General features: G+C 43.4%; 2 protein-coding genes across 4 annotated transcripts; one reads left to right on the forward strand and one right to left on the reverse strand.

The window, feature by feature from the left end:
- Nucleotides 1-33,040: 33,040 nt before the first annotated feature.
- FAM193B (family with sequence similarity 193 member B) lies at nt 33,041-108,791 on the reverse strand. 2 transcript variants are annotated; one of them, XM_073651180.1, is made up of 11 exons: nt 108,484-108,615; nt 85,898-85,954; nt 77,137-77,379; nt 75,253-75,484; nt 69,416-69,598; nt 68,969-69,332; nt 68,410-68,605; nt 47,379-47,606; nt 45,220-46,090; nt 39,176-39,251; nt 33,041-34,727 (listed from the first exon to the last, which is right to left on the reverse strand). In XM_073651180.1, the coding sequence occupies exons 3-11, from the start codon at nt 77,248-77,250 to the stop codon at nt 34,631-34,633; spliced, it is 2,361 nt and encodes a 786-aa protein (XP_073507281.1). In that variant the 5' UTR covers nt 77,251-77,379; nt 85,898-85,954; nt 108,484-108,615; the 3' UTR covers nt 33,041-34,630. The 2 variants fall into 2 exon arrangements, with proteins under 2 accessions (XP_073507281.1, XP_073507282.1); XM_073651181.1 differs by lacking the exon at nt 85,898-85,954 and having other exon boundaries at nt 108,484-108,791.
- On the forward strand, nt 50,301-56,831 carry LOC141164977 (uncharacterized). Of its 2 annotated transcripts, none has more exons than XM_073650637.1 (2): nt 50,301-50,697; nt 55,082-56,831. In XM_073650637.1, the coding sequence occupies exon 2, from the start codon at nt 55,103-55,105 to the stop codon at nt 56,450-56,452; it is 1,350 nt and encodes a 449-aa protein (XP_073506738.1). In that variant the 5' UTR covers nt 50,301-50,697; nt 55,082-55,102; the 3' UTR covers nt 56,453-56,831. The 2 variants fall into 2 exon arrangements, with proteins under 2 accessions (XP_073506738.1, XP_073506737.1); XM_073650636.1 differs by having other exon boundaries at nt 50,301-50,724; nt 55,082-56,830.
- Nucleotides 108,792-117,818: the final 9,027 nt, after the last annotated feature.

Here is a 117,818-nt window from a genome sequence, read left to right on the forward strand (position 1 = left end):
GTGTTGGGTGTTAAACGCCCAGCGATCAGACACTGATTACCTATCCTAAGGATAGGACATCAATGTTAAAGTAGTGGACAACCTCTTTAAGTTCCTTCTTGCCTATAGGGAAACACAATTGCTACTATTACAATGTATATTCATATGGTGTTAAAGGTTATCCAGGATTCGAAAAACATGGCGACTTTCTTTAAAAAATAAAGTCACATCACGAAAGTGAATGAGGATGAGCTGCGATGCCATACACAACCTGTGGACAGGTGTGGTGCTATTTTGGTGGGAAAAAAAAGAGCCATATATTAGTGTTACACTGATAACATCCCTGTGAATGGAAGATATGAATTTACATGAACGTTAGAGCTAACAATCTAATCAATCTAGTCAGTCTCATTTAGAAAATACATAGCTGTATGTGACGCGCCCCCTGGGCCTGTGTTGTGCAGGGGAACCCAGAACCGGGCCGGTTGTAGAATGCTGGGGGTTGTAGTCTCCATGTGGCGGTGACCCGGTCCGTGCCCAGGGTGGTCAAACCAGTGGCAGTCTTAATGTATAGCAAATGTCCGACTAAGCCACCCGTGGATTGCGGTCAGTGGGGACCGCCGCTGAGCTGCCGACCGCTGAGGCTGATGTTGTTTGCGCAGCCGAGTATGGGATAACTCCCCACGGGAGAAGTATTGCCTCAGGGCAGCTATTGTGAGAGATGATGGGAGTGATGGTGTGAGGGTCCCAGTGCTAATGGTGCTGGTGCGGCAAGGAATCACAGAGACGTGAGGTGCAGTTCAGGGTCTTTACTGATGGTACAAGGCAGACCCTCCCGGGAGTACTGGCTAGTATAAGGGGCCTGGTCAGTCTGCGAGCAAGCAGGAGTTCCCCTGGCCAGGTGGAGTTGTAGGCCTACCCCAGACCCAGTTTATAGGGGCAGATTCCTCCCCTCCCAGGTCTGGGTGGGCCGTGTTGCATGCTTAGGGCTCCTGACCAGAGAAACCTCCCACTTGCTCTCAGACATAATATCTCTATTACTGTGGCAACCAGACCCCTGGGGTGTCACATTCCCCCCTAGTAAATTTTAGTACTCCGGGACTAAACACATTTTTAAAACATAATAACAGGGTATAAACAATAATACGATAACATATTTACAAGAAGCTTTAGTTCTTTAAAGGTCACGGCGTGTCCGCAACCGGGTGTCCATATCACCCAAGGTGAAGCTTTAAGCGAAGTAGGGGACCTGTCCAAAGCAAACCCCTTGCGTTGTCCTTGGGCGTGGCTGCAAGGGTAGACTAACTACTTTGGGCCGCAAGGAGGCCACGCCAGACAGGTTTTCTCTTCCGCGGCCGTCTTCGCAAGAGGCACCAAGGTGCAACTATCTACAAAACTGTTCCGGTTATCCAGCGTCCATAACCTGTTAGTCCATAAAAATCTGCAGGGTAACTGAGAAACATAATTAATAACAGGCAACAAACATAAACCATAAACAGTTAACAGTTAAATTCACAGTGCATTAGTTTAGATTCTCCAGCGAGCGGGCATCTGACCTCTAGTGACTCTAGTGGACCTACGGAGCTCACTAACTGGTTCTGCACTACAGGGTGTAGGAGGTGTTATGGGTAAGCTGGGCAGCTGTCTGCGCACTCTTTGGCTCACTAGGGGCACGGCAGGCTCACTACTAGCAGAGGGTTGATCCTCCTGTACTGCTGGTGTGGACTCTTCTGCCTCTTGGGCCGGCTGCTCTTCCAGCTCTACCGGTTCCTCTGTAGGCACTTGCGGGGCTGGCTGGAGAAAGGTGAGGACGGGTACCACGACAGCGCCGTTTACTTGTGTCCAAGACCGGGGGAAGTCTCCGAGTACGGTACTGATCATTTCTTCCCTTTCCTCTGCGGGTTGAGGGTTTCCTTGATCTTCTTCAGGGCTTTGCAGCTGCTCGGGACACTTCTTCAGGTGGTCTCTGGAGACAATGGCTGTGGTTTCTCCTCCATCCTTACTGATTACGCAGATTTTTGGGTTCTCATGGCTTGATGGCAGTACGGTGTACGGGTCCTTCTCCCACTGGTCGTCCAACTTGTGGAGCCGCCTCTTCCTCTTCAAGACCTGCTCTCCAGGTACCAGGGGAACAGCGGGAGCATACTGGTTATAAGCCTTCTCTTGCCTTTCTCTAGCTTTAGACAGACTTCGCTCGACGCTCTCCTGTACTTTCCGATACTGCTGCTGCCGTTCTGTATCCCAGTCTGCCTCTGGCGAGGTGTCCTCAGGCGTCAGGACTCCCATATCCAGGTCAATAGGCAGCTTACCAGGTCTTGCTCTCATTAGGTAAGCCGGGGTACAGTTGGTGGAACCTACAGGGATGTGGTTATACAGGTCCACCAGATCGGGCAGTTTCTCAGGCCACAGACTGCGTTCTTCCAGGGGCAACGTTTCTAGCAGATCTATCACCACCTGGTTCATCTTCTCGCAGAGTCCATTGGTTTGAGGGTGATAGGGCGTTGTTCTTATCTTCTTGCAGCCATACAGGTTGCAGAACTCCTGGAAGACCTCCGCTTCGAAGGCTGGTCCTTGGTCTGTCAACACTTGGTCCGGGTACCCGTGTGGACGGCAGAAGTGCTGCTGGAAGGCACTAGCTGCTGTTTGAGCCGTTAAGTCCTTGACCGGGACCACCACCAGGAACCGGGAGTAATGATCTACGATTGTGAGGGCGTAGACATACCCAGATCTGCTTGGAGCCAGTTTCACATGGTCCAGGGCTACCAGTTCCAGTGGCTGTCTGGTGGTGATGGGCTGCAGGGGAGTCTTCTGGCTGGCTCTGTCTTTTCTTCTCAGGTGGCACGGGCCACAGTCTCTGCACCACCTCTCGATGGCTCCTCTCATGCCTACCCAGTAGAACCGTTCACGCAACAAGAACTCCAGCTTCTTCCATCCGAAATGCCCTGCTCCGTTGTGGTATGCCTCCAGAACCATAGCCGCGTCTCGTCTTGGGACCACTACCTGCCAGGTCAACTCATGTGTTCGAGAGTTAACCATTCTCCGGCACAGCTTCTCCCTGTAGAGGAACAGCTTACTTTTCTCCTTCCACAGTTGCTTGGTCTCCTCCGGAGCATCTGGGTCAAGACGGGCATCGGCCTGGGTCAGCATTTCCTTCACCAAATGGACTGCGGGATCACTGTCTTGCGTCTCCGCCCAGTTGTAGTGGGGCAAGGGATTGAACGTCACGGAGCGCCTGTCCTTCACACGGTGGGAATACAGGGTAATCCAATGACGGTGGAACGCAGGGAGCTCAACTTCTTTCAGATCTTCTGGATCTTCCCCTACGTCCGGTAAGTTCGGCATTCTAGACAGGGCATCCGCGTTGGCATTTGAGCGTCCTGCCCGGTATTTGATGGTGAATTCAAAGTTGGACAGGCGGGCCATCCATCTCTGCTCCAGGGCACCGAGCCTTGCAGTGTCCAGGTGTGTCAACGGGTTGTTATCCGTGTACATGGTGAATTTGGAGGAGGCAAGGTAATGCTTGAAACGTTCGGTCACTGCCCACACTACTGCCAGGAACTCCAGCTTGAATGAGCTATAATTCTCAGGGTTCCTCTCCGTGGGCCGTAGCTTTCGGCTGGCGTAAGCGATTACCCGTTTTTTCCCTTGCTGGATCTGGGACAGTACGGCTCCTAGCCCGATGTTGCTTGCGTCCGTGTGGAGGATAAAGGGCTGGCTGTAGTCTGGATATGCCAGGATTTCATCCCCCGTGAGGGCCATCTTCAGCTGTCAGAAGGACTCCTCTTCCAGCTTTTCCCACCTAAAGGGCGGCTTCTGGTTTTTGGCTTTCCGAGATTGACCTATCAGGAGGTCCTGCAAAGGGGCTGCCATTTTGGTGAAACCGGGAATGAATCTTCGGTAGTAGCCTACCAACCCGAGGAACTGCCGCACTTCTTTTATGCTGGAGGGTCTTGGCCAGTCCTTAATCACGGTGATCTTATCAGGGTCAGGAGCCACTCCGTCAGCACTCACCACGTGTCCCAGGTATTGCACCTTTGGTTTCAGGAGGTGACACTTGGAGGGTTTCACCTTTAGGCCGTAGTTTGCCAGAGCTTCGAACACTTCTGCCAGGTGTTTCAGGTGGTCCTCGTAGGTCTTGGAATAGACGATGACATCGTCCAGGTATAACAGGACCGTCTCGAAGTTCCGGTGTCCCAGACAGCATTCCATCAACCGTTGGAAGGTTCCTGGTGCGTTGCAGAGCCCGAACGGCATACTGTTAAATTCGCTGAGACCCATCGGGGTGGTGAATGTGGTCTTCTCCCGGTCCGCCTCTGCTACAGGAACCTGCCAGTACCCGCTAGTGAGATCCAAAGTAGAGAAGAAGTTAGCAGATTTTAATGCAGCTAAGGACTCTTCTATCCTTGGTAACGGGTACGCATCTTTGTGTGTGATACGGTTGACCTTCCTGTAGTCTACACACATTCTCATGGTGTTGTCTTTCTTTTTCACTAAGACTAGTGGAGCTGCCCAGGGGCTACAGCTGTCCCTGATTACCCCAGCCTCCTTCATGTCTCTAAGCATCCCCTTGGCCTGTTGGTAGTGTGCCGGGGGTACGGGTCGGTATCTCTCCTTTATGGGAGGATGGTCTCCCGTGGGGATGTGGTGTTCTACCCCCTTTACTCGCCCGAAGTCTAGCGGGTGTTTACTAAACACTCTCTCGTACTCTCGAACCACCCGATAGACTCCCTGTTTCTGGTGTGAGGGAGTGGAGTCAGTACCCAAATGCAGTTGCTGACACCAGTCCTCCATTGGTTTCTTAGAGCCGTTACCTTCCTCTGGTTGAGATGGAGGCAAGAATTCCACGGCCTGTACAGAGTTCTGGTTGATGGTGAACAATTTGGCTAGCGTGGCATACCGGGGCAGGTGTACTTCTCTCTCCCCGATATTTATGATGCGAACGGGCACCCTCCCATGGCGTACATCGACCACCCCCTGTGCTGTCAAAATGGTGGGCCTACTGTTTGAGTAGACGGGTTTTACCATTGCTTGGTAGTCTCTACCTCTTAGACCAATAGCTGCCCGGCACCAAATCATCATCTCACTTTTTGGGGGCATGGCAATAGGGAACGGGTCACACATTCTCACGCTACCTATCTCACCACCAGATAGTTCCACCTGTTGCCGCTTCATCAGTGCCCGGATCTCTTTTTGGAGCACACGCTGCTGGCCGGAACTGGCGTTCTTGGCAACCTGCTGTAAAATGAGAATCACCTCTGCAAGACAATTTTCAATCACATTAGTTCCCAAGGTTATTCTAGGGTGACTCTCATGACGGTCTATGTCCGCTATAATCAGTCCTTGTGCCGCCAGTTCAACTTTACCAATCTTAATGGTCACCTCTTTGAATCCCACCTGCAGCACGGGCTGACCATTGCTGGCGATGATACTCAGGTCGTCATCTGGGTAGCGGGTTATGTCCGAGTCATTCCAGTACTGCTTAAAGAGCACGTACGGGATGGTGGTCACCTGTGACCCAGTGTCTAGTAGGGCACTCATAGGAATGCCATCCAGTACCACAGGCAAGATTGGACGTCCCCCTACATATTTATCACGCCAGTTTGATGGGCCTGATGGTCTTATGCCTGGGGGTTGGCCCTCTACCCCAGGTTGTGCCCGTTTAAATGACAGTACCTTGCCACATGTCCGGGTTGATTGCAGCGGCGGCAGATGGGTCGTCCGTCCTCGTTGTATCTGTCGCTGGGTCTTCCTCTGGCCGGTGGGGTCCTCCTCAGTCGGCGCCACGGGACGTCCTCCGGTCCGGATGCCAGCTGGATCTTTCCTGGAGAAGAGACCTCTAAAGACTGCACAGTTCTGGTTAGCGCGGCAATGCTCTTAGTCAGCTCTTGGACCTGATGGTGCAGGTCTGTAGCCGGGTCACTGTTTAAAGCCTGCGCATCAGCTCCCACAGGCCCTGCAGACAAGGGCACCGTCTCCTGGTGGTGATAGCAGGGCGCCTGTGGGTCACAGCGCCACCTGGTGCCGGTTCTCGGAGCACCCGGATGGCTCTGTCCTTGAACTGTGCAAAGTCCAGGTCAGGGTCCTGTAAGGCCATTGCCCGCAACTGGGTTCGGTGGGCATTGCACAGTAGACCCTCAATAAATTGTTCAGTCAACAGCTTATCTTCATTTCCCACGCTGTCAGGGTCTGCCTGCTTAATGGCTCTCAGGGCCTCTTGTAGGTTTAGAGCATAGTCTCTTATACTCTCATGTGCCCGCGGTTTACACCCGTAAAATCTGAGCTTTATTTTGGCTGAGGTGCGGGTATCAAATGTGTCTTTCAGCCGGGCTACTATTTCTCTGACAGTCCTCTTCCTCCCAGGTGGCCAGGACTTTACCTCCCTTTGGGCTGCCCTGATTAATTGGGCCACCAGGATGCTCACTTTTTGCTCTTCTGTGAGGGGGTACACCTGGAAGAGGCTATCCAGTCTTTCTCTAAAGTCATTTAGAGTATGTGACTCCCCTGAGTACTGGGGTAGCCAGGTTGCCCCCGGGATATAGGGCATGGTGAATGGCATGACTGTTGCAGCGGTTGCGCTGGCGGTGGCTGTGGCAGTGGAGCTCCCCTCGGTATCCGGCATCTTCCTCCCCCCTAGTGGACCGTGGCCTACCTTTTGATGCTCTTCTTCCGTAGGCCGCGGCTCCGCAGTCGATCGTTGGGGTTGAGGACCTGGCGTCGCGCTCCGATGACGTCAGCGTCGCTCTTCCTCCCTTCCAGGACCTTGCGCAGCGTCAGAGCGTGGGGCGGAGCATGGGGCGGAGCTTCGGATCTCGCGCGCTTTCGGCGTCCACGCCCGTCTTCTTCCCGTGCGGCGTCCCGAAGATGGCGTCCGAAGGCGGGAAGCAGCTGCGGATGGCGGGAAGAAGGCAGAAGATGGCGGGAAACGGTCCAAGATGGCGTCTGATGGCGGGAATCGGCTCCGGACGGCGGGAAACTTCACCACAGGTAAGTATGAAAGTCTCTTTTTCAGGCACGCAGTACCCGGTGGTTGCGGGCACGAAATCCTGCCGACTACGCCAAAGTTGACGCGCCCCCTGGGCCTGTGTTGTGCAGGGGAACCCGGAACCGGGCCGGTTGTAGAATGCTGGGGGTTGTAGTCTCCGTGTGGCGGTGACCCGGTCCGTGCCCAGGGTGGTCAAACCAGTGGCAGTCTTAATGTATAGCAAATGTCCGACTATGCCACCCGTGGATTGCGGTCAGTGGGGACCGCCGCTGCGCTGCCGACCGCTGAGGCTGATGTTGTTTGCGCAGCCGAGTATGGGATAACTCCCCACGGGAGAAGTATTGCCTCAGGGCAGCTAATGTGAGAGATGATGGGAGTGATGGTGTGAGGGTCCCAGTGCTAATGGTGCTGGTGCGGCAAGGAATCACAGAGACGTGAGGTGCAGTTCAGGGTCTTTACTGATGGTACAAGGCAGACCCTCCCGGGAGTACTGGCTAGTATAAGGGGCCTGGTCAGTCTGCGAGCAAGCAGGAGTTCCCCTGGCCAGGTGGAGTTGTAGGCCTCCCCGTTTATCTGCACTCTTCCTGGCTTCCTGGCTACCTTGCTGTCAGCGGTTACAAGTAGCCCACGTCCCTGAGTATACCGTGTGGTGCTCACCCGTATGGCTGGTGACTTGGGGCCTTCTGTTAGCCTCCGCTTCTGGATGGCGGCGCTGGTCCCTTCTTTGTGACTGAGCCTCTGGGCTTCTATGGCCAGAGGACCTGGAATCCCCTGCCGGCTGGTTTCTGCTGTTGGGTATATATCAGTCCCCACAGCCTCGGACTCCTGTGTCCGGTTTTAGTAACTTCAGCCAGGGCGAGCTATATCTCGGCTCACAGCCCCTGGCCTTCTGCCTCTGCTCCTACAGAGCTCCTGATGTATCTTTTCCTGTGTCTGGAACTTTACTCCAGGCTCTGACTGCTCTGCTTGTTCTGCAGGCTCTGTCTCCTCTAATCCCGCCCCAGACCCAGTTTATAAGGGCAGATTCCTCCCCTCCCAGGTCTGGGTGGGCCGTGTTGCATGCTTAGGGCTCCTGACCAGAGAAACCTCCCACTTGCTCTCAGACATAATATCTTTATTACTGTGGCAACCAGACCCCTGGGGTGTCACATATGGCTTAGACTGTGAATACTGTACCGTGCACTGGGGATGTCAAGACACCCCTTCCTCATCAGGAGATGGTTGAATTCGCCACAGGTGACATACTCCATCCCAAGAAGCACAAGCTCCTGTCAGACAAGACGTAGAAATCAGTCGTATGATAAAGTCATTGTAGCAGTCATACATTTACTAACACTCAATAATCAGTGATTTCTTCTGCGATTTGTTCTTTGATCGATCTCTGTTCCACTTACTCGTGGAGATATAGTTACATAATAATAGCAATAATGATACTTTCTTCTTTTACTATGTGTTTATTAGTTATTCTAAGTATACACATATAGAAGATATATCTACATATGTAGAATGTGATGGGCTAAATGTACAGCATTACTTTTCACTGTAATGTTGCCTTCTGCATTTCTCACCATTATGAAGTACTCATTAAGAATGACATCCATAGGGGTGGACAAATGACTTCAGATATTGGGAGCCAGTTGGCCCACTCCAAGATTTTCCATAGACTTCAACAGAGAAACCCAAAAAGTTAACCGTCAGCATCATATTTCTAAGCACATTGCCTGGTTCCCAGGATTTGTCCAGTGTTCCCACAGTAGGTGACAGCTACACATACAAGGAGCAGGACATGAAAATGTTTCCAATGCTGAAATGTTAACAAACACCATATATAAATGTGGACATATCCTGTGCATATAGATGAGTGCACTTTATTCTTTATCCAATATTAACCCTTTCACACCAGCGCCTGTGGTTATAACTGTGGTGAGGTAATAACTGTGGAACGCTTCAATGGATCCCAGTGATTATGAGAATATTTTTTCGTGGCATATTGTACTTCATTATAGTGGTAAAATTTGTTTGATATGACTTGCGTTTATTTCTGAAAATATTGGAAATTTGGCGAAAATTTTGCAATTTCAAACTTTTAATTTTCATGCCCTTGAACCACAGAGTTATGTCACACAAAATAATTAATAAATAACATTTCCCACATGTCTACTTTACATCAGCACAATTTTTGAAACAATTTTTTTTGTTATCAATTTATAAGGGTTAAAAGTTGACCAGTGATTTCTCATTTTTCCATCAAAATATACAAAACCATTTTTTTAGGGACTACATCACATTTGAAGTGACTTTTAGGAGCCTATATGACAGAAAATACCCCAAAGTGACGCCATTCTAAAAACTGGACCCCTCAAGGTGCTCAAAACCACATTCAAGAAGTATATTAACCCTTCAGGTGTTTCACAGGAATAAATAGATTGTGGAAGGAAAAAATGAAAGTTTTACCGTTTCACACAAAAATGTTACTTTAGTCCCAAATTTTTCATTTTCACAAGGGTAACAAGAGAAAATAAACCATAAAATGTGTTGTGCGATTTCTCCTGAGTACGCCCATACTTCACATATGCTGGAAAACTACTGTTTGGGTGCACGGCAGGTTTCAGAAGGGAAGGAGCACCGTTTGATGTTTGGAATGCGATATTGGCTGGAATCTATAGCAGATGCCATGTTGCCTTTGGAAAGTCCCTGATGTGCCTAAAAAGTGGAAATCCCCCACAAGTGACCCCATTTTGGAAACTAGACCCCTTGAGGAATTTATCTAGAAGTATGTCGAACACCTTGAACCCTCAGGGGCTTAACAGTATTTTATAATGTTGAGCCATGAAAATTTAAAAAAAAACATTTTTCCCACAAAAACTTTATTTTAGCCCCTTTTTTTATTTTCACAAGGGCAGCAACAAAAAATAAACCCCCAAATTTGTTGTGGAATTTCTCCTGAGTACGCCCATACCCCATATGTGGTGGAAAACTATTATTTGGGTGCACGGCAGGGCTCAGAAGGGAACACCATTTGAGTTTTGGAATGCGAAATTGGCTGGAATCGATAGCGGACGTCATGCCGCATTTGAAGATCCCCTGATGTGCCTAAAAGGTGGAAACCCTCCTCAAGTGACCCCATTTTGGAAACTAGTAGTGTTGAGCGAGTATGTTCTGTTCCGAGTATGCTCGGGCGAGCTCCGAGTATTTACAGCTGCTCGGTGATATGTTTGAATCGCTCTCGTGTTCATGATTTGCAACTGTTTGACAGCTTTATTACATGTGAGGAATGTGTAAGAAATAGACATTCCTCACATGTAGTAAAACTGTCAACAGTCGCAAATCATGCACGCGGGAGCGATTCAACCATATCACCGAGCAGCTGTAACTACTCGGAGCTCGCCCGAGCATACTCGGACAGAACATACTCGCTCAACACTAGAAACTAGACCACTCAAGGAATTTATATAGATGTCTGGTAAGCACCTTGAAGACTCATGGGCTTCACAGAATTTTATAATGTTGAGGCGTGGAAATTAAAAAGCACATTTTTCCCGCAAAAATATTTTAGCCCCAATTTTTTTTATTTTCACAAGGTCGAAAGAAAAAATTAACTCCAAAATTTATTGTGCAATTTCTCCTGACTACGCCGATATCCCATATGTGGTGAAAAACTACTGCTTGGGTGCACGACAGGGCTCGGAAGGGAAGAAGCACTATTTTGGCTGGAATAGGTTGCGGATACCATGTCACATTTGAAGAGCAGCTGACATGCTAAAACAGCAGAAACTCCCACAAGTGACCCCAATTTGTAAACTACACCTCTCAAGAAATTCATCTAGGGGACTAATGAGTATTTTTAACCCTCAGGCGATTCACAAACTTGTATAACATTGTGCTGAGTAAATTAATTTATTTTAACAATAAAAATTGCAATTTAGGGATAATTAGTGAAATTATGTAACAAATTGTACTGTTCTTTTTCTCCAGAGTACAACTATACCCCATAAGTGGTTGAAAATTACTTTTGAAGCACAGTGCAAAGCTAAGAAGGGAAGGAGCGCCATAATACACTGCAGATTTTTCTATTATGGTTTGCAGGCGCCATGTCACATTGGTAGAGCCTCTGAGATCCCAGAAAAGCAGAAACCCCCCATAAGTGATTCCATTTTACAAACTACACCTCTTAATGAATTCATCTAGGGGTGCAGTGATCATATTGACAACACATGTGACTCAGAGAATTTTATAAAATTGGACAGTAAAAAAATAATAATTACATCTTTACCACAAAAAAAATAGTTTAAGCCCCAGGCGTTACATTTTTACAAGGGGCAATGGGTAAAAATGGTGCCAAAATGTGTCACTCAATTTCTGCTGAATGTGGCAATACCCTACATGTGGCTGTACAGTCCTGCTTAGCCACACGCGAGGCTCAGGAGGGAAGGAGAGCTATTTGACTTTTGGGAGAACAAATTATTGTAGAGTAGTTTGCAGTCTCCATATACAGAGCCACTAAGTGCTAGAAGAGCAGAATTCCCCCTGAAGTGACCCCATTTTGGAAATAATACCCCTTTTGGGAACTTATCTACAGGTGTAATGACGATTTTGACTTCAGGGGTGAACGCTAAATGTGGTTTAGGCACACTGGGGCTCAGAAGGTAGGGGGGCATTTGGATTTGGGAGTGCAGAATTTGTTGACTTTCTTTTGGGGGGTGAGTAGCCACAGCGCTTTTCCAGTCTTTGTACTACCAGTAACGTAAAAGCCCCCTATATTTCTATTAACAGATGACGGACCTAAGTGGGGGCTTTTTTGTGGATTGAGTTGAAGCTTTTATTGGGAACATTTTAAATAACATTTTAGATCACATTTATCCGGCACTCTACGCTGATCACTCACATCGGGGTTTCCACCTAAATCTCCGAGTGACATAATTCAGATGAAACCCCTGACGGATCCATTCATTATAATGAGACAGCAGTGTTACTCTGGACTCAGTCTGGTCTCCGTTCAGCATTTGCCTTCTTTTCAGGAGTGCACAAAACTGTGGCCAATGGCACAATTATGCACGCCTAAATAGACGGACATCGCCAGATCACAGGCCAAACAGTGTCTACAGTGCCTCCATCTGTCTCATTACAGGGAATCTTCTGCTGGGGGTCCAGTCTCAATCACGTATTTCAGAGATTTACACGGAAACCCCGGTGCAAGTGCTCAGCGCAGGATAAATGTGAGCTGAGCCTTACTGCGCTCTTTCGGAGGCAGAATGAACAAATCAACAGCAGGTGAATAAATATTTTTATATTTTTACGCCGTTCCATGTGCGGTATAAATAATTAGATGTCCTTATTCTCCGGGTTGGTGCAATTACAGCGATACCGGGTTTATAGCAGGTTTTTATGTTTGGCTGCTGTCACATACTAAAAGACGCTTTTTTTTGCAAAAACTAGTTTTTGCATAGCCATATTTTGAGAGCTATAACTTTTCCATATTTCAGTGACAGAGTCATGTGAGAGCTTTTTGTTGCGGCCCGAGTTGATGTTTTTATTGGTACCATTTTCGGGAACATGACATTGTTTGATTGCTTTGTATTCTGACTTTTGAGAGGCAGAATGAATAAAAAACAGCAATTCAGAAATTATTTTTTTTAGGTCATTCCCCGTGTGTTAAAATTGATAAGGTAGCTTTATTCTTCGGGTCAGTACGATTACAGCGATAGCACATTTATATATTTTTTATGTTTTGGCGCTTTCACACAATAAAACTATTTTCTAGAAAAAATAATTTTTGCATCGCTTTATTCTGAGAGCTATAACTTTTTTACTTTCAGCTGATGGAGCTGTGTGGCAGCTTGATTTTTGCGGGACAAGATGACATTTTCAGTGGTTCCATTTTTATTTACTGTACATTCGTCTTTTTGATGACATTTTATTCCACTTTTTGTTCGGGAGTATGATGATAAAGCATCACTTTTTGCCTATTTTTTTATTTAATTTTTTACAGTGTTCACTATAGGGGTTACAGTGGGGAAAAAAAGTATTTAGTCAGCCACCAATTGTGCAAGTTCTCCCACTTAAAAAGATGAGAGAGTCCTGTAATTGACATCATAGGTAGACCTCAACTATGAGAGACAAAATGAGAAAACAAATCCTGAAAATCACATTGTCTGATTTGGAAAGAAATTTAAAATTTTGAGTTTCTGCATGCGGATTTGAAGTCCCAATGCATTTGAAAAACGCAAGTCAAATCCGCATGTAAAAACGCTGCAAAAACGTGTCAAAACGCATGAAAAATCCACAAGCGTATTTACTGCCAAGAACATGCAGAAACGCTGCAGAAATTTTCTGCTTCAATTCTGCATCGTGGGCACATACCCTTAATGTTCAATGCTATTATGGACAACAGTAAGATATATTACTGAAAAGTGCAGCCGGCATTCCAGGCTGTGCGGTGGGCTGCCTTTTCTGCAATATATCTTAGTGTAAACTGTCAGATTGATGTCAGCTGAGCTCACCAAGCAGAAAACACTTTGGTAACTAGTAGTTGATGGAGCGAGGATGAGGGAGGCTGGGAGACAGGAGGGTGGGGGGTTGTCAGCCTGCAGAATCACATCAATTGTGTGATGACAGGGGGAGCACTTGGAGCAGTTCATATTTGTTGAAGAGGTCCTGTTTACCGTGCTTATTACACAATAAGAAGAATTGATACGTCCTGGGCGGGGATTTAAAGGGAACCTGTCACCAGAAAAAGCACTATTAACCTGCAGATATGGGGTTAATCATCAGGGTAATAGCATTACTCACCTTCCTGGCGCCTGGACTTAGCCAAATGCCGCGGGGAGAAAATGAACTTCATTACTTCCAGCAGTGTTCCAGTTTCAGTCACGGGGCGGTGCCGGCGCGGTTTCAGTCACCGGTCTGAGAATACAGAGCAGCGGCTGTAACTGCGCCCCCGGCCCTGACTGACAGTCGCTCTGCATTGGGGCCGGCTATCAGTCAGGGCTAGGGGCACGGTACTGTATACTCAGATCGGTGACTGATCCTGCGCCCCCATGACTGAAACCGAATATTGCTGGAGTGAATAAAGGACATTTTCTCCCCATAGCGTCCTGATATGTGCGGGCGCCAGGCAGGTTAGTAACACTATTAACCTGCAGATTAAGAATATATCTGCAGATTAATAGCGTTTTTTTTGGTGACAGGCTCTCTTTACAATACCCAGCTGACTTGACTTGAGCAACCAATAGTTGCTGTAGAAGGTGAGGGGAGGAGCGCAGAACCACTGTGCAGAAAGGAGACCAGCCATTGGAGCAGCATTTCTCAAAGGTGCACAAAGAAAAGTTTAGTATTTTGTTGTGTCATATTCAACCTCAGGTAATGGATTTAAAGGGGTTGTCAACTACTAGGCAACCCCCTCTTAAAGGGTTTATCTAGAATTATATAAATTTTTTACTATGGGCATAAGAGCTGACAGGCAGGTGGTTACTAACTACCTGTCTATTCTACCCAGCGCAGATCTCTCCTAGTACAGAGTGGTCACAGACCATTCCTGACGATGATTCTGAGACTTCCGCTGACGTCACATTGTCGCAACAGCTTCTCTTCCGCTCTGTAGCCAGGGTGTAACTGCTGATGTCATGCTGACAGCCAGCTCCTCGCTGCCTCATTGCGGGGAGCAGTCTCTCAATCAGCACGATGTTTACAGTCACATCCTGGCAACAGAGCAGCCCAAGTTACACCACTGACACCAAACATCTACCGCAAAAACTACATAATAGCTCTGCGTAATCAATACAGTTGTTGGGACTGCTTAAGGATCTTTGATGACACAACAGTCGTGACCATGATATTATCACTGGTCCTGTACTGTGCAGGAGTTTATAAGAAGTGAAGAAGAGACAGACTGGTAAGTATTGTGTATAATAGATATATATATATATATAGATATATATATATAGATATATATAGATATATATATATATGACGCGCCCCCTGGGCCGTGTGTGCATGTGTGTGGGTTACCCGGAGCTGGGTCTCTGGGGGTTGTAGTCTCCGTGGCGGCGACCCGGTCCCGTGGCTCAGGGTGGTCAAACCAGTGGCAGTCTTTATAGGGTTTTTGTGGTTTAATGTCCGACTACGCCACCCGTGGATTGCGGTCAGGGTGTACCGCCACTGCGAGGCAGACCGCTGAGGCTGGTGTGGTGTGCGCAGCAAAGGATGGGATAACTCCCCACGGGAAGAGTATAGCCTCAGGGCAGGGAATGTGGATGATGGGAGTGATGGTGCACGAGCGCAGCAGGAACGACTCAGAGTCTTTGCAGTGCAGTTCAGGGTCTTTACTGGTGATAATAAGGCAGACCCACCCGGGAGTACTGGCTAGCTTAAGGGGGCCTGGTCAGTCTGTGAGCAAACAGAAGTTCCCCTGGCCAGGTGGAGTTGTCTACCTCCCCGTCTGTCTGCACTCTTCCTGGCTACCTTGCTGTAAGCGAGTGGAAGTAGCCCACGTCCCCGAGTGTACCGTGTGGTGCTCACCCGTATGGCTGGTGACTTGGGGCCTTCTGATAGCCTCCGCTCCTCGATGGCGGTGCTGGTCCCTTGCTCGTGACTGAGCCTCCAGGCTTCTATGGCTAGAGGACCTGGAATCCCCTGCCGGCTGGTTTCTGCTGCTGGACTTAAAGATCCTTGCAGCCTCGGACTCCGGTGTCCGGTTCTTAGATTCTTCTGCCAGGGTGAGCTCTGCTTAGCTCCAGCCCCTGGTCTTCAGCTCCTGCTCCTACAGAGCTCCTAGCTGTTACTTTCCCTGTGTCTGCTTGTTCTCTCCTAACCCCGCCCCAGACCCAGTTTATAAGGGCAGATTCCTCCCCTCCCAGGACTGGGCAGGAGGTGTTGCATGTTTAAGGGCTCCTGACCAGGAAACCTCCCACTTGCTCTCAGACGTAATATTTATATCACTGTGGCAACCAGACCCCTGGGGTGCCACATATACATACATACATACACAGTTAGGTCCATATATATTTGGACAGAGACAACATTTTTCTACTTTTGGTTCTAGACATTACCACAATGAATTTTAAACAAAACAATTCAGATGCAGTTGAAGTTCAGACTTTCAGCTTTCATTTGAGGGTATCCACATTAAAATTGGATGAAGGTTTTAGGAGTTTCAGCTCCTTAACATGTGCCACCCTGTTTTTAAAGGGACCAAAAGTAATTGGACGGATTAAATAATTGTAAATAAAATGTTCATTTCTAGTACTTGGTTGAAAACCCTTTGTTGGCAATGACTGCCTGAAGTCTTGAACTCATTGACATCACCAGACGCTGTGTTTCCTCCTTTTTGATGCTCTGCCAGCCCTTCATTGAGGTGGTTTTCAGTTGCTGTTTGTTTGTGGGCCTTTCTATCTGAAGTTTACTCTTTAACAAGTGAAATGCATGCTCAATTGGGTTGAGATCAGGTGACTGACTTGGCCATTCAAGAATATTCCACTTTTTTGGTTTAATAAACTCCTGGGTTGCTTTGGCTTTATGTTTTGGGTCATTGTCCATCTGTACTATGAAACGACGACCAATCAGTTTGGCTGCATTTGGCTGGATCTGAGCACACAGTATGGCTCTGAATACATCAGAATTCATTCGGCTGCTTCTGTCCTGTGTTACATCATCAATAAACACTAGTGACCCAGTGCCACTGGCAGCCATGCATGCCCAAGCCATCACACTTCCTCCGCCGTGTTTTACAGATGATGTGGTATGCTTTGGATCATGAGTAGTGTTGAGCGAGCACTAAAATGCTCGGGTGCTCGAAGCTCGGGCCGAGCTCACCGTGATACTCGGGTGCTCGACCCGAGCAACGAGCCCAATGTTAGTCTCTGGGAGACCTGACCATTTTTGCGACGGCACCCCCGGCAGTCTGTAGAAAGCCTAAAAAGTGCCCAAAACAATAGTGATATTGCTAAAATGACATGGAGATCGCCCCAGGATGCATTTCTGACCCCCAGGTCACTGCTGTCAACAACGTGGTCAGAGGTATTAAGCCACTTTTACGGGCTCACAATAAAACGTTCAAAAACTAAACTGAAACTGCTTTCCTGTGAAATATGTTAAGGAACATCCTTTCCAGGGTAAAGACTTGTGTATAAGATAAAATAAATAACCAAAAACAAAAATACTCCCCCACACCTTGGGCTATGTTCACAAGTAGCATTTTTTATGCGTTTTTGCACTTTTGTATTGCTTTCAACCGTGACAAATGCATTCACCGGGAAATGTCATTTTAACATTTTACAACCTTATCTGGCCATGTGCTGTGTGACACATGCATACAGTGCTGAAAAGACAGGGAAACAGCATGGGGAAGAACCCTGATAGCATCTCTGACACCCAGGTCACTGCCTAAAAGTGTGCCCATCAGAAGTGATCCTTGCCGCATCAGAAGATGCAGACTTGCAACTATCCCCAAGCAAGTCCTTGTCCCAGGGCAGTGTTCAATTGTACCTCCCCCATTCCTTGTAATGCAAGCGCAAGTATGCAGCCTGCCACCCACCCACCCCCAGGCTGCAATACCATACTGCTAGATTGTTTGCACTTGAAATTGGGCCTTTTAGGCATGTGGAGGCGGAATCTGGCCACCACGTCATGGCTGCGTTGGCGGCCTGGTATCCATACTCAGTCCCCAGCCGCCCGGCGGCCGGGTGTCCATACTCAGTCCCGAGCCGCCCTGCGGCCGGGTGCCCACACACGGTCCCCAGTAGCCTGGGGGCGTCCGGGTGTCCATAAAGAGTCCCCAGCCACTCCTATTTGTCCCGGTGCGCCTTATACACAAGCGCGCATACCAAAACATTACCTGTGCCCTCCCCAGTGCATTTAGTGGGAAGGACAGCCTAACCACAAACACGTGGACAAGTGAATGTGGCCAGGGAGGGTCCATCTCACTGACGCCTTCACACTGGGTTAATATTGTGGAAGCCGGGACACAGTTGGACACTGGGATGCAACACGTCCTCCAGACATAGAGGATTGCGGGTCCTGGGTCAATCAGGCTTCAACACAAAGTTCAGAAGGTAGACAGCAGCAGTGGTCGGCCTCCTACACGAGTAAATTATTCATGATCATGAGGCCATCCATCTCCTTAGCTTTCTGTTCCTTGGAATGCAAGCACATGTATGTAGTAGCGGCTAGGCCTGAGGTGGTCAGCGTTTTGGCGCATATCCTACCTCCTCCGAGGATTGCTGGATGTTTTCCTGCTACTATCCCAGTTCTATGACTCCCGTTAAAAAAAAGCTTCAGGTGATGAATGATGGATGAGGTGGTGGCAAAGGAGAAAGAGCAGGAGGAACAGGGACCATTCACATCAATATCAGGCCAGTCAACCACACGTCTTGTAGGATATGTTTCTGTACCAAAAGGAGCGGTTCGGCTACACAGTTATAGGGCATACAGTGAGTGCAATGCCTACCAAAAATTTCGAGGCACTCCAATGCCCCTTGGAAGTGACATAGAGGTCAGAAGGCGTTAACTAAACCGTTTTTTTCCATTTATAGCAACTGGGTCTCCTGTACATTGTTGGCCTAAGCAGTGAATGGAAGAGTCATGGAGGTTAGAGGTAATTAAAAACAACATTTCAATGCCCCTTGGAAGAGCTGTGTAGTTCAGAGTGGTTTAACAAGACGGTTTTAATGCCCCTTGGAAGAGTGGTGGAGGTCACAGTGGAATAAAAAGACAATATCAATGCCCCGTGGAAGAGACGTGGAGGTCACAGTAGCTTAACAAGACGGTTTTAATGCCCCTTGGAAGAGATGTGGAGGTCACAGTAGCTTAACAAGACCGTTTTAATGCCCCTTGGAAGCGTGGTGGGGGTTACAGTGCAATAAAAAGACAATATCAATGCCCCTTGGAAGAGACGTGGAGGACACAGTAGCTTAAAAAGACCATTTTAATGCCCCTTGGAAGAGACGTGGAGATCACAGTAGCTTAATAAGACTGTTTTAATGCCCCTTGGAAGAGACGTGGAGTTCAAAGTGGTTTAACAAGACGGTTTTAATGCCCCTTGGAAGAGGCGTGGAGGTCATAGTAGCTTAACAAGATGGTTTTAATGCCCCTTGGAAGAGACGTGGAGTTCAGAGTGGTTTAACAAGATGGTTTTAATGCCCCTTGGAAGAGACGTGGAGGTCACAGTAGCTTAACAAGACCGTTTTAATGCCCCTTGGAAGAGACGTGCAGTAGAGCATATTAAAAACATTATTCCAATTATTGGGGAGTAGGTCTCCCATAGTCTTTGCCTATGCCTTCCAAGCAAAAGCTGCCAAAAATTAGGATGGAGGAACTTCCAGTGCTGGCAAACAAGAGCCATGCAGTACAACATATTAAAAACATTATTTCCATTATGGGGGAGTGGGTCTCCCATAGTCTTTGCCTATGCCTTCCAAGCAAAAGCTACCAAAAATTAGGACGGAGGAACTTGCAATGCTGGCAAACAAGAGCCATGCAGTACATCATATTAAAAACATTATTCCCATTATTGGGGAGAGGGTCTCCCATAGTCTTTGCCTATGCCTTCCAAGCAAAAGCAGCCAAAAATTAGGACGGAGGTGTTATGAACTGCTACAAACACTAAGGAAAGAAAGGAAAACTGTCCCTACAATAGGACTAATTCTCTGCACAGCGAACTCACATTTCTCCAGCTTAGCAAAAAGTGAATTGTCGCTTAACAACTGCAATACCTCACGTACGCTCTGCCAATGAGACTCCAGATCCGGCGCAAAAATCAAAATGTCATCCAAATACACCACCACATTCTTACCGATCAACGGTCTTAGGATGTCATTAATAAGGTTCTGAAAAAATGCTGGTGCGTTGGTAAGACCAAAGGGCATAACCAGATTCTCAAAATGACCCACTGGAGTGTTAAAAGCAGTTTTCCACTCATCACCTTCCTTCATACCTAACAAATTGTATGCCCCCCGGAGAGCAATCTTAGAGAACCACTTGGCCCCCACTAACTGGTTGAACAAGTCAGGAATTAATGGCAGTGGGTAGGAATTGCGTACTGTAATTTTATTAATTTCACGAAAGTCCAGACATGGACGTAAACTGCCATCCTTTTTTTTTTACAAAAAAAAAATCCAACAGCCACAGGTGACTTAGAAGGTCTAATGTGACCGGCGGCCAAGCTTGTCTGTATGTATTCCTCCAAGGCCTTTCTCTCAGGCATAGTAAGATTAAATAAGCGACTCTTGGGAAGAGTAGCTCCAGGGACAAACTCAATAGTACAATCATAGTCCCTATGAGGAGGCAAAACTTGCGACTCCTCCTCAGAAAAAACCTTCCAAAAATCCTGAATAGGTACAGGTAATTCCCCTCTTTCCACAGCAGCAATGCGACCATTACAACATCTATCATAACACGTAGGACTCCAAGACTTAATTTCATTGGTAGACCAGTCCAGTACAGGATTGTGCAATTTTAACCCCAAAACCACTGGAGCAGGCAAATTATTTAATACCGCCAAATCCAAATTCTCTTGGTGGATACCATTAATGGTGAGGGGAAATTCAAAAACCTTGTGAGTAATACCTTTCAAGGGAGAGCCATCAACAGCAACCACAGAAATAGGAGATGACAAAAGTTTGGATTCTAATTTAAATTTTTCCAAAAAACCCTCATCAATCACATTGAGTGTAGAACCACAATCCACAAATACCCAAAATTCAATCAACTCCTCCTGGAATGAGATGGTTCCAGAAAGAAATACTCCTTTTGAGTTTAAACACGCAATGCGGGCGTAACTGACCTCTTTTTTTTTTCTTTGTTCAAACGAAGCACACAGTTCTTAATAAAGTGGTCAGATTTACCGCAATAAAAACACAATCCTTTAGCAAACCTGTGGTCTTTTTCCTGAGAGTGGAGTGACATCGCCCCAATCTCCATCGGTTCTCCACCCTCCAAACAGACCCTCTGAAAACTAGGAGCTGCCATAGCAGTAGATTTCTCTTCATTACTCCTAGCACGCAGTCTCCTGTCCACACGTATGGCTAATTGCATTGCCTCCTGCAAGGTTCCAGATTTTGGGAAGGCAATCAGCAGATCCTTAACCCTTTCACCTAGACCATCAAGAAACAAACATTTTAATGCTGAGTCATTCCATTCTACTTCAGCCGACCATCTTCTGAAGTATGTACAATAATTTTCCACATCACCTGATCCCTGCTTTAAACGTCTTAATTCAGTTTCAGCAGATGAGACTCGATCAGGATCATCATACAACAACCCCAAAGCAGAAAAAAAATCTTCCACAGATCCAAAACACGGATCATTAGGTTGTAGAGAAAAGGCCCATCCCTGTGGTTCTTTGCGCAAAAGTGACATTATAAACCCAATGCGCTGTGATTCATTCCCCGAGGATCTGGGTCTTAAACGAAAATATAATAAACAAGCGTTTTTAAAAGAAAAAAAATCTTGCCGTTTACCATAAAAAAAATCTGGAAGTCCTACCTTCGGTTCGACAAAATGCGCTCCAGGACAGCTACTCACGTGTTGCTGGAGCTTGGCCACCTCCAAAGACAGTCCCTGCAGGCGTTGAGCCAACTCCTGAACCAACACCATGCTGAAATCTGGATTTTTTTTTTCCTTAGAGTGCTTTATTTTTGGGCTGGACTGTTATGAACTGCTACAAACACTAAGGATAGAAAGGAAAACTGTCCCTACAATAGGACTAAGCTGATTCCCTACAATGCAGCGGGGGACCTGTTCCTTGTGAACAGACCCGCCTAAGTCCTCGGCTAGTCTGAACGTAGACCTATAGATATAAGGGAGGGGTCCCTACAAGAACTAAGGACTAGGATATAGTTGGACACCTCCTAGCAGAAATTGTAGCAGAGCAAAGACAAACAAACAGAAGTACTAGTGGTCAAAAGACCAAGCAAACTACAGAGTAAGGTACAAGGCACCTGGTTAGCTTAAGAGTAAATGTAACACTGAAATCCAGCAAGGCCAGGAGGGCGGAGCTGGATTATATAGGCAAAAAGTCATGTGACCAGCAAAATAGAAAGAACTAACAGGAGGAACTTGCAATACTGGCAAAATGGACCACGGTCACCCTGGTGGTATAGTGGTGGTGGAGGCTGAGGATAAGGTGAAGAGATAAAAAACAGCTGAAATGAGGAAGCATATACCCATGTGTGGGTGTGAAGCGGTGCATGTGAATACACCTCCCGAAATAACACAGTGGATTTGACTTTGTTACTCTGCTGTCATTTGGTGGTGATGAGAAGTCTTGCCCAATCCAGCCCATCTTCATTTTGATAAGGGTCAGCTTGTCAGCATTGTCAGATGACAGGCGAGTGCGCTTGTCAGTTATAATTCCCCCAGCGGCACTAAAAACACGCTCCGATAACACGCTAGCGGCAGGGCAGGCCAAGACCTCCAAGGCGTACAGAACGAGTTCATTCAAAGTGTCCAGCTTGGATACCCAATAATTAAAAGGCATAGAGGAATCACGGAGGATGCTGGTACGATCGACAAGGTACTCCCTCACCATCTTTTGAAACTTTCCACTCCTTGTGAGAGTACCCCGCGCCTCAGGGCCTGTAAGCTGGGCGGGTCTCAGAAAACTGTCCCAGAACATTGACAGTGTTCCCCTGCCTCTGCTGGATTGGAGTTGTGTCTCTCTCGTCTGTACGCCTTGGTTGGGCAACGAACTGTGACCTCTGCCGCTAGCGTGTTCAGATGGGAATTTTTTTAACAGTTCTGCAGCAAGGGCCTTCTGGTACTGCCCTACTTTTGGAGACCTCTCCACCTCAGGAATAAGAGAGTAAAAGTTCTCCTTGTAGCGTGGGTCTAAAAGTGTCTCCAACCAGTAATGACTGTCACCCAACATTTTGACAACACGAGTGTCATGGTTAAGGCAGCGTAACATAAACTCAGCCATGAGTGCCAGACTGGTAACGGGCAAGACTTCCATGTCCTCACCAAGATGATGACTGACCATGCTCTCCTCCTTCCCCCTGTCCTCAGGCCACCCACGCTGAACCGACGGTATGACAGCTGTACAGGTACTACCGTCTACAGCGCATGATACCAGCTCCTGTTCTTCCTCCTCCTCCTGTCCCTCATTGTCCCCCAATGCACGTTGGGATGAGATGAGGCTGGGCTGTGTGTAATCGCCCACTACGGCTTCTTGATCCATCTCATCATACTCTGGCTGCAATGCCTCCTCTTTAATTCTCTGCAGAGAGCGTTGCAAAAGACAGACAAGTGGGATGCTGACGCTAATGATGGCGTCATCGCCACTCACCATCTTGGTGGACTCCTCAAAGTTTGTCAGGATGGTACATATGTCAGACATCCAGGTCCACTCCTGAGGTCTTATGTGTGGAGTCTGACCTGAATATCGACGGCCTTGTTGCAACTGGTTCTCCACAACTGCTCTCTTCTGCTCACAAATCCTTTGCAACATGTGGAGGGTAGAGTTCCAACGTGTGGGGACATCACATACCAGTCGGTGTGCCGGAAGCTGCAAATGCTGCTGCAACACAGCAAGGGCGACGGAAGCTGTAGCCGACTTCCGAAAATGAGCTGACAGGCGGCGTACTTTGTCGAGCAGATGTGGCAACTCGGGGTACGATTTAAGAAACCGCTGAACCACGAGGTTAAGCACATGAGCCAGGAATGGAACGTGTGTGATCTCACCTCGCCTCAGAGCCGTCACCAGGTTACGGCCATTGTCACACACGACCATGCCTGGATGTAGGTTCAGCGGTCTCAGCCACAGATCTGCCTGCTTTTTCACAGCTGTCCACAACTCCCAAGCAGTGTGAGGTTTATCACCTAAGCTTATGAGTTTCAGCACAGCCTGTTGCCGCTTGGCGGAGGCAGTACTGCAGTGCTTCCAGCTTGTAACGGATGTGGTGATATCTGAGATGGAGGCTGAACATGAGGAGGAGGAGGAGGAGGATGCGCAGGAGCTGTACACTGTGGGGGCAACTCTGACTGACATAGGGCCCGCAATCCACAGTTTGGGGAGGATGTGTTCCGTCCCAAGGTCCGACTGGGTCCCGGCTTCCACTATGTTTACCCAGTGTGCCATCAGGGAGATGTACCATCCCTGGCCACAAGCACTTGTCCACTTGTCCGTTGTCAGGTGGACTCTCCCAGTAACTGCGTTGTTGAGGGCACGGCCGATGTTTTGGGACACGTGCTTGTGTAGTGCGGGGATGGCACACCGTGCAAAATAGTGTCGGCTGGGGACCGAGTACCGAGGGACGGCCACCGCCATAAGGTTGCGGAAGGATTCCGTCTCCACCAGCCTAAAAGGCAGCATTTCCAACGCAAGCAGTCGTGAAATGTGCGAATTTAGGACTGTGGCCTGTGGGGCGTTGGCTGTGAATTTGCGCTTTCCTTCAAAGGTCTGGGATATGGACAATTGAACGCTGCGGTGGGACGTGGACGTTGATGCTGTTTCTTGAGAAACTGCCATAACAAGTGAAGACTGAGAGGAGGGGGCATCTTTGCATGCAGCATGGACAGGGGATTGCCTTGCATGCACAGCAGGGGGTTCTCTTACACGCACAACAGCGGAAGAAGCAGTGGTGACACCCGCTGACACTGGTCGTGGACCCTGGGGTTCACCCCACAAAGTCGGGTGCTTTGCTGACATGTGCCTGATCATGCTGGTGGTGGTCAGGCTGGTAGTTTTGTCACCCCTGCTGATGCTGGCATGGCAGGTGGTACAAATGGCCTTTTTGGGGTTATTAGCAGTGTCTTTAAAAAAATTCCAGACTCTGGAAGACCTACCGATTGTACTGGCAACGTCCCTTGTGTTGGTGTTACGGGGAACTGTTTCCCGCCTTGTGTGCGGCCACCACACTGCTTCTTCCTGCCTGTTGGGATACTCTGCCTCCCTCCCCCTGTGTCCTGCCACGTTGGGTCAGTTACTAGATCATCCACCACCTCCTCCTCCTCTTCCACACCACGATCCTCCTCCTCACTTCATGGCAATTGTGTCTCGTCATCGTCCACCTCTTGTGACCAATTGCCAGCGTCGCCTTCCTGTGGCCGTGGCTGTTCAAATATTTGGGCATCGCTACATGGGATCTCCTCTTCCACCACTTCAAGCGGAGCAGGCGAGGGGCACAAATATGGAAATTGACCAGTGAACAGCTCTTCAGAGTGTCCAACTGTGGGATCCGTTGCTGTCTGACGACACTCTGCATGGTGGGAGGAAGGAGCATCAGGGTGAGGAGGAGTATGCGGTCAAGACTCACGGCTACTAAAACTTGACCGTGTGGAAAACAGACCGGAGGTGGTGGTGCCCAGGTAACTGGAGTATTATCTGCTATCCAATTAATAACCTGTTCACACTGATCAGTTCGCAATACTGGTGTTGTTATATACTTCCCTAGTAATTCGGTCAAGAAGTGGCAGCGAGAAGATGTGGCTGTTGGTTGTGGCACATTTTCACCTTGGCCACGGCCACGGCCACGGCCCCGTCCTCTTCACGCACCATCACCAGAACGTCCAGTTCCACGTCCCTTGCCACGCACCTTGCCAATTGTAAATGAAGTAAAATAGCTTACACTCGCACCATCAATGGAAAAAGGGTAATAAAAAGGAGATTAGAACTGTGGAAGAGGAAAACCACAGTTCTATTTCTCAGGCCTACACCAGAATCTTTTAAACAGATATATTTGTGTCTGAACAGTGAGCGAGACACTCAAACTGCTTTTTTTAATGTAAAAAAGGCCAAAAAGTGGATAATACAGAGATTTGAACCGTGGAACTGCAAAACCACAGTTATAATTTCCTGGCGTATACCAAACTTTTTTAAATAGATATATTTGCGTCTGAACAGTGAGCGAGACACTCAAACTTTTTTTTTTAATGTAAAAAAGGCCAACCTTAAGAAGACGATTAGTCAATCCCAAATAAATTAATGGACATGGGCAAGTGGCATAATGTACCACTGCCGATGTTGTACAAGTTATTTCATGTTGAATGTGGTATGTCATCTGCCCATCCGAGCTACAAAACGTTTGGGCTCGTCCGATGTTAGGACACGCCACACATTTACCACAGGGCTTACAACCATAAGGTTGCTTAGAATTAGATAGGAAGGTGGTCAGTTCATTAGTGTAGTGGCTACTTACCAAACTATCGCATAAATTGCGAGACCTCCTAAATGTAATGTTGGGTTTCGAGTCCAGATAGTTGGAGAGAATCGGATCAGACAATAAAATTGGCCAGGATTTTTCCAAAAAGTCGCATTAAATGCGTTTGGCTATGGTACTATGTAATAAATCGAATACACTTATTAGAGGCCGGTGCCCTATTAGAGTACAAGGCTGCATATCTGGAGGTATGTTTGGCTCGATTGTACGCTCTTTTGATGGAACAGTGACTATATCCCTTTATTTTTAAGGTCATCCGCTTGTTGCTCAAAGTCTCTGACATCAGAGCAAATCCGACGTAACCTCAAAAATCAGCCTATTGGTTTAGACCTTATCATTGCAGGGGGATGTGAGGATGAGGCTAGCAAAAGGTAATTCACTGCTGTCGTTTTTCGAAATAGGGCAGTTTGAAGGCAGTTATGATTATCCCTTTTAACTTTTACATCTAAAAAGTCAATAGAGTTCCTATCAAAGTGGTAGGTAAGATGAATATTGAATGAATTTTGATTCAGAGTTGTCATGAAATTTTTTAAATCAGTCTCAGATCCCTGCCAGATCAAAAATACATCGTCAATGTACCGCGCCCAAAACAGAACGCGGTCCATTGACACGTACCGATCTGACAGAAAGAGGTCCCTCTCCCACAGCCCCAGGAACAGGTTGGCATAAGATGGCGCAAATGATGCCCCCATGGCAGTTCCCTGGAGCTGTAGGTAGAAGGACCCCTTGAACAGAAAGAAATTGTGGGATAACGTGAACTGTAATAATTGAATAACAAAATTTCCAATTTTGGGTGACACAAGAGAGGCACGTAGAAAAAATTGAGTCGCCTGAACACCATCTGTGTGCCAAATATTGGTGTACAGGGACTCTACAAAGCATGTAACCAGCAAGGTATCTGTATCAATGTCGAGACCATCAGATCAATGAGTTGTTATGGAGGAGGGGGAAAAGTGTAATTATAGTCACCGGTAAATATAATTATTTTACATAGCAAAGCAATATAGCTTTAAATGCTATGATTTAAAAAAAAAAAAAAAAAAAAAAAAAACTGGCCTCCTTCCACCCCTTAATAGCCAGCCATCTCACACCTTATTTCCCCATTGTCCAAGACAGCTCAATGAGTTGTTATGGAGGAGGGGGGAAAAGTGTAACTATAGTCACCGGTAGCCACCGGTAAATATAACTAGAATATTTTTTCTCTTATATAAATAAATACTGTAGTACATATCTAGCTCTATTCGCTAAATTCCCTCCATGGGTTTATTTTTATGTCAGTCCTTTTCCTCCATAGATGCTCTTTAACCTGCTCCTATCTGTGTGGATCCACATGGATGGGAGAGGGTTTGTTTAGTTGGTTCTTTCTGCCTTTATCTGTAGGGCAAAGGCATCCCTGCTCTCTGGATCTAGCCCATAAGTATTTTAGGAGTATCTTTTCAGTGTGGCATTGTTATCTTTGCACTCTCAGATGTGATAATAACAACATTTATAGATTGAGGAGTAGCGTATTCTCTTGTTTAAAGGGGTTTTCCCACGAACAAAAGTTCATTTTAATCATTGTCGGGGTCTGACCGTGTACGGCACATACCACATCTCCTGGGCAGGGGAGGAAGCAAATGAATATACAGACATTACAGCAGGGGATCGCAGAGGATTCATTTTGTGAGGTAAAATATTGTTTAAAAACAGGCAGTGAAATATTTTACCTCACAAAAGGAATCCTCTGCTGTAATGTCTGTATTGTCTTTTGCTTCCTCCCCTGCCCAGGAGATGTGGTATGTTCCGTACACGGTCAGACACAGCCAAGATTTAAAATGAACTTTTTTTTTTTTTCGTGGGAAACCCCTTTAAGCACTGCTCTTTTTCCCCGCAGTAAGCATGGCTCACACTCAAGCCTTTATCATGTGGTTTGTGGTTTCTAGATTTTACTTTACTGTGTTATGTGGACAACCTCTCCCTGCTGTTTGTGGACAGATGTGGTTCTCGCTCTCCTCCATTGGTAATAACTCCGCTCAGGTTATATATAACAAGAGGAAGCTGTATAATACATAACAAAAGAGAATGCTATGTGATATGGAACAGTGACCTATATAACAGGGGATGCTATAAGGGACGGACCGCTCAGTGCGCATCGTTTAAACGCGTGGTCCAAAACTACATTTTATTTTCATCCTAAACTATCTATTTCAAGTCATAATCTATTTTTTTTCTAATATACTTTAGTCGTAAAGAAAAATTCCATAAAGACATCTCCGGAGAGGGGTCATCCTCACACTGAACATATGAGATTAATTATAACTGGGAGAAGTGAGAAAGAGAGGACACTTCAACTTCCATTTAAGTAGGGCCTCCTGCTGTGAACAGATAATTACAAGGACAAAAGAGGGCCAAAATAAAAAAAACTTGGACAAAGTTGCGGGCCTACCAGTATACAGTATAATGGGCCCCACATAATCCTCCATACAGTATTATGGGCCCCATATAATCCTCCATACAGTATTATGGGCCCCACATAATCCTCCATACAGTATTATGGGCCCCACATAATCCTCCATACAGTATTATGGGCCCCACATAGTCCTCCATAAAGAATAAAGGCCCGACAGGGGTGGTGGTTCTGGTGTCGCTGGTCAAATAAAACCACCCTGTGGCCCAGATTTGGCCCACGGACCAGAGAATGACACATTTGATCTAACGGCTTGGAGGTTGATCAGCTACTTTTAAATAATATAGGGCTATTGGAGGCTGTAGTTAATACCCTCCTCCATTGCAGAGGTGCGAGCACAAACAAGACCTTTTTTTTTTTTTAAGGCTTGATGCATCAAATACCAGGTGTCCTCTCATTCTCTTACCTTGCAGTTCATTCTGGACTTCCTGCAAAAACAGTTTTGACAAGGGTCTCAAGCCCAATACTGCGAGAATACAGATATCAGCTCTGACAGCAGTACTGGTGGAAAACATTGCCCCAGGAACTACTAATCTAGAGGTTTATGAAAGCGGTATAAAGAATTCGGCCTACTATCACAGGCAGTCCCCAAATGGGATCTGGGCCTTGCCTTGGAACAACTCTTAACACTCCTTTTGAACCTCAGGAATCGTCAGATGAAGTATTTATCCCTCAAGACCTGTTTTTTTTTGTGACTATTACATCTGCAAGAAGAGTGAGATTCAAGCTCTGCCTTTCAGAGAGCCTTTTTATTTCTACAGGTTTAAGACCTTTTAACACTACATTCCTTTACCCCTTCTCTAATATAAACCAGCAAATAGAGCAGCCTGTCTTTTTCCTGGATCCCTCTTCCGATGAAGAAACCAACACTACCTGGATGTTAGCAAGCCTGTAAAGGTGTATGTGGAACACACAAAACAGTACAGGAAGTAGGAACATCTCTTCCTTTCCTTCTCAGAGAAGAACAGGGGTCAGATGGTAGCAAAGGTCTCCTTATCCAGATGGTTGAGGCAGACTACTACTATCCGTTATGGACAAGTGAAGCTTCACAGACTATAAAAGTCCACTCAATTAGGGCTATGTCCACATCATGGGTGGAAAGAAGCAGCATACCAATTGAGAAAATCTGCAGAACTGCTTCTTGAAGCTTGGCCTTGACTTATGAAACATTAAAGGGATTTTCCCACAAACAAAAGTTGATTTTAATCAATAGATCTTGGAATAATAATAATTTCCACATTTGGATGCATTTAAATAAAATGTTCCTGTGCTGAGATAATCTTATAAATGTGCCCCTGCTGTGTACTGTGTAATGGCTGTGTCTGACTGTGTACAGAACATGGTCTGATCATACCACATCTCCTGGGCAGGGGAGGAAGCAAAAGAGTATACAGATAGCGTAGCACAGGATCATAGCTGATTCTTTTTTTGAAGTAAAACATTGTTTAAAGACAGGCACAGGAATGTTTTACCCCACAAGAAGAATCAGCTGTGACCTGTGCTGTACTGTCTATATACTATTTTTCTTCCTCCCCTGCCCAGGAGATGTGGTGTGGTATGATCAGACCATGTCCCTGCACGGTCAGACACAGCCATTACACAGTACACAGCAGGGGCATATTTATAAGATTATCTCAGCACAGGAACATTTAAATTAAACACATCCAATTGTATAACTTATCATTCCAAGATCTATTGATTAAAATCAACTTTTGTTCGTGGGAAAACCCCTTTAAGGCTAGACATCCAAGAGTCTGGAAAGTCAGACTTTGGAAGAGCAGTACCCTCCCAAATCAGGGCTAATTGCCATAACCACATTGGTGCTTCTGCTGTATGACGACAAAAAGTATAATTTTGTACCATAAATTCTCTTTCTTTTAGCCCGAAGCAGCAGCTCAGACTTTCCCCACAATAATTTTTTTTATTTTTTTATGTAAAGTCTCATGAACATGTGTGATAACTACACAGGAAGTGAGTATAGCTAATAGGTATATGTAGGCAAAAGAAAATTAACTCATTGATTAGTCTATCACCTGTCCTTTGTTCCAAGAAGAGAAAACCCCATTGGTGTTGTTGCATCGGACTAAAGGAAAGAATTTACAGTTACTTGTCCAGTAATCATCCATTAGAATGGATCCAGCAGCAATCTGCACAACTTTTCTTGTTAATGGACAGTTTCTTTTAACTGGACAAAAGTTGGTTTATACGGAATCGATTTTGGCATTAAACTGGCCCCAGTGTGTTGTTAGTGATGCAATGTGCATCCCTAACATGTTGTTTTCAAGCAAAACACAGTATTCATTCCAAAAAAGTCACTTTGTATAGTTATATTCTACCTCGTCTTTCAGTCATAGGAGTGGGCTTCCACTGGTTTTAGTCACGGCCTTGTCAGCTTATCCATGCCTTTTGATTGATCTGCAGTACTGTGTGCACACGCGCTGGAGCAGCAGCAGTATCCGAGTGGCGGACACACAGTCAGTGCAGCGGGGAGACCACGTGTACCGCATTCGCGCCACTCACAATTGCAACGTCACAAAGCCAGTGACTCTCAGCGGCTTAGAGAAAACATCGGGACAGTATTGGAGGTCAAAGTGCGTGGGCGTGGATAAGATGAAGAGACCGTGACTGAAATCAACGGAAGCCCACCCCTATGACTGAAAGACACACTGGAGCCGGTTTAACAGCGAAAAACAATGTGACAGGTTCCCTTTAACCCCTTAAGCCCCGGAGCATTTTCCGTTTTTGCATTTTCGTTTTTGCTCCCCTTGTTCCCAGAGCCATAGCGTTTTTATTTTTTGGTCAATATGGCCATCTGAGGGCTTATTTTTTGTGGGACGAGTTGTACTTTTCAACGCCGTTACTAGTTTTACCATATAGTGTACGGGAAAACGGGAAAAAAATTCCAAGTGCGGTAAAATTGCAAAAAAAGTGCAATACCACAGTGTTTTTTATTTCTTTTTTTTTACCACGTTCACTGAATGCTAAAACTGACCTGCCCTTCTTATTCTACAGGTCATTACGAGTTCATAGACACCAAACATGTATAGGTTCTTTTATATTTAAGTGGTGAAAAAAAATTCCAAAATTTGGTAAAAAAATAAATAAAAAAATAGCGCCATTTTCTAAGACCCGTAGCGTCTCCATTTTTCGTGATCTGGGGCTGGTTGATGGCTTATTTTTTGCGCACCGGGCAAACGTTTTTATTGATAACATTTGGGGTAGATCCGATGTTTTGATCGCCCGTTATTGCATTTTATTGCAATTTTGCGGCGACCAAAAAACGTAATTCTGGCGTTTAGAATTTTTTTCTCGTTACGCCGTTTACCGATCGGATTAATTCTTTTTTTATGTTGATAGATCGGGCGATTCTGAACGCGGCGATACCAAATATGTGTATGTGGTTTTTTTTTTATATATATTTTATTTTCAATGGGGTGAAAGGAGGGTGATTTAAACTTTTATATTTTTTTATTTTTTTTTATATTTTTAAAACTTTTTTTTTTTACTTTTTGCATGCTTCAATAGTCTCCATAGGAGACTAGAAGCAGCAACTATCCGATCGCCTCTGCTACATAGAGGTGATGAGCAGGTCCCCTGCATGCAGCAGAAATGGTCCTGTGCTATGAGCGCCGACCACTAGGTGGCGCTCATAGCGACAAGATTATGACAACCACAGGCGTCTGCTGCAGACCCTGGGTTGTCATGCACGCCCATCGGCGACCCGCGATCACGTGACGGGGTCGCCGGTGGGCGGGGCTTATGACGCGCTACCCGGAAGCGCGCGTTAAATGCTGCTGTCGGAGATTGACAGCGGCATTTAACATGTTAACAGCCGCGGGTGGATCGCGATTCCACCCGCGGCTGTTGCGGGCACATGTCTGCTGTAATAATCAGCTGACATGTGCTCCGTTCAGTGAGGGCTCAGCGCAGCAGCCCTCATTGAACCCTGGGCACGCAAATATGCGTACTAATACGTCCCCGGTAAGTAAGGGGTTAAACTGGATCTGTTTTCTTAACATTGAATATGGAAAACGGATCCGTTAATTAGCCTTTCATTTGTTCCATTTGAAACTGATCCAATGAGCAAAAAATGAATCCTTTTCAAATGAAAGAAAAACTGATCGGAAAATGGATCTGTGAAATAGCAAAGACTTCAATGTTTAAAAATCGGATTCAATTGAAATCAGTTTTTTTTTGTTGTTTTTTTTTAGCTGGACAACTATTTTGTTACCAGATTTCTGCAAGATCCATTGCAACTGATGATTACTGGACATGTGAACATAGCCTAAGAAATTACGATTTTTTCCACAGTACTGTACGTCACAAATATACATCCGCTTTAGGATAAAGCATTTTATTTTATAAAAATGTAAAAAAAAAAAAATTGCAATTGCATTTTATGTTAAATTTATGCAATTTACTGTGCATACATTCTACATACATATAACTGTATGTTATAGTGTGGGCAGTTAGTCCCCACCACCACATACAGTTACTTCATGGTGCACAAGGGAATTAAAGTCTCAATTCTTTCATTAAATTTCAGCTCAGGAATATCAGCGTGGTACAGGAAAAACAGATCTTTATACCGGAACCAGAAGGGCTTTAATTAACATATTATTGGTATAGATAGAATAGTCAAATAAAATAAAGACCAAACTCGATTCTACCTGTGTCCAAATGTCATTTAATCTTTCTGAATGAAAGATTTTCACAGTATAAAAAAGTAAATAATAAAAAATTAAAAACAAAAAAGAAAACACAGCAAAGCCAATATACACTTGGCAAACAGAACATTAATAAAATCCAATGTCGAATCCAGAGGACCTGCTTATTCAACAAGGCCAAAGTCCTACAGTTTGTTCGAGCATAGCACCAGCTGTCAGGTAAAAACATGAAAGAACAAAATACAGAGAGGGAAAAAAATACATTATTTGTGTTTCATTCTACTGAAGCCAGATATATTATTTTGGTTGGTAGAAAGATGCATGGGGAATATACATAGCAAAGGATTAGGGACTATTAAAGGGGAGCTCTAGTGAGAGTCAAGTACCTCCCTTACACCCTTTTGAAGGTGTTACACAAGATGCAAAGTGAGGGGGGATGTGTGATACAAGTGCTTGAGAAAGATACATTAGTGTTTATGGGAATATATATACCGCACCGTTGTGGCCTCTGAGAAATCTGTTATTTTTAACTTTAAAACCAGGATAGTTATTAATTCCTAAACAGAGATCTCATCTTGCCTTACATTAGTGGAAGTCAAGTCAAATCCAATTATATGACCTCTGAATCTGACTTAAGGCAGGATGGGGAGAAAAGATCACCCAAATCTGAGGTCCTGCTTGTGAAGTGGAGGCAGGTAAAGTAATCCGTAACAATTCCCAGTACATCGAGGTTTATTATCTGAACGATGTTCTAAAATAGGACATCACATGCTGGTAATGGGCATGTGCAAATTTACATTTATTTACAGAATGGAAATCAAGTCAATGAATTAAAAAAGTAGACATAAAAAAAAGTCTGATTTAAAAACGGAACGGTTGACACTTAACCTCCAATAAGGATCTATAGCTATTTAGAGTTCCTTGGTGGTGTTCTTGGTTTACCAGAAAAATATAATGATTGGAAGTTTAAGAACTTGATTTGAAATCACAATTCTAAATAAATCGGTCAGTCTTTACAAAGGTACACATTATATTATTGCCTAGGATGATCTCTACATGTGAGAATTCTGGTGACTCAGGAGTAAAAGAATGTAGATAAGAAAGTGGTTAGAGACATTTGTGGCAAATAAGATGTGAAAAGGTAGAGAGCTCATTAGTTGCAGCCCAAGAATGAAAAAATAAAATAGACAAAACAATTTCAAACAGTGCCCATAGGAGAAAAAGCATGGGAAATGTTACTTCTCTCATTTTCAATAAGAAAATTGGCGAAGACTGTTACATCATTAAAATCCCTCAAACGTTTATGACAGTGCAAAATAGAGAAGCGGGAACTAGAGGTCAGTTGTATGGGCTAAAAGTTTATTGGCGAGTCAGAGAAGAAGGAAAATGTTGGAAAGTGCAGGCATCACTGTGCCACACTGAAAGTGGTTTTCTTCAGGCTAAAATTGGTCCAATTTACAGCCACTTTCTGGCGCGTTTGTTTGGCAGAATCCAGACAGAACCTGAAAAGGAACAAGAATTCGTGAGGACACAAAAAAAAAAAAAAAAGAGGCACTTTCTTCTGGTCATTCACTATGTCTACGTAATCATATTCTGGCAGAAATGGCTACTGAAATTAAAGGGAACCTGTCACCAGGTTTTCCTCATATATAGTACGGCCACCACCTTCATTTATAGCATTCTAGAACGCAGTATATATGTCCCCAATCCGCTCTGCAAGGCACAAAAAAAAAACCAACCTTTTATTATACTTACAGATGGCGCAATTCAGTCCGATGGGCGTTTCTGGCCTTGAACTGGTGACTCAGGAGAAATGCATCTGCTCAGGAGCGAGATGCAGGACACTGTGTGGATGACGTAGGACACGTCATCTACACAAAGCAGGGAAGAAGGACAGTGATCGCAAGTAGAGAGGAGGCACCGGACGAAGACCAGAGACATCCATTGGACCAGACCATTTTGTAAATATAATAAAAGGTCTTTTTTGTGCCTTGCAGAGCAGATTGGGAATGCATTCACAGCATTCCAGAATGCTGTAACAGAGGACTTATAGTTGCTGACCATCCTTTATATGGGGAAAACCTGGTGACAGGTTCCCATTAATAATAGTACTATTACATCTGTTCCAATAAGCATTTTTGTGGTTTCGTTTTTACCCTTCACTTCTTCCATGAGCCAGAAATTATTATTTTTTTATCCTTGTGCTGTATAAATAATGTGGCAATGTAATTTTCTAAGTTGGTAGGATTAGGGGGATTCCAAAATTGTATAATTATTTTTTTTATTTACAAAGGTGAAAAAATTTATTTTGTCAGCATTTTCCGATACCTAAAGTTTCCATTTCTATGTTGCTGAAGCAGTGTAGGCTTTGTTTTTGTGTGGTGCGCTGTAGTTTTCATTCATACTATTTTGGGGTAGACATGACATTACAATTGCTTCCTATTACATTTTTTTGTCATAGTTGCAGTGACCGAAAAATAGCAATTCTGGCATTTGTAATATTTTTTTTCTTTATATGAAGTTTGCCACATGGGGTAATCGATTTTATACTTTCATAGGTCAGACTTTTATGGACACAGCAATACAAAGTATATTTATTTACTTGAACCTTCAAACTTTAACTTTTTTTATAGTCCCTTAGGTTACTTGAACCTGCGATATTTTGTACCACACCATTTCAGTATGTAGTAAAAATCATGGTCTCCAATTAAGCCCAGCTGCAGGCTAGTCTTCATAGCAGCATAGTGATAGCAGGCCCCTGGCATTTAACATAGACAGCATCAGCCGGGTATGATGCAGGCACCGGAACGGAGCCTGCATTATACACAGGGACCCAACACAGGACATACTATTCAGTCCAATTTTAGGAAGGGGTTAATGCATGTAATCCCCATTAAATGATAAATCTTAATAATCTTTTTGTACAATTTTGCTTTTCCTTTGTTATTCTTCCTGGAAATAAACCGACAACTAGATGTTCTCATAATTGGAGGGTGTCCCTATACACTCAGATACAGTTTTCAGTTTTATTACCATTGACAGTGTCAGAGTGTATAGGGATACCTTGACCAGGGGAACGATAACTGCCAGCCGTCAATGAATTCATACATTTCCAGGAAGAATAAGAGGGCCAGCACAATGCAGAGGTCCAAAATCAGATTATCAGATCATCCAGAAACGGCTGATGACGAAATGTAGGTATTAACACGATTAAGACTTCAACATGTTTCGCAGTTCAGCTATGACGATTTTTTAATTGATTACAAATAAAATAGCATATTTTATAGGAGATACCAGGTTTTTTCCTCTTTTTGTCTCACATTCACACAATTATGTCAGCAATTGCTGACTGATCCACTTGCATACGTGACTGCACGTATATAACTGGACTGATGTGGCTTCTATCAATAGAAGAGAGTTGCGAGAAGAGCAGGAGTCAACTCGAATTATGATGCATGGCATATTGTTATGAGTGGAATATCTGCAGTCACAGAGCGATTGCGGACTTCTCAGTTCAGACTAGACAACCCCACTAAGCTTTTAGTCATACCATTCTGTGTTGCATACATCGTTTTGATATTTTTTTTTAACAACGGAGCCAATTTCCAGTTTTATGTTTCCAATCTTTCCTTCCTTTACTCCCAGAGCCATAACCCTTTTATTTTTCAGTCCACATAGACATATAAAGGCTTGTGTTTTGTTGGACGAGTTGTACTTTTGAATGGCATTATTCATTTTTCCACACACTGTACTGGAAATTGTGAACAAATTCCATGTCAGGTGAAATTGTGAAAAAACCCTGCAATTCTGACATTTGGGGGGGGGGGGGGGATTATTTTTATGGGGTGCATTTTGTGGTAAAAATTACTTGGTAATATGATTCTCCTCATCAATACAATTACAATGATAGCCCAATATGTCAACTTTATGATTTTAGTGGTGAAAAAAAACAATAAAAAAAACAGAAGCTTGCAAAAATAAAAACATTTTTTGGGGTTGTGTCGCCATTTCCAAGATGGCTTATTTTTTGTGGGGTGGACAAGGTTTTTAATTAATAACATTTTGGGATAAGATGTGACTTTTTGATACAGTGTTTACCAATAAGGTTAATGGTTTTTATATTTTGATAGATCGGACTTTTCTTAACACTGCGGTACCATGTGTATTTTTTTTATAAAAGATTTAATACAGTAATACCTTGACTTACGAGTTTAATTCATTCTGTGACCGAGCTGTTAACACAATTTGCTCGTATATCAAATTAAATTTCCCCATTAAGATGAATTGAAATGCTATTAATCCATTCCAGCACCCCAAAAACCACACCATTTTTTTGTTAGATGTTTTTAAATAAGGAAAATTAACTTTATTTAAACAAATAATTGACAGTATTGTTAGCGGAGGGTCCTGGCTGTAATACACAGTCATCACCTGCCGGGTATGGACGGGCTCGCTGCGTGAGCCCGCTCCATACACCCACTTCCCACTTGCGCCGTACATGTTCGGTGGATGTTGTGAAGGGGTTAAAGGGGAAAATGCAGTTCTCACCTTTTTGATTTTTCTTCTACTTTGATGTTTACAGTTTGGGTTAATTTTATACTTTGATGAATCAGACCTACAAATGCAGTGATAGCAAATTTTTTTTTTAAATAAACCCAAACATTTATATAGCTTTCATAGTTGGGCCTCAGTCCTGCTTGACCCTTATTCACATAGAGGTCATTTTTGACACATGGTAAGGCTTTAATACTAGAGGTTAGAACCATCCCGATTGGGTACACTCGTAACTCCCCCTTCATGTAAAATAATCTCTGGAGGCAGAGTTATCTTCCAGGCAGTGTCTCCTCCCCAGAGCCTGGAAGAGCTCATTTACATAAAGTGATAAAAGAGGATTTATCAACCACAAGGCATCTGATATGAGGCATACAGATAGGACTTTTTCAGCAATCTATAACCTGTATGCCCATATTAGTTTAAAGAGAATCTGTCACCACATTTGACCTAACAGCTCCCGACAGCCAGTGTGTGGGAAGGGGCAGCACAGCAGAGCTAACCGTGCTATGGGAGGAAGAGAGCTGATAGAAAGGTTTGTAATGTGACACAAACTCATCTGGGCTGCCCCTTCCCCCACATTGACCCTAACTGGAAGGTGTTACATCTGTGCTCCAATTTCCCAGGACTTTCTAATCATGCATGATGTTAGGCCATGAGAATAGAGCTGCATTATTACATCTCACACCCGGAGAAACGTAAGCTATGATGGTGTGGGGCGCGTGGGAGGGGGTTCTTTTTGTGCTGTGATGCTGCCTGCTTATGATTGGGCAACTCACACTGGGGGAAGTACACGCCCCCAGAGAAGAAATATATCCGAGAATGTTGGTCAAGTCCAAGTGGGTTTTGAATTATTTGGCACCTAATGAGTTGATTGCCAATATCTCACAATAGAGATGAAATGTAAATAAAAATGTTTTATTCTGCTCTGAAACCACTATTACATTGCGTGTCCAGTTCAACAGAAAAAAATTGGTCTCCTTTAAGAATATCTTTAAAGATAGTGCTTATAGGGACAAAGCAAAGTTTTTTGAGGCAAAATAAAGTGCCCAAACAGCTCTGTTTATTTTCTTCACTATATTATATATATATATATAAATATAATAAAAAAAAAAAAAAAAGTTGAAAAAAAATGTAATTCATAGTGGTTTGTTTACAAGCAAATAAAAAGTGTGTGTGTTTAGCCTAAAAGGGTTGTCCCAATACCTATTTGAACTTTTATGGATTTCATAGGAGAGGATGGAATAAACCGGACCCATTTCCAGTAGCCAGCGTGAAAAGGCACTGGACAAAGCATAGTCTGCTTCTTGAGTGACCATGCTCTCTGCCAGTGCGGCTTCAACTCCCTTTATGTTAATAATAGGATTTCTAATTCTTTGACATACATAACGATCCTCACCTTTTAAAATACTCTACTTCCCTGTCAATTTCATCCATTTCCATGCCATCTAAATCTTTTGGAAGAAACACATCGTCTACAAGAAAAAACAATAATTAACAGTTAATTCACATTGAGTTTTCCACTGAATTTTGCTTGTCTTTTCATGCATTATAGAACATCCTGACACTAAAGAACTAGCGGGAAGAATACAGCCAACATATCAAAGAAATATCAAATTGAAAAATGAAAACTATGCATATCATCCACTTTCCATGGCTAGGCCACAGATGAAGTCTAAGCTGTCCTGGACCACATAGCAGCTAACATGATACTGCCGCGGACAGTCGGAGTATTTCCTCCATGTTTGCCAACTGGCTCATCCCGGCATTACTTGCTAGCCAAGTTGTCAAGGACAAACTATTCTTCAGTTACGGCCTAGACGACAAGCATTAATTACGCATAAAGAAGCACTCCAACAGTTTTTTTGCACATACAATAATTATCATAAATATCCTCTCAGTTTAATTGATTTCATCCCACCTTAGCTAAAATCTATACACCCCCACCTTTATTATAAAGTCATATGATCCCTTGTCTGACAACCAGTCTAGTACATGCAGTAATGTGTAGACCGGAAGTCAGTCTGCTGTTCTGTGAACTCCAGAATGACATCATGCTCCTCCCGTCACAAAGCTGTGCCCTCCTTGTCCCCGTGTCCATCAAAGCAGCAACTTTCCTGCTCAAAGGAACCAATTATAGAGCAGCTTTCATTTTTGAAGAGCAGTACACACTCAAAGCTGCTTTATGATTGGTTGCAGACAAAAAAAGGTTTTATTTTCGATTAACCCCCTACCAACCTAAAGTAGTACATTTTTGTCATATATAGATAAGGAATATATGAAGCTTGCTCAGAAGCAGAGCCTACTTCATACCAGGCAGATGCTGACTGTATTACAAAGCCAGCATCTGCGTGTAACTGTAGCAGAAGGAGCTTGCTCCGATCCCTGCAGTTTTACTATTCTATTTAAATGTTGCTGTCAATCTCAGACAGCAGCATTTAAATTATGTCTTTACTCCTATCGGCAACCCCCTGCAATGTGATCACAAAAAAAACAATGGGCTACAATGACCTCCACCAAAATGTTGGGCTAGAACTGCTTCCAACATTTCGCCCCTCAACACACACACGCGCATGTATGTATATAAAAAAAAAAATAAAAAAAATATATATTAATTATATTATATTATATATATATATATATATATATATATATATATATATATATATATATATATATATATATATATATATATATATATATATATATATATACATATATACACACACACATACGTACAGTACAGACCAAAAGTTTGGACACACCTTCTCATTTAAAGATTGTTCTGTATTTTCATGACTTTGAAAATTGTACATTCACACTGAAGACATCAAAACTATGAATTAACACATGTGGAATTATATACTTAACAAAAAAGTGTGAAACAGCTGAAAATATGTCTTATATTCTAGGTTCTTCAAAGTAGCCATCTTTTGCTTTGATGACTGCTTTGCACACTCTTGGCATTCTCTTGATGAGCTTCAAGAGGTAGTCACCGGAAATGGTCTTCCAACAATCTTGAAGGAGTTCCCAGAGATGCTTAGCACTTGTTGGCCCTTTTGCTTTCACTCTGCGGTCCAGCTCACCCCAAACCGTCTCGATTGGGTTCAGGTCTGGTGACTGTGGTGGCCAGGTCATCTGACGTAGCACCCCATCACTCTCCGTCTTGGTCAAATAGCCCTTACACAGCCTGGAGGTGTGTTTGGGGTCATTGTCCTGTTGAAAAATAAAATGATGGTCCAACTAAATGCAAACCAGATGGAATAGCATGCCGCTGCAAGATGCTGTGGTAGCCATGCTGGTTCAGTATGCCTTCAATTTTGAATAAATCCCCAACAGTGTCACCAGCAAAGCACCCCCACACCATCACACCTCCTCCTCCATGCTTCACGGTGGGAACCAGACATGTAGAGTCCATCGTTTCACCTTTTCTGCGTCGCACAAGGACACGGTGGTTGGACCAAAGATCTCAAATTTGGACTCATCAGAGCAAAGCACAGATTTCCACTGGTCTAATGTCCATTCCTTGTGTTCTTTAGCCCAAACAAGTCTGTTCTGCTTGTTGCCTGTCCTTAGCAGTGGTTTCCTAGCAGCTATTTTACCATGAAGGCCTGCTGCACAAAGTCTCCTCTTAACAATTGTTGAAGAGATGTGTCTGCTGCTAGAACTCTGTGTGGCACTGACCTGGTCTCTAATCTGAGCTGCTGTTAACCTGCGATTTCTGAGGCTGGTGACTCGGATAAACTTCTCCTCAGAAGCAGAGGTGATTCTTGGTCTTCCTTTCCTGGGCCAGTCCTCATGTGAGCCAGTTTCTTTGTAGCGCTTGATGGTTTTTGCAACTGCACTTGGGGACACATTCAAAGTTTGCCCAATTTTTCGGACTGACTGACCTTCATTTCTTAAAGTAATGATGGCCACTCGTTTTTCTTTACTTAGCTGCTTTTTTCTTGCCATAATACAAATTCTAACAGTCTATTCAGTAGGACTATCAGCTGTGTATCCACCTGACTTATGCATAACACAACTGATGGTCCCAACCCCATTTATAAGGAAAGAAATCCCACTTATTAAACCTGACAGGGCACACCTGTGAAGTGAAATCCATTTCCGGTGACTACCTCTTGAAGCTCATCAAGAGAATGCCAAGAGTGTGCAAAGCAGTCATCAAATCAAAAGGTGGCTACTTTGAAGAACCTAGAATATAAGTCATATTTTCAGTTGTTTCACACTTTTTTGTTAAGTATATAATTCCACATGTGTTAATTCATAGTTTTGATGCCTTCAGTGTGAATGTACAATTTTCATAGTCATGAAAATACAGAAAAATCTTTAAATGAGAAGGTGTGTCCAAACTTTTGGTCTATACTATATGTATGTGCATATATATATATATATATATATATATATATATATATATATATATATATATATATATATATATATATATATATATATATATATATATATATATATATATATATATATATATATATATATAGTGTACATATCCATACATATATGTATATGTGTGTCTAGATATAAACACATGCATTTGGAGAATGAATGATCATTCCTGGTGGAGGAGACAGAAGCAGGTTTTTCTGATAAGATAAATTACAAGATTTCTTATTTTCACATATATTTAATTTGGAAAAAAAGGCTGTTTTTTGGGAAGTGTGGCTATCGAAAAGCGTTAATTCCAGTTTTTCAATTTATTTTTTCTTGGTATTTAACATACCGTTTCAATAATTTTATAGTCATATAATTTTTGTCATATCAATAAGGAATATACGAAGCTTGCTCAGAAGCAGAGCCTGTTTATTACCAGGCAGATGCTAACTGTATTACACAGCCAGCATCAGCGTGTAACTGTAGCAGAAGGAGCTTGCTCCGATCCCTGCAGTTTTACTATTCCATTTAAATGCCGCTGTCAATCTCAGACAGCAGCATTTAAATTATGTCTTTGCATATGTACAATATATATATATATACACATACATACAAACTGCAGAATATAGTATTAGGAATGAAACAATAGCAGGTTCTAGTCCCCTAAAAGGGTCTTAAAAAAAAAAATAAGTTAAAATTAAGTTGGTTCAAAATCTAAAATTATTGAAACTGTTAAACACCAAGAAAAAAAATACATTGAAAAGTGGAATTAACGCTTTTCGATAGCCACACTTCCCCAAAAAAGTCTTTTTTTCCCCATAAATTAAATACACGTGAAAATAAGAAACTTTGTAATATATCTCATCAGAGGAACCTGCTTCTGTCTCATCCACCAGGACTGATCATTCACTCTCCAGATTCTTAATTCATGGGATTTTCCATTACGGAGATAGAGGACAGTTGGTGATCATAAAGTTCTATGGAGAACTGTAATTGTCGTTTCAGGAGAGCTTACAGCAGAAGGTCTGTGTCTGCCTCTAGCTAAACACTCTCCTCACCATAGGAAATGACAGTTGGTGTTTTAAAATCCTATTTCAGTATAAGGCTAAGTGCCCACGATGTAGAAATGCTGCATATTTTTTCCGCTTCTCCCTGGCAGGAAAAACGCATGCGGATGTTACATGCGTTTTTCCTGCCAGGGATATGCGGATGTGAAGCGTTCTTCACTTGCATTTCCGCATGCGGACTGACAAGCGCTTTCCAAGCGATTTTAGCATCACTTGGAAAGTGCTTGACACCTTGGTCACATTATATAAATCCATGCAGCCGGCATGGATTTATATAGTGTGACCAAGTAATAGTTTAAAAAAAAAAAAAAAAAAAAAGAATAAGAATGGTAAAAAAATAAAGATTATACTCGCCTTCCGATGGCCCGCGGTCTCCTTCTCCAATGCGTCCGGTCTTCCCGATGTCTCGCAGTTGTGTAAAAGGACCTGCCATGACATCATTAAGTCATGCGACAGGTCACGTGAACACCGACGTCAGTGGTCGTGTGACCTGTCACATGACTCAATGACGTCATGTCAGGTCCTCACACCACCTCGAGCCGCCCAACACACCGGACGCATCGCTGAGGAGATCGGGGGACATCGGAAGGCAAGTATAATCTTTATTTTTTATTTTAAATTTTTTAAATTCTTTTTTTTTTACAGGTTCTATGGTACCCAGGTCTGGATGAGAGTCTCCTCTTCTCCAGACCCGGGTACCATTCTAACATTGAATCGCTTAATATCGCATGTGCACATGTAGTGATGCGGATATCAAGCGTTTCAATGCAAGTCAATGGCGGCAATTACGCTGCGTGTCCGCAAAATTAATGGACATGCTGCGTATTTTTCCGCAATGATAATCCGCAGTGGAAATTTCCGCAGCATGTGCACAGCACATGCGGATTATCACTGGGGACCATGTGGCACGTATTACCAAGCGTTTAAGCGTCTTTGCTGCGGAAATTCCGCGGCAAAAACGCTTGAAAAACGCATAGTGGGCACGCAGCCTAAGTCTGCCTTCATTGCTTTAAGATTTTACTCATGGATTGAGAGGCAAAGATCAATCCAGGAATAGACCAAAGCAAATTTCTCTTATAAAGATATACTCTAAAGTTGCTTATTTTCCATGTACTATTGACATTGTTAAAATTAAACACATGATTATTCTAAACATTTATTTTACCATGGTTAAATAAGATATCAAAAATTACAGGAGCCCAGGAACCAGCCTACATGTTTCAGCAGGTTATGCCGTATTCCTCACCAACAGCAAGTTGCTCCCTCTCTGCAATCTTCTTATAATGGAGCTATAGGTGATCAGACGATCTGTCCCTGAAAACAGGTACATACAATACATACAAAAGAGCCTATACACTATTTTTTTTAATATTAGCCTATGCTGCGCTGTATAGGTTAAAAAAAATTGCTGGAGTACTTCTTATTTACAATAGAAAATACAAAAAGGCCCTGATTCATGAGACTGGCGGTTTTCACGCCGTTCTTGATGGGGGGGGGGAGGGGTATTGCTGGACTCATACGCTCATTATTCATTAACAGGGGCATGCTCTCTTAATGGATCAGGTACATCTGGGAAGTGGCATGCGACTTGCAACTAATCTTATTACAGTCAGAGACCGAAATAAAACTTGCAGAGTAAGGAACGCCACAATTCGTCATGATTTAGACAAGGTTGGGGTGTCATACCCCCATTCCAGTTCCGCACATTTTGGTGGAGCTGGGCAAAACTGACGTAAAGACGCCAAAAGTCACAACATTTTTGCACAACTCCGCATTGCGCAGTAAGTTTTCGACTTTTCAAAGCAATTTATGCCAGAATTCTGTTGTATTCGCTTTGATAAATTGGGGGCTAAATGAACTGAGTTTTCAAACCCCACAAAAATGAAGCAGAAATAAAAGGACAAAAAATATCAATATTAAATAAAAAAAATTAAAAAAAATATAATAAATCGGAAAAAGTAGATAATGGGAAAATACTAGAACGCACCAACTAAGATACTCGGTTTATCTGTCTTGTTCCTGCTTCTCCTGGCTTTGCTTTTATTACCACTAGTGGATTTGACATCAGTCCTCTCAGATCCACTTGGTTCATTCTTATCTTTTTCAGGCCTAAAATGAACACAATTCACAGTGTCTGGTCCTTGTCTTGAAATGTCCTCATTTTTTTCAAGTAAGAACCTTTGTTGGGCTTTTGTTCCTTGTGCAGATGTGTTGGCCTCTTCACTCTGAAACTCACACTTTCGTGTCTGGAGGCTTTGCTTTTTGCTCTTCTTCATACGACTTCCAGTTACTGACTGACCCTGAAGTCTCTGATTCTCGGGGCTGGAAAGAACCTTGTCAGGAACAGATCCAGATGTTTTGTCTGGACTTTGTCCCAATTCAGAGTTCTTTTGAGATTGAACCCAGATCATGCGGGAAAGATTCGGTACAGCACTTAATCTCTTAACTATACCATTTTCTGCAGGTTGTGAAGAAAGGTTGCCCTCTTCTGACAGCTTTGCTTCTTTTCCCTTTGAGACACTGAGTGTAAGAGGTGTCAGATCCAGGTCAATCTCTTGGAGATCAGAAGAACCATTAAGGTGTGACAGCAGGTTTTTCTGCTCCAGCACAGCTGCTTTTTTTGGGAAGTCATTGACATCAAGGTTCAGATCGTAGACACTAAAGCTGGCTCTAATAGAGTCTTTGATGGTATTCTTGATTTCTTCAAGTCGACTGGTCAGAAAGCTGTTCACCCTTTCCAGCTCAAGCTGAGGCCACTGGAGTAACTTTTCCCCAGAAGATGGAGTATCAGCTTCTTCAGCATTCGAACAATAAAGATCAGCAGATTTCTGCCCACCAGCTTCCTGAAGGGCTTTTGCCTGTAAACAATGTAGAGAATCAGTAAATAATAGATTTTATTAAATGACCCCATTGGCCTACAATTACCCAAGAACGGACCCACACACTTCAAAAGTGCTTCTGGGGGTATGTAGTGAATGCCCATAGCGAGGAGAATTCTGACCAGTGAAAGAAGATCTATTCACTTATTCTTGCATTATACCTATTTAGTATCCACTAGTTTCTTTTAGATTGCTCTTCTAACACTGAATTTTGCATACGCTTTTTACATCAGGAGATAAAAAGTAAAAGTAAACCTGCAGCGATGTAGTCCTCCATATTCACAAGCTCTGAATAACCCCACCCTACCACCGACTGGCAGCTTTCTGCCTATGCACAGTGTACACAGAAAACTGCCAATCAGTGTTGTGGGCGGGGTTATACAAAGCTCAGCGTTCAGAAAGATGGTAGATCCGCTGCAGATAAAACAGGGATTTTACCAAACTACAGCAAGCAGCCCAGTAAGTGATACATTGTTGAAAGCAAGGTCTCTTTTCCTACATTATGCTGCTCTTAGATAGATTAGCAAAAACCTGCTGACAAATTCTGTTTAGTGGAGACAGAAACATGACTGACAATTTATGTTGTGAATCACTGACCTACTTAAAAAATAGTTTTCTGCCAAAAGAAAAAATAAACAACTAAAGGAAAATGTTAACATTTCTGTTAGTGTAGAAGACGGAGTCCATTTTAATTCTGCAGCAATTACCTACCTAGACAAAACAATTGTAAATTTGCTAATAGAAAATACTTAGGATCTTATTTAGAATGACGTTTCCTTTAGCTATACATTTCCCCACTCCAGGAGGACCATTTTAACCTATCAAGATCACAATGGCACAGGCTTTAAACTTCTGACACTGTAAATGTATGGCTGTGCAGAAACTGCCTGCTTGTACCCATCTCAGATTTTTCAAAAATGCAAGATCAGATTTTATTCTCCTGGCAAATACTGCATAAGGAAAAGTTGAATTGTACAATCCAAAGCCTTCATACAATTAATGCCACTGCTTCAGGTCTAGAATGTAGACCTATGGTATGCTCCACGCCATACAGGTCAGTATGCAGGACATGGCTGTACACATTAGGGGTTAATTAGTGCAGTGGCATGCTGAATACCATTTGTTGACATTTTGTAACCCTTTGTCTCTCAAAACGGTCCAAGAGCATAGACTATAGAAACAGGACACAACTACTATACCAACAAATTATTAATTTAGTTTCCAGTTATGAGAATATTATGTAACTCAGCACCCTTAGCTCCCTTACCTTTTTTTTTAACTTATGTCGCGCTCTCTTGGCCGCTTTGTTGCCGCTAGTGCTCTTAGGTTCGGTGCTGTTGATAAAATCTAGGAGTTCATCTACGTCGCGATGGTCCACCGCCTGGTGCCCGGGCGAATGCCTTTTCTGTGGTACCTCTTCTTTCCTCTTGGTTAGACGTGATCGAAGTTTCTCACGCATCTCTGGGTAATTTCGACTAGTTGGGGCAGGAGGCGGCTTAAAGAACAGCAAGAAATAAATATATTTATATGGATTTTCAGTTTGTATATCTATTCAACTTTACAGCTCACCCAGGATCCAGATCACTAGGTTAATGTGTGGTTCATTTAACTTTTCAGATATTATCGTCCATAGATTACCAATTTTGTTTACAGAGGACTGGTTTGTGAGTCTTTAACCCCTTCCTGACATAGGATGTAATCGTACATCCTGTGTTGAGTGCATGGAGCGGGCTCAGGAACTGAGCCTGCACTATACCCAGTAGATGCCAGCTTTGTTATACAGTCGACAACTCCCTGTAGCAGCAGCAACAAGTGCTAGCTTCAGTCGCTGATGTTTAACCATCTAAAGGGTAACCCTGTTTTTAATTTTTACTCCATAAATCAATAGTACATGTGAAAATAAGAAACTTTGTAATATATTGTATTTAGAAATCTGCTTCTTTCTCACGTTCTGATCATTCGCTTACAAAACTCTCAACTCTGGGGTAAAATCTGTATTCAGTGAAGACATTATTCAGATAGTCTTATCAGCACCAAATGCCATCTCTTATGTGGATGTTAGAGAGGAGGGGGAGGGGGGTAAGGAGAGGAAGGAGGAGCTCAACCTCAAGCTCCTCCCTCCTCACATCCCCTTTAGATAAAACATTATGACCAACAACTGCCATCTCCTATCTCAGTAATGTAAAAATCTGTCTTCACTGAATACAGATTTTACCTGAGAATTTTGATAATGATCAGACCTGGCAGAGAAAGAAGCAGATTTCTCTAATACAATATATTACAAAGTTGCTTATTTTGATATGTACTATTGATTTATGTAATAAAATGTTAAAAACGACGGTTATGTTTTAAATGGCACTTAAAGTCTCTAACAGCAGGACTCATGTGTCCATGAACTCTGATGGCAGCACAGGGCCTGCTGTATCTTGATCTTGTGACTGGGTTTCATAGTAGAAAGTCAATTCTCCTAATTACTTCAACTGTCTGTAAGGAGGAAAAAAAAAATTGAAATGCCAGAATTGCAGTTTTTGGTCAAAGCACCTCGCTAAAAATCAAAATGAAATAAAAATCAAAACATGGCAAGGACTCCAAAATATTATCAATAAAAATATTGGTTCTCTACATAAAAAAAAAAAATAATAATCTCTAAGTTCGGTATTGCCATAATAACACTGACCTAGAAAATCATGTTACCAGATCAAGAACACCGTGAAAAACTCCCTTGGAATTTTTCCCCGATTTTCAGTACAATGTATGGTAAAATAAATGGTGCCTTTCAAAATCTCATATGGCTATTTTGATGGACATATAAAAGTTATGGCTTTTGAAGACCTGAAAGGAAAAAAAAAAAAAGACAAACTAGCAGCAGCAATTCAAGAACAAAGTATTTTCTATGATAACTACTTCCATAATGTAATTATTTTTTGACATATAAAAGGTTCAAGTGGAACTTGTAGCTATAAGGCCTCATTCAGATGTCTGTGTATGTTTGCATATGCAAAAAAAATAAAATGGTGTCATGAGTGTTTTGCCAGCGTGTCAGTTTTTACCATCAGTGATTTTACCAAACTTTTCCTATCCTTTGCAATGTTGAAGGGGTGGTCTGGCACCTAAAATGTATTTTATAACCATCTTACTTTACACCCGAACTACTTTTGTATTGAGCTTTATTACACAACACACCCTACACTTCTCCCTATCTACCTAATCTCTAAAGGTGTTTTTTTACTGCTCTTACTGTGACATTTCATTTACGAGGAGTTTCAAAAGTGACGTCACAGGAGACTGGGTCCGCACTCACTTCCAAGAGAGTCCATCGCCCCTCCTGAAACAGGACGTCATCAGTGGGCAGCACTGTAATTGCACACTAGTTTCTTGCATCACCACCCTCTCTGAAGACGTCCTGGATCCTGGGTGATATATGCTGTGGGCAATGTGAGTGCAGCACCAGCTCTCTGCTTCGGTCTCTGCCGCATCTTCTGTAAAAGAAGATGTGGTCAGGAGGGCAGAGATAGAAACAGTAAGTGACACGAGCGCAGGCCCACAGCTTCTAGCACTACCCTCAAACGAATAGTCATCAGGGGGTGGCGCTGGTGTCATTCACAGCTTGCATCATCGCGCCCTGCTGACAATTCATTTAAAAAGGTGGTGCTGGTGTCACTCACTGCTTTCATCTCCGCTCTCCCACAAAGTCTTCTTTTACACAAGCTATGAAGGTGGCAAAGACAGAAGCAGAGAGCCAGCTCTGCACTCACATCTGCCACAGTATCCATCACCCAGGTGTAGTATGAACATGAAAAATGGCTATTTTATATTTCAAATCCATATTGAAATATAAACCAGACATATCAGCATTTGTAGGTGTCTTACCTCAAGTAGACTAGGGGTCATTAGTCCAGACATACTAAAGCATTAGGTTAAGTTTGCTAAGTCTGAGGTTTAATCTTTATTACTGAAGGGAATTAGCCCTTTGTATACGCTGTGTTTGCTAGAACCAGAGACAGACGATTGCACAATATTGTAAAAAAACTACAGACATATGGCTTAAGATGGAGAAGCTTATTGTAGTACCAAAAATATAAGTGGCTATCTGAAACCCATTGTGATGTATCCAACCTTTAATCAATATTCTAATTATATATTCTGTGTTAAGGTATACTTTATCTGTGAATGTATCTCACTTATACATAGCTTCTTAACACAATATACTGTCTAGGAAGAAAACCTTGTTCTGATTTATAACCATGTGTAGGATTTACTCTTATCATATGTAAACATTATGACAAAAGTAGAATGGTCCATGAACAGGTCTTGTCCGGCATTGCTTATCTGTGATAGCTGGCCACTGTCACGGGATTGGAATGTTGGACAACAACCTATGAACTTTCATGCTTACGTAATATTAGGTTGGGTAAGCCTTTTCTAAAAAGTATAAAGCTGTTGAAGAATTCAGTTATGGCAGAAGCATTGTGGACCTGTGAAGAGGACGCTCTTCAAAGTGTAGGGGACCTAGGACGCATTCTCTGCCCATCGCTGAGCGCTTCTCCAGCTGAAGTTTTCGGACAGATGATGTATATGCTACTAGGGTAATATTTTTCTTCTTCTATCCAATAGTAAGTATGTAACCTTTCTAAGTATTTAACCTTAGTAATCTTTTAATCTACAAAAGTGCACGCAATATCATAATATCATATTATTCCTTTGATTCTGTATTTTAGCTTTCAAATTAACTATTATAAATAAAATTGCATTATATTACAAGTGGTTGCCTTCTTTAAAGCCGTATCCGAACCTTATTGCTAAAAACTTGGCAATACATAATTTGGCGTAGACGGCAGGATACGCAGAAGGCTTAGAAGTTATTTTTATTGGAAAGTAGAAGGGACTCTGTGTGATAGTGTGATATTGCGTAAAACATGCCTCTCTTTAAGAAAAAAGAGGTTGTAAGTGTTTCTGTAGAAATTCCAGGGTGGGAGCAGGCTCCTTACCATATTTTGGCCAAAGAGTGGTCGCAATGTGTTGGATTAAGTGAATCATGAGACAAATGTTTGAATGATGCTGAACCTGATGATGTGGTTGCATGCTTGCAAAAAGTGAGAGTGAAAAAAAAACAGGAATTGGGTCCTGTGAGCAGGAGAGGATGGATTTTGTTACATGCTTATAGGAGGCAGCATGAGGAAAGGCTTCAATTGCTGCAAAGAATGCAAGTGTTAGAACAGCAAAGGTGTGAAATGCAGAGAGCTTTGACAGTGGTGCAATGTCCGAATAGGCTAATAGATAAATGTGATGGGTATCAACATGTCGCAGAAAAGGCAGCTGTACGTGTAGCTCAGTACAAATATAAAAAGAGAAGGGGTAAAGTGAATAAGAAAAAGGTGGCTTTGGCCATAGCCAAGGCTGGGGTTCAGTGGGATCCCGATCAATGGGATGGTGATGTGTGGGATTCCACTGACTCGGATTTTGAACAGGATGAGTACTTCAATGAGCAGAGGGAGATTGATCCTCCTGCTGACTCAGTGAAGGCGCATCCTATACATCGCAGACGGATCATAGACACCCCTGCAGGTAGACAGCAGAGAGATGTGATGGAGGATTTCAGTCAACAATAACTCAATGACCTTCATGATAGTTTTTCCCAAAAATCTAATGAATCCTTGATTACCTGGGCAGTTAGGTTATGGGAGACAGGAGCCCATGGGGTGCGGCTGGATATGGTAGATGGTCCAAAGTTTGTGCAGCTGAGTCATGAACCTGTAGTGAAGGAAGCATTCCGCACACTGCAGACTCGGCAGCCCCATGTAGTCTGCAGTATGCTGGATGTTGTGGCTGTGGCATTGCAGCATAAATATCCATCTGAAGCAGATTGGCCCCCTAATGAGAAGCCATGGTTTACTTTAAAAGATTGTTCTCAGATGCTAAAGGAAGAAGTTAGGAAAAATGCCATTTCTGCAGATACATATGACACTTACATGGATGTCCTTGTCAGTGTGTCCGTCAGAAATCGTATAATATGGGCAGCTCCTCCAGCTTATAAACATAATGATGACCCTGATGGTGAATCAGACTGGGAAAACTATCTCTAACACCTTAGAGGCAATCCGACAGTTAGGAGATTTGGGAGATTGGGGCCCCAAGCACAGTGGTAACTCTGCGTCTGGGGAGCAGCATAGAAAGTCCAAAGACAATAATAGTGGTTTCCGCACCTCACGTAAGGATATGTTTACTGCCTTACTGAAAGATGGGGTTACTATGGAGAAAATTGATGGGATCGGTACAGATGAAATGTGGAAATTATACCAAAAGCGAGGGCTTCATAAAAAATCAGGAAGTTCACAAAATAAAAAGGTGTCAGTAAAAGATTCTCAATCTCCACAGCGTGGGCGTAGTAGGACACGAAGGGAGAGAGGGCCCACTCCCTCTTCGTCGCCAGTGAAACCCACTGCGCCGGGGTTTGAGGATCTTTTTGCTGAGGTAAAGTCAGCATTACGACAGGAGCTTAAAACCTGGCGAGGGAAGTCAACTTCTTCCCCAGGGGTTTCTCAGTCAAAAGGAGACACGAGTGATTGACTCTCTAGCCGAGCCCTCCATCTTGATAAGCGCCCTCATGTAAATTTGGTCATTAATTGGAAAAATAAAAATAGACAGTGTGTAAAAGCTTTAGTGGATACGGGGGGGCAGAGGCCAGCTTGATTTATGGCAATCCTAAACAATTCAAAGGAAGAAAAGTAATAATCACAGGATTAGGGGGCAAACATATAGAGGCAGTGCAAACTAAAGTGTCTTTGAAAATAGGGAACCTGCCTACAGCAATGTACAGTGTAATGGTTGTCCCTATTCCAGAATATATAATTGGCATTGATATACTGAAAGATATACTGACATTGCAATTACCGGATGGTAAGTATCAATTTGGGGTGCCCCCCTCAGTGACCGCTAGACCTTCTCAGCTATCAGTGAGGCCTTTCATTAAAGCGGGCCCAGTGATGGTTGGGAAAGTCAAAATACCTCCAGTGGAAATCCCTCCCAACAGCACAGAATCCCAGGGGGGGGAAAGGAGATCAGCGGGACAGTTCAGGATTTGTTGGATGTGGGTGTGCTTGTGCCTGTGACCACTGAATGGAACAATCCTGTCTGGCCAGTGAAAAAGAGTGATGGTTCATGGAGAATGACTGTGGATTATGGGGAGTTAAACAAACACACCGCTCCCCTCGCAGCCGCAGTACCTGACACTATCACTTTAATTGAACAAATACAGAGACACAAAGGGACTTGGTATGGGGTGATAGATTTGGCTAATGCTTTCTTCACCATACCAATTGATGAAAAATACTGGAATCAGTTTGCTTTCACGTGGCAGGGAAGACCATATACTTTCACACCTCTTCCCCAAGGGTGGATACACAGTCCAAAAATTTGTCACAGGGTAGTGGGAGAACACCTGGATGAGTTTATCCTTCCATCACACATGCAGATATCTCATTACATTGATGACATTATGGTGCAGGGAGAGACAGAAGAGGAAGTGGCCCACCACTTAAATGCTCTGATGGAACACATGAGGAGTAAGGGATGGGAGATTAATCCTAAAAAGGTGCAGGGACCTGCACAAACAGTGAAGTTCCTTGGTATCCAATGGAACAAGGGACACAGGGAAATGACCCCACAGGCGAGGCAAAAGATTCTTGATTTTGCCATTCCCAGAGATAGAACACATACACAACAGTTTATAGGACTTTTTGGATTAAGAAGACAGCACATTCCACACCTCGGTCAAATACTCACACCCCTCTACAAGGTAACAAGGAAAAAATAATCAGTTTGAATGGGGTAAGGAGCAACAGGCAGCATTTGAACAAGCAAAGGAAGCAGTACAAAAGGCATTGGATCTGTGGCCGGTGTTGGATGATGAGCCTATGGAATTGAATGTGTCAGTACAGGAAAGGTATGCTAATTGGAGTCTGTGGCAAAAAAAGGGGAGAAACAAAGTACCCTTAGGGTTTTGGAATAGAAAATTACCTGAAGCAGCCCAGCGCTATACTCCTTTTGAATGTCAGTTATTGGCATGTTATTGGGCATTAATTGACACAGAACAGTTGACAATAGAACATGAGGTAACAATCAGACCAGAAATTCCAATCATGCAGTGGATACGTAGTACCCCAAAAACCCACCGCATAGGGCATGCCCAGGAATCATCAGTAATAAAATGGAAATGGTATATTCAGGACGGGGCAAAACCAGGAGTTAGTGGGATTACAACATTGCATGAGAAAATAGCTAAAGTCCCAGTAGGACTTCAGCAGCAGGAGTTAGAGAGGTCAATTCAGGAATTACCTGTGGTATGGGGGGGTTCCTTTTGAACAATTGAGTCCTGAACAGCGGAAACATGCTTGGTTCACTGATGGATCATCCAGGTATCGAGGTAACCATCGCGTGTGGAAGGCAGTGGGGTACCAGCCAGTAAGCAACAGGATGTTAATCACCACTGGTGAAGGGAAGAGTAGTCAATATGCAGAACTTTATGCAATTTACAGTGTTTTGAGACAGGAGTCACTGAGTGAATGTTATTTGTATACGGATTCGTGGTCTGTGGCAAATGGATTGACTACATGGTTACCAACTTGGGCTCAGAATGATTGGAAAATCTACAGCAAAGAAATGTGGGGGTAAAGAATTGTGGCAAGACATCTGGGCAATTGTGCAAAGAATTAAAGTGACTGTGTTTCATTTTGACGCTCATTGTGCTTCAGATAACCTGGAAAGAGGTTTTGGCTCCATTCATTTTCTGAATAATGGTGCAAAAATCTGGGTGAGGCAACCTGGAGATAAAGGTCCTCCAGAACCTGCAGAGGTGATCACCCAAGGGGCAGACAATGTGTTACTAGTGATGAAGCTAGGACAAGAGAAGTGGGAACATGTTCCTGCAGACAGGTGTTATCACAGAGACTAATGCATATATTTCCATTTTAGACTCAAAATTGGAGATGGTGGATGATCGGTGTTACAGGCATGGTCCTTTTGGTCTCTGTCACTACCCAACCGTTATACAGAAGGGAAAGAGAAACGCTGGAGAAGAATGAGGCTTTATGGAAAATTAAGCAGAATTTATGGAGTTACTTGGCACAACTGACAAACATGAGCCATTTTTGTATGGTAAAGACTGCTACGGCTACAAATGTGTTGGAAACTTGTATGGTAGTTATACCAACCCTCTTACGACTGTGGACCAAATTGATATGGGGATTTATCCAAGATGAGGAGGTGGAAGAAGGAGATGTGCTTCAGAATTATACATACAACCCGTATTACGCTTGTATAAACTGTACTGGAGAAGATTTTATTACTGAAGATATGATTACTATAAAGACTCAACACATTGCATCTGCTGAGCGATGTTATCAAATGACTTGCGACCAAAATAAAATAGGTAAATGCCAGCATATGAAAATAGAAAGAAAAACAGGGAATAATGAGATTAATATTATCTGTAGTTCCCGTACAGGTAAAGATTGTAAGAAAATAAGGTCGGGGAAAAATATGAAGTGTAATAATACAGTAACTTCCCCCTCATACATACAACATGTAAAATTGCCCAAGGGGTGGATGTTTTCTTGTGGGAATATAACTTTTAATTATATTCCGGCCAATAAAACAGGGGGGCCATGTGTTATCTCTAGATTAGGTTTAATGATGTATCCTTTATTCCCATCTCATAAAATTAAGCGTTCCAAAAGGGGATTTTCTCACTTATCAGAAAATTGCAATTATAATGTAAATTTACTAACTGAATCAGAAATTCTAGGAATATATTTGACAATGGTAGGATCCCCTGTCATAACAGCATATGCTGCCCATAGTGTAGGTAGATTATCTTGTCTTGTGGCTAGATCAATAAATATTACTAGTAGAGCTTTAGAGAATATATTATTGGATATACAAAGTTACCGAAAAGCAATTTTACAAAATAGGGCAACTATAGATTATTTGTTAATTCACAATCATGGATGTCAAGAGTTTGATGAGATGTGTTTTAATCTGTCTGATCACAGCCAAGATTTGCAGTCTCAAATAGATCAGTTACAGGATGATGTTAATCACATCACACGAAGTGATGGTAAATGGTGGGACTGGTTATTTTCCTGGCTGCCTGATTTTGGGTATTTACGCTATATTTTAGGAGTAATTTTTGCAAAATTTGTGCATGCATTGCTTTATGTTGCTGTATACAATGTATTCCTTCTTTGTTATCTCTATGTCGCTCATCTGTTGAAGTTATTCCTTTGGGATATGGCGTTGGATATAAATAATATATGGTTTCAGATAACCAAGGGTGGATTGTAGTATGAACATTAAAAATGGCTATTTTATATTTCAAATCCATATTGAAATATAAACCAGACATATCAGCATTTGTAGGTGTCTTACCTCAAGTAGACTAGGGGTCATTAGTCCAGACATACTAAAGCATTAGTTTAAGTTTGCTAAGTCTGAGGTTTAATCTTTATTACTGAAGGGAATTAGCCCTTTGTATACGCTGTGTTTGCTAGAAGCAGAGACAGAAGATTGCACAATATTGTAAATAAAACTACAGACATATGGCTTAAAATGGAGAAGCTTATTGTAGTACCAAAAATATAAGTGGCCATCTGAAACCCATTGTGATGTATCCAACCTTTAATCAATATCCTGTGTAAGGGCCCCGTCACACTAAGCGATGCAGCAGCGATCCCGACAACGATACGACCTGTCAGGGATCGTTGCTGCATCGCTAATACATCGCTGGTGAGCTGTCAAACAGGCAGGCTCACCAGCGATCAGGGGAGCAGCGATATCGTGGAAAGAATCGTTCCACGATGTCCTGCTCCCGTTACCAGCCTGCTGCAAGCAGGAGCAGGCTGGTAACTATGGTAAACATCGGGTTACTAAGTGCGCGTGTGCCCCTAGTAACCCGCTGTTTACCATGGATACCACTCTGCTACGGTGCGCGGGAGCCTCCGTGCACCGTAGCAGAGTGGTATCCATGGTAAACAGCGGGTTACTAAGTGCGCGCGTGCCCCTAGTAACCCGATGTTTACCATAGTTACCAGCCAGATCGTTGGTCCCGCTGGTCACACACAGCGATGTGTGCTGGCCAGCGGGAGGCCAACGACCAAAAAATGGTCCAGGACACTTTGCAACGATCAGCGACCTCACAGCAGGGGCCTGATCGTTGCAAAGTGTCACACACAGCGACATCGCTGGTGAGGTCGCTGGTGAGTCACCAAAACCGTGACTCAGCAGCGATATCGCTAGCGATATCGCTATGTGAGACGGGGGCTTTAAGGTATACTTTATCTGTGAATGTATCTCACTGATACATAGCTTCTTAACACAATATACTGTCTAGGAAGAAAACCTTGTTCTGATTTATAACCCTGTGTAGGATTTACTTTTATCATATGTAAACATTATGACAAAAGTAGAATGGTCAGTGAACAGGTCTTGTCCGACATTGCTTATCTGTGATAGCTGGCCACTGTCACGGGATTGGAATGTTGGACAACAACCTATGAACTTTCATGCTTACGTAATATTAGGTTGGGTAAGCCTTTTCTAAAAAGTATAAAGCTGTTGAAGAATTCAGTTATGGCAGAAGCATTGTGGACCTGTGAAGAGGACGCTCTTCAAAGTGTAGGGGACCTAGGAAGCATTCTCTGCCCATCGCTGAGCGCTTCTCCAGCTGAAGTTTTCGGACAGATGATGTATATGCTACTAGGGAAATCTTTTTCTTCTTCTATCCAATAGTAAGTATGTAACCTTTCTAAGTATTTAACCTTAGTAACCTTTTAATCTACAAAAGTGCACGCAATATCATAATATCATACTATTCCTTTGATTCTGTATTTTATCTTTCAAATTAACTATTATAAATAAAATTGCATTATATTACAAGTGGTTGCCTTCTTTAAAGCCGTATCCGAACCTTATTGCTAAAAACTTGGCAATACACCAGGATCCAGGACATCTTCTGAGGGGGTGAGCGATGCAAGAAACTAAAGTAATCCAGATCTTCTCAATGATGAAGTCCAATTCCAGGAGGGACGATGGACACTGCGGGGAGTGAGTGCAGTAGACACTGCGGGGAGTGAGTGCAGTCCTAGCCTCCTGTGACATATCATTTGAGACTCATCTTAAACAAAACATCAAAGTGCAGTAAAAAACAACAAAAAAAAACAAACACATTTAGGCATTATATAGATAGGGAGATGTATAGAGTGCTGTGTAATGAATAAGTGGTTAGGGTGTAAGGATACATAGTTAGAAAATATAAGTTAGGTACCGGACCACCGTTTGAATCACAGACAGTATACTGATGCCAACCGTGTGCTGCCCGTGATTTTCATGGACCCATAGACTTGTACTGATAGTTTTCATTTGTGATGCCAGTAAAAAGCAGACATGATGATGATTTTTGCAAGGGTACACTGTCTGCAAAAAAAACATGGAAATGTGAATAGCGCCATAGATTATAATGACTACATAAAAATCATGGATAGAACACATGTGAAAAACGGACATCTAAATGAGGCCTTGGGTGGGGTAAGCCTTATTGTACAGTTATATCCTTCGTTCCAAAGTCATTTGTGTTTTTCCACCCCTTCTTCCAAAAGATCTGATTTTATTGTTTTTTTTTTCCCTCGAAAGAAGAGTCAAAGTTTTGAACTAATCATCCATTTTACCATTCAATGCAATAAAATAAAAAAAAATTCCAAGTGGATTAAAATTGCATGATCTTTTAATTATTAGTGGAAAAGACGTAGTTACTTACCGGTAACGGGATTTCTCAGAGCCCATGACGGCAACACGGAGAGAGGGGATCCGCCCTTCAAGGACAGGAAACCTACAGATAAAAGGGCGGTACCTCTCTCCCACATCAGTTGTTTACGGAGCACGAGAGGACCACCAGGTTAGTAACACGAAATTTTACAATTTAAGACCTCGTCAGACACACCACGTGGCTACAACAAGTAACTAATAAGTGTGTGCACCCACACGTGAAGGGAGGGAATGTACGGGTGCCATCATGGGCTCTGAGAAATCCTGTTACCGGTAAGTAACTACGTCTTTCTCCTTCCCCCCATGACGGCACCACGGAGATAATTACAGAGAAGTGACTCATTAGGGGGGGGGGGGGGGGGGGGGAACCACAGCTTCCAGAACCCTTCTCCCGAAAGTAAGGTCCGAAGAAGAGGATAGGTCTAGCCGGTAGTGATTAAAGAAGGTAGAGGGGGAAGACCAGGTTGCCGCTCTACATATCTGCTCTACCGTAGCACTGGCCTTCTCCGCCCAGGAGGCTGCCACCGCTCTTGTTGAGTGGGCTTTCAGTTTCTCCAGGCCAGCTTCTCCCCGTGAGGAGTAAGATAGTGTGATGGCCTCCCTTATCCATCTGGCCAGCGTGCCCTTAGAAGCTTTCTTCCCCCTACGAGGGCCCTGAAAGCAAACAAAGAGAGAACTATCCTGCCTACACTCTTGTGTCGCCTCTAGATATTGGATTAGGCATCTTCTGACGTCTAGTGTGTACAAGACCTGCTCTTTCGTGTTCCTAGGGTTAGGGCAGAAAGAAGGAAGGGTGATTTCCTGGGACCTGTGAAATCTTGACGCCACTTTTGGTAGATAGGCAGGGTCGGTTTTCAGAATAACCCTATCCTCCAAGATTTGTGTGAAGGGGGAACCTGCCAATAGAGCCTGAATATCACTAACCCTACGTGCGGATGTGAGAGCTACCAAGAGTCCTGTCTTTAGGGACAGAATTTTTAGGGATGCTTCTGACAGGGGTTCAAAGGGGGCCTCCGTTAAAGCTGAAAGGACCAAGTTTAAATCCCAGGGTGTAGTACTTCGGGATGGGATGGGTCGGGATCTAGCTGATGCCTTAATAAACCTAGATACCCATCTATCCCTAGCCAGGTCAAAATTATAGAGCGCTCCCAGGGCCGCAACTTGAACTTTTAAGGTACTTGTGGCCAGGCCCTGCTCCAACCCCCTCTGTATAAATTCCAGGATGGCTGTCAATGGAACCTCCCCACCCAACCTGGAACTGAAAGGAATTTCTTCCAGGTTTTCCCGTACAGTTTGGTGGTGACTGGTTTTCTACTTTGAAGTAGTGTGGTGATAAGATTTGGGGAGAAATCTTTTGTCTTTCAGAAGAGCCCTCTCAAATTCCAGGCTGTCAAGTGAAGCTTGACGCCCGAGGATGGAGGACTGGACCCTGAGAAAGAAGGTCCGGGAGCTCCGGAAGAACCCATGGGTCGGAGATTGATAACCTCCTCAGCCATGAAAACCATGCCCTCTTTGGTCAAAAGGGGGCTATAAAGATTACCCTCGCTTCCTCTTCTCTGATTTTCCTCAGAACAGCTGGAATCAGAGCGGTCGGAGGAAAAGCGTAAGCTAGAGGGTAATTCCATGGGATCATGAAGGCATCCACGGCTACGGGATTCCCTTTGGGATCTAGGGAGCAAAAAGCATGTTTTTTTGTTCTGATTGTTGGCGAACAGATCTATGGAGGGCCGACCCCACCTTTGTACAATCTGCCGAAAAACTGCTCGACTTAATTCCCACTCGCGCTGCTTCAGCTGTGTCCGACTCAGAAAGTCTGCAGTGAGATTTTCTATCCCTTTTAGGTGTAGAGCGGATAGGGATTGTAAGTTTTCCTCGGCTAAGTGAAAGATGACCTCTGTCGTCAGCATTAGGGAATGGGACCGTGTACCCCCCTGGTGGTTCAGGTATGCCACTACTACTTGGTTGTCTGAAAAGACCCTCACGTGATGTCCCTGTAGTGCAAGCATGAATTCCCGGAGTGCCTGCTCTACTGCTAGGAGCTCCTTCATGTTTGAGGACATTAGTTTTAGGTGCTCTGTCCAGACTCCCTGAGCTACCAGATTGTTGAGGTGAGCCCCCCAGCCCCTGGGACTTGCATCTGTGGTCAAGATTTGCGGTGTTGGGATTGTTCAAGGAATCCCCAGGGCTAGATTGTCTATGTTCCCCCACCACTCTAGGGAAAGTGTGGTTTTTGCAGATAGCGTTAAAAGCCCTTCTAAACGCCCTTTTAGGGCTTTTTCTGCCTCTAGGATTTCCCACTGAAGGGTTCTGGTATGTATTTGAGTCCATTGGACGGCCGGAAAGCATGCTGTCAGGGAACCTAGCAGGGACATGGCTTTCCGAAGGGACATAGACGGGTGGGACTTTGCCCACGATATCTGGCCTAAGATTTTTTGAATTTTCCTTTCGTGGAGACGACACTCCTGACCTTTTGAAATCAGCACGATGCCTAGATATTCCTATATTTGGCATGGTTCTGTTTTGGACTTTTCCAGATTCAAAAGCCATCCTAAGCGAGTCAAGGAATCCATGACCTTTTTTAGATGGGATTTGCAGTCCAGGAAGGAGCTGCCTATTATCAGGAAGTCGTCTAGGTATGGGACGACCAGGGTGTTCTGTTCCCTTAGATGAGCCATCACCTCTGCAACAACTTTGGTGAAGCCCCTTGGGGCTATGGCGATGCCGAATGGGAGGGCAGTATATTGGTAGTGTTTGACCACTCCACCCATAGGAACTGCTACCCTGAGAAATAAGCGTCTTTTAAGTCCAGGACGGCCATGAAACAACCGGGAAACAGCATTCTTACTGAAGATTTTATTGTTTCCATTTTGAAGGCTTTCACCTTCAATAGTTTGTTCAGTTTTTTTAGATTCACAATCGTCCTGTATGTCCCATCTGTTTTTTTTCTCAGGAATAATGGAGAATAGAAGCCCATGCCCCCCCCCCCCCCCCGGGACCTCCTGAAGGACTGCCTTCCCTACCAGTCCCTGGATTTCCTGCTCCAAGGCCAGTTGCTCCTCGTTTGAAGACCTTTCGGGGGTTATAACGAAGTTTTGCTGAGGGAATTTGAGGAACTGGAGTTTCAGGCCCGATTGTATTAGGCTCAGAATCCATGATCTGTTGGATATTAGCTCCCAGGCCGGGAGAAAACTTGATAGCCTCCCCCCCCACCCGGGTCAAATCTTCATTGGGGGGCCTTTCTGTTATCACTGGAGGGCTTGTTAAATAGGAATCCCTTGGTCTTCCTTCTCCCGTCTTCCCACCTATCCTGTCCTTTAGGGCAGGGTTCCCCAACTCCAGTCCTCAAGGCCCACCAACAGGTCATGTTTTCAGGATTTCCTTAGTATTGCACAGGTGATGTAATTATTGCCTGTGCAGGTGATGGAATTATCACCTGTGCAATACTAAGGAAATCCTGAAAACATGACCTGTTGGTGGGCCTTGAGGACTGGAGTTGGGGAACCCTGCTTTAGGGGGCTTCCTACGTATAAACCTTCTACTCCGAAAAGGTTTCCTGTAAGTAGTGTTAGACGGGATAGGAAACCGCTTCTTATTGTCCCCTGCCTTATCCAAGATATCATCAAGGGCGGGCCGAAATAGAAACTCGTCCTCACAGGGGATGGAGCACAACCTAGATTTAGTCTGTAGATCCCCGGGCCAACATTTGGGCCAGAGGGCTCGTCTAGCCGCGTTAGCAAGCCCTGCTGCTTTAGCACCTAACCTGACGGAGTCCGCCGAGGCGTCAGTCAGGAGGGCCGCTGCCCCTTTCATTATCGGGATAGATTCAAGGATTGTGTCTCTCAATGTTTTTTGCCTCAGTTGTGATTCAAGCTGATCCAGCCAGACCATTAGTGACCTGGCTGTACACGTGGCAGCTACCGCAGGTTCTAACCCCCCCCCCCAGCGGCTTCCCAGGAACCCTTTAGGAAGGTGTCTGCCTTTTTATCCAAGGGGTCTTTTAAGACGCCCATGTCCTCAAATGGAAGGGAGTATTTCTTTGAGGCCTTGGCTATGGCGACATCTAGTTTTGGTGCTTTCTCCCAAAAGGAACATGCTGGGTCCTCAAAAGGGTACTTTCGTTTAGAGGAAAGGAAGCCCTTCCTCTCCGGTCTTTTCCACTCTCTTAAATCAGCGAGTGAACATGTTCGTTGAGTGGAAAAGATCTCCTCTTTTTTTGCTCTAGACAACTGAATATCACGTCTTGTATGGATTTTTTGGGCCGGGGATCTGTTAATCTCATGGTAGATCTGACAGCTTTGAGGAGGCCGTTTCCTCGACAGGGAAACAGCTCCGTCCTCCTCTATCTGTAGATGAGGAAGAGGAGGAGGAAGAGGTGGAAGTGTCCGAATCTCCGCCATCCTCAGAACGGCTAGACCTTGACTCGGGGGATATGTTTTTAGTTTTCCTTAACCTTTTGCCCCCCTGAAAAGATTTAATGGTGTTTTCGACCTGCGATTTAATCAGGTCTCTAAGTTCAGAGGCAAATCTCGGGGTTCCCTCGCATATAGTCTGCTCAATGCAGGAGCTGCAGAGTCTCTTATCCCAAGTAGTGGGCAAGGTTTCAGAGCATAGTGCACAAGTCCTATTTTTTGTTTTCCCTGTACTCTTTTTTCCCTATAGGAGACAAAAGAGAGAGAGAGCGCAAGGGCCCCTAGTTACAAAGTGGAATTTCACGAAGCTCACTTACCAACCAGACGGAAGAACGGGTACTGGTTCAGGAGGTGGAGCCATCTTTGTAGACGGAGTCCTTGCTGCGCTGCGACGAACAGAGGCTGGACAGACATCTGTCAGATGATTTAGTGAATCCTGCTTTGAGCAGGGGGTTGGACCAGATGACCCAGGAGGTCCCTTCCAACTCTACCATTCTATGATTCTATGATCTGCCGGAGCGCCCGCTTCCACTGTTCCGGTCCTGGTGCCCTGTCTCTTCCGGTTTCTTCTTTCGTTGGGTTGGCGGTGGCGACTGAGGAGGTAGGTCCTGGTCACATACATACTTTTTTTTTTTTTTTTTTTATCACACACACACACACACACACACACACACACACACACACACACACACACACCGTGCCAGAGCTCTGATGAGCAACTACTGGCATCCTTCGCTGTCTTTTTAAGGCACTGGGAGTCCCTCCCATAGTGCCTGTGGTGACCCGACGCCCCCTCCTCCCCTGCACCTGCAGGAGGACGCCTGCGCAGACTGGCTACCCAGTCATGCATTGCGGCGCCGCGTCATCCAGGGGCGCCACGCAGACCCGGAAGTTGAACATGCGCGCCGCCAGGCCGTGCCCCGCTCTCACCTCCGCAACCAGGGGGGTCCAGCACAGTCCTCGACGGCCCCGACAGGCTCTGCCTCTTCATCCGGACCCCCCTCCGCACACCCCAAGGGCCCACTGACCCCAGCGGTGGCGCATCAGGACACCGCACCAGCCGAGGCAGGGGACTCCCGCTGCCTGGATCGGACTGGCCGGGCCTGGCATCCCACGACGTCCATCTTCTGGCACCCTGCAGGTACGCCTCCTCCGGACTGTAGGATCCAGTCAAGGACAGGAAACCAACTGATGCGGGAGAGATGTACCGCCCTTTTATCTGTAGGTTTCCTGTCCTTGAAGGGCAGATCCCCTCTCTCCGTGGTGCCGTCATGGGGGAAGGAGAAACATTTCCAGAAATTTGTAAAGAATCTATCTCCATCTCTACATATCTATACATCTTGTGGCCTAACTTTTTACTTCTTACATCAATTGAGCTATAAGAGAGCTTGTCATTTTACAAGAAAAGCTGACATTTTTATTTATACCATTTTGGGGGGTATCTGCGATGATTTAATCACTTTTAATTGCATAGTTTTTGCATATTTAAATATTTTGTGCTGTATAAGTATACCGTACAGATTAAAATTTTGATAAGATTGGGACTTGAAAATACTGAATATTTATTACTTAAATCTCTATTTTTAAAAGGATGAAAACGTGGATGATTCAAGTTTAATTTTTTTTTTAATATTTATTTTTTACACTCCATATTTTAAAGATGTTAATTTTTCCTGCGGATACATGGAGTTTTTTGTGCGAGTTTCTCCTATAGTAGGCTGCGGAAGTTATGGCGGGCCGCGTGTATGTGCTGGTGCGGCACCCAGTAGTATGACATCCCCAATTTGTAAGTATGATCAACTGTGGATCTCCCATATATACCATCCACTTCCTCCCCACCTCACTCCCTGACAAAGCAGCAGCAAAACGCGCGTTGGAGTAGGTGGAGGGGGATGTGGTGTGCACCATACAGACAGTATACATGACGCTTGTGGATCTCATGAGCATTTATTCCTCACATGGAATGTCATGAATTCTTTCATCTGAACAGCATATAACACCTCAGTGACAACTACATGAGTATACTCCTTGTTCAGGTTGGGGATCTATTTTCAGCACTTGATGTGACTTTTGGGGCTTGCGCAATATTTATTAAGATTTTTTGATAAGGTATTTAGCCATTTACATATTTGACACACTATCTGATGTGTCTTATAGACATTTGTAGATTCATTATATCAATTAATATCTTATTGCACACGGCACTTTATAAAGCCCTTTTGTATACTTAGGTGGGAGTATACGATGTATTCATCTGATCATCACTACATTGCATGTTTCCTTATGATTGAGTGATGTGTTTTTGCTCTATATGCCGTACTGAGTGTTCCCCAACTCCCTCCTCTTTATCACATTTTATCTTTCCCTTTCCTCTCTTTCCCACCCACTCTGGATTTTTTTTTATTTTTATGTATGATGTATTCTTTGATTTGCATAATAAAATAATATTTTTCAGTGACTTGATTTTTTTGTCTAATTTGGGAATAGTTCAGTAGGTCTAGAGTTTCTCCCATAGACTTGCATTAGATGCAAAAAATCCACAGGTAAAAAAAAAAAATAAAAAAAGCACGTCTTTAATGCATTTCCATGGCGGACACGCATCAAAAACACAGGTAATCCACAAATAACTATAAAGTTTTGACAAACCGAAATAGCAAGAAGTATCAAAAGCAAAGCAGCTGTGTTTAAAACATGACATACAAAGAAGAGATAAAAACCGCAGAGTTAAAAACGAATGTATAAAAATGCAAAGAAAAAAAACACAAATAACTTAATTTACTTAATAGTTACAGAAAATCTACTACATCAAACACTCACCAAATACTCATTGTGAAGACCCGGGGTCTTCCGTGGGCGTAATACCACTCGGACAACACAGGGTGAGGGTAAAACAGCGTGGCAATACTTTACTGAACCAAAAGCGGGCAATAAACAGATGGAACAGTCCCAACAAATACCCAAGATGGTGCAACATTACACAGTCCTCAACCTTCCGCTGGCCCGTCTGGGATACAACAGCTGCGACTTTGGGACTTCCAGGGCCGACTACCTCAACCAGTAGCCCCCCACTTTTAGCAGGCCCCCACAGAGAGAAGGTAGCGGCAAGCTTAGGAAGCCAGCAGTCCATCAAGGTACAAGGCCAGGAGACCCGAGGGTCCCACCCTCGCCTCTCCCAGAGTTTCCATTGGGCCAGATGACTGGCTTTTCCCAATCTGGCTTCTCAGAATGTGGGACCATGGGTTCCAGGCGACCCCAAACAACATATCCATGGGGCCAGGTGAATTCATCGTCCCAACCCGGTATCCCCAAATGTATACATGGGCTCTCTGATGGTCAATGGAGCAGATCCGTATCTTTCCAGTCAGGGCTATATATACACCTTTAGGCTGGAATCATGTAGAATCCAAATCTGTCTCTCTCTGGGTAAAGCCAAGCTTCCAAGCTGATGGTGTGAAGAGAGTTTGATCTTTGATTCTCCCCTGTAAAGTCTGTTCCAAATTCTGTTTCAAGTCTCACTGATACAGAAGCATATCCCCTTTTTAAGTACACATTCACAGGTAAGGTGTTAGGGAGGGCATTTACTCACAGGGCTCATTGTTTGTGCTAATCTATTTACATAGTTGGTATAGGAGGGGACTTTTGTAAATAATCATCATTGTTTCAGAATCAAAGAGAAGTCAAAATTCAGAGTTATACAAATAGTATGACCTTCTTGACCAGCCACAGAAATACACACACATTTACAAGTCAACATGAACACAATAGTGAATTTCTCTTGGCTTAAGAAATGGAATCTTCTGGCTGATTAAGATTATAAGCTGTATGGTCACACTCATCATAGGAACATAGCCCAATACAAATGTTAACACTTTTCTTTCGTACTTTTTAACTGGAAATTAATAAAGCGTGCATGTTTGTGATGCGATTTTTGTCAATGCTTTTTGTTGTTTTTTTTAAATGTGAAATATGGTTTTTATAGATAATATCAACATATGCAATACAAAACAGCTTCAATTTGTGGAAAAAGTGTGTGCAAATTTTCAATGTGCACGCACACACACACAAACACCCCCCCCCCCCAAAACATTGTGTTTCACAATAAAAATATCCAAAAAAAACAACCAAAACTACAATAAACCGATCTATTGTCATGATGCCAACTTGAACAGATTCTACCTAAAGGCATAGAGGGAGCGCAATTGTGTATTATGTTAAACTGGTGTTCCCATCCCAAACATTTAGGGCATATTCAGGGAATATGCCATAAATATTTTATAGAGTAACGATTTCCAGAATTTGGCAAGAATTCACTTCTGAATAGAATGAAGGGAGCTGCCATGTGCTGCCACTACTCCATTCATGGCAATGCAAGATAGGGCTTCATCTTCCAGATAACAGACCTGCATCCATCACATATTTAGTGCATATCATGTGTATATTGCATTGATGTCAGATTGAAGTACTCCTGTAACTGCACAATGACGTGATCTTGCTGAAAGGATCCTTCACATCAAAGATGTGCAAACTTAAATTTTGTCTGATGTCCATGTTCAATGTAATCTGATTGGAACAGTGCTATGAGCCAGCCCACTTACACTGGCCGATAATCGGGAACGAGCATTCTTAAGCTTAAAAATCATTGAATTCGACAGCATGTGGCTCTGTGTAAACAGGACAAATGCTGCCGAGAACAGTCATATTCTATGTGCACAGAATTATCGTATTAGCCATCCTTCTGCGTGCATGGACGTGTTGTTAGTCTTTTAACAGGCTATTAAACGATCACCAATCGACTTTCATATAGCCGATGACAAATACTGATTAGTAATCGATTTCTTATCTAAAATCTGCAGTGGAACCAAGATAGAAAAACTAATAGAGCCAAAGATCTGTATTTTGGAGCCGCTCTTGGTTTCTACTTCCACGTACAGGTGAAATGCTGGGGGTATGAATAAGGCCTAAGTGCACATTCATCTAAAACTGCATAACTCAATCATTAGTGGCGGGAAAAGATAGAGTTTTACATTATTTTATCTTAAAAAAAGAGAAATAACAAATTGGTATCTTTCTTACTGTATTGTGGCCAAAAAACTCGCAGTAGCAGCAGTCACAGAATTTGCCATCTCTCTGGTTTGTGGAGGAAGAAGTGCAGGAGCTGCGCTCTGAACCACTGTCTTCGTCTTCACCTAGCCCCTCGTCCGCTTCACAGGGTTGCGTGGCCAAGCAGTTCGACACATTTGAAAATTTGTGTCCTCTGCATGTTGAATCCCTAAAACATTAATAAAATCTGTAGTGAAACAGAACAGATGCCCCCCCCCCCCCCCCCTCATTCAGCTCAGGCCATGTTCACATTTGCGCTTTGGCTTCCATTTAGAATGAAAGCAATACTCTTTTCGTGGGAAAAATAGTGTATTATGTGTTTCATGTCAAATTTTTAAGAAATCTGCAATGATTTGTCTTTGACATAGATGTGAACAGTGCCTTAATACATAAAAACCTCACTGTAAAAAAGTTTAGTTTATTGACCACTCATAAGTGTATGGTTCATCACTTTGACTATCACAAGTGAGGTGTGAATACACATCTATAAAAAGGAAACATTCACAAGGTAGTGTACCCTTCACCAATATACCTGTTAGTGGTCCCCGGGGAGGTTCCTTGAAGTGCATTTGTGCCACTACAATGCCCATTGCAGGGATGGCTACAGGCAGATAGTGGTGGTGGAGGTGGATTGACTTTCAGAAGAGATGGACTGGACCCTGTTAAGTGACTACCTCTGTGAGCTCCGGAGGTGGCGCAGACATTGGCTTTAGATGGGGGTGTATGAGAGGAAAGGCCTGTTTCTGAGAAAGGAGCTGAAGAGTTACTTGACGAAAGGTGTGGAGGCGGAGGAATGTGAGGAGATGTTGGCTGCTGGGACGAGAGCTCCGTTGGGCTGTTTGGAGGAGCACTAGGATCAGAATAATGATGAAGATCGGAAGAATGATAAGATTCCCCTGTAAGGAAAAAGTTTGTAAGGTTAAGCTGTGTATGAAAGTAAGGGCCTAACATTTACATCCACATATACATGCTCTCTAACCTGGGGATAGTGGTCTGTGGCACATGGTTTTAAACTGCTTCGGAGATTTACAGAAGTTGAGTGAGGTAGGGAGTGTTCCTGTATTGGCTCCAGAAGGACTATATGGACAAACCTTCAGACTAGAGAGCTTTGACGTCTTGCTGACATGTTCTGGCGATACGTAGAGACCACTGCCTTTGTCCCCTGAAACATACAAGAAGTCATTTTAGCTAAAACTATTTTAAATCACAACTAATAAATGGGAGGCTCACAAATTGCTAAATATACACAGCAGGAAAGGGAAATGTCAAGTTTTTTTTTTTTTTATTTATAGCGGTGATACGGTAAAAATGACCTGGTAATATGATTCTTTAGGTCAGTACGATTACAGAGATACCAAGTCTGAAAAGTTTTTGTTTCATTTAAGTGAAGGAAAAAAAAAAAAGAAAGTTGTATAAAAATAAAATAATAATTTTGGCTTGTTTTACAATTTTCCAAGGGCCATAATGTTTTCAATCTTTGGGATATGGAATTGTCTGAGGGCTTGTTTCGACATTTTTATTGACATCACTTTGGGGTAGATATGATGTTTTGATCACATTTTATTACATATTTTTGTGTTGCAGCGGCCGAAAAAACACACAATTCTGGGGTTTAGATTTTTTTTTCTCACATTTTTTAGAACTTTTTCTTTTCCCCACTTTATTTATCTATTAGTCGTAATCATCTGATCGTGTGTGCTCCATACAGCTATGACACAGTATTGCTGTACACTGGGTTTCAAATTATTATACAAATACAATTTTTCTCTGATTTTCCTAAATGGTCAATACAAATGATTCAGTACATTGCTTAAATCAGCCATTAGAGCAGGGGTCTCCAACCTGTAGCGCGAGAACCACATGTGGCTGGCGGGCCCGTGATGTGTGGCTCGTGGCTGTCTGACAGCTTGGTGCATTAGTGCCAGGTGTAGCAAACAGCTGTTAATAGTAGATCTCTAGATCAAGGGTCTCAAACTCAGCTAAGTATATGGGCCGCACATAGAAAAAAATGTGAATCTGAAGGGCCGCATTCTTTGCAGGGTGATATGAAATTTTTAAGGATACCATATTGTTTTTTCTATACACCTTTTGGATCATTTTTGGCTTTTATATTTTATTCTTTTAAATGCCATTCATTTTATAGGCTATGGTAGTTTTATAGTTTTTCAAGTTTACAGTTTTTATTTCCTTTTTGTATCACCTAATTGGCCAAAAACAGTGATATTTATTTATTTATTTTTTTTTTTACAATTAGCACCATATAGTAATTCAGACCAACTTCCTGTAGTAATGTCGCCCATCCCGGTCCCCACCCTGTAGTAATGTCGCCCATCCCGGTCCCCACCCTGTAGTAATGTCGCCCATCCCGGTCCCCACCCTGTAGTAATGTCGCCCATCCCGGTCCCCACCCTGTAGTAATGTCGCCCATCCCGGTCCCCATCCTGTAGTAATGTCGCCCATCCCGGTCCCCATCCTGTAGTAATGTCGCCCATCCCGGTCCCCATCCTGTAGTAATGTTGCCCATCCCGGTCCCCAACTTGTAGAACATTCAACTGAAAATAATCCTTCGGCAGCCCTCAGGACCAGTCCGCAATCATTAAGGGGGCTCCAGTGCCTGCGAGCCGCATTAAGCAGCCTCAGGGGCCGCATGCGGCCCTCGGGCAACGTGTTTGAGACTCCTACTATAGATGGTGTCCTGTGCAGGGCTACACACAAAAGAGCGGATCTGAATGGGGGCAAGATTGGAAACCCTGGAGCTTACTGCCTTGGTGTGATTTCAGTGGAAAAGCTTTGGCTGTCATTATACCAGTAATAGGGGACTCTGGGTGTCCGTACTATGAAGGGGGCAGGAGCTGGATGTGGCTCCTGACCCTTCTCCAAGAGCTGAATGTGGCTTTCAAGGTCAGAAAGGTTGGGGACCTTTGCCTTAGAGTATAAATCAAATTTGATTGGACAAATCTCCCAATGATAACAGAATCTTTTTCAAAACTAAAAAAAAAAAATCCTCAAAAATGCACTGTTTCAAATTATGAACAGAGTTTCCAAACATTTTATGGGTTGTAAAGAACTTAAAATGCTAATTTGTTGAATTTGCAGCATTAAGAGGTCACAGTTACTGAAATTAAAAGATTTTTCAAATCAAAAACATCTTAACAGACCAAGTTACATGTTCACATAGGACCCCTTCTTTGAGATCACCATCACAATTCTTGCATCCATTGAACTTGTGAGGGTTTGGATAGTTTCTGCTTGAATTTATTTACAGAATCTCAAAATAGTCTCCCTGATCTGCTGTTTTGAAGTGAATGGTCTCCCAACCTCATAGATCTTTTGCTCGAGGATACTTCAAAAGGTTCTCAATAGGGTTGAGATCAGAAGAGGATGAATTTCTCTCTTTTTATGCCCATAAAAGCCAATGACATAGAGGAATTCTTTGCAGCATAATATGGTGAATTGTCATGCATGAAGATGATTCTGCTATGGATGGCACAGTTATTTTTGTACCATGGAAGAAAGTGGTCAGTTAGAAACTCTATATACTTGGCTGGGGTCATTTTCATACATTTAGGCTATGTGCCCAAGAAGCAGAAATGCTCCGGATTTTTTCCGCTTCTCGCTGGCAGGAAAAATGAATGTGGTTTTTACATGCGTTTTTCCTGCCAGATAGAAGCGTTTGTCAAGCGTTCTTCACATGCATTTTCCAAGCGATTTTAGCATCACTTGGAAAAGTGCTTGACAACTTGGTCACACTATATAAATCCATGCAACGAGCATGGATTTATATGGTGTGACCAAGTAATAGTTATAAAAAAACAAAAACAACAAAAAAAAAAACACATTATACCCACCTTCTGATGGCTCCCAATCTTCTCTCCGGTGCCTTGGGCGGCTCGCGGTGGTGTAAAAGGACCTTCCAAAACGTCATTTAGTCATGTGACAGGCCACGCGACCGCCGACGTCAGCGGTCGCGTGACCTGTCACATGACTGAATGACGTCACGGAAGGTCCTTTTACACCATCGCGAGCCACGGGGAGCCAGGACGCACCAGAGAGAAGACCGCGGGCAATCTGAAGGCAAGTATAATGTATATTTTAAATTCTTTTTTTAACGGGTACTATGGTACCCGGGTCTAGAGGGTAGTCTCCTCTTCTACAGACCCGGGTACCATCCGCACATTGAATCGCTTAATATCCGCATTTGCACATGTAGTCATGGTATCCGCAAAAATAATGGACATGCTGAGGATTTTTCCGCAATGATAATCCGCAGCAGAAACTTCCGCAGCATGTGCACAGCACATGCGGATTATCATTGGGGACCATGGGGCACGTTTTACCAAGCGTACCAAGGCAAAAACGCTTGAAAAACGCATAGTGGGCACGCAGCCTTAGGGACCCTAAGAGGCCTACTCGCACTCTTTCCATGACTTCGCCACCTCCTTGCTGATGTCGAAGACTTGTTGGACATAGTGGCTATCCACCAACTATCCCCTACTCCATCCATCTGGACCATCCAGGGTTGCACAACACTCAACAGTAAAGACTGTTTTTAAATTAGTCTTCATGCATGTTTGGGCCTACTGTAACCGTTTGTGAGCACTGTTTAGGGGTGGCCGAATAGTAAGTTTATGCACAAACTTTAGGTTTGCGAGACTTCAGAGGCACCAGCTGCCTCAAATACCTGTTTGCAGCTTTGCAATGGTATTTTAGTAGCTGTTCTCTTAAACCGATAAATTTGTCTGGCAGAAACCTTCTTCATCATGCCTTTATCTGCAAGACCCCAGTCTGTGCTCTGTATCAGCCACAAATCTCTTCACAGTACGATCATCAAGCTAAAGTTTCCGGTAAATATCTAATGTTTCATACCTTGTCCTAAGGCATTGCACTATTTAATGCTTTTTGGCAGCAGAGAGATCCCTTTTCTTTCCCATATGGTTTGAAACCTGTGGCCTGCTTAAAGAGAATGTCTACTCTGAATTGTTAAGTCTGCAGTCACTGTGTGGCTGCAGACGTACGAATCCCCCCCCCCAGCACACGCACTGTGCGCTGCGAGGATTCGCCTATGTATGGCTGGGAGTCCCACATGTTTTCTTTGACTGTGTCTAAGGCTGTGTGCCCACGTAGCGTTTTACAAGCGTTTTTGATGCGGAATTTCCGCAGCGGAAACGCTTGTAAAACGCTTGGTAACCCGCACCCCATGATCCCCAATGGGTTTCCGCAACTTCTATGCACATGCTGCGGATTTTTCCGCAGCGTTTATGCTGCGTTCAAAAATCCGCAGCATGTCATTTAATTTTGCGTTTCCGCAAGCGGAATTGCCTTTGTCCAATGCATAAAAAACGCAAGGCAATTCCGCATGTGGAAAACGCGTGATAAACGCGCGAAAAATGCGCGATAAACGCGTGTGGAATTCCGCATGCGTTTTTCCGGGAGAGGACTTGCATTTATGCAGCAGAAATTTTCTGCTTCATAAATGCAACGTGGGCACATAGCCTAACAGCCGCAAAACATGTGGGAGGAGGCCTCGAGCATGTCACTCGAGCACCAGCGATACTCAGTGCATACCCGAGATCCCCAATGCAAAGTCGAGTAGCGAGCACTTGCACTCAACACTAGTCATCATATCGTCATTTGATGGCACTCCTGATGATGATTTATTAATTATTGGCTTTTGATCACTGTTATAGGGTCTATCACAGTGATCAAGTCAAGAACAAATAGGAAAACTTCCAGCTGTTGCCGGGTGCACTGCGTTTAAATAAAATGTCCCTGTTCAGAGATAATCTTATAAATGTGCCCCTGCTGTGTACTGTGTAATGGCTGTGTCTGACCCTACAGGAACACTGACTGATCATACCACATCTCCTGGGCAGGAAGCAAAAGAGAGGATACAGATATTACAGCAGACGATTGAAGCTTTTATTCTTTTTGTTAGGAAAAACATTTCCCTGCCTGTTTTTTAAAAAATGTTTTACCTCAAAAAAAGAATTATTTGCAATCCTCTGCTGTAATATCTGTATACTCTTTTGCTTCTTCCCCTGCCCAGGAGATGTGGTATGATCAGACCATGTTCCTGCACGATCAGACACAGTCATTACACAGTACACAGCAGGGGCACATTTATAAGATTAGATAAAATGTTCTTGTGCTGAGATAAACACATCCAATTGTGGAAATTATTATTTTTTCAAGATTTACTGATTAAAATGAACTTGGTTCATGGGAAAACCCATTTAAGCATTAAAGGGGTTGTCCACTACTTTCACATTGATAGGGCAACAATGTATGATCGGCCGGGGTCCCGCAAGTGGCACCCCCGCCGATCAGCTGTTATCGGTGGCGGAGGCCACAGCCGCCAGTCGGAAGTCCCTACCTGCGGTGCTTGGCCTTCAAGTTGCAGTGACCAGCGCTTGTTACTGCACATCCGCCTCCTAGTCAATTCAATGGGAGGCGGATACCCCGCAGCAGCCACTACAGATGGACAGCCAAGCACCGCAGGTAAGGACTTCTGGCTGGAGGCCACCGATAACAACTGATCGGCGGGGGTGCCGGGTGCGGGACCCCGGCCAATCATAAATTGACGCGCATCAATGTGAAAGCAGTGGACAACTCCTTTAATTCATAAAATGGCCTTGCACCAGCTCACAGGGACAGATGCCAACACTATGCTTTTTTGGCATTTGCCATCCATCAGAAGTTTCCTACATTCAGATTACACTTGCTGATATAATATATATAATATTGTCTATAATATGCTATATAATAGCAGTTACAGTGGGAATACCTTTCTAGCATAACATGCCAGTAAGTACTTACCTGCAGATCCAGCTCCGGGGCTTCCATTGGAGTGCTGCGAATTCCAGAGTCCCGATAGCTTGTGAGCAGATAGAAAGGAACTAGGGTCCCAGTCCCCAGAGTTTCCTTGGCAGGAAGATGAAGAGGACGACGAAGAAGATGATGTAGAGGATGAAGAGGAAGATGAAGAGGATGAGGAGTGTGAGCCACCACCACAAGTTTGGGACTTGCAGGATGTGTGTGACAAGGAGACCTGCAATAGCAGCAAATAATGGTGTAAATATCACTGTATAAGAGAGCAAAGAACAACATTTAAGTGGATGTATCACCAGATTTCATAAACTGCATACAATTTCAGATTTCTTAGACCTGATGAGGTGAATGTACTTCCTTTTAAAATCCATGTCAAAATGCAGTTATTAAAATGAGCACTTTGCCCAGCTATAGAATGAAATAACCCAACTATTTTGGAATTGGGGTTGGAAAACTACTTTCTTTAGGAACCTTTTCCCAGGTGCTCAGTTACCTAGCTTTGAGAAAACGTTATTGATGCAGAAATGTCCAGAGTAAATGTATTTTTACTACAGAACAGCACTTAAAAAGAAATCCTTATGTATTTTTATTTGTGGATTTTTCTCATCTTGGTCAAATTCATGGAGAAAAACCACAAATAAAAAGCACATTTACTATGAGAAATTGACATCTCGCAGATTTCATAACCATACCTCAGGTCAGTTCCTGCAATGTAAAAATAGAAAGGCACATGGGCAAGAGATTTTTAATATATAAATCCCATACATTGGGCTGGAACGGTATATAATATATTATATATATATATATATATATATATATACACACACTTACACATACACAGAATATATGCTTTAAATACTCATCGTGGAAATGTAGCCTAAAAGGCCAAAATCAGCGACACATTTGCTGTAGAAATGTCTGCGTCTGAAAATGCTTTCTACCTATCTAAATATTTTTTTTTATAGAGCAAATTTTTCATAAACCCCATGCAGAAGTATGTGGAAACTGTATAAGGTTCTCATGCCCCAAATTTGTAGCAGAAATAAATATAAGGTTAGTTACAGGTTTGCTCAGTCTCTGATTACATGATCGTTCATTTCCATGAAGTTGAAGGATTTTGCAACCCTATCTGAGAGCAGCATGATGTAGGGGCAGAGATCCCGATTACAGTTATGTGTCACTTACTGGGCTATTTGCTGTCATCTTGACAAAATCAGCTTTATCTGCTGCAGATCTAGCAGTTCTCAGAATGTGGAGCTCTGAATAGCCCTGCCCACACCACTGATTTACAGCCTTCTGTCTTCACTGTGCATAGGCAGAAAACTGCCAATCTGTGGTAGGGGCAGGGTTATACACAGCTTATGAATATGCTTGACTACCTAGCAGCAGGTTTACTAGTCCTCTAATAATAATAATTTCCTGCTCATAAATTATTTTAGCAAAACTACAGCAAGCAGCCCAGTAAGTGATTGAGACCCTTATTCCAGGCATGAGTCTCTACATTAAGCTATTCTCAGATTAGGTGGCCGAAACCTGGTGACAGATTTCGTTTAATTTTATACTTACTCTTCTAACAAGTAAAAACGGAAACCAGTACTTTCTTTTGGCATTACTGAAACTAGTCACATTATTTCACATTTATGTTTGTTTCTATTATAAAATGAAAAATGTAAATATGGTGGGATTTTTTTTTTTTTAATAAGTGTGACCTGATTTAAGAAAGGCCAACCCGGCCCATCATGCATTAATTGGTAGAATGATAAATGGCTCTAACCGCCTGCAGATTCACCCAGCAATCCGCTTATTGTCAGGGAACAAAATGACAAGTTGTGGTGATCAGCTTATCCCGAGCAGGTCACTCATGAGTATTACCGCTAATGGCTGCTCTGGGACCGCCTGCCTTTCTTCTTCCTCCACACTCTTCCGGCAGCTCTGGCAAATCCACAGTGGCATTTCCCCCAGAATGTTCTGTGCTAAGGAGGGCATGAATGAAGCAGGAATTTCATCCACAGGTGACAGCAGCCCATTGTGCGGAGCAGAGCCCAGCCAATCTTTCTTCTCGCGATGACACAACAGGCAGCATGTCTGTACAAAGTCACTCGAAGACGCCAACACCTGGGCAGAAAATAGCAGCAAGCAAGAACAAAAAGAGAATATGTGAAGTATACTCAATTATTGCCCAACGTACATACTTATTCCAAACCAGGTCTCAATCAGTCATAACTCATTGGATCGGTTATACACAGCCACAATACGCAACACAGACAAAATACAGAATGGCCAAAGGGACAGCAGTGTTATGCTGACAGGTGACCAAAGATGGGCGATCGGATTCCTCATGGTCCCGAGAACTACAGGAGGCAATATATGTACTTCCATAATAAATGACAGTAGGTCTAATTGATAGGAGTAGCATACGTATCACATGCACTTAGCGCCATCATACGTAGTAATTATTAATAGGATCCGTCATTCTCCAGCAGGAAGTGCAGAAATCAGATGACAAAAAGATGGAAAACCCAATTCATGCAGCTTCTCATCTAGTTGATATTTGCAACATAAATTATCAAATTCAAAAAGTGGTCCGTGGCAAGTTGGCATGTGAACTTTAGTGGGTGGGTGCAAGGGGAGAGGGGTTAATGATTTTTTTATTTTTTATTAAAGCACAAGTGGCCATTAAGTATAACATATAGTAGAACTGAAAATATATGGCAGACAAAGATGAGCAGTGCAGCAGATTATTCACTTTCAAAGTGATATAATTCACTTTGAAACTTGTTTGCCATATCAATGCGTTATCCAATTCTATTAAAAAAAAGAAATAAAAAGAAACACTTGTCTCTATTCATTTCCAATAAAGACTAGAAGAAGCTCCCTTGCTGTGTTTACAGGTGTTCAGCAAGGCACAGCTGCAGGCAATCACTGGCTGCAAAGGTCATGTGCTGTGCCACTGGCATCACTGGAAGTCATACAGGACAGGAGCACATGACCACTGAGGCCACTGATTGGTTACACCAGTCACATGTCAGCTGCCTGAAAACAAAGACATAGGACCGCCAAGGCATCAGCACTGAATCTGCAGGGAAAAGAAGAGGGGACTAGTGTTATTTCTTTTTGTTTGAAAATAACAATTTTCTGCTGTTTTTTAATAAAAAATAATTTAAATAACACTTAACAAGCAGATATGGGGTTAATCAGATCTGCAGGGGAATAGCATTCTGAACCTGCCAAGCACCCGCACTGACAAACCCGCTGCCGGGAGGAAGAGGAGGGAGTGATCTTTATTCCACCCGGCAGCCTTGTTCTTTCAGTCACAGGGCTGTCGCGAGATTGGTCATCAGCGCTTTGTGTATAGTGAGAAGGCCCTAATGCCAAGCTGTAATGCTGAGCCTGCTATCAATGATGGGGGCGTGGTGCATAGGCAGAAAGCTGCCAATCAGTGGTGGGGGTGGAGTTATACACAGCTTACAAATATGCCTGAGGGTATACTAGTTCTCTAGTGATAAAATCTCTAATGAGCAGGAGATTATCAAAACTACAGCAAGCAGCCCAGTAACTGCTCCCGAGATCTCAATCTGAACATGTGCCGCCTCCAGCGGCCATTTTTCCCAAGGCCACCACAGGGAAATCAGTGGGACATTTTATGAAAGCCCAGGGCCCACAGCCTTGCACCACTCCTCCCAGCACGGGGCCCACAGTATCGTCCCACTCCTGCCGTTGGTCTCGTGCAGTAGCGACCCTGCCTCCGGTGACCCAATGGGGACAGCGACCATAATGTTTGTAAAGCGCTGTGGAATTAATGGCGCTATATAAGCAAGTAACAAATTATAGGGGTGTTTAATGAATATGTAATGTAATAACACTGGGTAATAGGGTATAAAACTAGCATTTATACAATGACTATATATAAAAAGGGCACGTCCTGTAATATTAGATTGTAGTGGTGTGCATGTAATAATGGTGGTATGCATAATATATATATATATATTATATATATATATATACACACACACACACACATATACATATACATACATACATACATACACACATACAGTGGTGGCCAAAAGTATTGGCACCCCTGCAATTCTGTCAGATAATACTCAGCTTCTTCCTGAAAATGATTGCAATCACAAATTCTTTGGTATTATTATCTTCATTTAATTTGTCTTCAATGAAAAAACACAAAAAGAATTGTCCTAAAGCCAAATTGGATACAATTCCACACCAAACCTAAAAAAGGGGGTGAACAAAAGTATTGGCACTGTTTGAAAAATCATGTGATGCTTCTCTAATTGCGCCTGTAACTTACCTGTGGCACCTAACAGGTGTTGGCAATAACTAAATCACACTTGCAGCCAGTTAACATGGATTAAAGTTGACTCAACCTCTGTCCTGTGTCCTTGTGTGTACCACATTGAGCATGGAGAAAAGAAAGAAGACCAAAGAACTGTCTGAGGCCTGAGAAACCAAATTGTGAGGAAGCATGAGCAATCTCAAGGCTACAAGTCCATCTCCAAAGACCTGAATGTTCCGGTGTCTTCCGTGCGCAGTGTCATCAAGAAGGTTAAAGCCCATGGCACTGTGGCTAACCTCCCTAGATGTGGACGGAAAAGAAAAATTGATGAGAGATTTCAACGCAAGATAGTGCGGATGGTGGATAAAGAACCTCGACTAACATCCAAACAAGTTCAAGCTGCCCTGCAGTCCGAGGGTACAACAGTGTCAACCCGTACTATCCGTCAGCGTCTGAATGAAAAGGGACTGTATGGTAGGATACCCAGGAAGACCCCACTTCTTACCCCGAGACATAAAAAATCCAGGCTGGAGTTTTCCAAAACTTACCTGAGAAAGCCTAAAACGTTTTGGAAGAATGCTCTCTGGTCAGATGAGACAAAAGTAGAGCTTTTTGGGGAAAAAGCATCAACATAGAGTGTACAGGAAAAAAAAAGAGGCATTCAAAGAAAAGAACACGGTCCCTACAGTTAAACATGGCGGAGGTTCCCTGATGTTTTGGGGTTGCTTTGCTGCCTCTGGCACTCGACTGCTTGACCGTGTGCATGGCATTATGAAGTCTGAAGACTACCAACAAATTTGCAGCATAATGTAGGGCCCAGTGTGAGAAAGCTGGGTCTCCCTCAGAGGTCATGGGTCTTCCAGCAGGACAATGACCCAAAACACACTTCCAAAAGCACTATAAAATGGTTTGAGAGAAAGCACTGGAGACTTCTAAGGTGACCAGCAATGAGTCCAGACCTGAATCCCATAGAACACCTGTGGAGAGATCTCAAAATGGCAGTTTGGAGAAGGCACCCTGCAAATATCAGGGACCTGGAGCAGTTTGCCAAAGAAGAATGGTCTGCATTGTAAGAAACTCATTGATGGTTACCGGAAGCGGTTGTTCGCAGTTATTTTGGCTAAAGGTTGTGCAACCAAGTATTAGGCTGAGGGTGCCAATACTTTTGTCCGGCCCTTTTTTGGAGTTTTGTGTGGAATGATCAATGATTTGATTTTTGCTTCATTCTCTTTTGTGTTTTTTCCTTGCAAGCAAATTAAATGAAGAGAATAATACCAAAGAATTTGTGATTGCAATCATTTTCAGGAAGAAACTGAGTATTATCTGACAGAATTGCAGGGGTGCCAATACTTTTGGCCACCACTGTACACACACTAGATGGTGGCCCGATTCTAACGCATCGGGTATTCTAGAATATGTATGCGGCCGATGGGGCGCGACTAATCAGCGAAGCAGTGTTTAAATGGGTTGTGCACTACTTTAAATTAACCCCCCAATGTATCCCCCTGGGGCCACTAATGAATTTTGTAATTACGTCATGTTGTCAATACTGCTTGTGAGAACATCGCTGACCACGCGGCAAGTGTGAAGGGAGGACCGGGGAGCGAGGCCGCCGATCGGGGTACTTCTGCTGCGAGCAACCGTGAGATGACCAGCTAGCACCCGTCATCTCCTGGCTGCGTCGCCGCTGATCTCCCGACGGTGGCCTGCGTGTTTCAAAGCCGGCGCCAATTCGCGGCCGGACAGCGGTCGTTGCTGATTGGTGGCGGCCGCCGGCCGCGACCAATCAGGACAGCGGTGTTTTAAATTTCGCGCCAATATCGCTGATTGGCCGCCGACCGCGACCAATCAGCGAACCGTGTTAGTGAGGACCGGGGAGCGGCGCTGCCTGTACTTCCGACTGCATCGCTGCTGACCTCCATGTGGCTACCGTCGGGAGATCAGCGGCTAGGGCCGCTGATCTCCCGACGACAAGTGTGAAGGGAGGACCGGGGAGCGGCTTATGAATATAAGCTTATGAATATGCTTGACTACCTAGCAGCAGGTTATATAGTACAGACCAAAAGTTTGGACACACCTTCTCATTTAAAGATCGTTTTGTATTTTCATGACTATGAAAATTGTACATTCACACTGAAGGCATCAAAACTATGAATTAACACATGTGGAATTATATACTTAACAAAAAAGTGTGAAACAACTGAAAATATGTCTTATATTCTAGGTTCTTCAAAGTAGCCACCTTTTGCTTTGATGACTGCTTTGTACACTCTTGGCATTCTCTTGATGAGCTTCAAGAGGTAGTCACCGGAAATGGTCTTCCAACAATCTTGAAGGAGTTCCCAGAGATGCTTAGCACTTGTTGGCCCTTTTGCCTTCACTCTGCGGTCCAGCTCACCCCAGGCCATCTCGATTGGGTTCAGGTCTGGTGACTGTGGAGGCCAGGTCATCTAGCGTAGTACCCCATCACTCTCCCTCTTGGTCAAATAGCCCTTACACATCCTGGAGGTGTGTTTGGGGTCATTGTCCTGTTGAAAAATAAATGATGGTCCAACTAAATGCAAACCTGATGGAATAGCATGCCGCTGCAAGATGCTGTGGTAGCTATGCTGGTTCAGTATGCCTTCAATTTTGAATAAATCACCAACAGTGTCACCAGCAAAGCACCCCCACACCATCACACCTCCTCCTCCATGCCTCACGGTGGGAACCAGGCATGTAGAGTCCATCCGTTCACCTCTTCTGCGTCACACAAAGACACGGTGGTTGGAACCAAAGATCTCAAATTTGAACTCATCAGACCAAAGCACAGATTTCCACTGGTCTAATGTCCATTCCTTGTGTTCTTTAGCCCAAACAAGTCTCTTCTGCTTGTTGCCTGTCCTTAGCAGTGGTTTCCTAGCAGCTATTTTACCATGAAGCCCAGCTGCACAAAGTCTCCTCTTAACAGTTGTTGAAGAGATAGTCATGAAAATACAGAAAAATCTTTAAATGAGAAGGTGTGTCCAAACTTTTGGTCTGTGCTGTAAATTATATAATAAATATTAGAACTTGAGGATATGTAACAATATAAAATAGGCGAGGTGCATAATATGGAGGAGATTAAATATTATACAGTAAAAGAGGAGAATCGCAGGGGACATTTAATATACAGTAGAGAAGGTGCATAATACAGAAGACATGATAGTAAAGTGCACAGCATAAATGAGCACTCCCCAACAGATTTGTCACAAAGCCTTTGGATTCCTTTCGGAATAAACATTTTCCATGGGCTAACCTTACTACAGAATACTCCCACAAATGTTCGAAATCAATGACCAACAAGACTTGTTATTTTGCACACCCAAAAAAGTAAATTTTCTTATATTAATTCAATACCACATTGCAAAAAATTAGTGCACCACAATGAAAGTCTAAGTCAAATTAACAAGAATTCAACCACAAGCAAGTCTAATTCATTAGCCCCTTTACCCCCGAAGGTGGTTTGCACGGTAATGACCGGGCCAATCTTTACAATTCTGACCACTGTCACTTTATGAGGTAATTACTCTGGAACGCTTCAACGAATCCCACTGATTCTGAGATTGTTTTTTCATGATATTGTACTTCATGATGGTAGTAAAATTTCTTTGATATGACTTGCGTTAGTTTACGAAAAAATCTGAAATTTGGCGAAAATTTCTCAATTTTTAAATTTTGAATTTTCATGCCCTTAAATCAGAGAGATATGTCACACAAAAGAGTTAATAAATAACATTTCCCACATCTCTACTTTACATCAGCACAATTTTGGAACCAAAGTTTATTTATTTTATTAGGGAGTTATGAGGGTTAAAAGTTGACCAGCGATTTCTCATTTTCCAACATTTCTGAATTATTTTTTTTATTTTTTTTTTAGGGACCACATCACATTTGAAGTGACTTTGAGGGGTCAATATGACAGAAAATACCCCAAAGTGACACCATTATAAAAACTGCACCCCTCAAGGAGCTCAAAACCACATTCAAGAAGTTTATTAACCTTTCACAGGAATTAATGGAATGTGGAAGGAAAAAAATTAACATTTAACTTTTTTTTTTCAGAAAAATTTTACTGTAGGTTTAGTACACACGTAGCGTTTTTGCGGCGGTTTTTCATCGCGAAAACGCTTGGTAATCGGTCTGCCAGGTATTGCAATGGCAATCCTGATGTGCTATGCACACGATGCAGAAATTTCTGCCAGGATTGCCAATGTGGGGAAAAAAAAAGCAGCATGTCATTTCTATGCATCGTTTCCCACCCATTGACTTTAATTGAACTGCAGCAAATCCACAGATATAATATTTATACCTGCGGATTTGCTGCGTTTCAATTAAAGCCAGTGGGCAGTGAAACGCTGCGGGTGGAACCCGAGTTGGCAGAGGATGAGTACTACTCCCCTCATCCTAATGAGTACTACTCCCCTCATCCTACCGCCACTGCAGCTGATAACAGCGAGAGCAGCGCGGCTGAGGGGTGTAGTAGTCTCCTCAGCCAAGCCAGGAACCACTCGCAGTAAAAGAAAAAAAAAAAAAAAAGTAAAATAACCCACAACACTATTTTCACCTGTCCGGCAGCCCCCAGTGTCCTCCTGGTCCTCTGCGATGTCTTCAGCCCAGCGGTACACTGCGGGGATCGTGCTTGCTCCCAGCAGTGTGCTGCACTGCCGGGACCTGCGATCACGTGAGCTCTCACTTTACGGGCACCAATGCTGCGTGGGAACATTCTTAAGAATGTTCCCACCAGTACTGGTGTTGAGGTCACCGGGGCTGATCAGCTGATGAACCCCATTGAACTCACTCCTGCAGCAGAAATGTACACTGACAGGAGTGATTTTACACCCCTGTCAGTGTACATTGTGGTCTTCTACAGCAGTGACATAAGTGACTGCTGATGTCGCTGCTGTAGAAGTGACCTGGATCACCAAGGGACAATCGTGACGGCGGACAGATGAGGGATATGGTTTCTTATTTTACTTTTTTTTCAGAAGATCAAGAAATTCAGGGACAGATTAAAATATACTTTATTCTGGCCATGTATTTGTTTAAAAAGCGGCGACAACTTTACTACGCAGTTAGTAATGGGGGAGTCTTATAGACGCCCTCCTTTACTAACCTGGGCTTCACGTCAGCCGCCAATACAAGGCTGACATGAACCCCAACCCCATTACCCCACTCGTCACTGCTACAGGGCAGTGGGAAGAGCGGAGGCTAAGCGCCAGATTTGGCGCATCTTATGGATGCGCCATTTCTGGGACTGCTGTGAGCGGATATTATTAGCTGCGGAGGAGGCTAGTACCTATGGCCCTTTCCCTGGCTATTAATATCAGCCCGCAGATGTCTGTTTAGCCTTTTCTGGTTAGATTTTACAGGGGGACGCTACATCAATTTTTTTTCTCAGGTCTACCTGTAATCTAGCCAGTAAAGGCTAAGCAAACAGCTGTGGGCTGATATTAATAGCCAGGGAACATTTTTGGCTAATGGCCCCTTCCCCGGCTAATGATACCAGCCCCCGGCGGTTGGCTTTCCCTCTGCTAGATATGAAAATGACGCAGGAGCCCACAGCATATATATATATATTTTTTTAAAATTGTAGGCTAATGTGCCCACAATCCAGACGTAGCAGCGCATTGGACGCATATTTTTTGCTGCGTCCAAAACGTTGCATTCTATTGAACGCAGGCAAATATACGTGTTCACTGAACCATGTGGATTTACAGCATTCAATATATTCTAGTGGTCAAATTTCAGTTGCAGAGACTAGCGACTGCGCAAGAGAATTTGACATGGTGTGGTCCTGAAAGACACGCCGCATGTCAGTGTCCACGGGTGATTCGCAGCCTCTGATGCACGCATAATGGACATGGGATTTCTAGAGATCCCATCCACTATGCTGTAAGATCTGGACGCTGTGGGTTTGATGCTGTATAAACACGCAGCGTCAAATCTGCAGCGGCTCCTGACTGTGGCCACATACCCAAACTCACCCGCAGAATGTCAATTTCTGTAATGGACACGCTAGTGTCAGCTGCAGATTTTGGCTGATAAAAGTGTCATTATATGCAGTGGATTCACATATACCGACAACAAAAGTGCGACATTAGAACACCGCGTTTTGGATGCAGCAAAAATACGCTGCGTCCAAAGCACTGCTGGTTGCTGTTCGTGGGGACGTAGCACTTAACGAAACAGCTGTGAGCTGTTAATAGCCAAGGACCATTTTTGTCTAATGGCACCTTCCTAGGCTATAACTAGCAGCTCACAGTTGCCCCAGAAATTACATATTAATGCTAATGACGATTGGGTGAATGTGATTACCTGAAACCTAGCTCTTTTGTTTGAGAAGGTGTTAATCGGACCCTTTCATCACCAAACCTAATTAAAGTAAAGTAAAGAGTTAAATAAACAGAGTAAACACTATTTGAAATACAACAGACACATTCTTTCATCATTTAAATTAACCAATATACTCACCCCAGTTCTGACGGTAATCCAAAAAGCAATGTCCCACCAAATAACTTTACTTAGCTCCAAAAACCCTTCAAAAACAGTTTTTCTACAGCGTTTTGTCCTGCCAAGGAGATGCAGAAAAGCTGCAGAAATTTCTGCTTCAAATCCTTAACGTGCACACATACCCTTAGACCCAATTTATTTTTATTTTCGCAAGGATAACAGTAAAAAATAGACCACAAAATTTGTTGTGCAATTTATCCTGAGCACGCCGATACCCCATCTGTGGGGGAAAACCACTGTTTTGTGCGCACGGCAGGGATCGGAAGGGAAGGAGCAACATTTGACTTTTTGAATGTAAAATTTGCTTGAATAATTAGCGGACGCCATGTCGCGTTTGGGGAGCCTCTGATATGCCTAAACAGGGGAAACCTCCCACAAGTGACCCCATTTTGGAAACTAGACCCCTCAAGGATTTTATCAAGGGGTATAGTGAACATTTTGAACCCAGAGGTACGACACAGAATTTGATAACATTAGGTCGTCATATTGAATATGTAGTGCTCGCTAGTGTTTGCATTGGGTACTCGGGTATGCGCGATGTATTGCGGGTGCTCGAATGACATGCTCGAGTCCCCACCCTGCATGTTTCATAGTTGTTAGACACCCCCAAAAAAAATAATGCGGGGAGGGATTGCCTGTGCATAGCAGGCAATCCCCAAATGTTTTTTTTGGCTAGATAACAGCTGTGAAGAATATGGGGCGGAGACTCAAGTACGTTACTCGAGCACCAGTGAGCATTTGCGCTCAACACTAGTCACTATATCATAATTTTTTTTTTCTTTACTTTTGAAAAATAAATCCCGACCCTAACCCCAACCCCAACCCTACACCCATTCCTCGTGCAGTGTAAGTGATTAGGTGACTATTATTCTGGTCGGTGGGATTACAGCGATACCAGATTCATATCGGGTTTTTATGATTGACAGCTGTCACACACTAAAAGACCCTTTTTTTTTTTTTTGCCAAGTCTAGTTTTTGCATCGCCATATTTTGATAGCTATCATTTTTCCATATATCGGCCGACAGAGTCATATAAGGGCTTGGTTTTGGCAGGACAAGTGGACGTTTTTATTGGTACAATTTTAGGGAACGTGACATTTTTTGTTTGCTTCTTATTCCAATTTTTGGGAGGCAGAATGAACAAAAATTCAGGAATTTTTTATGTCATTCCACGTGTGGTAAAATTGATAAAGGCAGCTTTATTCTTCAGGTCAGTACGTTTACAGCGATACTACATTAATATCTTTTTTTATGTTTTGGAGCTTTTACACAAACTATTTTATAGAAAAAATATTTTTATTTGCATCGCTTTATTCTGAGAGCTATAACTTATTTTTCGGCTGATGGAGCTATATGGCAGCTTGTTTTTTGCGGGACAAGATGACGTTTTCAGCGGTAGCATTTTTATTTGCATTTGTCTTTTTTATCGCGTTTTATTACATTTTATGTTTGGCGATATGATGATAAAGCACCATTTTTTGATTCGTTTATTTTTATGTTTTTACCGTGTTCACTAGAGGGGTTAAATAATGGTACAGTTTTATAGGTCCGGATGCGGCGATACCAAATATATTTACTTTTTTTTTTCTCCTTTCTATCTATCTATACAATTTTTTTTTTTTTTCATTTTCTGACACTTTAACTTTGTCCCACTATGGGACTTTCATTTTTTGCATGCTGATCGCTTGTATAGTATAGGGATGCAGGAGCATCCCTATGCTATGCAGGATGTCAGCTCTGCACTGACACAAGTTAGTTTGATCATGCGCAGTGCATGATCTATCTTGCTGATGCTTTGTGACGCGGATGTCGTCATGACGACATCGGGTCACCATGGCAACGATCAGGACCCCATGCTGACAGCGCGGGTTCTCCAATCCGAGGCAAGACAGGCTGTCTTGCCTCTGCCTGCTCCCAAAAAGCTGTGATCAACTTGGATCGCAGCATTTTGGGTGTTATTGTGCCGGGAATGGTGCGGGACCGCTACTGGCAGAGTGCCGCGTGTCAGCTGTCAGAATCAGCGGACACCCGGCGGCGATCATGCCAACACAGCCTCTGTGCAGGTGTGATCGCCAAGGCATAATAATACGAACCTGGTCATTAAGGCCCAGGGCACAGGGACATATTATTACGCCTCACGTCAGAAAGGGGTTAAACATGTATCTAGCAGACAGTTGACTATAAAAGGTTACTTATAAAGAAAACACTGTCCCTGTCAACAATGGCACCACGTGGAAGAGCAATGTCACAAGATCTGAGAAAGAAAACAAATTCCTTAGACAAGAAAGGTGAAGGCAACAAGAAGATCAGCAAAACTTTACTTGTCAAGTGACACAAGAATTTTACAAAGATTATACTGCAACCACCATCTCACAGAGACATCCAGGTCAAATATAAAAGTTAACACCTGAACAGGAGCATCTTCGAATGAGAAAGGTTGAAGAAAATAGACATACTGTACAAGTTCACTGCAGTTAGCTAAAAAAAAGTAGAAAGCCAAACAGGGTGTTTCCAGTGACACAATACAACATACACTGCAGAGGAATGGCATGCATAGGTGTTGTCCACAAAGGAAGCCTCTCCTAAAGCCCATGCAAAAAAAAGTCCACCTACAATTTGCTGAAAAATATTAAGACTACTGGGACTCTATACTTTGGAGTAATGGGACCAAGATAAATGTTTTTAGAACATATGTCAAAACTGTATGGCATGATGAGTACTAAGAAAAATGTATGGTGCCTACAGTGAAACATGGCAGTGGCCTTATATGGGGGGAGGGGTGGAGTATGAGTACTACTTGTGTTGGGGAGCTACATTTCATTCATGGTATGTATCATGAATTCACTCTATAATGAAATAGAACCAGCAATTTGTGTCTTTGGAAGACGTGCACTTAACCAACATGACAATGATCTAAAAGACATCTAAAGCCACGCTCTGCATTTCTGAAGAACAGGGTGACATACTTGGCAACTAAATCTGTTTCCTGATCTGAACCCAACCAAAACACTAATGGGGAGTTCTGGAGAGATTAGTTGAGCATCACTCTCCATCCAGCATCCAGGCTTTAAGCCCTTAACGATCTAGGACATATAAGTACGTGCAAAGTCGTCTCCCTCCCCTTTGATATGGGCTCCATCTTTCCTGGCACATGACAGCTGATTTGATCAGCTGTCATGTGCCCCTAACAGGTGCGAGAGGAATCGTGATCCACCCACAGCTGTTAACATGTTAAATGCCGCTGTCAACTCCGACAGTGGTATTTAACATGGCCGAGCTGGAAGCGCGTCATAAGACCCGCCAATCCCATGATCGTGGGCTCTCATGACAACCTGGGGTCTGCAGGAGACCTCTGTGATTGTGCCGATAGTGGTCGGCACTCATAACAGATGAGCATTTTTGTTACACATAGCAGGGCTTAAGCCCTGCTATGTGTAACACAAGCAATCAGAAGATCGCAGGTTCTAGTCTCCAACGGAGACTATTGAAGGAAAAAAAAAGTTATTATTTAAAAAAAAAAAAAAATACAAAAATATATAGAAAGTTCAAATCACCATCCTTGTGCCCCATTCAAAATAAAACAATAAAAAAAAAAAAAAAAGTAGACATGTGGTATCACCACATCTATCAATGTATAAAAAGGATTAATCCGGTCAGCAAACGGCGTAACGAGAAAAAAATCAAAACGCCAGAATTACGTCTTTTTGGTTGCCTCAACATTGCAATAAAATGCAACAATGGGAGTTCAAAACACATGGTATCAATAAAAAAGTCAGATCGGCACGCAAAAAATACGCCCTCACCTAGCCGCAGATCCCAAAAAAATGAAAAAGCCATGGGTCTCAAAAAAAAAAAAAAAAGCACCATTTTTTTCCACTACTTAAAGCGCACCTGTCAGCAGGATTGTGCTCAGTAAACCACATAGTATAATGGTGCCCACCTGACAGTGTGAGTAAAATGATACCTTTATTGATGAAATTCGTCCAGTGGTTCTTTTAAAATATTTATTTTTATTTCTGCCATAATGAGATGCTCGACCTTCGGGGCGGCCTTTGGAGAGGGTCTTTAACTGGTGCTCTCATTATGTATTCATATTTCTGGCCTCTGACAGGGCACTGTGCTTTCAGTGACCTGCCTACTATTTTAAATACTGCCTGTGTAATTTCTGTGCCAAAGTAAAATTTACATGCACCAAAATGGCCGCCGCCGTGCGCACATGCACAGTAGCATCTTTCAGTTGCCGAGAGATGCTACAGCGAACGCACCATTTTGCTGGAGGAAAAAGAATTTGCTTGCAGCAATAAGTCGCCGAGCAAACACAGTAGCACCTCTCCGCAACCGAGAGATGCTACTGAGCAAGCGCGAGGGCCAAATTGCTGCAGGCAAATTTCTTTTTCCGCTAGCAAATTAGCGCCTGCGCAGTAGCATCTATCGCTTGCAGATAGATGCCAGCGGCGCCATGTTGCTGGAGGAAAAATAAATTTGCCTGCAGCAATATGGCACCGCCTAACGCACTTGCACAGTAGCATCTCTCAGCAACCGAAAGATGCTACTGTGTGGGCAGCGGCCATTTTGGTGCATGTAAAATTCATGTTTGGCACATATACTACACAGGCAGTATTTAAAATAGTAGGCAGGTCACTGAAAGCACAGTGACCTGTCAGAAGGCACAGATAGGAATACATAAGCAGAGCACCAGTTACAGCCCCTACCCAAAGGCCACCCCGAAGCACGAGCATATCATTATGTCAGAAATGAAAATAAAGATTATAAAAGAACCACTGGACGGATTTCATCAACAAAGGTATCATTTTACTCAGTGTAACGGCGCCCACCTGACAGTGTATATGGTTTACTAAGCACAATCCTGCTGACAGGTGCGCTTTAAATAAAAAAAAAAATAAAAACCTGCACATGTTTGGCATCTATGAACTTGTAATGACCTGGAGAATAATAATGGCAGGTCAGTTTTAGCATTTAATGAGCATGGTAAAAAAAACACCCAAAAAATAATTGTGGAATTGCACTTTTTATTGCAATTTCACCGCACTTGGAATTCCCCCCCCCCGTTTTCCAGTACACAATATGGTAAAACCAATGGTGTTCAAAAGTACAACCTGTCCTGCAAAAAAAACAAGTACACACACATAGCCATATTAATGGAAAAATAAAAAAATAAAAAGTTATGGGTCTGGGGAGAAGGGGGGCAAAAAACGAAAATGCAAAAACTGTAAAACCCAAGGTGGCGAAGGGTTCTTGAAGAATCAAAAGAGATCGATGTTGCAATACGTCACCAACCTGTTACTTCATTGCCCAGAACAGGGTTCCCCAACTCAGTCCTCAGGAGGCACCAGCAGGCCATGTTTTCATGATTCAGGGGATAATTCCATCACCTGTGTAAGGCTATGTGCCCACGTTGCGGAAATGAAGCATATTTTTTACGCTTCTGCCTGGCAGGAAAAACGCATGCGGATTTTACATGCGTTTTTCCCGCCAGGTAGAAGCGTTTGTCAAGCGTTCTTCACATGCATTTCCGCATGCGGGTTATCAAGCACTTTTCCAAGCGATTTTAGCATCACTTGGAAAAGTGCTTGACAACTTGTTCACACTATATAAATCCATGCAACCGGCATGGATTTATAGTAGTGTGACCAAGTTAGTAAAAAAAAAAGAATAAGAATGGTGAAAAATAATAAAAAAAAAAGTTTATACTCACCTTCCGATGTCTTCCCGGTGTTTTGTCTGCTCCGTCCGGTGTCTTGCACTGCTTGCGGTAGTGTGAAGGACCTGCGGTGACGTCATTGAGCCACGTGATGGGTCACATGACTCAGTGACGTCATGGCAGGTCCTTCACATCAACGTGAACATTGCAAGACACCGTCCCGGAGCAGACAAAACACCGGGAAGACATCGGTAGGTGAGTATAAACTTTATTTTTTATTTTAAATTCTTTTTTTACAGTTTTCTATGGTACCCAGGTCAGGATGAGAGTCTTCTCTCCTCCAGACTTGGGTACCATCCGCACATAGAAACGCATATAATCCGTGAGTACAAATGTACTGACACGGATTATATGCGTCTCAATGCAAGTCAATGGCGGAGATTACGCTGCGTGTGCGCAAAATTAATGGACATGCTGCGGATTTTTGAGCGCAGCATAAACGCTGTGGAAAAATCCGCAACATGGGCATTGAAAGTGCGGCTTGTCATTGGGGACCATGGGGGGCGGATTACCAAGCGTTTATGCTGCGGAAATTCCGCAGCATAAACGCTTGTAAAACTCTACGTGGGCACACAGCCTAAGGCTATGTGCCCACGATGCAGAAATGCTCAGGATTTTTTCCTGAGCGTTTCTGCATCTCCCTGGCAGCAAAAAACGCATGTGGATTGTACATGCGTTTTCCTGCCAGGGACATGCGGAAGTGAAGCGTTCTTCATTTGCATTTCCGCATGCGGGTTGACAAGCGCTTTCCAAGCGATTTTAGCATCACTTGGAAAGTGCTGGTCAACTTGGTCACACTATATAAATCCATGCAAACAGCATGGATTTATATAGTGTGACCGAGAGAATGTCAAAAAATAAAAAAATAAATCTATACTTACCCTCCGATGGCCCCCGCAGTCTTGCTTCACCGTCCCGGCTGCCGGCTGCCGGCAGCGGTGGATTGAAGGACCTGTCGACGTCAGCGTCGCGTGACCAGTCACATGACTCTGACGTCAGCGCAGGTCCTTCATTCCATCGCAAAGTGCCAGGAAGCAAGGAGGAGCGCAGCGGGGGCCGTCAGAAGGTAAGTATATATTTATTTTTTATTTTATTCTTTTTTTACAGCTTTTTTAATGGTACCTGGGTGTGGATGAGACTCTCCTCTCCTCTACACCCGGGTACCATCCGCACATTAGAACGCGCCAATTACGCAAGTACAGATGCAGTCTTGCGGAATTGGCGCGTTCTAATGCAAGTCAATGGCGGCGAAAACGCAGCTCTTCCGCAAAATAATTGGTAGTGCTGCGTTTTTTTCCGCAATGATAGTCCACAGCGGAAATTTCCGCAGCATGTGCACAGAACATGCAGATTATCATTGGGGGACGTGGGAAATTGGGAAATGTGCTCTGGAAGCTGCTCTAGATAACTTATTTTATGCAGCGACAAGTCCTGGCTGGAAGAAGTGATGGCGGTCTGTGCTGGATGAACAAGAAAAGCGAAGATGAAGGCCTTCAACTAGAAAAGTCACCGGTAAGTCAGCGTATTATCTGTACACTGACGCTATATACTGTATACTATGTACAGAGCTCCTGTGTATAATGGTACTTATGGTAATATTAGTATTCTCCTTTTTATTAATGATCAGTATTGTAGTATTCGGTCACTATGTGGTGGTAATATGTGATCTGGTCATGGTGTGGTGGTATTTGTCCCTTGTATGTGGTATTATTGGTCATTTTAAAAAATGTATGCGACATTACCATAAATAAAAATATACCTAAAAAGAATATTGGGTATTATAAGAAATATTTAATAGGTTACAGCAGTGTAGGGCCCGGCCAGAAGAGTCTCCTTGTCATGATGTCGGCTTAAAAAAATCTTTTGGCCAAAACAAAGCTGCTGACTATGTATGTGATATGGTGTTCGAAGGGAACTGTTCATGTGTGATTGGTGAAGATGTGGTGCAGAAAGTAGAGTTTTTCCAAGAGTGGGCGGTGGGATTGTGGAAGGTCCGAGGGATGGAGCCGGAGCTGGTGTGGAGCCTTGGCGGAGTCTCAAGGGGGCCCGAAATTACTGGTGGCAGCCCTGTACAGTATACTACAGGTGGTGTATAATACAGGAGAACATAGTATATAGTGAAGGAGGGTGTATAAAACAGAGGACATACAGTATAAAGCAAGGGAGGGTGTACATTGCATAAATGTACACCTTTCTTTACTTTATGCTGTAATATCTATGGATTGTAGCACTATATAGTAGCGCAGAGCTTACATTACACAGACATAACAGTATATAGTAGGGAAGGTGTGCATTACACAGATAACAGTATACAGTAGGAGGGTGTGAATTTCATAGACATAACAGTATATAGTAGGGGAGGTGTACATTAAAGAGAGTCAAGGCCAAAAGTGCTGGCACCCTTGCAATTGTTCCAGAAAATGAAGTATTTCTCCCAAAAAATTATTGCAATTTCACATTTTGTTATACACGTTCCGAAACACACAAGGAAATAAACACACACACACAAAAAAAAAAAAGCAAATTGAACATAATTTCACACAAAACACCAAAAATGGGCCTGACAATTGTTGGCCCTCAACTTAATATTTGGTTGCACCCCCTTTGGAATAAATAACTGCAATTAATCATTTCCTATAACCAGGGCTGTGGAGTCGGTAAGCCAAACCTCAGACCATGACTCCGACTCCACGACTCCCTCATACACGGCTCATGTTCAAATTTATCACTTCGTGCAGCACACATTCATCTCAGCTAAAAGTCTAGATCCTTAGATCAGAAATAGGACAGACATTTCATAACTTTCCCAAATTCTTATGAAAAAAATATTCCCCACAAACTGCATTGAACTACTGTACCCAATTTATTCTGTATTTTAGGAGTTGGAGTCGGTCCATTTTATACAGACTCCGACTCCACATCCCTGCCTATAACCATCAACAAGCTTCTTACACCTCTCATCTGGAATTTTGGACAACTCTTCTTTTGCAACCTGCTCCAGGTCTCTCATATTTGAAAGGTGCTTTCTCCCAACAGCAATATTAAGATCTCTCCACAGGTATTCAATGGGATTTAGATCCAGACTCATTGCTGGCCACTTAAGAACTCTCCAGTGCTTTGTTTCCATCCATTTCTCAAAGCTTCTTGAAGTATGTTTGGGGTCATTGTCCTGCTGGAAGACCCATGACCTAGGATGCAAACCCAGCTTTCTGACACTGGGCACTACATTGCGACCCAAAATCCTTTGGTAATCTTCAGATGCCTTGCACAGATTCAATGTTCCCAGTGGCAGGAGTAGCAAAACAACCCCAAAACATCTTTGAACCTCCACCAAACTAGACTGTAGGTACGGTGCTCTTTTCTTTGTAGGCCTCATTCTGTTGTTGGTAAACAGTCGAAGGATGTGCTTTACCAAAAAGCTCGATCTTGGTCTCATCTGTCCACAAGACGCTTTCCCAGAAGGATTTTGACTTGGGTACATTTAGGCAAACTGCAGTCTAACCTTTTTTTATTTCTCAATGTCAGTAGTGGGGTCATCCTGGGTCTTCTGCCATATACGGTTTCATTTCATTCAAATGTCGATGAATAGTTCACACTGACAGTGATTCACCTGAACCTGCAGGACAGCTTGAATTTCTTTGGAACTTGATTAGGACTGCTCATCCACCATCCAGACTATACTGCGTTGCAACCTTTCATCAAACTTTCTCTGCCGTCCATCTCCAGGGAGATTAGCTACAGTGCCATGGGTTGCAAACTTCTTGATTATGTTGCACACCGTGGACAAAACAACATCCAGATCTCTGGTGAAGGACTTGCCAACCTTGAGAATGTTGATATTTTAGATCTTTACAATCTAATATTTTAGAATTTTAGATCTCAAGTCCTCAGACAGTTCTCTTCTCCTCTTTCAGTTCTCCATTCTTAGTATGGCACACAAACACACCATGCAAAGATTGAGTCAACTTCTCCCCTATTCATCTGGTTCAGGTGTGATTTTCATATTGCGAACAACTGTTACTTGCTTGTTCAAACTCACATTTGGCATCACATGCTTGAAACAAAGTTGTTAACCCACATTTTGGAAAGGTGACAATTTTATCCTTCCCATTTTAGAGATTTTGGGTGAATATGTGTCAAATTTGCCTCTTTTCTCAGCTTATTTGTTTTGTTCCAATATACACAAATGAAAAACATGTGAATAACAAAACATGTGTACCGTATATTCCGGCGTATAAGACGACCTGGTGTATAAGACGACCCCCCTACTTTCCTGTTAAAATATAGAGTTTAGGATATATTCACCGTATAAGACTACCCCTTTTCCAACGCATACCAAACACCGGTAAAAATTAAAAAAAAAAACAGATTTGAATTTAACATGGTCCTTTTTTAATTTAAATTCTTATGACATGCAGGTATATAGCAGGAAAACTGTCACTCATAAACATATTAAAATAGGGGGGACCCCACGTCATTTTTTGGGGGGGTCCCCCATTCTAATAGCTAGTAAAGGCTAGGTATTCAGCTGGGGGCTGATATTAGTAGCCTGGGAAGCTCCGTGGGTATTACCCTCTTCCCAGACTTCAAACATCTGCCCCAGCCGTCTACTTAACCTCCGCTAGAGACTATAATGATGGTGGATCCCACGCCAATTTTCTTTTTAAAAAATCCTTTATTTTAACACTAAATGACAATTGAGGGGTTAATAAAGATGCAGTCCCTAAATTATTAATTTTGTAATTAATTTTTCCCAAAAATGTTGACGTGGGGCTTCGCCATATTTTTGTGTCCAGCCAGGTACAGCAGGCAGGAACGGGCTGCACCCAACCACCAGCTGCCTATTTGTACCTGGCCGGACACAACAATATAGGGAAGCCCTTTTTTTTTAATTATTTCATGAAATAATTAAAAAAAAAAAATACGTGGGGCTTCGCCCTATTTTTGTTTCCAGCCAGGTACAACTAGGCAGCTGGGGGCTGGAATCTGCAGCGCAGGGAGACCCAAGCTTTCTGGGCCCCCCCCGCTGCAAATTGCAGTCCGCAGCCACCCCGGAAAATGGCGCGTTCATAGAAGCGCCATCTTCTGGCGCTGTACCCAACTCATCCAGGGCCCTGGTGCGGTGGCTCACTGGGTAATAAAGGGGTTAGGGCCAGCTTGGCATTATCAGCTGGCCCTAAGCCCGAAATTCATGGGGTCACGCCAATATTAGACATGACCACCATGAATTTCTAGTAAAGTAATTAAAAAAAACACAACACCCAGAATAAAGTCCTTTAATTGAAATAAAGACAATTTTTTAATGTTCTAAATTAAACCATACTTACCATCACGCCCATTCCAGCTGAAGCCAACGATCTCCTGCAATAAAAGTAAAATAATAAAGCAACCTCATCCTTACCTCTCCCAGGACCGGTCCAGCTCTGCTACATTCACATGACAGGCTGCACCGCAGCAGAACGCTGCCGTTCAGCTTGCCATGCGGCAGACACTGAGAAGCGCAGGCATGCTTGTGCTCCTCAGTGTCTGACTGTGACGGCATCCAGATGAGCCAAGATCATGTCCAATGAACTCGGCTCACCTCATGCACGTCACTGACAGCGTGGGAAAATTCTCCTGCTCCCCGCATGCGCAGTAGAAGTTTCCCACGCTGTCAGTGACGGACGTCCAGGAGGTGAGCTGAGTTCATTGTCGGCTCATCTGGATGCCGTCACAGTCAGACACTGAGGAGCGCAAGCATGCCTGCGCTTCTCAGTGTCTGCGGGATGACAGGCTGGATGGCAGCTTTCTGCTGCGGTCCAGCCTGTCATCTCGATGTAGCAGAGCTGGACCCGTCCTGGGAACCATGGAGAGGTAAGGATGAGGTTGCTTTATTATTTTTCTTTTATTGCAGGAGATCGTTGGCTTCAGCTGGAATGGGCGTGATGGTAAGTATGGTTTAATTTAGAACAATAAAGATTTGTGTCTTTATTTCAATTAAAGGAGTTTATTCTGGGTGTTTGTGTTTTTTTTAACTTTTACTATGGGGTTAGTAATGGGGGTGTCTTATAGACGCCTCTCCATTACTAACCTGGGCTTGATGTCAGCTGGCATTATAAGCTGACATCAACCCCAGCCCTATTACCCCACTGCCACCGCTACAGGGCAGTGGGAAGAGCGAGGCTAAGTGCCAGAATTGGCGCATCCTATGGATGCGCCATTTCTGGGGCGGCTGACGGCTGGTGTTTCTAGCCTGGGAGGGGGCCAATATTCATGGCACCCTTCCTGGGCTATTAATATCAGCCTCCAGCTGTCTGCCTAGCCTTTGCTAGCTATTAAAATAGGGGGGACCCCACGTCATTTTTTTGGGATCCCCCATTTTAATAGCTAGTAAAGGCTAGGTATTCAGCTGGGGGCTGATATTAGTAGCCTGGGAAGCTCCGTGGGTATTATCCCCTTCCCAGGCTTCAAACATCTGCCCCAGCTGTCTGCTTAACCTCCGCTAGAGACTAAAATTAAGGGGAACCCCACACCAATTTTTTTTTTAATAAATCCGTTATTTTAACACTAGATGACAAGTACAGTAACCAGCACTGTCACTGTACTTCATATATATGTGACTGACATGTTTCTATCTATCTAATCTATGTGTGATGCTCTATCTTTCTGTTCTAAATTGTCGGGAACAGATGCTGAATTGCCGGCCGGCTTTTTTAAAGAGACGGTGCATGAAAACACTATTATTTGTTTTAATAAATCCTTTACACTAAATGACAAGTACAGTAAGCAATACTGTCACTGTACTTCATATATATGTGACTGACATGTTTCTATCTATCTAATCTATGTGTGAAGCTCTATTCTTTCTATTCTAAATTGTCGGGTGCCGGCTTATGCCGCTGCTGAATTGCCGGCTTTTCATATATTGTCACAGAAGCGATGCGAACTTCCCTGCTCCGGACACAGCGCAGCGCTTCTGTGACAAGTGAAAGCTGTCGGCACAGAAGCCCTGCGCTGTGTCCGGAGCTGGGAATACGCAGCGATGTGTCCGTTTCAGCACAGAAGCGCTGACTATCTGGACCTACCGCCGCCGTATTTTAACTCCCTCCACCTTATATTAACTCCGACATGGCAGGGATATGGCCACGGCAGCTAATTAACACCCCCAGAGTATCCCCGCATGTCAATTTCTGAAAGTTCAAAAGCATTACCGGCGTATAAGACGACCCCAGACTAGACAGAAGATTTTTCAGTCTTCAAAAGTCGTCTTATACGCCGGAATATACGGTAATTGCAATGATTTTCCGAAACAATTTCAAGGGTGCCAACACTTTCTAAACACACACATTTATAGATCATTATATAGCATGGGGAGGTGTGTATTATACAGCTATAGCAGTCTATAGCAGTGGAGGTGTGCCTTACACAGCTATAGCAGTGGAGGTGTGCCTTACACAGCTATAGCAGTGGAGGTGTGCCTTACACAGCTATAGCAGTGGAGGTGTGCCTTACACAGCTATAGCAGTGGAGGTGTGCCTTACACAGCTATAGCAGTGGAGGTGTGCCTTACACAGCTATAGCAGTGGAGGTGTGCCTTACACAGCTATAGCAGTGGAGGTGTGCCTTACACAGCTATAGCAGTGGAGGTGTGCCTTACACAGCTATAGCAGTGGAGGTGTGCCTTACACAGCTATAGCAGTGGAGGTGTGCCTTACACAGCTATAGCAGTGGAGGTGTGCATTACACAGCTATAGCAGTGGAGGTGTGCATTACACAGCTATAGCAGTGGAGGTGTGCATTACACAGCTATAGCAGTGGAGGTGTGCATTACACAGCTATAGCAGTGGAGGTGTGCATTACACAGCTATAGCAGTGGAGGTGTGCATTACACAGCTATAGCAGTGGAGATGTGCATTACACAGCTATAGCAGTGGAGGTGTGCATTACACAGCTATAGCAGTGGAGGTGTGTATTACACAGCTATAGCAGTATATAGCAGTAGAGGTGTGTATTACACAGATATAGCAATATATAGCAGTGGAGGTGTGTATTATACAGATATAGCAGTATATAGCAGTGGAGGTGTGTATTATACAGATATAGCAGTATATAGCAGTGGAGGTGTGTATTATACAGATATAGCAGTATATAGCAGTGGAGGTGTGTATTATACAGATATAGCAGTATATAGCAGTGGAGGTGTGTATTATACAGATATAGCAGTATATAGCAGTGGAGGTGTGTATTATACAGATATAGCAGTATATAGCAGTGGAAGTGTGTATTATACAGATATAGCAGTATATAGCAGTGGAGGTGTGTATTATACAGATATAGCAGTATATAGCAGTGGAGGTGTGTATTATACAGATATAGCAGTATATAGCAGTGGAGGTGTGTATTATACAGATATAGCAGTATATAGCAGTGGAGGTGTGTATTATACAGATATAGCAGTATATAGCAGTGGAGGTGTGTATTATACAGATATAGCAGTATATAGCAGTGGAGGTGTGTATTATACAGATATAGCAGTGGAGGTGTGTATTATACAGATATAGCAGTATATAGCAGTGGAGGTGTGTATTATACAGATATAGCAGTATATAGCAGTGGAGGCGTGTATTATACAGATATAGCAGTATATAGCAGTGGAGGTGTGTATTATACAGATATAGCAGTATATAGCAGTGGAGGCGTGTATTATACAGATATAGCAGTATATAGCAGTGGAGGCGTGTATTATACAGATATAGCAGTATATAGCAATGGAGGCGTGTATTATACAGATATAGCAGTATATAGCAGTGGAGGCGTGTATTATACAGATATAGCAGTATACAGCAGTGGAGGCGTGTATTATACAGATATAGCAGTATATAGCAGTGGAGGTGTGTATTATACAGATATAGCAGTGGAGGTGTGTATTATACAGATATAGCAGTAAATAGCAGTGGAGGTGTGTATTACACAGATATAGCAGTATATAGCAGTGGAGGTGTGTATTACACAGATATAGCAGTATATAGCAGTGGAGGTGTGTATTATACAGATATAGCAGTGGAGGTGTGTATTACATAGATATAGCAGTGGAGGTGTGTATTACACAGATATAGCAGTATATAGCAGTGGAGGTGTGTATTACACAGACATAGCAGTATATAGCAGTGGAGGCGTGTATTACACAGATATAGCAGTGGAGGTGTGTATTACACAGATATAGCAGTGGAGGCGTGTATTACACAGATATAGCAGTGGAGGCGTGTATTACACAGATATAGCAGTCTATAGCAGTGGAGGCGTGTATTACACAGATATAGCAGTGGAGGCGTGTATTACACAGATATAGCAGTGGAGGCGTGTATTACACAGATATAGCAGTGGAGGCGTGTATTACACAGATATAGCAGTGGAGGCGTGTATTACACAGATATAGCAGTGGAGGCGTGTATTACACAGATATAGCAGTGGAGGCGTGTATTACACAGATATAGCAGTGGAGGCGTGTATTACACAGATATAGCAGTGGAGGCGTGTATTACACAGATATAGCAGTGGAGGCGTGTATTACACAGATATAGCAGTGGAGGCGTGTATTACACAGATATAGCAGTGGAGGCGTGTATTACACAGATATAGCAGTGGAGGCGTGTATTACACAGATATAGCAGTGGAGGCGTGTATTACACAGATATAGCAGTGGAGGCGTGTATTACACAGATATAGCAGTGGAGGCGTGTATTACACAGATATAGCAGTGGAGGCGTGTATTACACAGATATAGCAGTGGAGGTGTGTATTACACAGATATAGCAGTGGAGGTGTGTATTACACAGATATAGCAGTGGAGGTGTGTATTACACAGATATAGCAGTGGAGGTGTGTATTACACAGATATAGCAGTGGAGGTGTGTATTACACAGATATAGCAGTGGAGGTGTGTATTACACAGATATAGCAGTGGAGGTGTGTATTACACAGATATAGCAGTGGAGGTGTGTATTACACAGATATAGCAGTGGAGGTGTGTATTACACAGATATAGCAGTGGAGGTGTGTATTACACAGATATAGCAGTGGAGGTGTGTATTACACAGATATAGCAGTGGAGGTGTGTATTACACAGATATAGCAGTGGAGGTGTGTATTACACAGATATAGCAGTGGAGGTGTGTATTACACAGATATAGCAGTGGAGGTGTGTATTACACAGATATAGCAGTGGAGGTGTGTATTACACAGATATAGCAGTGGAGGTGTGTATTACACAGATATAGCAGTGGAGGTGTGTATTACACAGATATAGCAGTGGAGGTGTGTATTACACAGATATAGCAGTGGAGGTGTGTATTACACAGATATAGCAGTGGAGGTGTGTATTACACAGATATAGCAGTGGAGGTGTGTATTACACAGATATAGCAGTGGAGGTGTGTATTACACAGATATAGCAGTGGAGGTGTGTATTACACAGATATAGCAGTGGAGGTGTGTATTACACAGATATAGCAGTGGAGGTGTGTATTACACAGATATAGCAGTGGAGGTGTGTATTACACAGATATAGCAGTGGAGGTGTGTATTACACAGATATAGCAGTGGAGGTGTGTATTACACAGATATAGCAGTGGAGGTGTGTATTACACAGATATAGCAGTGGAGGTGTGTATTACACAGATATAGCAGTGGAGGTGTGTATTACACAGATATAGCAGTGGAGGTGTGTATTACACAGATATAGCAGTGGAGGTGTGTATTACACAGATATAGCAGTGGAGGTGTGTATTACACAGATATAGCAGTGGAGGTGTGTATTACACAGATATAGCAGTGGAGGTGTGTATTACACAGATATAGCAGTGGAGGTGTGTATTACACAGATATAGCAGTGGAGGTGTGTATTACACAGATATAGCAGTGGAGGTGTGTATTACACAGATATAGCAGTGGAGGTGTGTATTACACAGATATAGCAGTGGAGGTGTGTATTACACAGATATAGCAGTGGAGGTGTGTATTACACAGATATAGCAGTGGAGGTGTGTATTACACAGATATAGCAGTGGAGGTGTGTATTACACAGATATAGCAGTGGAGGTGTGTATTACACAGATATAGCAGTGGAGGTGTGTATTACACAGATATAGCAGTGGAGGTGTGTATTACACAGATATAGCAGTGGAGGTGTGTATTACACAGATATAGCAGTGGAGGTGTGTATTACACAGATATAGCAGTGGAGGTGTGTATTACACAGATATAGCAGTGGAGGTGTGTATTACACAGATATAGCAGTGGAGGTGTGTATTACACAGATATAGCAGTGGAGGTGTGTATTACACAGATATAGCAGTGGAGGTGTGTATTACACAGATATAGCAGTGGAGGTGTGTATTACACAGATATAGCAGTGGAGGTGTGTATTACACAGATATAGCAGTGGAGGTGTGTATTACACAGATATAGCAGTGGAGGTGTGTATTACACAGATATAGCAGTGGAGGTGTGTATTACACAGATATAGCAGTGGAGGTGTGTATTACACAGATATAGCAGTGGAGGTGTGTATTACACAGATATAGCAGTGGAGGTGTGTATTACACAGATATAGCAGTGGAGGTGTGTATTACACAGATATAGCAGTGGAGGTGTGTATTACACAGATATAGCAGTGGAGGTGTGTATTACACAGATATAGCAGTGGAGGTGTGTATTACACAGATATAGCAGTGGAGGTGTGTATTACACAGATATAGCAGTGGAGGTGTGTATTACACAGATATAGCAGTGGAGGTGTGTATTACACAGATATAGCAGTGGAGGTGTGTATTACACAGATATAGCAGTGGAGGTGTGTATTACACAGATATAGCAGTGGAGGTGTGTATTACACAGATATAGCAGTGGAGGTGTGTATTACACAGATATAGCAGTGGAGGTGTGTATTACACAGATATAGCAGTGGAGGTGTGTATTACACAGATATAGCAGTGGAGGTGTGTATTACACAGATATAGCAGTGGAGGTGTGTATTACACAGATATAGCAGTGGAGGTGTGTATTACACAGATATAGCAGTATATAGCAGTGGAGGTGTGTATTACACAGATATAGCAGTATATAGCAGTGGAGGTGTGTATTACACAGATATAGCAGTATATAGCAGTGGAGGTGTGTATTACACAGATATAGCAGTATATAGCAGTGGAGGTGTGTATTACACAGATATAGCAGTATATAGCAGTGGAGGTGTGTATTACACAGATATAGCAGTATATAGCAGTGGAGGTGTGTATTACACAGATATAGCAGTATATAGCAGTGGAGGTGTGTATTACACAGATATAGCAGTATATAGCAGTGGAGGTGTGTATTACACAGATATAGCAGTATATAGCAGTGGAGGTGTGTATTACACAGATATAGCAGTATATAGCAGTGGAGGTGTGTATTACACAGATATAGCAGTATATAGCAGTGGAGGTGTGTATTACACAGATATAGCAGTATATAGCAGTGGAGGTGTGTATTACACAGATATAGCAGTATATAGCAGTGGAGGTGTGTATTACACAGATATAGCAGTATATAGCAGTGGAGGTGTGTATTACACAGATATAGCAGTATATAGCAGTGGAGGTGTGTATTACACAGATATAGCAGTATATAGCAGTGGAGGTGTGTATTACACAGATATAGCAGTATATAGCAGTGGAGGTGTGTATTACACAGATATAGCAGTATATAGCAGTGGAGGTGTGTATTACACAGATATAGCAGTATATAGCAGTGGAGGTGTGTATTACACAGATATAGCAGTATATAGCAGTGGAGGTGTGTATTACACAGATATAGCAGTATATAGCAGTGGAGGTGTGTATTACACAGATATAGCAGTATATAGCAGTGGAGGTGTGTATTACACAGATATAGCAGTATATAGCAGTGGAGGTGTGTATTACACAGATATAGCAGTATATAGCAGTGGAGGTGTGTATTACACAGATATAGCAGTATATAGCAGTGGAGGTGTGTATTACACAGATATAGCAGTATATAGCAGTGGAGGTGTGTATTACACAGATATAGCAGTATATAGCAGTGGAGGTGTGTATTACACAGATATAGCAGTATATAGCAGTGGAGGTGTGTATTACACAGATATAGCAGTATATAGCAGTGGAGGTGTGTATTACACAGATATAGCAGTATATAGCAGTGGAGGTGTGTATTACACAGATATAGCAGTATATAGCAGTGGAGGTGTGTATTACACAGATATAGCAGTATATAGCAGTGGAGGTGTGTATTACACAGATATAGCAGTATATAGCAGTGGAGGTGTGTATTACACAGATATAGCAGTATATAGCAGTGGAGGTGTGTATTACACAGATATAGCAGTATATAGCAGTGGAGGTGTGTATTACACAGATATAGCAGTATATAGCAGTGGAGGTGTGTATTACACAGATATAGCAGTATATAGCAGTGGAGGTGTGTATTACACAGATATAGCAGTATATAGCAGTGGAGGTGTGTATTACACAGATATAGCAGTATATAGCAGTGGAGGTGTGTATTACACAGATATAGCAGTATATAGCAGTGGAGGTGTGTATTACACAGATATAGCAGTATATAGCAGTGGAGGTGTGTATTACACAGATATAGCAGTATATAGCAGTGGAGGTGTGTATTACACAGATATAGCAGTATATAGCAGTGGAGGTGTGTATTACACAGATATAGCAGTATATAGCAGTGGAGGTGTGTATTACACAGATATAGCAGTATATAGCAGTGGAGGTGTGTATTACACAGATATAGCAGTATATAGCAGTGGAGGTGTGTATTACACAGATATAGCAGTATATAGCAGTGGAGGTGTGTATTACACAGATATAGCAGTATATAGCAGTGGAGGTGTGTATTACACAGATATAGCAGTATATAGCAGTGGAGGTGTGTATTACACAGATATAGCAGTATATAGCAGTGGAGGTGTGTATTACACAGATATAGCAGTATATAGCAGTGGAGGTGTGTATTATACAGATATAGCAGTATATAGCAGTGGAGGTGTGTATTATACAGATATAGCAGTATATAGCAGTGGAGGTGTGTATTATACAGATATAGCAGTATATAGCAGTGGAGGTGTGTATTATACAGATATAGCAGTATATAGCAGTGGAGGTGTGTATTACACAGATATAGCAGTATATAGCAGTGGAGGTGTGTATTATACAGATATAGCAGTATATAGCAGTGGAGGTGTGTATTATACAGATATAGCAGTATATAGCAGTGGAGGTGTGTATTATACAGATATAGCAGTATATAGCAGTGGAGGTGTGTATTATACAGATATAGCAGTATATAGCAGTGGAGGTGTGTATTATACAGATATAGCAGTATATTAGCAGTGGAGGTGTGTATTATACAGATATAGCAGTATATAGCAGTGGAGGTGTGTATTATACAGATATAGCAGTATATAGCAGTGGAGGTGTGTATTATACAGATATAGCAGTATATAGCAGTGGAGGTGTGTATTATACAGATATAGCAGTATATAGCAGTGGAGGTGTGTATTACACAGATATAGCAGTATATAGCAGTGGAGGTGTGTATTACACAGATATAGCAGTATATAGCAGTGGAGGTGTGTATTACACAGATATAGCAGTATATAGCAGTGGAGGTGTGTATTATACAGATATAGCAGTATATAGCAGTGGAGGTGTGTATTATACAGATATAGCAGTATATAGCAGTGGAGGTGTGTATTATACAGATATAGCAGTATATAGCAGTGGAGGTGTGTATTATACAGATATAGCAGTATATAGCAGTGGAGGTGTGTATTATACAGATATAGCAGTATATTAGCAGTGGAGGTGTGTATTATACAGATATAGCAGTATATAGCAGTGGAGGTGTGTATTACACAGATATAGCAGTGGAGGTGTGTATTACACAGATATAGCAGTGGAGGTGTGTATTACACAGATATAGCAGTATATAGCAGTGGAGGTGTGTATTATACAGATATAGCAGTATATAGCAGTGGAGGTGTGTATTATACAGATATAGCAGTATATAGCAGTGGAGGTGTGTATTATACAGATATAGCAGTATATAGCAGTGGAGGTGTGTATTATACAGATATAGCAGTATATAGCAGTGGAGGTGTGTATTACACAGATATAGCAGTATATAGCAGTGGAGGTGTGTATTACACAGATATAGCAGTATATAGCAGTGGAGGTGTGTATTACACAGATATAGCAGTGGAGGTGTGTATTATACAGATATAGCAGTATATAGCAGTGGAGGTGTGTATTATACAGATATAGCAGTATATAGCAGTGGAGGTGTGTATTACACAGATATAGCAGTATATAGCAGTGGAGGTGTGTATTACACAGATATAGCAGTATATAGCAGTGGAGGTGTGTATTATACAGATATAGCAGTATATAGCAGTGGAGGTGTGTATTATACAGATATAGCAGTATATAGCAGTGGAGGTGTGTATTACACAGATATAGCAGTATATAGCAGTGGAGGTGTGTATTATACAGATATAGCAGTATATAGCAGTGGAGGTGTGTATTATACAGATATAGCAGTATATAGCAGTGGAGGTGTGTATTATACAGATATAGCAGTATATAGCAGTGGAGGTGTGTATTATACAGATATAGCAGTATATTAGCAGTGGAGGTGTGTATTATACAGATATAGCAGTATATAGCAGTGGAGGTGTGTATTACACAGATATAGCAGTATATAGCAGTGGAGGTGTGTATTACACAGATATAGCAGTATATAGCAGTGGAGGTGTGTATTACACAGATATAGCAGTGGAGGTGTGTATTACACAGATATAGCAGTGGAGGTGTGTATTACACAGATATAGCAGTATATAGCAGTGGAGGTGTGTATTATACAGATATAGCAGTATATAGCAGTGGAGGTGTGTATTATACAGATATAGCAGTATATAGCAGTGGAGGTGTGTATTATACAGATATAGCAGTATATAGCAGTGGAGGTGTGTATTATACAGATATAGCAGTATATTAGCAGTGGAGGTGTGTATTATACAGATATAGCAGTATATAGCAGTGGAGGTGTGTATTACACAGATATAGCAGTGGAGGTGTGTATTACACAGATATAGCAGTGGAGGTGTGTATTACACAGATATAGCAGTATATAGCAGTGGAGGTGTGTATTATACAGATATAGCAGTATATAGCAGTGGAGGTGTGTATTATACAGATATAGCAGTATATAGCAGTGGAGGTGTGTATTATACAGATATAGCAGTATATAGCAGTGGAGGTGTGTATTATACAGATATAGCAGTATATAGCAGTGGAGGTGTGTATTATACAGATATAGCAGTATATAGCAGTGGAGGTGTGTATTATACAGATATAGCAGTATATAGCAGTGGAGGTGTGTATTATACAGATATAGCAGTATATAGCAGTGGAGGTGTACATTACACAGATATAGCAGTATATAGCAGTGGAGGTGTGTATTATACAGATATAGCAGTATATAGCAGTGGAGGTGTACATTACACAGATATATACCAGTATCTGTCAGTGGTCGGTGTGTGCCTCCGCACTACATGTGATATTATTAGACAGCAGTGCAGCTGGCACGTTACCTGCCCCCCTTTGCCCATCTCGTCAGGGCTTTCTCTGGCATCTGTCTCTGGTCCATCAGAAGAAGGGGACCCTTTCCCCGGCCTCTGCTGCCCCACCGCTCGCTCTCGCCTGCTGCTTCCCTGCTTGTTCCGCCTCCTGGTCATTGCTTGTTCCGTCACTCGGCCTCCTGGACCCACACAATTCGTTCCGACACCAAATGTAATTTGCAAAGACAACGATCTAGACCTATACCCCTTGGACAGGACAACAGGCAATATGGCGGCTTGCTGGGGAACATTACCACGCCCCTTGCCAGCAGGGTAAAGGTTACAGTGCAGCTGGCATCTAGCGTGCACCTTGATGTTAATGCCGCCATTTTACCTAATGGCAAATTCACATCTACGCGCAGCTAAAACATAAGGCCACGCCATCTTTATTGTGGGCAGACCAGAGCTTGTGTCTGAGCACTAGGGTAAATGCTGGCGCTAGAAATTAAAGTAGCGATGGGCGTCTCACGAGTGGTAGCTCTAGCCCTATACGCACTGAGGTTTGTCGGCATGTGGTGCTGAGGAGGGCATACAGGTGAGGGATCAGGTTTAGGCGCCATCAGGCATGTTCTGACATATAGTTATTTGCACCGGGCACATGCTGTATATGTTACAGAGGGAGATGTTATCTAATAGAGCTATAGCTAGCTATACTTCTACACTCCTGAACACCACCATGAAGGAAAAGTAGGAATTCTAGAAATCACAGGATGGGTAGGCATGGTAAGGATATGCAAATGATGGAAAATGGGAACAAAATGTATTCTATTTATTCAGTATTATGAGCGTCACACGCAGATGTCTGCACTTACATGGCTTGGCTGCGATCAGTGAGGTTATCCATTTCTGTCTCTGGAATGTTCTACCACACTGAATGCACTTGGGCAAATCATCAAGCTCCAATGCTGGCAGCTGCCTTTGCAATTGTGACCAATGATGGCCCTGGTGTGCTCCATGGGATCTAAGTCAAGAGATGCTGTAGGGAATGTTTCCACGTTCATGCCACAGAGGCTACTCACAATAGCACAAGCAACATGTGGCCTGCTGTTATTGTGTTGAAAAACATCTAGGAACTTCTTCAGGTTCTCTCATGGAGACCGCTTCATGGCCTTGCCAAAGTGTTCTGCAGGCTGATCTCCAGCTATCATTGCCTCCAAGATAAAAGCAGGACTCATCGCTGAGGATAAACCTTGATTTGAGTTCCATTGCCGTCCTGCTGTGCACCATGATAGCCTTTGAGAAGTTAGGTCCATAGAACAGCTGTACCTGGATGCCTGGCTTGTAGCCCAATGTTATGGAAGCACCTTCTGTTGGTTTGTGTAGACATTGTTTTGACGCTTTAGGCTTTGTATGTTATATGTAATTTCCTTTGCAGTACTAAATTGATCAATTGCAAAACCAGTCAGAGGCGTATCTAAAGGGGGCGGGGGCAGCCGGGGCATGTGCCCCATGCGAAGGGAGCAGGGGGAAACAGTCGGGACGCCTAATGAGGCGATCCGAAGTGTCTCCCCCGGCGGCTGCATTCTGCCGCCCCCGGACTGGGATTTGGCCGTTCTCTGAGCCGAATGTCAAACGGCTTTCAGACGCGAGTACAATTGAAGCTGTGACCGCTGGGTCAGAGTGACGTCAGCAGTGTGATCAGGTCATGTGATCATGGTGCTGACGTCACTCGCCGGCACGTAGAAGAGTGAAGAGCATTGGTGGTAACTGCTGTGGAGCTGAAGACACCGAAGGTTCTGTGTGGAGGAGGGAGATTTATTCTGTGTGTGGATGGAGTGGGGGGATTTATTCTGTGTGTGAAGGGGGGGATTGACTCTGGGGAGCGAGTGGGGAGTGGGTGCAAACACAGTATGGCAAGTGGGAAGATGGGTGCAGACAGTTTAAGTATCAAGGGGAAAAATGTGTGTAGACACAGTATGGGGAGTCGGGTACATGTCAGAAAGAAGTATGGAGAGCGAGGGGGTAAATATGTGAGGAGACAGTATGTTTAGCAGGGGGGACGTGAGAAGAGACAGTGTGAGGAGGGAAGGGGAAACGTGCAAGGAGACTTGAGGGGAATAGAGTGAGGAGACAGTATGGAGTGAGAAAAGTGTGAGTGGACACAGAATAGAGTCTGAGTAGTGTGGGGACAGTATAGAGGGGGCACAGTATAGAGACTGGGCCCTATAGAGGGAACACAGTGTGAGAGGATAGTGTGAAGAGGGGGCCCAGTATGGAATGGAGGGGCAGTGTGGAGGGCATGTACCATAAGAGGGACAGTGTGGGGGTCGTATTTTGTGCAGGGAATATAGTGAGGGGCAATTATATATTCAGAAGCTCAGCGTAGGGCAGATATTTTTATTCAAGAGCATTATAATGACATTGCTATCTTAAGGGCATCGTGTGGGGATGTGCTGCAGAAGACCGGAGAAGATGGAAGTCTGCAGAGACGAGCTGTGGATGAGAAAAGTCATCATGGAGTCTGGACAAGATGAAGAAAAGAAAGAGAACAATTCCAATCAGAGACGTCATCTATCAGGTACCTGGTTATAAATGTTTTTTTGTGATACTAATACTCATGTTTTATTTATGTTGGGAGCATTAAAGGGGTTGTCCAAGTTTGTGGTGAATCTGCAGTCATCCTATGTGACTGTAGACTTCTGAATTCTCTCAGTGTGCTTTGCAGGCTGTCAGGATTCTCTCGTGCCGACGAGACATGTGTGGCCTCACTCAATGAAAATGAATTGAGCGAGGTCAGACAAGTTTAGTCGGAATGTGGCCAGAAATATACAAATCACATACTTGTGCTCACATGACCATCCACTCTTGCCACCGGCAAGGGAGAATCCTTAAAGTGTGCAGGGCGCACGGTGAGAATTCAGAAGCCTGCAGTCACAAAGTAAATGCAGACTTTCATCTCAAACCTGGACAAGCCCTTTAATTATAAAATGAAGCCCTGTAGCATGCCGATCCCAACAGTGTGTAATATACTCAGTCAGGCCACGGCCCCACTAACCAGGAGAGGAACAATCAGAGAAAAGGTTTAATAGAACCAATTCTGCATTTATCACCCACTCCTGAGAAAAAATACTGACCAAATACTGATAGTGGGGCTGTGGCCTCAGGATCCAGCTCTACTTGCTGGTTCCAGCAGTCACCACATGGCCACTTCACTCATAAGCGATTTTCATACTAACGGTCATGTGACAACTCGCTTTTCTTTCTGCTTCTCTCAGTTTTTCTCTGAACATTGAGAGAATTAGGCTGTGTGCCCACGTAGCGTTTTTCAAGCGTTTTTGATTCTGAATTTCCGCAGCGGAAACGCTTGTAAAACGCTTGGTAACCCGCACCCCATGGTCCCCAATGGGATTCCGCAAGTTCTATGCACATGCTGCGGATTTTTCCGCAGCGTTTATGCTGCGTTCAAAAATCCGCAGCATGTCATTTAATTTTGCGTTTCCGCAAGCAGAATTGCCTTTGTCCAATGCATAAAAAACGCAAGGCAATTCCGCATGTGGAAAACGCGTGATAAACGCGCGAAAAATGCGCGATAAACGCGTGCGGAATTCCGCATGCGTTTTTCCGGGAGAGGACTTGCAGAAATGAAGCAGAAATTTTCTGCTTCATAAATGCAACGTGGGCACATAGCCTTAGGGAGAGCAGCTTGTCAGCACGTGACTAAATGTGCAAGTCCAATATGTGCTAAGGAGGGGGAGGTGGGCCGCCAAACTGATTTCTTGCTCCGGGTGCCAGAAAACCTAGATACACCGCTGAAACCAGTGGTACATTAATTTTCACCAAATGCCCCAGGAGAAATTTTCCAATAAGACGCCAGCCTATATGTCACTTATGCTAGTGTGAGCAGGCTGCTTGCTCAAAACTAGCTACCATGGTCTGCAGCATCTCCAGACTTGTCTCTCATCAAGCACATCATTGGTCAGCAATTACAAAGGGAGCTGCCCATAGCGGATCTTGATGATTTCTGTGCCAAAGTGTATTCATCATTGCAGAACATTCCCAGGCAGCCATTAATAACCTCATTGATAGCAGACAAGGCATGTAAGTACATGTATTTTTGTGCATGGCACACACTCTCAATAGTGAATTCATCAAGAAGTTTTAAAAATGTTATCTCCATTTTCATGTTATTAAGGAGAACCAGTCAGCACAATTTTATAAAGTAAAGATAGATCTGTAATGGCGCTGTCTTGCTGATTAATTTATAATACAATTGGTGAAGAAATCAGCTTTGTGGTACTAATTTATCCCCTTCACAACCTATGACGTATAGGTACGCCATAGGTTGTGTCCCTGTATTTGTTGTGGGCTCCGGCACTGAGCCCGCATCTTTCCCAGCACATGACAGCTTATTTGATTGGCTGTCATGTGCCCCTAACAGCGGCTGGAGGAATCGCGATCCACCCACGGCTGTTAACATGTTAAGTGACGCTGTCAATCTCTGACAGCGGCATTTAACTCGTGCCAAACGGAAGCACGTCACAAGACACGCCCATCAGCGCTCATGTCCCATGATTATTTCTGTGATTTCTATAATTCGGAGTTGCAATTTCAATGTTGATATCAACAGAGTTTATATCAATTCACGTCACCCTTTTTTTACAAGAATGTAAAGAAACTGCAAACCATTGGAAAAAAAAAAAAACAACAAACATGGTAATGCCGCGTGCATAATTGACAGAACTTATAAACTCTAATAGTTATCTCATTTGATGATCACTAAAATGGAACATTTATCAGTTACTTAAGTTGAGAGTAAACAAACTTCTTAGGCCACTTGCACACGTTCAGTAGTTTCTCAGTATTTTTAATTCATAACAAGACTTGAACAGTCAGAGGAAAAGTAGAATATAAACAGGTGCACTGGACGTGGCCTTAATATTTCCATTCTATTGTAGATTCACACTAAAAGAGATCTACTGCGTGATTACGAGCAATTTATAGCGGTCCATGCTAGACTCTGTGATCCATATTTAAAAAGAAAAAAATACAGGGAAGTCTTGTCCAGCGGTGTCTAGAGAATACCAAGAATTGTGTGTTCTAGGAGAGTATCCAGAAAAAGAGGATCCTGTGAACTTTAAAAATTGATCAATGATAGAGGTCCTTTCGGATAAGCAGATGTTTTACAGACGAGCAAATTGCACAACTCGTTACTTAGCATGGCTGGTCAGTAACAGAGGAGCAGTTCAAGGGACTCTGTCAGCACAGAATGACTGTTCAAACCCAGGACAGGCACTAAGTGCTCCATGGCGGGGCCCATCATTTATAGACACCTTTACCACATGCATGGTTTCCATCTATCTCCACCCCCCAACCTTCTTTAATTGACAGCAATGCCATTATAGAGCCAGAGAAGAGTGGAGATAGATGGGAAACAAGGTGTAGTTAACCCCTTACCGACAGCAAATATGCATTTAAATTGGGGTCACTAAGAGTCCTTATTCTCTCAGCGCTGTTTTAAAATGGCGATCAGGAATAAGTAAATAGTGCCGCCCCGTGGCCAAAATTACCATGGGTGACAGCTGTACACCAGGCCTGAACCTCGCCCCCTGGTCCGTGTGCGCCCAGCGACCGAACCTCGCCCCCTGGTCCGTGTGCGCCCAGCGACCGAACCTCGCCCCCTGGTCCGTGTGCGCCCAGCGACCGAACCTCGCCCCCTGGTCCGTGTGCGCCCAGCGACCGAACCTCGCCCCCTAGTCCGTGTGCGCCCAGCGACCGAACCTCGCCCCCTGGTCCGTGTGCGCCCAGCGACCGAACCTCGTCCCCTGGTCCGTGTGCGCCCAGCGACTGAACCTCGTCCCCTGGTCCGTGTGCGCCCAGTGTCTGAACGTGTGCTACATATGTCTGGACTGCTAAAACCAGTCTCCAAATCCAGTCCTGTCTGTGTCAGTATCGCTCTACCGGAGAATCCAGAAACTGCGCTGTCTGAACGGAGTTACAGTCTGCGTGCGTGACCCTTGGGGTCAGAAGCTATAGTACCAGGGGCTGCCTAGGAGTGGTACCTGGCAGCTCCAGTCTCACTCCACCATCAGGAGCTCTAGTGAACACCAGGTAGGCACTTAGCTACCACCTAGACAAGCCAAGCCCCATGGCACAGTGGGTCCATGAACCACAAGCACCATCTGCGTGCATAACAGATGGCACACAGGTGGACTTCTTTTCATTAAGCATGTGACTTATGAAGAGAATTGCTTGCACCACAAATTTTTAGGGGCTTAATCGTAAAAAGGGGTGAATACATATACACATTTTTCGTTATTTTATCCCATAAATTTAAGAAATTAGAAAATTTAGTGCTGATTCATCACACACAAATCGGATTACAAAAAAATGTAAACACAGGTTGTAATGTAACAAAATAGGTAAAAAGCCAAGAGGTGGAGTGAATATTTTCAAAAGGCACTGTACCTCCCAAAAATCAGAACGAGGCTTGGGTCACATTTATCCTGCACTCTCCGCTGAGCACTTACATCAGAGTTTGAGTAAATCCTAAAGCACGCAATTCAAACAAAACCTCAGACGGAACCACTCACTTATGAGGCACATGGAATCACTTTGGACGCCATCTAGTCTCTGTTTCGGTGGTGTCACATTATTTTAGGTGTCTTTTTAGAGCACGAGTGTGGATGACCACAGTTCTGTGCACACCTAAAAAGATTGATACCATCAGAACAGATGCCAAATGGACTCCAAAGTGTCTCCATCTACCTCATTATGGTGAGTGATGCCATTGGGGGTTTCATCTGAATCGCATTTTTGTGAGATTTACACAGAAACTCCAACGTAAGTGCTCCGCATAGATCAGAAGAATATGATCCCAGCCTTACAATGGAAGCGATCGAAAAAAATGTTATGTACTGAAAAATCTTACCAATTAAAAACCCTAAATTATCCGCACAAAACCAGCCCCCACTCAGGTCCGTCACCTGTCACTGGAAATATTGGGGTTCACACGTTACTGATAGAGCAGACTCTGGAAAAGAGTCAGCTCCCATCCTCTCAAATAAAATCCAGTGCCTAAACCGCAATAAGTTGGCACATGTTTGGCATTATTGTAATGGGGAGAGCACGCTTAATTTACGGGGTGTATGTCTCCAGGAGCACAAGCTGGGCACAATACATGGGGGCGCTACACTGTATGGGGGAGCAATGCACTAAACTGTCAGATTTGCAATTCTACAGAATAATGCATGACTTGGATGTTACGAAATAGTCACTGCAGCGGTAGATTAATTTATTGAAAGATGCAATTTCTGCTATGGGGTCACTTTTGTTTTTTTTTCTGCTGCTATGGCACATTAGGGGCTCAGCAAACGTCGCCTGCAAACTATAGCATAATCTGTGCCCCAAAAGCCAAATAGCGCTCCTTCCTCCTCAGCACTGACGTGTAGCCTAGTTGTAGTTTCTGACAACATATAAGGCAGGTTCAGGAGAAGTTGGGTAATAAATTGTGGGGTCCAGTTTCACCTATTAACCCTTGTGTAACTGACAAACTTACAGCAAATACAAAAATGACATTTTTACCACTAAGATGTTATATTTCCATGTCTCAATATTATAAAATTCTGTGAGGCACCTGTAGATTCAAAATACTTACTACATCCCTAGATGAAATCCTTAAGCCATAAATGCCAAACATGGCCCGCAACACCAGAACCGCCACCATTATTCTGTATGGAGGACTATGTGGGGCCCATTATACTGTATGGAGGACTATGTGGGGCCCATTATACTGTATGGAGGACTATGTAGGGCCCATTATACGGTTTACTGGTTGGCTTGCGACTTTGTCCAAGATTTTCATTTTGACCCTCTGTGTGTTTGAGCTTGACATCCCTGCCTTAATCAGTGAAGTTTCTAATATGAGGCCACACCATGCTGCACGGAGCACCTGTACTTGGTTTGAACAGTTCTGTGCTGAGAGTACCTTTAAAGGGCCATTGCTGTTGTAGGGAACCAGGAAGGCAAGACACTAGTGACAAAACCCACCCCACCCACCACAAACATTGAATGACTGGGAAGTGAAAAAAACAGTGGGCACGATTCATCAAGACTGGCGTTGTTCACACTGGTCTTGATGAGGGAACACGCTGGAGTCAGACGCTCCTAATTCATGAAGAGATGCATGCCTCTTCATGAATCTGGAGCATCTGACAAGTGTCATGCACCTCCATGTGCCACACCAGAAATTTTACTCCAGTCAGGTACTGGAGTGAGATTTCTGGCATACAAAACACAGCTTGTCATGAACTTGATGAGCTGTTGCGTCCCTCCTCAGCTCCACCCACTTTGTCAAAGCTGGGAGAAACTGATGTCAAAATGCTAAAAGTCACCAGTCGAATTCTGACGTGAAAGTTTTGATGACTCAGGCCCATTGTCTTAACAGAAGAATCCAGATTTCTGTGGCATAAAGCTGATTTGTCAGGATTTAGTGCAAGCAGCATGAATATATTAACCCTTCTTGTCAAGTTTCAATATTTCAGAGTAGTGTTGGTAGAGCAATAGTTTGTTAAATGGTTTATCGGCCTACAGTACCTCAGTTCTTATGAGATCTGTAGATGGATGCCTGCCTGCATAGTAGGGCTCACCTAATCATTGCAGCACAAGGTCATTCCTTTATGGTAGTGGATTACAGAGGTAGAGGAGGCGCCGAGGCTCGGCTGCGTAGACCTCGCGTAGGAGGCGCCGAGGCTCGGCTGCGTAGACCTCGCGTAGGAGGCGCAGAGAATCTACTTTGTACATCAGGGGAGAGCAGCTGTGTCAATGATCTATTGCAGCAACTATTAAACAGGAACAAGAGAAATGTGATAATTGGAAATTTTGTCTAGTTAAGGAGAGCCATATTAAAGAGGGAAGAAGGAAAACAAAAATGGGAGACAACTCAGACATGGCACAGTAACTTTAATAAGTAAACACAAGGCATGAAACAAACCAGTACATTAGAGTTGAGCAAAATGATTTACAGGACTGTCAGCTGCACCAGGGTCCTGCGAATAGTTTGCACAACTATACATTATTTTTTAATGCCTTATGCTGCACTATGGTGGTTTTCAACACCTACCTTTTTACAGCAGTTTAAATATACTGCCCAAGAAAAGGATAAGTAAAGAGATGTTAGACGTGATGAGATTGTATGCTTAGTAAGAAATTATATGGACTTTGAAAATCAACGTTGCTGTATTACACTGTTAATTAACATGCGTTAGATTTATAAAATGCATATTATTGAATCAAGAAAAAAAAAAACATGTAGAATGCACTTCTTATTGAAAGTTTAAGAGGTTGGCCACTACTTTTTTCATGATTGCCTA

This window comes from Phyllobates terribilis, unplaced genomic scaffold, assembly GCF_046119375.1.
Source record: "Phyllobates terribilis strain yellow unplaced genomic scaffold, ASM4611937v1 Scaffold_11__3_contigs__length_659146591, whole genome shotgun sequence".
NCBI classification, from domain to species: domain Eukaryota; kingdom Metazoa; phylum Chordata; class Amphibia; order Anura; family Dendrobatidae; genus Phyllobates; species Phyllobates terribilis.

Bases quoted from the DNA above. Each gene is read 5' to 3' on its own strand.
- LOC141164977 (XM_073650637.1), top strand. From the start codon at position 55,103: ATGATCGGTGTTACAGGCATGGTCCTTTTGGTCTCTGTCACTACCCAA.
- FAM193B (XM_073651181.1), bottom strand. From the start codon at position 108,627: ATGACCAGGAGGCGGAACAAGCAGGGAAGCAGCAGGCGAGAGCGAGCG. The intron at 77,380-108,483 runs GTAACGTGCCAG...TTTTCTGCCCAG, and splicing joins AGATGGGCAAAGGGGGGCAG to GTGTTGGCGTCTTCGAGTGA. The intron at 34,728-39,175 runs GTGAGGATCGTT...GTTCCTTTTCAG, and splicing joins GAAGTAGAGTATTTTAAAAG to GTTCTGTCTGGATTCTGCCA.